The sequence below is a fragment of the Martes martes genome (assembly GCF_963455335.1).
Source record: "Martes martes genome assembly, contig: SUPER_18_unloc_1, whole genome shotgun sequence".
Taxonomy (NCBI): Eukaryota; Metazoa; Chordata; class Mammalia; order Carnivora; family Mustelidae; genus Martes; species Martes martes.
The window spans coordinates 1,597,924-1,742,102 of record NW_027666704.1 but is presented as its reverse complement, the minus strand read 5'-3'; the positions used below and the strand labels follow the sequence as shown (position 1 = coordinate 1,742,102).

The 144,179-nt window shown below is 44.0% G+C and overlaps 2 protein-coding genes and 1 long non-coding RNA gene across 4 annotated transcripts in view; 1 reads left to right on the top strand and 2 right to left on the bottom strand.

The window, feature by feature from the left end:
- Window positions 1–47,453: 47,453 nt before the first annotated feature.
- On the bottom strand, window positions 47,454–53,343 carry LOC308359818. The gene is made up of 2 exons (XR_013968461.1): window positions 52,784–53,343; window positions 47,454–51,107 (listed from the first exon to the last, which is right to left on the bottom strand). It is a non-coding gene; the product is annotated as an uncharacterized lncRNA (long non-coding RNA).
- Window positions 53,344–53,518: 175 nt separating this feature from the next.
- USP31 (ubiquitin specific peptidase 31) lies at window positions 53,519–113,285 on the bottom strand (the record flags this gene model as incomplete). 2 transcript variants are annotated; one of them, XM_080831677.1, is made up of 16 exons in its annotated part: window positions 53,519–55,703; window positions 57,833–57,985; window positions 59,438–59,596; window positions 63,184–63,409; window positions 65,751–65,870; window positions 70,286–70,415; window positions 71,169–71,246; window positions 72,678–72,772; window positions 73,390–73,501; window positions 75,854–76,031; window positions 82,009–82,153; window positions 84,391–84,526; window positions 85,154–85,246; window positions 85,338–85,426; window positions 86,704–86,841; window positions 112,653–113,285. In XM_080831677.1, 16 exons carry the CDS (start codon window positions 113,283–113,285, stop codon window positions 54,133–54,135), a joined length of 4,056 nt encoding a protein of 1,351 aa, XP_080687803.1. In that variant the 3' UTR covers window positions 53,519–54,132. The 2 variants fall into 2 exon arrangements, with proteins under 2 accessions (XP_080687803.1, XP_080687804.1); XM_080831678.1 differs by lacking the exon at window positions 65,751–65,870.
- Window positions 113,286–137,871: 24,586 nt separating this feature from the next.
- The window catches only part of SCNN1G (sodium channel epithelial 1 subunit gamma), a 26,764-nt gene continuing 20,456 nt past the window's right edge, over window positions 137,872–144,179 (top strand). Inside the window, exons 1-3 of the mRNA XM_080831668.1 lie at window positions 137,872–137,962; window positions 141,502–141,849; window positions 143,595–143,904. Of these exons, the coding sequence (XP_080687794.1) occupies window positions 141,533–141,849; window positions 143,595–143,904 (627 nt within the window). The 5' untranslated portion in view covers window positions 137,872–137,962; window positions 141,502–141,532. The remainder of the gene's footprint in view (window positions 137,963–141,501; window positions 141,850–143,594; window positions 143,905–144,179) is intronic.

Genomic DNA, 144,179 nt, shown 5'->3' with positions numbered 1-144,179 from the left:
AACTCAGAGAGAAACCGGGTCCTGCGGGTAGTATCATTTTGTAAATAATTTTTTAAAAAATAGAGTTTATTTTTAGAGCAGTTGCAAGGTTTGTGGCAAAGTTGTGTGGAAAGTACACAGTGTCTCCTTATACCCTTGCCCTGCCCTCACCCTTCTTCACTGTCACTGTCCCCCGCTAGAGGGGCCCATTGGTGACTGTTGATGAACCTACACTGACACATCACTATCATCCAGAGTCCAGAGTTTACATCAGGGGCCACTCTTGGACTGTACATTCTATGGGTTTGGACAAAAGCACAATGACATGTATCCACCATTACAGTATCATACAGAATAATTTTGATGCCCCAACAAAGCCCTGGGCTCTCTGCCTGTTCATTCCTCCATCCCCCAACCCCTGGCCACCACTCATCTTTCTACTGTCTCCACAGTTTTGCTTTTTTCAAAATGCCACACAGTTGGAATCACACACCGTGTAACCTTTTCAGGTTGGCTTCTTTCACTCAGTTATGTGTATTTAAGGTTCCTCCATGTTTTTTCGTGGCTTAGTGGTTCATTTCTTTTTAGGACTAATACTCCATTGTCTAGATATACCACAGTGTATTTCTCCATTCACCTACTGAAGGACATTTTGGTCACTTCCAGGTTTGGCAATGATGAGTAAAGCTGTTATAAACATCCATGGACTGGTTTTTGTGTGGACCTAAGTTTTCAACTCACTAGGGTAACTACTAAGGATTTAATAAGGTTTTCCTTTTGGAACAATTTTAGATTTATAGAAAAGTTGCAGAGATAGTCCAGAAAGTTCCCATAAACCCCATACAGAGTTTCCCCCATGTTTAACATCTTACAGTGCCATGGTATATTTATCACAGGTAAGAAACCAACACTGGTACAATATTATTAACTAAAGTCCAAACCCTATTTGCATCTCACTAGCTTTTCCACTAATGACCTTCTCGGTTCCAGGATCCAGTCCCGGTGTCTACATTCTATTTAGTTGTCATGTGTCCTTGGGCTCCAAAAGTCTGTGATAGCTTCTCAGTCTTTCCTTATTTTCCATGGCACTGAGAGTTGGGCAGAGTATTGGTCAGGTATTTTGCACAATGCCCCTAAATGGGTTTGTCTGATGTCTTCCTCATGATTGTACTAGAGTTATGGGCTTGGGGGAGAAATGCTTCAGAAGCGAAGTGCCCTCCTGGTCACCTCATTAACAGGAGCTACATATTATCAACATGCTGTCACTGTTAATCTTGGTCACCTGGCCAACATAATGCTTGCTAGGCTTCTCTACTTAAAGTTACCTTGTTTTCTCCTCCCTACCCATACTCTGTTCTTTGGAGACAAGTCATTAAGTACAGCCCATGCTCAAGAGAGAAGAGGTAATTAAGCTGCACATCCTGGCTAATGGTAGCTTTGAGCCCCTGGATCTACCTATACCTAAAGCCATACACCCCCAGCCTGCTCAATTACATGAGTCAATATATTCTTGTATTGCTGGAACCAATCAGGGTTGATTTTCTGTCACTTGCCAATAAATGACTACTAACAGATGCCCCATATCCCTTCTTGCCTCCTTCCAATCCACACAGAAGCCAACATGATTTTTCTTTAAATGAACATCCCAGAACTACTACTAGGTCACAGCCTATTTGTACAACCTGCATGATGAACATCCCTTGAGCTCCTGAACTGATGTAGCCCCGAGGCTTCCACCCCATCTGCCTCTCTGGGATAATATATTCTGTTGACCCAACCCTGTCGGGAAAGCAGTCTATTTAGACTTGCTGTTCTACCACATTTAGAGAACTCAAACACCCAGAAGTATTTATAGACATGATCTCTATCAAGGTGGGGGGAAGAGGGTACTTTGTCAATCTCAGTGACCCAGATAGGAGGTTAATGATCTCACTGGGGCTGTTAAGTCCAATCTTGGGAGTCTGTGTGTTTTACAGTAATGAGGGGAGCCCTGAAATACTGGAACATCCAGTTCTTTGACTCCTTCTTTTCATTTACTCAGTGACTATTCATTGAGTTTGTTATGTGTTGGGTACTGCGCCAGGCTCAGGGAATACAATGATGAACAAGAAAACATCCTTACCATCATGGAGCTTATTTCTAGTGGGTAAACAGATGATAAAGAGGTAATCGAGGAAATACACCAGGTAGTTTCAGATAATGAGTGCTGTGAGGGAAATAACAGACCTGGTAAGAAACTAACTGATGGGAGAGGGGAGTGGAGACTTTACATGGGGTTTTCAGGAAAGATGTCTCTAAAAAGCAAAAGGGAAAAAGAAACCAATCATGAGAAACACTAGGGAAAGATCTTTCCTGGCAGAGGGAACAGTAATGCAAAAAGCCAGAAAGCAAGAAAGAACTTGATGTGTTCCAGAAACCAGAGAGAAGCCAATATGCCTACAGTGTGGGGAGTGGGCCAGAGAGCAACGAAAGATTACAGTGAAGATGCAAGGGCCATCATGGAGGACCTCTGTAGCCATGGAAACGAGGACTTTAAGAAAGAGAGCAACATGCTCTGATTTATTTATGTTTTTTAAAGACTGCTTTAGCTGCTGAGTGGAAAATGGATTGCAAGTTGGCAGAATGGGAACAAGGAGGACCAGTTAGCTGTTACTGAAGTTTGTGTAAGGGGTGGTGACTAATATCCAAGATGGTGGCTCTAGACTCCAAGAGAAGGGGACAGATTTTGGGTTCTTTTTGGATGATAGGATGGGTTGGTGAATTGGAAGTGAGAGAAGATTAAAGCTGACTCCTAGGTTTTGGGCTTGACGATGGCCCCATCACCTGAACTGACCAGGCTGGGAAGTGTAGGCTTCCATCCAGACATGTTACATTCATGACATCTGGTAATGAATAATGATGCAGGGCATCTGCTGAGAGGAAGAGGTGGGGGGAAGGAAGGAGGCTTGAGAAAAGGTGAAGACATCTGAAATGGTAGTCGCAGAGAGTAATTCAAGGAGTATGTGATGAGGTTTCTGAGGAGTGCTATGTGCTGATCTGAAATTTGTGACCATGAAGGTAAAGGGAAGCAAGGCAGCCCAGATGTGTGATTTTCTCTTGTGGCATTCAATTGCCTAGGTACACACTGATGGTTTGGTTCAGCCAATAATTAGTTTTTTCCCAGATGAACAGATTAAGGGAAAGTGGAGGATATTTGAAATGTAATGATAGTAATGGAACATGGAACTTACATTGGATAAAACATTCAAGAGGCTGGATAAAAACTTAATTATGTCAGTAGACTAGACCTGCTGCTCTGTCCAACATGGTAGTCACTAGCCACATGTGGCTATTGAGCATGTGAAATGTGGCTGAACTGAGATGTGCTGTAAGTGTAAAGTACAAACAGTTTTCAAAGACTATATGAGCCAACAGAGGATGTAAAATATCTCATTAACAACTTTATATTGGCTACAGGGATAACATGATAATATTTTGGATCTCTTGGGTTAAATTAAAAATATTAAAATTAATCTTAACTGTTTCTTTTATATTTCTTAATGCAGCCTAGAAAAACCTAAATGGTGTATGTGGCTGGCATTATATCTCTGTTGAAAAGGGCTGAACTAAAGGTCTCACTGAGTTGGGAAAATGTGTGGAGTGGTGGTATTAGACCAAAAGAAGAAATACTGGTCAGAAACTGAGAAACTTGAAATTCAGATTTGAGGTTGTACAGTTACCATCAATGGCAAGGCTATAGGAAAGCATGAGGAGAGATGGAGAAACAGACCATGGGAGTGTAGGAAGACCAAGGAATGGAGAAGTCAAAGGGTTGGATGAGTTAGCTATGTAAATGCTGAAATCACCAAGAATGATGAGAATAGGATGGTAATGAAGAGGGTGACTAATTGGGCACTAGAGTCGTTAATGAGTGAGGGGGTGGTAAATGAGCACTTTGAGGAGGAGCAACTGGTACCATAATCTGAGGGTTCTACTTGAAAGATTCGAGAATTTTTTTTTTGAAAGGGAAAATATTTTGGAAGTGGCCAGAGGGAACACATGAGGTGACATGAGGTGACAGAGACAAGCAACCTTGTCTGCCCAGAAGGCTGGAGGACCTCAGGGTGTAAGCTATGACAAGAAATGAAAGACAATGTCAGAGAAGAGGTTGAGAACATAGGGATGTCTGTCTGCGACAAACTGAGAATTCCAGAGTGGAAAGAGCGAAGGTCTGGGAGGGAAGAGGGGGATAAGGGAAACTGTAGAAAACATAATGGACTGCAGGCTCTGGATGACGACAGGTGGCCTACAAGATCTGGAGTTCTGGGGCTGAGGGGTCTCCCAGAACCAAATGGATGATCAGCCGAAGCCAACGTCCTAAATACTTAGCTTAATAGTTTAGAAGCAGGGTGACAATCTTTAGGCATCTGACATCCTCACTGGTTCTAAGAAATGTTTTAAAGTAACAGTAATTAGCAATGATTAAAAAAGGAATAATTAGTATAATGAGAGGTACCAGGAATAATTAGAACTTACAAGGAAGTTGCTTTTGTGAAGATGAGTTAGAAAGGGCTTTTGATTAAACGAGATCAATGAGGAAAGATATTGGAAACAATGAATGAGAATGTCAGCCACTGTGTCAGTGGAGACACAGCTGAAAAATGCTGCTGATGGAGAATTTAAGAATTCTTCCCCGGGAACATCTGTTTCTTTTTTAGTGTTTTAATGATACGTGCAGATTAGTTTACATACTGAAAGGAATCAGGAAGAATCTATACTAAGTAGGTAATTGAGGCCACTCATAGGAATTGAGTTTAAAAGGGACAGTTACTATCTTTGCTACGTATTTGTGTGATGTTCACGTTTGTAATGAGCATATATTACTTTAATAAACAGAAATATACACAGATATTACATCTTGGAGCAGAAAGTATACCGATACATGTAAAATCTGAAATTCTATAGAAATCCTTCCAAAAGGATTTCAGGTCTCTGATATACAATGCAGGGATTGGCAAACTTTAGAGATGGGAAGTATTTTAGGCTTTGTGGGCCACGTGATCTCTGTCACAAATACTCAGCTCTGCCATTGTAACATTGAACCAGCCGCAGACAACATGTAAATTAATAGTCCAACAAAAGTTTAGTTACAAAAAGAGGCAGTAGTCCTGGATTTGGCCCATACACCATAGTTTGCCAATTCCTGAAATAATAAACACGTAGAATAGAACAGTAGCCACTTGAAGAGAATCAAAAAGACATAAGCACTCCTCCATGTTTGCAGGGTACAAATAATTTTTTAAAAGATTTATTTATTTATTTTGAGAGAGAGAGAGCGAGAGATCCAAGGAGAGGCAGAGGGAGAGGGAGAGAGAGAATCCCAAGAATACCCCACACTGTGTGCGGAGCCTGACCCAGGGCTCAATCTCAATATCCTGAGGTCTTGACCAGAACCAAAACCAAGATTCAGACACTTAACTGACTGAGCCACCCAGGCACCCCTGGGTAAGAATAATTTAATATAATTCTGGGTGCAGTTTGCACCATATGTTAAAACTTTTAAAGAGAAAAAAAAAAGATAATAAAAACCAAGGCAGAGGCAAGGAGACAATTACTTCACACTAACTGGACTGACAGATGCTACTGACTAATGTCAGAGAAGTTACCCCGGAGCTCCTCATAGGTCAAAGCGAAGAGGGAAAAAACACGCGAGCTTCGAAACCTCCCATCAGCAGACAAAAGGAAACATCTCAGATTAGCAGGAGAAATGGGCTTTTTCCATTTTTTTGAGCTTCAAGAGAATCTTGTTTTCCTTTGGGTCTTTAGCTGAGAGCAAGAGACCAACTCATCCCAGTTTTCCTGGATTAAAAGTACTGTGTCTCGGGAATTCTCTCAGTCTTGGGAAAATGAGGACAGTCAGTCACCGTAATTAATTAAGTGACATTGAGAGCTGAGTTTTCAATAATAGTAGTAGTGCAAATTTCAGAGTTCTTTTTACACATACCCATTTCTGATATCAACCAGAAATAATGGCCCACCTATCACTGGTCCAACACTCAAGTCATTGTTCCAACACTCAAGTATTTACTGAGTGCCTACCATACCAGGCACTGCTGATACAGGCCTAAAAAAAATACTTACCTCTCCTGCCCAGAAACAGATAGTGAATACCAAGAAATGGAACAGAAGCCTCTACAGATGCCTGAGTTGAGACTTTGAGGAGGAAGAGAAGACAAAATACTAGATTCTGGGGGAGGGATAAGTAGAATTGAATGGTGGGCATCTAATATGGATGGCAGGAACGACAACACGATTGTTCTCAGGGTCATGATGGAAGGGGAGAAAGAAAAAGGAATCTCTAGGAGGACGCATAAGGTTTCCTCAGCTGAAATCTCAAAGGCGTTTCTCATGCAGAACTTCAGGCTGGGAGCTCTGAGATGCAGAGGCCACCTACCTCCTCAGAACTGTTCTCAGTTAAAGCTCATGTCAGAGCATCTAAATTAAACTCAGTGAGGGCAACTCTGCTGAAAGTCACCAACAGAAGCCTGCAGGCTGGCCCCGGGCCACGAACACCCACGCATGTGTCACCTCTCTAAAGATCCTTACATTTTCCAAAAAATTAAATTTTAACTTACTTAAATTTTAAAATATTTTTGAGATATTTTATAAAAGCATTTGAATTTAAAAATAAGAAGACCAGATGATCTGTCCCTGATGGTACAAGCAGCTGGACCCCCCACCTTAGAGAGGTGTCCATGCCCCAGTGCGCAGAGACAACACTGCCCCTGTTACCCACCACCTTCCCCCCGCCCCAACACTGAGGCCACAGGCCAGTCCCCATTTGCCTTCACGGTTGCCCTGTTCTTTAGTTCATACTCAGGCTGCTTCACTGATTTATGTCAAGTTCCTGCCCTGGCAGTCATTTCTATTCAGATTGGTGACCCCCAGGCTAAGCTAATAAGCTAAGTCATAGAGTTTCTTGGTGATCCATGGGACTCAAGGAGATCTCGGGATTCTTAGAGAACTCAGTACTCTTTCGTGTTTGAGTTCTAACATCACCAAAAAGATGGTGGTCTTACTATTCCTCACAGAAATTGAAAAAGTTTACCTCAACCATGTATCAATCCCTGCTCTCTTCACCCTTAGCTGACATTCTAGCCTCAGTTTTCCTCCCACTGACACCTATAGTTCTCCTTGGGGAGCCCTCATCATCTTCAAGATCTGCTACAGCACTAGGCCATCAGCTTCACGAGGGCACGGACTGCCCATATCTTGCTGACTGCCAGATCCAGAGCACCTAGTGCTAGAGGGTCTTGATAAATATGGTTGGATGAGCAGATAAAATGTCTGCCTTTCATCCAAGATTAATCATGCTTCTGGCTCTTACTCTCACCCTCCAAGAACCCTTGGACACCTTGACATAGTAGGGTTCTTCTCCTAAATCCAGCATTGAGAAATCACCTTTCTTTCCCCCTGAGGAAGGCTGAAGGTCAAACATTCTCAAACCAAGGAACAGCAGATGTGGTGGGCAGAATTCTAAGACAGTCCCAAGGTTTCCTGCTGTAATGACCAGGACCGTGAATATAATGCGCAGTCATGGCTGCGATCACACTACCTTCCATGGCAAAGGGATTTTGCAGATGTAATTAAGGTTACTTATTAGCTGACTTTGAGTTCATCAAAAAGGAGGCTATCTGGTGAGACTAATAAAATCATGGGAGCCCTTTGAAGAGTGAGTTTTCCCAAGCTGATAGCAGAAGGGTAATTCAAAGAGATTTCTGAAGGATGAGAATGATTTAACATGCCATGGTTGGCTTTGGACATGAAGGGGCCCATGTGTAAGAACTAGAGAGTGGCCAATAGCCAGCCCGAAAGCTGGGACTTCAGTGCTACAACCACCAGGAGTTGAATTCTGTCAACTCTCTGAACGACCGTGAAAGTGGTTTTTTCTACCGGGCCCTCAAGATGACGGCCTAGCCCAGCTGACATCTGGTTTCAGCCTTGGGGAACCTGAAACTGAGAAGCCAGCTGAGCCCACCCTGAGTCCTGATCCACGGAACTGGGAGGTGATAAATGGTTGCTGTCTTAAGCCGCTAAGGTCATGGTATTTAGTTACACAGCAATAGAAAACTAATACCACAAGTCACCACCACCTGTTCCATAGATAAGGAGATACAGGATGACTGAAAGATAGAATACTGCCCCCACCTGGACACAAAGATGAGAAGACACAAGCCAAGGCATGTCTGTTCCAGAACACGTTGCCTATTTACTACGGGGCCCAGTTCCCCGAAGCTGACTGAGTATTCCCTTTAAAGCCTTCTCCACACAAGACAGCCCAACCCCAAAACACAGCCAAGCCTGGGAAGAGGGCGTTTGGGAGAAAGAACATGGAGGCGGACAACATTACAGGAAGGGGCACATAAGCTGAGAAAGAAACTCCAGGTCTGTGACAAGTCAGAGTGGAGCCTGGGTCTCACTTGACTCCAAGAGTTCATAGTGCTCAGCACACCACACGGGAGAGTTACACAACCAGAAGGCCCCAGGCCTCACCAGCCTTGGGGCACAAATGAGGTCATACCAGCATGTATACTTGTAATTTGCTTGCTCAGACCCCTTCTTTGGGGCACAGGAGAAGTTGCTGGAATAGGGAGACTTAAATACATAGTAGCTCAGGCAAAACAGAAGTTTATTTCTCCCCCATGTGATACCCCAGGGGTGCACAGTGGCCCTGGACAGGGAGGTGACTCTGCTCTACAATGTCACTCAGGGTCCCAGGTTCCTTCTATCTTGTTCTCATCAAAATCAAAGCTCATGTGCCACCACCAACATTCTAGCCCCCAGAGAGGGGAGAAGAGAGGAAGTAGAGGCCAACCAATTTCCTTTTAAGGAAATGATGGCAAGAACGTGGCCATGCCTAGCTGCAAGGGAGGAGGTGAAATGCAGTTTCCACTGAACTAACTACAGAGTCCTATCATTAAAAGAAGGGAAGAGTACATTTCAGGGAATGATAAGGAGTCAACACGACACCACCCCGAGTTTTGCTGGGAGCCTTGGAAGACGTCGCACATGTGCTTGAACCTGAGCACCTGAGACCCACAGTTCCTGTGCGTTGGCCACGTCTGCTCTGCCAGGGCTCCAGGAATCAGCAGTGAAAGCACCGTGCAGACCAGAGGGCAGTCCCCTGGACCTTCCAGAACCGTGTGACAGTCTTAGTTTGAGGGATCCCTCAAAGCAGAGCCAGAAGTAAGGATTTGGGTGCCAAGAGTTGATCTGGGAGGTGATCCCAAGAAGTAGGAGAGGAGAAGTAGACAGAGTAATAGGGGAAAGAAGAAAAATCAATAAATTGTGTGTGTTGTTCACCTGGTAACTGTTGTGGGTAAGTAGGACTCAGTTCTACCACGGACGCTCTGGGGAATTGTCTCTCTGAAGGACAAGAGGCGGAGACATTTATCCCTCATCCCATATCCCACTAGCTGAGGTCTGTCCCTGGGGGCATTATCTCCCCAGCCTGTCCAAGGGCTGAGCCAGCTCTCAGCGAGACAGAGAAGCAGAGAGAAGGTGGGACACTGTCTGCATGCATGAGAGGTGCCCACCACGGCTGCTGCTGAAATCTGACAAAGGCCAAGGGGAAGGGGTGTGGTCTGGGCTAAGCTAGGCTGAGGACATCCCATCCTGTCTTCTGAGCATGGAAATGAACTCTTACAATGTCCTCATCACAGTTCTCTTGCCCTGATGTAACTCACCCATGCAAATAATGCCTGGGATTCATAGGCTGATGGTCCAGTCCCAGCTGAAGCACAGCCCTGAACACCCCCAAAAGTTATCTATGAACCTACCTATCTTCTGGAGGTTAAGGAAATTCACCAAGTATTGCCTGGCTCTCAATGAATATTAGCTCCTGTTATTATTAGCTTGAGGGTTTATGAGCAATGCCTGGCCCACACAAGGCTATCGGTGATATAAACATGAACATTATTTTGGGCCAAGATCACAGTTACCAAATGGTGGAGCCAAGAGTCAATCCAGCCAGCCCTACTCCTAAGTCTTCGCTCCTAGCCACATTGTTCTGCCACCTCTCCAGGGGTAGTCCCTGGTGGCGTTTATTAGATGATAATACAACTGGGACTCTAATGTGTGGGGCTACCCGGGAAAGCACCGGGAAGGATGTTCAGGGACAAGAAGGGATGTTGCAGGAATTCACAACCACAGCAAGTCCTCCAGGGCACCCTCATTCTGTCCTCCCCACCCAGGCAGGGCCAGATGGGCAGCAGCAAAGAGACCATCTCAGTGGTTAACTCTGAGTCCTTCAACTGCTCCAGCAGATGGTAAGGATGGGCAGGCGATGATGAGGTTGGGGCCTTGAGAACACTGAATAAAGGTACAGGAGTTTCAGAACCTTGGTGTAACTGATTTCAGCTTGGTTAGCTTTTTAGGACACTGCAAAGAAATTGGATGTGGAGGGGGCAGGAGCAGGGAGCAGCCGCTGGGCTGGAAGGCTGCCATGCCACCTGCGATGGGAGAGAGCAGTGAAGGAAGCTCATTAACTGTCCCTGGATCATTAACTCTTGGTCCCCAGAGGCACAATCACTGAGGCTGGACTTTTAGATGTGTCCATCTCTCTGCAGGGGTCTCTGGGGGGCTCCAGCCTGGGCCAAGGCTCTCATCTCGGGAAGAAAGTGGTACAAGCCACCCTTCCAGACACAGGACTCCAGTAACCATTGTTTGGGCACAATAACAAAGGCCACTATTTACTCAAAGTAACCTCTGCTCAGGTGAGGAAACTGAGGCTCGGAGAGGTTAACCGGGCTGCCCAGGGCACACCATTTGAAAGGGGGCAGAGCCGGACGTCAAACAAGCCCAACCCTAATTCATGTTCTTAATTATCACATGGCCCTGAGTCTTGCAGGATGGATGACAGCAGTTCTCAAGGCCAGTGGGAGCATCCAAGAATGTGCCACAGCAGCCTGAACAGCAGGCAGAGGGGTGTGGGTAGGAGGAGAGCCGGTCAGACGTGTAGGTTGCTCAAGTACGCATCAGTTATTCATTGGTCGACATTCCCTGAGATCCTCTTATTTGTCCGGCCTCGGGAATGGAGGGGTGAATGGGAGAAACTGGGTCCCAGCTCTCGTGGAGAGAGTGAGGGAGAGGGGGCACCAGTACCCACAGTTTCAGATAGTAGGAAGGAAATAAAGGATGAGACACAAAGTGACAGCTTGCAGGGTCACCCCTGGAAGTCCTGGGGAAAGAGAATGCAAGGGAGAGAAACAGCAAAAGCCCCACAGTGAGTCCAGACGTGGTAACTCTGAGACCTAGATAGCAGCCTAGAGTATGAGTGAGCGGGACATGGGAAGAAAGAAAGACAAAGGGGCAGGCAGCCCCCAACCCACCCCCCAGCCCCTGCTCAGTGCCTCACACTGAGATTCTAACTTTCTGTGTCCGGCTTGCTGACCAGTCTCTGACCTTCAGGTACCTGGTACAGGTCCAGGCATGGAAGCGGTGCTTAACTGGGGTTCACTGAGCAGATCAGACCCATGAGCAGAGGGTGGTAATTATCAGCAGAGGTTGGATGACAGCCCCCGTGGCCACCAGTGGTGAGAAGCGGGTCAGACTCTGCTGCTACAGTGAGAGGACAGCAACAGTCTGGCCTGGCTTCCCTCTGGATTGGGGGGGTCACTCGGGGCTTTGCACCTGAGGGCCCTGCATCTTGGCTGCTCCAGGATTAGATGAAGTTTGGTGCCCTCTGCCTGGACTAGCCTCCTCCAGGGCTCACTTGCTCACCTTTGAGAAACTCTGCCTCTGGGAAGCTTCCATGATCACCTCTCCTCCATCCTCTGGAACTTCCATCTCTCTTTCCCACCTTATTTTCCTCCAGAGCACTGACAACTCTTAACACGCCATATATTTTATATATTGACTGTGTTTCTTGATTGTCTCCCCAGCATTAGAATGTAAGCTCTGTAGAGGCAAAGACGTTTGCCTTTTGGTTAACTGCTATGCCAGGCTCAATAAATACTCATTGCATGAATGTCTGAATGAGTGAATGAATGAATGAATGAATGTTACCAGAGCCAGATGATTCACAAGGCAGAACAAACTTTGTCATGGGACACCAGCTAAGCAGTGGCAGCCCCAAAATAAAACTTTCCATTTCAACAATTAAACCTTTGCTAATTAGCACATCTACAAGGAAGCTATTTCAACACATATACTTTGTGTTTTGTGACTTAGTATTGCTTTTATTCTGAATTAATAGTGGCAGATCCAGGGAACATCGTAATATTTCCAATGCTTAAAGCCTTTAAACCCAGCCTTAAATTCTGCCGCTCTCCACCCTGCCAAAACTCATCTGCAAAACAAAGCCACGTAGTGAAAAACTCAACTTCCATTGTCTATATATATTTTAATATTTCCTCTAGAATTTGGAATCCGTATCAGTTAAATATCAATCTTCCATTTGCGTAAGTTTTTCCTGGCTAGAGTGTAGCTTAGCAAAATGCAGATTCTTGGGCCCAGTCACCCAGGGCAGAATCTGGATACAGACTCTGCTAAAAGAAACGTGGGTCCCGCTGCTACGAGGGACTGATTTAATGTTGGCATCCCCTGGGACACGAGGTGGGGGGGGGACCAAAGCACCTCAGTGGTTAGTAAAAAGCCCATATCCTCCAAATATTCTAAGTAGGCATTAAAAATCTTAAAGTTATGAAGAGTTCAGGATGAGAAGTTGGGGATCTGCCCGAGGCAGGGCAGCCAACTTCCATTCTCATATCCTGGAGGCATCCTTCCCTGCTCTGCATCCTGCCCAGCTACACAATGTGGCTGCTTATAATGCTGTACAGGAGGGAACCAAAAATTGGAAAAGACTATTTATTCTTCCCTAGGAGAAGGTGTTTCCTACAGCCTACAAGTCTTGGGCAAAATCATCCCCTCAGAGATAAGCTTGGAGCAAGTAACTAGATACCTGAAAACAGTAAACTCTCTCAATTTACTGCCAGCCAGATGGGTCTCTGATATCTTTTCAACTTCCCAGAAACCAAGTGAGCCCAATATACTAAAAAATGAGGTCCCAGCCAAGTCACTGGTCATGCACTTAAGCACTTTGCTTCTAAGATAATCACGTCTCTTATTCATTTTCTCTTCCCTGTGGGCCCCTTAATCCCTGAGCTTTGGTGGTTCACCTCAGGGCAGCCAGCAGAGTGTGGAAGGAAGTTCCCCACAGCATCTGTGATCCAGCTCAGAGAAAGAGGACAGCCCCAACTCAGAGTGGGAGGGCAGACCCAGGCTCACAGAGCAGCAGTCCCAACCCAGTGCTCACAGAGACCAGGCAGGCAACCTTGGAGCCTGAAGTGCACTGAGCCGAACACCGCATGCCCTCTACTGGGCCAGCACGACTCGGCTTTTTGCCACATAAGATCCTCCAGGTTTGTCAAGACAATCTGAAAGTCTAGATTTTGAAATGAGATATCCTTATTTTTTAATGTTGTCAAAGGAGCTCCATTTCATAATAGTTGTGTGAGCCAGAGAACACATATCCGTAGACCACCAGTTTGTTACGCCCTTTATGGAGGAGCCGGGAGTGTGTAATACCTATAGCAGGGACGTGGGCAGGAAGCAGACTAAAAGCCTGGAGGGAGCGAGGAGAGCACTCAGGACTTAGGCCCGAGCCTTCCGATCAGCCGGGAGCACCTCCTCAGATCCTGAAGTCCAGCCTGCCGGGGAAGGACACTGCACTTCACTGATAGGATCAGGCTTGCTTCTTCTGCTCTCGCTTAGTTTGGACTCTAGGCCAGGCGAGTCCAGAAAAGAAGCTTGGCCCAGTTCCAGCAAGGCCGAGGACACCAGACTAGGGATGTGGGGTATGGGCCAGTAGAGTGTGAACACTGAGTGTGAGTAAGAGCACGGGCCTTGTGATCTTGGGCTCCAGGACCCTCTATTGATCACATCACTAAAGTCAGATGAAGAGATGGGGGAATCTCCCAGAAGTAAAGGATAAACGGTTTTCTATCAGATAGGGAGGCAGTCCAGAGCAGAAGAGAGGAGCCCAAGGCTCTGGAGTCCAGTTACCTTGTGTGTGAACTCGGGTAAGTGCCTTCACCTCTCTCCTCTGTGCTCTCTCCAATCGCTTCTCTCACTGACATTAAAAAAAAAAAAAAAAAAGGTTTTATTTTAAGCTACTGCAGATGTACATTCGTTTTTAAGAAAAAAGAGGTCACAGATCTTTTTTCCCAATTTTCTCCAATGGTAACCTTGCACAAATATGATACAATATCACAGCCAGGAAGTTGACATGATACAGTCCATTTGTGTGTGTGTGTGTGTGTGTGTGTGTGTAGCTCGATGCAGTTTTATCCCATGTGTAGATCTGTGTCAACAACACCACTGCCAAGACCCATGACCACAGGAATCCTTTGTGCTGCCCTTTAAGAGTGACTGCCAGCTGCCTCCCTCCCCTCCTCTCCAAAGCATGGCAGCCATTAATCTACATTTCTATAATTCTGTCATTTCAAGAATATTATATAAATGAAATCATATGGGATGTGATCCCTTGGGATTGGCTTTTTTTCCTCACTCAGCGTAATCCCCTGGAGACCCATCCAATCTGTTACACGTAACAGTAGCCTGTCCCTTTTATTGCTGACTAGTAATTCATAGTACGGATGTTCCGCAGTTTAACTATTCACCTGTTGAAGGACATTTGGATTGTTTCCAGTTATTGGCCGTTATGAATAAGGCGGCAATGAACACTCATGCACGGGGTTTTATGTGAACGTAGGTCTTCACTGCTCCGGGACAAACGCCCAAGACTGCGATTGCTGGGCTGTATGATAAGTACACATTTAACTTCCACAGAAACTATCATACTCTTTTTGAGAGTGGACGTAAATCACCTTACATCCTTACCAGCAATGAATGAGTGATCCAGGTCCTCCCTGTCCTCACCAGCATTTGGTGTTACCACTATTTTAAAAGACTGTAATCATCCCATAGGTGATGGGGATTAAGGAAGCTCTTGATATGCGCACTGGGTGTTGTACGTAAGTGATGAATCACTAAATTCTACACCTGAAATGAATTATTACGCTTACGCTAACAAACTGGAATTTAAATAAAAGCTTGAAAAAGGAAAAAAAAAAAAGAAGCATATGGGGGGAAAGAACTGTCACCATCCCCATAGACGTATAGGGGCATCTCACTGTGATTTTAACTTGCATTTCCCTAACAGCTGATGATGCGAACGTCTATTCCTGTGACACCCACTGACTTTTACCACATCAGTCTTGAGAATGGCAAGTTGCCTGGTGTGCAGAGATAATAATGGGAAGAGTACTTACCACACAGAGACGCTGTGGAAGTTCTCACAAAGCACCTCAAGAGTGACTGGCGTGTGAGTATTCGAGAGATGCTAGCTGTTAAAATTCCTGAAAGAGAGGGGTTAATAATATAAGCTTCAGACTCAAACAGAGTCTCATTGTGCTCTCGTTGAGAATCCCACCCCTAAAACTCACTTTGTTTCTCTATCAAATGGGAGGAATAACATCACTTCCTTGTGTGGTTGCCATGAAACTTGAACAGACAATGCACGCAAGGCGCTTAATGCGGTTCCTAGCAAGGACTCAGCTGTAACTTTCCCTTCCAGTATTCAGTTTGTCTGAGGCCCCAGTTAAGCCTTGTCTCCCTAATGGACTCTTCATGCCTCTTTCACCACTGTTTTCCTGGCCCTCCAGGGTCACTCTGCTAGGGCTAAGGTAGGACGATCATGGATACAGACCTTCCACTGAGGAGTACTACTACACCAGGGCTCTCCACCGCTCCAGGAGAAGAAACAACAGATTTGGCTGGCGAGCTGGGTGAGATCACATTTATCTAAGGAGCTTCCAAATGAAAACTAGCATTTGTACTTATTGCATTTCACCTCCAAATTTGATTACATTTCTCTCCCGCTGTAAATCTGCCTTCCCTTCTGCCAACTTATTATTAAACCCAGGACGGAACTGGTGGAGTGATACGTAAAATTTCCATCTTGGCTTTGACATTCCAGGAAGTTACAAACCAATTACAGCTGCTGAGCCTCGGGCCTCATGACTCACAGAGCACAGCGAGGGATGGAAGGGGCCGGAGTGGGGACAGGAGGGAGATAGTGAGTTGGAAATCAAAGGTCAATTAAAATAAAACAGTCAATTTTAATTTGAATGTCTTGCTTATATTCACATCCCTTTCCCATAAATGAGAAAGTAAATGAAGCTTGTTCATTTGTGTGGGTGTGGTGTGTGTTTTTTGAGGACAGTGAGGGCTTTTGAAATGGTCTCAGAGTCTCAAAGGTTTGAAATTTGAAATGTCCCAGGGAGAAAACGTATGATCTGGTGACCTGCCCAAATGTCAGCAGCTCTTAAGTAGCTGCCTAACAAAGAGCTGTCGGCACCAGGCTTAGGCCACATGGGTCTAATGTCAGCAGTTCCAGCTTGGGAATGGGCCCCTCTGTGTCTGAACCCTGACTCTACCAGTTGTTGTTGTTTTTTAAGATTTTATTTATTTATTTGACAGACAGAGATCACAGGTAGGCAGAGAGGGCAGGCAGATAGAGAGGAAGGGAAGCAGGCTCCCCGCTGAGCAGAAAGCCCGATTCGGGGCTCAATCCCAGGACCCTGGGATCACGACCTGAGCCGAAGGCAGAAGCTTTAACCCACTGAACCACCCAGGCACCCCCTGATTCTACCAGTTAATAGCTGAAGGAGTTTGGCCGAGGTGTGAGCACCTTTCCTGTACCTCGATTTCCTTATCAGTAAAATGAAAATTATCTTTCCTACCCCTGCCAGCTATTTTAAAGATTAAGATAAATGGTGTAGCCAAGGTGTCAGGCACAATGCCTGTTCAATGTTATTTCTGCTCTCCTTGGTCAGTGGTCCTGAAGCCCAACCAGACGACCTGAAATAACTACAGTTTAACTAGACGTTAATGGAGTGGGATGCATCTTCCTGGTGGGGCTTCGTTTCCAGGACAGTCGGTTTTAATGTCCTTCCCGTGGAGTGTTCGATCCCATTGGTCTCCCAGAGGCAAATGGTTGGTGGGGTCGGCACCATGGACAGCAGAGATGCTGCTAAGGCCGCTTATCACAGAGTCCCGTTCACTGACCGGTCCTTTCCTGTCCTTTCACGGCTCAAAGACTTCCCATGAGCTGTACACCTGACTCCACGTTAGGCTGGAGTCTTACGGCTCTGGCCTTCGACATCTGCCTTCAAGTTCATATTTCTCTTCTCTAGTTGAAGGCAGGGATTCCCCTAGAGGAAATTCCCAGTCTTTTTCTTTGGGGGCTACTCTGCGGGCAGGGCACTGGAACCGGAAGGGTGAGAGAAAAGCTTGCAGGGAGAACTAGAGTAGGAGTTACCCGCGGTAACGTAGGACGGTGAAGCGTGGGTGGAGAACTAAAAGAGTTTTTTGAGAAGAGCCAAGTTGGTATGAATCTGAAGGATGAGGGACAGAGACAAGTGGGAGAATGGGTAACAAAGTCAATGGCCAGAAAAGTCAAGTCCAGAATGAAGTGAGGTATGATGAATGGATCAAAGTGGTTCAAGAATAAGACCATGAATAGTGAGTGGGCACCAGAATGCCCTTGCTATGTGATGCACAGAATGTACAGGAGAAGGAAGAGCATTTTATTATTTTTAAATCTTTTTATTTTTTTTTAAGAGGGCGAGAGAGAGAATCCTAAGCAGACTCCATGCTCAGCACAGAGCCTGACACAGAGCTCGACTTTAGCACCCTGAGATCATGACCTGAGTTGAAATCAAGAGTTGGATGCTTCATCGACTGAGCTGCCCAAGGTGCCCCTGAAGGTATAGCATTTTAAAGGACCTGGACAAGTCTGGTGGAAACAAAAGATAGAACATGGAAAGAACAGAGATCAACAATGGACCAGAGCCCAGATGGACGGGTGAGGAGCAGTGCAGCAGCAATGATTTATTTTCCTCTTCCCTCCTTCCATTGACCTTTCCTGGGCCATTGAGAAAAACTGTAGCAAAGGTGGTCATGATGTGGATTGTGGGAGTTTCCAAAAGGGAGGCAAGAAAAGCGTGTTTCCATACTCCTTTCTCATACTCTTCATCATGCCACAACCATTGTCCTAGCTAGAGAAGACAGTAAAACTGTATACCTAAGGAAAAGTCCCAAATTAAGTCACAGTATGCACATGGAGAGAGTTCAAGAGCAGCCCTCTAGCTGAGGGGTGAGGTGGCTGGTTTCAGCCTGAAATTCAAGGGAGAAGAAGACAAAGCAATATCCACACATAACACACCTCTGCCTGGCAACTATCAGCACCTGTTAATTCATTTGCAAGCTTTGGTTCCAGAGAACACCTGCTTCTCTATTCCCCAAGCATCTGATGTTGTCCTTGAAACCAGAATGCCAGCTTCCCAGGGAGGAGCAGAGACACCAACAAACACAGCTGGCAGAAGTCACCCAGATGGCCCTCTCTCCTCCTCCCCACCCTGTACCTTTGCTAGCAAGGCCAACCCTCAAGCTGCTCCTTTCCCTCTGCCCATAGCTGAGACTTGCTTTGTAGGAATCCCAGGCATTCCTGCTTCCTGTTTGCCCAGGATTTTACCTGGCTTATGCTCTGAGTGATCAAATGAAGGCTTCGGGCCAGTGGAAGGGAAATCAGAGGGTCCTGGTTCCCTTCCCAGGCCTTCTGTCTCTGACTGTGCTCCTCCCAGATCTGGACAAGGTCACACTTGAAAAAGTTTTTCTCTTTTCTCTCTGTATCAGTGGTTCTCAGAGCCTGGTCCTGGGACCAGTAGCATCACTTAGGAGCTTTTTTTTTTTTTTTTTAAGATTTTATTTATTTATTTGACAGACAGAGATCACAAGTAGGCAGAGAGGCAGGCAGCGAGAGGGAGAAGCAGGCTCCCCGCTGAGCAGAGAGCCCGATGTGGGGCTCCATCCCAGGACCCTGGGATCATGACCTGAGCCGAAGGCAGAGGCTTTAACCCACTGAGCCACCCAGGTGCCCCTGGGAGCTTATTTTAAATGCAAATTCTTGGACTCCACCTCAGACTACTCAAACAACAACTCTGGGAATGAGTCTCAGCAATCTGTTTAAACATGCCCTCCAGAAAATTCTGGTGCACACTGACTTTTGAGAACCCCTGTCTATAGGAATCACAGGAAAAGGATGTCTAAAATTCTATCATGTTCAATTTTTCTATTGTTCACCCCAATTGGTGGAATCCTGCATTAGTTCCAATTTTCTCTTACAACAATAAAAAGTCTGTACTGAACAGTATTTTGTATACATCTGATAGACTCATGCAAGTACTTTTGTAGGCCCAAATCTTAAAAATGGATTTGCTAGGACAAAGGATGTACACCTTCAGATGCTAATAGATATGCCAAATGGACCTAAAAATTGCACCAATTTGCATTCCCACCATGGAAAATGGAAGGGCATGCATCCTCCACAGTCTCTCAGGCTTTAAGTATGTGTTTTCAATGTTTTCATTTTTTTTCCAATCTGAGAGGTGAAAGTGATATCTTTCTTGTTTTGATTTGCATTTCTTTAAGAGTGAAATTGAGCATCTTTTCTTATGTTTATTAACCATTTTAGCATAATACTTATTTTTGTTATCTCAATTTCCAGCCATCAACATGCATGACTTATATAACAAAAAAAAACAAAAGAAAATGTTCCTCTTCTGAAAAGCGCTTCACAATCTCCTGAAGGAGCCTGACAGGAATTTTAGGGTTGAGTATAGGGTGACCAAATGTGGTAGTTTGTGGAGAGGTGTGGGAGATTCCCAGAATGGGACTTTCCATGCTAAAACCAGGAAAGTCCCCAGCAAAACAGACTGAATGAGTTGGTCACCTTGCGGAGTGAGTTGTTCGTGGCATCACAGAGCAAATCATCAGCCAACCTTAGGCAAGGCTCCCAGACCCTTGATTTCCAATCCAGAACTCCTTCTCCTCTCCTAGGTACCTCTCATGGAGACACAGAAATGGACACAAGGTAGATAGGCGACAGGACTTAGCAATCACTCTGACAGGAAGCTCCTTTTGCTCATATACCTCTTAAACCCAACATTAGTCACAGAGCCTGGCAAAGAGTCAGTAGCTAGAGTAACATTAAGGCATTATCACAGGACTGAGGCGAAGAGACCCAACACTGCAGTATCCCAATCACAGAAGATCCAAATCCATCCAGTGATTTTTTACAAGGAAATGTAGTTGAAAAGCCATGGGCTTTAGAGTGGATGGGCCTGGGTTCTCATCATCCCAATCCAATTGCTTGCAAGCTTCATAGCCTTGGAAAATCTCTCTGATCCTCAGTTTTCTCATCTCTAAAATGGGACCAATAACACCAGCATCGTAACAGAATGGCTGAGATATGAAAAAGACATGAGAAAGAGAAGGCAAAAAGGATAGATTTTTCTTTCTTTTGTTAGAAAAGAAAAATTCAACTGAGTGTATTTTAAGGATCTTACTTGCTATATTCCACGACTCATGAAGTGCACAACATCCAGTCTAGCAGATAGAAAGGAGCTCTGGAGAGCTACATAAGGCAAGAGATTCTACAGGCAGAAGGGAACAGGAAAAAGGAAGCAAAAAAGCTGGGGGGGGGGGGTGGTTAATTTCCTTTAGGGGATGAAAGGGGTTTATCAGGCAGATTACCTGACTCATGGTTTAAGGTTCCATTTCTGGGAGAGCCAAAACTGTAACTAAGGTAAGCCTTCGTTTGGTGAGGTGGAACTTAGCATAAGCGACTCTAATTTGGGGCCTGTTGTCTTGTTTTTAATACAGTCGAGGTGGGAAGAACTGGTGCCAGGAGAGGCTCACCCAGTTGCCACAAGAGAATGAGTGGCAACCGCTTCAGGGCTCTGCACTAAAGCACCTGGCCGAGGGGTCAAGTGGGCCCTGAAATACAGTCCACACTCCCCTTACTAAAGTACATTCTCTGGCACAGGGCTGAATGTGCCAGGGGAAAGAGGCACATTTTCTTCCTAAGAAGGAGCCCTCCCCTTGACAGTGTGGCCATGGCGCTGTGTCAGCCCAGAGGGGGACATCTTGCAAATCCACACAAAGGCATTGTATAAGCTAGCAGCAAGCCTGCCCTGCATCACCCCCGCACTACCATGGCCCTTTGGAGCTCTTCTACCCCTCAGAACTCGGAGGACAGATTCCTATGGACCCCAGCCCCTTACCTGACAGGTCATCTGAAGAGCAATCTTTTGTTCATAATGAATCACAAATCATTTGCAAAAGAGGAAGCTGCCTAAATGCTGGCCTGATGTCCCTGTGAATTACTGTATGAGGCAGATGGTTGTCAATTAAGGGAGGACTCAGCCATCGTGGATTCAGGAGGGCTTCAAACAGGGGTCTTGAACAGGTTTTGCTCACATGTGGAGGTTCCAGCTCTAAATGCTGGAGCACCTCCGCCCTGGCCTGGCCTTGCTGTTTACAGAGCTGACAGAAGCCCAGCTGTGGATGTTCAGGGACATTTGGGGCAGCATACCAAACCTCCCAGCAGTCAGCCTCTGTTCAATTAAGAGAAGAAAAGATGATTTCCATCCCTATGAATATCCAACATAAGGGAGAGGATAATCTAATATATTCTGAGATGATTTAAACTCATTAAATTTTTTTTAAAAAAGGAAAAAAGAAAGAAAAAAAAAATCTGTGGCAATGAGCTGCAGAGAGAACAGGGGTTTGATGACTCCATTGAACAAGCCAAAGATGTAGCTCAGAAAAAAAAGACAGGAAACTCACTCAGGTTAAAGTACAACCATTCAACTAGCCAGCTAACCAACTAACCAGATAGGCAAACCAGAATGAAAAGATCAGTCCCAAACACCCCGCAAAACGAGGATGGATGGCTCTTACTTCTGTTCTCAATGTGAAATCCGAATGAATTATCCTGGAGGAGGGAGAACAGCTATCAATTAGACAGATAATATGCTGATAAAAGAGCTGTGTGATGATAACAATTAAGCGCATTCATTCAGATGCTGCACACATGCTTCACGCCCTCTGTTCACGGCACAGGCTCCTCATCTGTCACGGTCACACAGACACGACGTGTGCATTCCCTCAGATGCCAGCAGACACAAATCCCTTCTCCCTTGGCATGCACACCACTCACCCGGAGACCACCTGGGGAAAGTGCTCCACACACAGACCCCATGCACACATTCATCCATTCACCTGCTTTAGAGCCCTACATACCAGTGGCCCACCTCTCCACGCCTAGCAAGATGATGAGACATTCTGCAGCTCTGGAGGGGGAGGGAACCTCTCTCCACTCCTCAGGAAGGTGTCACTCCTATGGCCTTGTGTGACCTCTGGCTCAGGACATGGTGCCACAAGTGCTGCTTTGCTCTCCCCAAGGGCGTAAGGACCCCGTCGACCCAGGGTTCCGGGTTGCCCATCCAAGTCCGTACTTGTGATCTACCCTCAGCTGTGAGGACCTGGGGAAGACCCATGCCCACTTCTGGCCTCTGGAAGTCCCATGGCTCTGCTCTCTAAAACAGAGAGTTACAAATGCAGACGAAACCAAGAGCCAGACTGGGGATATAAACAAGGGCTGGTATCCAGGGGGATGTCAGTGAGTGGTGACCTGGGCCCCATTTAAAGAAGGCAGATGCTGCTCAAGCCCTAGATTTTCAAATGAACTCTCCCCATTTTAAAAATGCTATCAAATTCTTTAAATCTTCCCTCTTCCGAGACAAAACAAATCATTTGCAACTGGATCTGTGCTCTCAGCTCTCTGGTGAATTACAGCTTTTGTACTCGAGGACACTATTTTGGTTAATCTGCATCACCAACAGGCCCTCTGATTATTGTGATCATAGTCACAGTAATGTGTCTGATGGGGTTTTTCCACACAGGACAACCGTCTTGGAGCTAGGCACAGAAATAAGTTTCATGCTAACCTGGGCTCCTTTCAGATTTTTCTTTTCCTCTACCACCGGTGGACCCCTGCACCCTGGACTCACACAGTGGTTTCAACCTCCCTGTTGCTTGTAAAGACACAGATATCCTGAAGGGATTCTATGCTACTTCAAAGCGGAATTTAAGACTAGTTGTTTGGATAACACTGATCCATGTAGAAATACTGCTTCTCTGACCTTATAAGCATAAAATTCTGTACTCCCAAAAGAGATGATATCCAAGCAGAGAAAAGAGCCAAAGCTTAGCGACAGACCCACCTGGTTTCGAATCCTGGTCCAGCGGCTTACCACCCGTGCAACCTTGGGCAAATTACATAATGTTTCTGAATCTTGCTTTCTTCATTGACTAAAATCAGGCTAGTACTACCGATCTCATTGATTGAATTACTGTCGGATAATTTATCCATTCATTCCTCAAATATTTATTGAGGGCCTACTATGAGCCAGGCACTGTTCTAGGCCCTGGGGAGAGAGTGGCCAACCACTATAAAGTTCTCGCATTCCTGGGACTTATTGGCCCATGGATTGGGTAATATGTAAAGGGCTAACACATTGCCTGGAATACAGCAAACACCCCGCGGTATTCTCTGGTGTTTCCTGATCACTCTCTCTCTCTTCCCCAGTTAAGACCTTGGCACTGGGGCCAGAGCTATCCATCTCCTCAACCAGCCTTTGGCCACCATTCCTTAACCCTCAGCTCACAGCTCATTTGCCCACACTGTACCCTCTTAGACATTCATCAAGAGCCTGCATTTTTCTGCTGATCCTCTCTCACTGTGTACATGAGGAAGAAAAGGCCTGAATCCATTAGGATATCAGTGCAGCTGTTTATAAGAGAGGGACCCAAAATAATAGTGGCTTTAAAAGTTAGGAATTAGGGGCACCTGGGTGGCTCAGTGGGTTAAGGCCTCTGCCTTCAGCTCGGGTCATGATCCCAGGGTCCTGGGATCGAGCCCCGCATCAGGCTCTCTGCTGGGCGGGGAGCCTGCTTGCCTCCTCTCTCTCTGCCTGCCTCTCTGCCTACTTGTGATCTCTGTCTGTTAAATAAATAAATAAAATCTTTAAAAAAAAAAAGTTAGGAATTAATTTTTCTGTCATTAAAAAGCCTAAATAGGGGCACCTGGGTGGCTCAGTCATTAAGCATCTGCCTTCGGCTCAGGTCATGATCCCAGGGTCCTGGGATCGAGCCCCACATTGGGCTCCCTGCTCAGTGGGAGTCTGTTTCTCCCTCTCCCACTCCCCCTGCTTGTGTTCCCTCTCTCAGTGCGTCTTTCTGTCAAATAAACAAATAAAATCTTAAGAAAAAAAAGTCTAGCTAGGCAGTCAGTGTTTGCTATGGTGTCTGCATAATCATCCAGATACGAGGATCCTTCTAGCTCATTGCTCTGCCTCACGCATTGCATGGCTTCTATCTTGCAGACCAAGAGGACTCCTCTAATCATCACATCCATATCCCAGATAGCAGAAAAGGGAAGAGAAAGTGGGGAAGGTGTGCCCCTTTTTCTGTAAGAGCATAACTCAAGATGCACCTGTGGTTTATCTCCACAGCCCACTGGCTAGAACTTAGATCCACGGCCACGGTCAGCCAGCTGCAAGGAAGACAGGAAAGTGCAGCCTTTGCCCGAGAGCCATGTGTCTTTCAGACCCACAGCAGGAGGGTTTGAATTCTGCTTATGATTATTAATCCTGGCACTGATCTCATGGTTAAACAGGTGTTGGTGAATGGTGGGGCCTTCTACATCTTACAAGACTTGGTGGTTGTCGTCCACCCAAAAAACCTTCTCAAATATTTGTCACGTAGAAGGTCCAAAGAAGAACTTGACACATCAGGGGAGTTTCTAAGGAAGGTGGCCTCCTTAATTTCCAGAAACCCTTCACGGTGGCATTTGTTTTGGTGGGTCACAGCCCACTTCTCAGTTTATGAGGCTGAAATGTTGTGCAGACTTTGGCAGTGGACCCATTTCTGTGAGGCAGACTTATCGGAAACAGAGGCTGGTAGGTAAGGTGTAATTTCAAAGTCTTCATTTACAATGAGAAATACAAGTGTTCGCTTAAGCCCAAAGGCCGGCACAGTCTTTACTGTATAGAAAGCCACATGGGAAGCCAAACTATAACCAAAAGTTTGCCAGTGGAAAAAAATAAGTGTGAGTACTCTCAGATGTGGTGGCCATGATGAGTTTGGCCAGGAGCCAGCCCTCGGAATGCCATCGCGGGTTCTCAAGACAAAGAATGCTGCAGGTGAAATCACACTTTGTACTGAAGGGCTTCTGCCCCACATCTAAACCTTTTGGCCTGTCTTGGAGGCAGGCCAAAGTCCCACTTTTCCTCCCTAACCTCTTCCCCCACATTTACTGCTTGATCTGGAGGCTTGAGGAAGACCCAGAGATACACCACTCAAGTCTGCCTTCAAGAGAAGCCAGCTGCCCAGGGGCAAGCCGTATGAATAAAAAATGCCTCCATCTGGCAGCTCCTTCAGGGTCCTCCTTCAGCATTTGAACCAAAGTAATGCTCTTCGTGGTTGGCCCCTGGCCAATGACTGAGCAAGGTGGTGGTACTAGGGCCTGGTCATTTCTGCCAATGCAGGACTTCTCTAAAGGACAGCCTGGACTCCGAAGCTGTCCCTGGGCTGGCAGAGACCTCATGAGGTCTGCAATGTTGTCTCAGGGCTTCTCGGGCCCCATCTTGCCTTTTCCCATTTTCTTTACAGGTATTACTCCTCGAAAAACCTTTTGTACTCTCTCTCCACTGTGGTGTTCCAAGGAGCCCAACCTGCAATAGTGCTCTGAATCAGAGGCCAGAAAATTATGGTCCATGGCCCAATACTGGCCTGTGGCCTTCTTTTGTATATAAAGTTTTATTGACACAAAGACAAACCTATTGTTTACTTCTGTCTATGGGTGCTTTTGCACTCTAATGGCAGGGTTGAGTAGTTGCCATGAAGACCTGCAAAACCTCAAATATTTAATATCTGGGGACCTTTACAAAAAGTTTGCAAACTTTTGCTCTAGATATGACAGTTCTGATGGCAAGCAAAGACTAATGCAATGAAAAAAGAAGGTCTTTTTTCAAGGCCTGGATCCATGAGCCTGAGACACTCATTCTGTGCCTCATTTTATGTGTGTATTTCCCTGGCTCTTGACTGGTCTTGAACGAGACCCTAAAGTACATAAGGGAACTACAAGTCCACAGTTCAGAGCCTAAAAGATATTGGAAGATCAAGGGCAGGATCTCTGTCATCTCATGGTGTCCAGACTGTCTCCCCTCACTGGCCACTGCCTTTGTGATGAAGCTACAACAGCCATGTTACCATGCCCAGTGTGTCTTAAGCTTATAGAGACCTATAAGCTTCTGATCATGACTGTGAAAACCAGCAGGCAAGGATGTGGGATAATCTGTTACTGTTACCTAGCAAACACCTACTTTTGGAAACTGTACTCTGATTTTCCTCTGGGAAACCACCCTTCTCCCATTCATAATCAAGTGATCACCCCATCTCTGGATCCAAGGATGGGCATGTAACCTTAATCTGGCCAATCTGAGTGTTCCACTCCTCTGGGCACCAAAATCAGATTGCAAGCGGCCACATAACCCAAACTGTCTTTGACTAGAGGTAATAGGGAGAATAGGGGAAAGACTGATATGGAAACCTGGTGTTTCCAGAAGTCCTCTTGCCATTACACAAGGAAAGCTTATCTGTGAATGATGCCAACGCCCAGGAAAGCAGAGACAAGGCTGAGGGAGACACATTCCCATGGACTTCATTTCAGTATCTGGATCCAGTCATGTCCAAAGCTAGATCCAGTGCCAGACTCTTCAATTACACAAGCCAACAGTTTCTCCATTTTGCCTAAACAAATTTGAGTGGGATTTTCTATCACTTGCCATTGCAAAGACCCAACTTATCTTGGGACAACATCCGACCAAAGTCTATGACACACTGGATATTCCAGAGGAGAGACGGGAACTCCTAGAGAGGAAAAAGGTATTGAAAGGATGCAAAGAAGAGATGACTGGACTTGCCTCTCTACATCCCCAGGAGGCTGCACAGGTGTCCTGGCTGCAGAGACTCAGACCTCGGTGATGGATTATATCTTTATCCCAAAGCCCTCGTCTGTGATTGTGGTGCCCTGAGCAGGTAGTTTTCCAGTTGCAGTGAAGCAATTCCTTCAAGAAACAGTCTTAAAGTTATTTCCAAATCCTCAAAGCTGGGTAACCAGGGGGATTTTATTAGACATATTTATTCTATAATCCAGATTCTCACAAGACATCTAGAAGCTTCTTTTAAGCTGCCTCTCCTGCCTCCCAGGCACAATTCTCGTGTTGCTTCTCAGACATTAAAAATGAAATGAAAAAGCCCCTGTTGGGCAGGATGAAACAGGTTTAGCTGAAAGGCTCCTGCTCGCACGCCCATCAGCTGGTGGACATGCCTGCCCTCCACCCCATTCCTGTCTTCCTCCTAAGTCCCCTTGTGGCTGGGCGCCTTCATCGGCCATGGTCAAACCGACTTTAGATCGGCAAGGCTGAGGCAACGGTTGAAATGCAACACAAAACTACCCTATTTATATTTTCATTTCTATTAGACCTTTGTAATGATTCCTTATTGAACTGAAGCTTAAATGGCTAAAGACTGATTGTAATAGAACATTTAATTGTTTGCTTGTCTAACTCTCTCAGCCCTAATTAAATATTGTTTTTCACTGAGCAACTTACATGGTGATGTTTTTTTCCTGTCACTGAAGAGAGCAAGGGGGCCGAGGCAGAATTCAGATGAGCCCGAACTCACTTGGTGTTCTCATCGTATTCATTTTTCCTCCAACAGTGGGGAACAGAGCCCTCTGGAGGGAGAAGCACAGAGTTCTAGGGAACAGCTTTCGGAAATGACCTCATGCAGGTCCTCAGAGAGAAAGGGGTTAGAAGATGAGCCATGAGATCCCGCGCTACCTTGCAGGGATTCCTACAGGAGGCGCATGTCCTGGGCGTTCAATGCTGGCCTCGGAGCCGTCACTGTCACCTTTCTTCACAACCCTCTTCTCACCTCTGTGCCATCACCCAGGTCCACACCACCATCGCCTGCCACCAGATTGTTACAGAAGCCTCTTGACTGGCCTCCTGGGTTTATTCAGCTTCACGACAGTGTGTTTGCCGCAGAGCAGCTGGAGTCCTCCCGTGTCCCTCCCCATCTGAGGGTCCTCCAGTGGCTCCAGCCCACTCAGAAGAAAGCCACAGTTTTGACAATGGCCTTCAGCCCACTGTTCCCTCTGGCCTCACCTCCTACAGCCCATCCCTTTGCTCCTTCAGCTCCAGCACCACTGACCTCCCTGCTGTCTCCTCAGACACTCTTCACAGGCTTCCCTGCAGGGCTTTGCACTTGCCATTCCCTCTGACTGGAATATGTCTCTCCTGGAAATTTCCAGCCTTCAATCCTTCACACCTTTATCCAAATGTCATCTCTCGGTGTGGCCTCTGCCCCTATCCTCCACCTCTGTTTTATTTTTCTCCATAGATTTTACTACTGACATACACTATAATTCACCTACTTTTTTTTTATTATTATTATTGTTTATCCGCCCTACTAGAATGCTAGCTTTAGGAAGGTAAGGATTTTTCTGTTGGTTTCACTGCTGAATCCGGTATGCAAATAAATCTTTTGAGTGGCTAGAGTAGACGAATAAATGCAAACATGCATAAGTGAATGAATAGTCTATCATTCATTTCTGGCCACGAATCCCAATGGCTAGGGACTATTCTAGGCCAGATGCATGGAGGTATCTGCACTTTGCATTCTAGGACTCTGGGCATTAAAGAAATCTTCCCATGGGTGATGAAGATGCTAAGGACAGAGTGAGGTTCAGAGCTCGGAATGAGCTCCAGTCCTCCACCCATAAGTGCTGATTAAAGCCTAGGGCAACATGGTGAAAGAGGAGGCGATGTGAACCTGAGTTCAAAAAGGCCTTGGTTGGTAGCATGAGAAGGGGTAAGATGATTGAAGGATATTCCCTGGAGGCATCAGACAAGGACAGTTCGGTGAGTGGGGAAGGCATTACAGTGAACACCCATCAAGTCTGAGGAATTCTGGGAGACTGGGGATGATTTTGTCTGTCAATCCAGGAAAAATTTCCAAAAGGGAAGCAGGAAGGGAAGTAAGATAGCTGGGATCACCCCCTTTGTACAGGACTGATTCACAGAATCATGAATCCATGGTCGTATGCCGCATCTCCAGGACCAAAATGGTGGAGACACATCGGTCTCCAAAGGCTGATGGAGAAGATGGTTCTACTTTATCCACTCTTCACCAAGTCCGGGTTCCAAACTTCTTACAGAAGGGTAGTATTTTTCCATGAGACTTCAACATTTCAGAACCTCATTCAGTTCAACCTAACATTTATTTATTCATCAGGTTTTCAAGGTACGCACATTTTACATTTTGACAGTTGTGTCAATCCGCCCACCAGAAATCTTGTAGCAATTTATACTGTCCTTTTCTCATGTCTTACATTGAATATCTGTTTATGTTTCTACCTGCTTTGAGGGAAATCACACTTCTCAGAGATTTGTCTATTTGATTTATCCTTTCAAAGTTCTGGTCCTTGATTTGATTAATCAATTCCACTGACTTTTTGCTTTGTGATTAATGTAGGCTCTTACCTTTATTAATTTCCTCCTCTTGCTTTTATTTTGCTGTTCATTTTCTAGCTTTTTATTTTGAATTCTTAATCCAATTATTCTCAATCTTCAATGTTTAAGCATATTTATTTTAGTAATCACAGCTTTGGATTATGGATTTTACTAAGAATAACTTTAGTCACACCCCCTTATGTATTTTTATACAGTGTTCTCATCATCCTAAATGTGTAGCCTGTTTTTTCAGTATCGATTTCCACTTTGACAGAAGGGCTATTTTTTATGTTGTTTAATTTCCAGATGGCTACCATTTATCTTAATTAGGCATAGTCTTTCTATTAATGTGATCAGGAAATACAGTTTGTAAAATTTTAATTTGGGGATTTGTTGTGGATTTTTTTTTTGCCTGTGTATATACATTGTATCAGTCAGGATGGGTTAGGTTAAAGCCGTAGTAACAACTAAAAATTCCCAGTGGCTTAAATAACATGGGTAAGCTGGGCGTTCTGCTCGTCATGCTCATTCAGGGACCTGAGCTGATAGAAGCTATATTTTGACACATGCTTCCATGATCACAGGGGCAGAGAAAAGAGGGCCTGGCTCTTAAAGCCACTTCTGTGTCCATTTCATTGGCTGAAGAATGTTCAGATACCCAAAATCAACAGAGCATGGACATCTTATCCTCTCAACGGAAGAGGGCTGAGTATTTGTGAATAAATATTCTACTATATGCATTTGACAGATGTTTATCTATGGAGATAACTCCTACTATATATCAAAAATTGTTAAAGACATTGGGATCCCAGCAGATATTATTGGTTGGTGTCCTGCATCTTATTCTTATCCCTGACCCTCCTTTTCCCATCCACTTTCCAACCAGAGGTGGCCATGTGACCCAGAGGTAAGTGGAAGTTGGCGGCGTTCCCAGGAAAGATTTTTTTTTCTTTTTTTCAGCTTTTACTTTTCTGATGTTGCTGTTGTCCTGTCTTCCTCCTTCTTCCTGTCTTGACTGCTAATGTTGAGATATACCAAGAGAACCCCAGAAATATTTGCTTTGACATTGTTGAGCATCTGAACCAATATCAGCAGCTGCCTTCTTTCGGATTTCTCATATGAAGAAAAAGGGAGCTTCGTGTTTGTATAAGCCGCTGTGGTTGGGTTTCTTGTTACTTGCATCTGAAAGCATTTCTGAGTCATAAAGTATTCAGTATGTAAACAAAATAGATGATTCTCATCCTCAGTTCTGGTGTTTTTTCTGTTTTGAGTAAAAGAAAAGAAATATGTTGGTCTCTGCCCCCAGTTCCTGCACAGAACTCCCCAAACCTTTGTAATTTCCTAAGTGATCAGAGCACTAAGAACTTCTTTTGTTCTAATATTTGATATTTGATTCCAGTTCCTGGCAGAGTTCCTAAATGCCTTCAAATTTCCTAGGAGATAGTAGTGTCTTTCATTCTAATGAGAAAACTCTGGGTGGGCTCGTGGGTGGCCTCTGGATGGGAGCTGGTCACCAAAAAGACCAAGCTATGATTAGATTATTAGAAGCTTGTAATTTCAGCCCCACCACTCCTCTCCTCCTCATTCTCCACAGAGGGGAGCTGGGTGGAAATGGAGTCAGTAACTTACCCTGCTGACATGAAGCCTCCATAAAAATCCAATGGTATGGGTCTGCAGAACCTCCATGTTGGTGGTGAACACAACCACATGCCAGCAGGGTACCGTACCCCAACTCCACAGGGACAGAGCTCCTATGCTCTGGACCCACCTAGACCTTACTCTATGTATGTCTTCATCTCTTAACATGTTATCCTGGTAAATGTAAATAAGTATTTCTCTTAGTTCTATGAGCTGTTCTAGCAAATACTTGAATTCAAAGTGGGGGGTAAGGGTGGTTATGGGAACCTCTGATTTGTAGCCAGCAGAAGTTGTGGGTAACCTGGGACCTACCACTTGTGAATGGCATCCATAGTGGGGTGGGCAGTCTTGTAGGATTGGACCCTTAACATATGGGTTCTGAGCTACTTCAGTTAGTGTCAAAATTGAATTGAATTGAATTGTAGGATACCAAGCTGGTATCATAGAGATTGCCTTGTGTGGGAAAAAACACCACACAAATGGCATCAGAAGTGTTGTGAGTATGGTAGTTGTGTGAGAGTAAAGGAGAAAGACACAGGAAGAGTGAGTTTTTTCTACTCATTCTGTGGACATCTGAAAAAAATGTTAAATTTGTATTCTAAATATGTAAAAGAGTTTATATGGTCCCCGATAATCATTGATCTTTAAAAATATATTATGAGATGAAATAAGACTGTCAAAATGTTGATAATTGTTCCACAAAGAATATGTTTTCCCAATAAAACAATTTTCTCAATTATAATAGCCTTAGCAACCACACTAACAATTGCTTAGCCAACTCTAATTTTCATTGATATCAGTGATTCACCACTGCTATTCTTATAAAAAATATTAATTCAACCTATAATCACACACCATAGAATTCACCAATTTTAAATGGACGTGGTTTTTAGTATATTCAAAGCTGTGCAACCATCACCACAACAAGACACTCTTTACCCCTTAGAAGTACTCCCTATTTCATCCAAACTCCCCCCACCCCTCTTACCCCCCCTCCATCTCACTTCTACCCACAGCCTTGGGCAACTACTAATCTGTTTTCTACTTCTGTGAATTTGCCTATTTTGGACATATCATATAAATGGGACGATACATAAAGTGGTTTTTAAGTTCAGCTTCTTTCACTTAGCATGTTTTCACAGCTCATCCATGTTGTAGCACATATCAGTACTTCACTTCTTTTTGTTCCTAATTATTCCATTGTATGACTATACTACATTTTTTCATCCATTCACTTGAAGATGGACATTTCACTTATTTCCTTGTTTTATATTATGAATAATGCTGTTATGAATATTCATGTGCAAGTTTTTGTTTGGACACTTGTTTTTATTTTTGTTTAATTTTTTGTGAGTGGAATTACTGGATTAACTTTTTGAGGGACTTCCAAGCTGTTTCCCAAAGTGGTTGCACCAAATTAACTTTGATTCTTTGTGAGTCGAATTACTGGATTAATTTTTTGAGGAACGTCCAAGCTGTTTTCCAAAGTGGTTGCACCATTTTACATTCCTGCCAACAGCGTATGAGGGTTCCAACTCTCCTACCCTCTCCAACCCTTGTTATCATCCGTCCTTTTTATTTTAGCCATTCTTGTGTGTGGGAAGTGGCATCTCATTGTGGGTTTGATTTGCATTTCCCTGATAACTAATGATGTTGACATCTTTTCACATGTTTATTGGACATGTATATATCTTCTTTGGGGAACTATTAAGATTTTTTGGCCCATTCTTTGAGTTTTCTTTGTATCTTGGGATTGTAAGAGTTCTTTATCTATATTAGTACAAGTTCCTTATCAGAAATATGATTTGCAAAATTTATATCCATTCTATGGCTGTCTTTTCACTTTTCAGTGATGTCCTATAAACCATTAGAATTTTTAATTTTGATGTCAATTACCTATTTTTTTTTCCTTCTGTTTGTGTTTTTGGTGCCAAGGCCACAAAGATTTAGATCTAAGTTTTCTTCTAAGAATCTACTGGTTTGGGTACTTAACGTTTAGGGCTTTGATCCATTGTGAGTTAATTTTTGAGCATGGTGTGAGGCAGAAATTCAACTTCATTCTTTTGCATGCAAGATCCAGTTATCCCTGCATTTGTTTAAAAGGCTATACTTTCTCCCACTAGGTTGTCTTAATGCCTTTGTTGAAAATTAATTGACTGCAAATATGAGGGTCTATTTCTACATTCTCAATTCTATTCCATTGATCCCTACATCTGTCCTTATGCCAATACCACACTGTCTTGATTATTGTAGCTTTCTTTTTTTTTTTTTTTTTGAGATTTTGTTTGTTTATTTGACAGACAGAGATTACAAGTAGGCAGGGAGGCAGGTGGGGGTGGGGGAGGTGGGGAGCAAACTCCCAACTGAGCAGAGAGCCTGATGTGGGGCTCAATCCCAGGACCCCGGGATCATGACCTGAGCTGAAGACAGAGGCTTTAGCCCACTGAGCCACCCAGGTGCCCCTAATTGTAGCTTTCTAATAAGTTTTGAAATCAGTAAGTGTGAGTCCTCCAACTTTGTCCTTCTCTTTCAAAATTTCTTTTTGGTTATTCTGGGTTCCATAAATTTCCATATGATTTTGAATATCAACCTGTCAATTTCTACAAAGAAGTTAGCTGAGGTTTGGATAAAGATTTCATTGAATCTGTAGGTCAATTTTGGGAGTACTGCCAGTCTTAACAATACTGTCTTCCAATATATGAGCCTGTTTACTTAAATCTTGTTTACTTTCTTTCAATAATGTTTTGTAGTTGTAGTGTACAAGTTCTGAATCTCTCTTGTTAAGTGTATCACTGAATATTTTACTTTTTGATGCCCTTGGAAATACAATTGTTTTAATTTAACTTTCAATTTGTTCATTACTGCTGTAAAGAAATACAATTGATATTCGTATATTGATCTTGTATGCTGCAACTTCACTGAACTCATTTATTAGTCCTAATCATTTTTAGTGGCTTTTTCTGATTTCTACATACAAGACCGTGTCATCTGCACTTAAAGGTAATTTGACTTCTTCCTTCTAATTTGGATGTCTTTTATTCCATTTTCTAGCTAACTGCCCTGGCTACAACCTCCAGTACAGTGTTGAATAGGAGTGGTGAGAGCAGACATCCTTCTTGTTCCTGAACTTAGGGAGAAAACATTGAGGCTTTCACCACTAAATATGAGGACAGCTGTGGAATTTTCATAGATGTCCTTTATCACGGAGGAAGTTCCCTACTATTTCTAGTTTGTTGAGTATTTTTATAATGCAGGGATATTAGTGTCAAATACCTTTCTGCATCTATTGAAACGATCATGTGCTTTTTGCTTTTATTCTATTCACATGGGACATTAAATGAATTGACTTTGAAATATGAAACCAACCTTGCATTGCTGGGGTAAATCCTGCTTGGTCCTGGTGTGTAATCCCTTTTATATGTTGTTGGATTTGGTTCAGTAGTTTTCGTTGAGGATTTTTGTATCCATAGTTATGAGATACTAGACTCTGGTTTTCTTTACTTGTGATGTCTTTAACTTGTTTGACTATCAGGATAATACTAGCCTCATAGAATGAGTTGCAAAGTGTTCCCTCCTCCTCTGTTTTTGGAAGGGTCTGGTATTAATTCTTCTTTAAACGTTTGGTAGAAGAAAAAAAAAAAACTGTTTGGTAGAATTCACCAATGACATCTCGGCCTGGGCTTTTCTTTGTGGGTAGTTTTTTGGTTTCATTTTACTAACTCAATCTCTACTTGTTCAGTGTCTATTCAAACGTTTTACTGCTTCTTGGCTACTTTCTATCTTTCTGGGAACTTGTCCATTTTGTTTAAGCTAATTCCTGGGCTACGGTGTTCACAGTATTATTCCCTTATAATCCTTTTTATTTCTATAAGGTCGGTAGTAATATTGTCAGAAGGAAAAGGTCACTGTTTCTCTTCTCAAATCTCTACTACTAGTCTCAATACTTCACATCTAACACCCAAGTGTGGAAGGGTTTTCCCCACACCAAGCAATTCTCCAGTTCTTTGCAGATGCCAACCGAATGCCCTATGACTTCACAGCTCTGACACTGTCTGCCTGGGGTTAGTGTCGATCGCAGAGTTAAGGCTGCCCCCACCCCTCCACCTCAGACTGTAGCCGCAAGTCCATGTTGTTACCTGTTCTTCTGGCCAACTGGCTACAAACCAGAGGTTCCCACAACCTCTTCCTAAGGTCTGACAGTTTGCTAGAATGGTTCACAGAACTCTGTCAACAGTTTACTTACTAGATTACCCATCTGTTACAAAAGGATACAACTCAGCGACAGCCAATGGCAGAGATGGGTAGGGCAAGTTGTGTGGGAAAGGGTGAGGAGCTTCCCTCGCCTCCTAGCACCTCTGTCTTCACCAACCTACAAGCTCTCCAAACCCTGTACTTCGAGGATTTTTATGGAGGCTTCCTTTCGAAGGCATGAGTGATTAAAACACTGACCATTGGTGATTCACTCAACCTCTAGCCCCTCTCACCTCTCTGAAAGTTGGGAGGTGAGGCTGAAATTTCCAACCCTCTGAGCACAAAGGTGGTTCCCCTGGCAACCAGCACCCACTCCCTCCTTAGGGGCTTTCCCAAAGTGACCTCAATACACCTCAATAACAAACTCAGGTGGGGCTGAAGGGGCTTCTTATGAATAACAGAAGACACTGCTTTCACATTTATGGTTCCTTTCAGGAAATTGCAAAGGTTTTTGGAGGTCTGTGCCAAGAACCAGGATGAAGACCTAATACGTGTTTCTTACCAATCACAATATTACAAATGTTCTTTTTCATTCTTGATTTTAGTAAATTGAGCCTTTTTTTTTTTTTGATCAGTCTGGCTAAAGATTTGCCAATTTTGATGACTCATTCAAAATACCAACTTTTGGTTTTGTTGACTTTATGATTTTTCTAATCTCTATTTTAGTAATTTCTGCTGTAATCTTTATTATTTCCTTCAGCATGCCTTACGTTTAAATTGTTCTTGTCTTCCCCTAGCTAATTTTAGTATCTTCTTTTTATACTTAGAATTTATAAAAACCCACAAAACATCTCCAAGTGCAGAACTTTTTTTTTTTCAATTAATCCTAAAAGCATAAATCAGGAGGCCCATTTGACATAAAAATTTAAGTATTCAGGTCAAGCAAATTTTCTTTTCTTTGATTATTTCTTCCCCTCCATCTACTTCATTGTGTATTTTTGGAACACCTTTTACATAAGTGTTGAATAATTTGATCTAGTTTCATATCTTGTCTTTTATGATTTTTGTCTTTTTTAAACAAATTTTAAAGGCGTTTCTTGATAAAGGCTTTTAATTTATCCATTTGATTATGCTATCCTATTTTTGAAACCATTCTTTGTATCTCCAAAATTCCTTTTGCTTCTCTGAGGATACCTTTTCATAGGACCCTGCGTGTGCTTCTGTCATTGCCTTGCCCCTCTAAATCTCGTGGCTTCATGGTGTGCCCCTCGTTCTGAGTCTTTAGGGTACTTCTTCTCTTTTCACTTTGATGACGTCCTTCACGTGTCCAGAGAATTCCCTCAGAAATTGGTGAAGATAGTTCAATGTCAGTAGCTGAGAGTGAGCTTCATTAACGACTCCTCATGTTGATGGGTTGTTAGAACAAAAGGAGAAGGAAATCCTACTTTGTCTGATCATTAGATTGTTTGTCTAACTGACCTCAGTTGCAGAAAGTTGAGGTAAACATACCCCCTTGGTTTATGGCGTATTATTATATTCAGTCTGTGAAAAGCCTTCTTTCATAAAATAATTGAAAGTTCTTTCCCTTATTCATGCATGTACTGAGTTATTCTCCTTGCCCCCTTGATAACCGCCCCCCCCAAGGGGCTACCTGGCAGGTACTGATCACACACAATAGCGTCCCCCCTCTCCCCTTACAGGCCGTGAATGAAGGCTCCAAGGCATCGCTGTAGAACCCCCCGCTCCTTAGAGAGGACTTGTCCCTGGCATTCTTTCGTACTCACTGGTCCTCTCCCCTACCCTTTCACTACAGCATCTGTACATTCCACAGACGCTGTAGGGTTCAGGGAGGTTGGGGGTGGGGGAATCCTTCCATCACTTTTTTGGCAATATCTTCTCAAGGTCACAGGTTTTAGCAGGCCCACCTTCTCCCACACTGAGCTCTCCACAGATGCCTTCTGAGGGATGCTGCTTTTGTTTGTAGGCCTGGCCTTATAACTTTCTCTTTGGTTTAAGCAAGGACACTTTGGTAAGATACTGGGAGAGAGAGTCAGACGCATAGCTTCAAATTGTTATCTGGTCTATAAAAATCCTTTTCTTCAGCTTGTTTCTTTGCTATCTCATCAGAGGGAAAAATCTAAAATCATAAAAACCCAAATCACTTTACAGTTGTCCTCATTTCCAGGGGAATAAACCATTGATGGCTAATATTGCTCTTATTTTTCTGATAGGCATGAGCAAAGTAGAAAAACACAAACCTTGGTCTGTGAATAATGTGGGTCATGTGAAGTTATTCTGTTAGTATTTTCTTTCCATTCAACTATAAGCCACATGAAGGCAAAGAGCATGTTGGTTTTGCTCCATACTCTTCCCCCAGTGTCTGGCATACTACGGTTGACACACAGGAGACATTCGATAAATATGTGTTGAATGAACGAGCCAAACTTCAACGAAATGCTAGGTCGCCAAATGGAATCTACCAAAAAATGAAGGGCTCCACCTGGACCATGTTCTGATCTGAGAAAGAGGCACAGAGTTTGACTACCGATCATTGCTTCCTAATGGCAGGGGGACAAGGGGGTCAAGGAATAACATCCCCCTGTTCTGGCAGGATGCGGACAACAAACCAAGAACCTGAGCCAGCTGGCAGCAAACCTGAAGGCGAAACAGGAGCCAAAGGGGGTATAAAAATCACAGTTGTGATAAAAGCTGTAAACTGGGGAGACTTTTGGTGGCGGTGCGGGAGGAGGTGGACCTGATCACAGAGTCAGGAAGACTTCTCTGGTACCTGAGAAGAGAGTAGCACCCACCACCCGATCACCCAGGTGGCGGAGGGAGGGGGAAATCCTCCTTCTCCCCCTCCTCTTCCTACTCTTCCCTGTCCTCTTCCTAGAATTCGCGAGTGTGCCAACGTTGGTGCCAAAGGAATCACATATTGGTTAGAGTGCAGGCTGTCCTGTTGGAACAAAGACTTAATAATGTGGTACTTCGGTGAAATAACAGGCTCTTCTTTTTTCTCTCACCATAGTCCAGAGCTGCGGGGCTGCCCTGCCCTCCCTGGCAGGTGGCCTCTCTTCTGCTTGCAGGGGCCACCAGAGCCCAGCCAGCAGGTAGAGGAACGAGAGAAAGTGGAGGTCAACCTGCTTCCTTTACAAAGATGTGACCCACCAGTGGCATGCACCCATTCCCCTTACACCCTCCTGGCCAGAGGACCACCCCACCTGCAGGGGGGATGGGAAATGCAGCTGCTGGCAGGGGCGCGATGAACGGAAAATGGAGGACAATCGTCACTTTGTACTGCAGAGGACGAAATCACTGACCCCCGGACACAAACTCACCTCTCAACACCTCTAAACACTTGCCTAAGTGTTGGCCGAAGTTCCTGTTTCGAGGGCTAGAGCAGGAAACCCCGCCAGCCCCAAACCATAGTGGATGATCTACCCCAGAGTTTTTCCAAACTCCAGACATTTTAGACCCACCTTCGCAATTTTTGCTATTATCTATCACCCAGGTCCTATACGAAATCATGCCGCAGCCCTTATACCAGAGGCACACACGCCTCCTGACCTTGTTATCGTCCGTCCTGCACCCTTCCTGCAGGTTCTCTGGACTCACTCTTCACTACCTGTAGAATTAACATGGAGGGAGCCATAAAAACACGCTGCTACCTGGGCTTCACCTTAGGCCAATTAGAATCTCTAGGTGAGGGTTCTAGACGTCAGGAGTTTTTTTTTTTTAAACTCCCTAGGGGATTCTAATGTGCAATGAGGGAAGTGATCCAGTGCCTGAAGATTACTACTAAATTTCCACAGAGGGCCGGAAAACTGCGTCCCTTTCTCCTTCGTAAGAGAAGAGTGCCTTGCTCAGCCCTGGCTTGGGTCAGAGTGGTTCATCTGAGAAAGCTAACCTCACATTTTACACTCAGGCGTGGCAGGGAACAGAGGCAAGAGGAACTTCTTTTTTTCAGTGGGTCATCCAGACAGAAGAGCATGTCTACTTGCCCAAGGCCATTCAGCGAGTCAACAAGCTCCTCACTCTTGCGACACAGCTCCAGCCACACGGCCTTTTTAATGTGGCTCAATTCTCGCTCACTGAGTTCCATGGCCTTCCTCATCCACTCACCATGGATGAGGGTCAAGGAAATAATAATCACTCACCCAATTAACACCAAGCACCAGACATTTGTCTGAATACATCTGTGACACTGAGGCACAAAAATATTTTCAAAAATTTACCCAAGGTCACAAAGCTAGGAAGCTGTCAAGCTGGGAGTTGAACCTAGACAGTCATGACTCCAGGATCCATGATTTCAGAACTGCTCCATTAGACCATCCCTGCTGCTGGAAGGAGGTGGCTCTTCCCACCGCTAGGACCACAGGTCAGAAAGAAGCCAGTACAAGGTTCTGACTGAGCAAACATTTGTGGAGCATCAAAGTGTGCAAGAAAAAGCACTAGTCTCATGGAGGTTCTGAGGTGCCAGACACTCGAACGAACCTCCCCTCCCTGTCCTCTCATGCACCTGTTCCCCAGGTAATCCCATCCTGGAGCCTCTCTAACATGTCTCTGCCCTGGCCTGCTCTCTGAGAACCCTCTGGAGGGGCTGCCTTCCTTCTGCTCCTCTGAGCCCAGGATGGCTCCGCAAAGACTGGGGCATGGGTCACCCGGCTCTAACTGCGGCCACTTCTGTTCTGGACAGCACACGCCACACACAGGGCCCGAGCTACTACACAGAGACAGGCTTTCTGTGCTGAGCTCCCAGGCAGGCTATGGCTGCCGAAGCCCCATTCGGTCAACACACAGGCTTGGGAGAAGGCATTCAGGGAACACGAGAGTTGTTGTTAAGTAGAAAGTGCCATGCATGTCGCCCCTTTGTTATCCCCTTTCTGCACTGTCACTCTGACAAGCTCTGCCTGACACAGGGGCATTAATTTTTCATGCCACTCTGCCGTAGACAAACAGATTTGTTTGGAGCGATGATAAATGAAATGCAAATGTGGCTGGGAGCCCAGTGCTGAGATGCTGAGACCACAGGTCACATCGTGCTCCCGCCTCATCCACCCGTCCCCACGACACCTCCAGCCGCTGCTTTACATCTGCCACATCCCGTGGCTCCGCGGAGCAAAAGGTGACTGCTGTGCAGAGGGAATACGATATTCTCGGCGGGGAGCGGCCAAGCTCATTAAGAAAAATTCACTCCCTCAGTACCATTTCTGATCTCGTGTTTATCTTCATTTAAACCATCCTGGGTAGATGTGTTTTAATTGCAAGCCACATCCATTCCTTTTCCAGAAGCAGGCAGGGCATAAATTATAAAATAAATAAATGATTAAGAAACATCTAATTATTGTTATTAGTTTCTTACTTGAAGGTACTTCCAAGCTGCTTCTTATTAAAGTCATTCATCAAGGAGCCACCGTGCCCTTTCTGGAGGCGCTGCTCCCAGGACCGGTGCAGGACTCACTGTCTCTTGCAGCACACGGTGCTTAATAAACACGGAGAATATTGATGGCCGTGAATTCCTCCCTCAGCCTAAACTCCGGCATGATGGATTGATGCTTCCTAAATATGGCGGATAGTCCTCCGGCCATTCATCAGCCCTACCACAAATACAGGTGTCTGCCCCAGCAGACGTCAGCCTCTAACTGCCTCCTTCAGAGCACACATACAGAGAAAAGCCTGCATTTCCCACACAGGGACCTAATCAATTTTGCATGTGCTGCAGTCCCTTGACTTATTAAATATTTATAACAATGTCATTATTTACCAAACAAGCTACCAGGCTGTGCCCAAGGCCCCCAGAGCCAGAAGCCTGAGTGAGTATATGGAACAGGGACCGCCTTTCAGTGCCCCTTTGCCACTAGAGAGCTTTTTAAGGAGAGGCAATTGAGTCTAACAGACAGGTTTCTCTGTCTTCCTTCAAAAATGCACCTGTAAGGTCTCTCCAGGTTTTGGAGAAGGAACAACCGGGCCAGAGGTGCATCATCCTTGGGGAGACCAAAGTACAATGAAGCTTAAGGGTGTCACAGAGCTGGGACCTCTCCCACCAGGGACCCGTGTTTGCCATTCTTCCATCCTTGCCAAGATGTCCTCACTGTTCCCCGATCCACTAAGTCACTCTCTTCTCTGATTCCACAACCAAGAGCTCTAACGTTTCCACATTAATGGCCAATTATGTCTCTAGGCAAGAGACAAAGAACCTCATTCGCTCTGCAAAGATTTATTAAGATTTATAAAGATTTCATTGCAAGGCACTGCCTCAGGTGCTGGGCTGTCTCCCCAAACTCACTCCCCCAGTCCTCTTCTCTGTAAGAGCCCACCAACCTTCTACCATTCAAAACACCATTGGGAAACGTCATACTTCCTTCGATTTTCTTGCAACTCGGTCTTAAGCAGGTAACCAAGACCCTGGTCAACAAGAGGGAAGGATTTATTAGAGGAGGCTGGGAATGGTCTCTGGGAAATATTCTCTTACTGCTCGAGAGACCTAGGCAGAGACAGATCCCACATTCTTCAACTGGACATTGTCAAGTTTATGCAACTGTGGCAGTTGCTACTGAAGGCTGACTCTAGGAACAAAGGCTACCATGCTGAGGATGGCAGGGAGAGCCATGGTCCTCGTGACCCTGATGAGGCGCTGATCCAACCCCTGCATCTGCTCTGCTTCTGGACTTATGAAATCAGCTTATTAAAATATCTTTCTTTTTGCCGTTAGACCACAGTAATAAAAATTGTCACAGATCCTAAAACTTGAGGAGTTGGCCAAAGTCTGAGGAGACATTTGCATGGTCTAATAGTACCTCTCCCAAGACATTTATTAAGTACGAAGCGAAAAATAGTAATTTTACAGTGGAGAAACTGAAAAACATCACCTTAACCAAGTGACCAAGATTCTGATGTCACCAGGAATAGGACATATTACTCTGTACATATTACATGTACTCTCTATGCACTGAGAAGGGCGTATTGCTTTTGTGATATTCTTGCCAAAAAATGCAAAACCTCAATCTAATTGGGACAATGCATAAGACAAACCCAAACAAGGGACATTCTACACAACTGGGCAGTACTCTTCAAAACTGTCAAGATCAAAAAAGACTAAGTGCTGTCACTGCTTGGAGGAACTAAGGAGAAATGACAATTAAATGCAATGTGGAACCTGAGACTGGCCAGATGTGGAAAAACTTGTGCAATCTGGATAAAAGTCTGTAGTTTAATGGTATTGTACTAATGTTAGTTTCTGGTTTTGAACATTGTACTATGGTTACACAACATGCTGACATTTGGGGAAGATGGGTGAAGAGTATATGGGAATTCTCTGAACTATTCTTGTAACTTTTCTGAGTCTAAAATTATTACTTTTTAGTTTCAAAAAAAAATTTGAGCAAAGGAGGTTCTCCTAAATTCTGTAACCAAAAAGCAGAAATTTTCTCACCTCCTGAACTTGCTGTAACAAAAATTACTCAGAGATTACAAAGAAAAGGACTTTATATAATCTAGATTCTCCTTCTAGTAACTGCATGGTTAAACACAGTTCTATATGTTGATGATTTAATTCCCTTATTTATATCACATAAGGAACTGGGAGTAATAATGTGAAAAAACACAAGACTTGTAGTATTAGGCCTAATTCACATCCAAGATCTATCATTCATTACCTGTGTGATCTTGGGTAAGTTTTTTACTCTCTCTGAGTCTCAGTTTATATATGCATAAAATGGAAATAAGATCCTCTGGTCAAGGCACTAAGAGGTGGCTTCTGGGCCTGAAAGTGAAGGAGGATGATATAAAATAGGGCTGGAGAAGAGGGCAGATTTAGGACTTAGTTGTGGAAGTGGATCTAGACAGGGCCTGTGAATGGATCTGATATAAGGATGGGGGCTGAGGGAAAGACCAGAGTCAAGGATGGGCCCCTGGTCTGAACGGAGTAGCTGGGCTGGACAGTGATGCTATTTACTGAGTCCTGGAATGGTCTGGGAGGATGGCGCAGAAGCAACATTTAAAGAGATAATGGCTAAAAACGTTTCCAGGTCTGATTCATAAAGTACAGGATAAAAACACATTTAAAAGTGAAACTAATGAAAAACAAAGAGAAGCATCTTCAAAGCATTTAGAAAAAAAAAAAAAAGAAACCCAGCAACACACCTTCAAAGGAACAACCATGAGATTAATAACTGACTTACCAACAGAAATAATAATGGCAGAAGACCACAGAATGAAAAGGAAAGAAAATAACTTGCAACGTAGAATTCTATTCCCAGTGAAAATAACCTCCAAAAGTAAAGGCAAAATAGAGACCTTTCCCATCAAACAGAAGCTAAGAGAGTACATCATTAGCACAGGCAGGAAAAAAAAAAGAAAGATTAAAAGGAATTCTTTCAGGCAGAAGGAAAAGGATTATAGGGGACACACTGGAATGCGGGAGGGGAGAACAAGCGACAGAAGGTGAGCGTACTGGTACATCCAAGTGAAAACTGGCTTTCGACACTCGTAGTCATGTTAGTTATGTGTGTTATGTGTCTACACATGTTAAATAAACATGGAATTGGAATGCACAGAAACCAGTAACAAATGACGGAAAGGGTAAAATGGAATCAAAGTGTTCTAAGACCCTGAAAGGGCAAAAATTACTAAGTTTTCTTAGACTCTTCTAAATCAGGAATGCATGCTGATACCATAAGGACAGCCACTAAAAAAAGAGTAAGAGGATGAAAAAAAATAAATAAAATAAAATAAAAGAGTAAGAGGGTGAATAATAAGCTAACAGAGGTGAAAAACTGCAATTTTAAAAATGCTGGACTGATCTAAACGAAAGGCAAGAAGGAAGAGAAAAAGAAACAGAAAACAGGTGGGACAAATGGAAAAGGAATAGTAAGATAGGAGATAAAATCAAATACACTCACAGTTAATGTAATATATTAAATGTAGACAAACCAACCACCCCAATTAAGCCTCCCTATGATCCTGTAGACACACTATCAGCCACATTTTACAGGTGAAGAATTTGAGGTACAGAGAAGTGAAGTCATCTGCCAAAGGCTGTCCAGCTAGGAAGTCGCCGTACCAGAATTCAAACCAGCAGCCCGCCTCCGGGACCAGAGCATGTCACCCCTCCAGGAGCTCCCCTTGTCTCTGTCTACCCGACCCTACTTTAGGTCTGCGTTCCAGACTGCACGCAGACTCCCTGCAACAAGCTCCTTAACCCGGGCTCGCTGGTGCCACCTTGTTGCCATGGTGACCATGCTAAAACACAAAGTAGATCTCCTCTCTCCCCTAAATTAAAATTTCTTCCTGGACTCTCATTTACTTCAGGACAGACCTAAGTCATGGGAGGTCCTTCTAGATGAGGCCCCTGCCGGCCTTTCTTGCCCCTCCATCTACTGCTTCCTGCCCTACATTCCAGGAAAGCTGGATTCCTGGGGTTTCCAGAAAGTGCAAGCAGCACTTTCAGCCAGAAAGGTGTGAGCTCTGCTCCAATGGCCCTTCCTCTGTAAAGCTCCCATGAGGGTCAGCCCCAGCCCCCTCCATCCCTACCTTTATGATTAGGAATGGCACCATTCCCTGAGCACTTTTTCTGTGCCAGAGACTGCGCTGCACGCTTTATGGGCATCCTTCCTATTTAACCTTCACAACTCCACGATGCAAGTCCTGCTCTTCTTCATCTTCTAGACAGGAAGGGGACTCAGAATGGTTAAGTGGATTACTCAAGCAAATCCACTAATTCAGGTAGTCGATTTTTTACCAGGTACTAAGAGGCCCGGCACTCTCTGAGGTACTGGGTTAAGAGCAGTGAACAGAACAGGTAGGCAAGCTACAGAAGTGAGCATATGTGCTACACGTGCATACAGGCTCCATGCTGCATACGTATCGCTTATAGATGGATGTACCATATATATTACTGCATATAGACCAAATGTTGCAAATATATTGCATACATTCTATGTTGCATATAGACTGTGGTAGTTGACAAGTTACATGAAGAATATAATCAAGTAGGGAGTGGGGGGGCATGAAGCAGGCTGCAGTGTTTTAAAAGGGTGGTCAGGGAAGGCTTTGCTGAGAGGGCAACATCTTAGGAAAGACATGAAGGAGAGGACAGGATGGTCATGTGGGAACCCCAGAGACAAGCCGCCTGAGCAAAATTCCAGGAAGTTGGCTGGAAGAGGGATGGGAACATGGTGATGCCTTGAGGGAAGAGCAATGAGTAAATAGCATGGTGGGAAGCACTGAAATGTTAATTACCTATGAACCAACTTGACTAGACCGTGAACTCCTCAGGACGCAGTCATATCCCCAGCATTCGGGCATACAGGAAGCACTGTAAAACAAAGGACTCTGGACTTCGATCTTGAGTGCAACAGTCAAGGGGCACTTTCTCCACCACCACATTTCGTGGATTGGGAACCCCAAAGCCAGTGCCACCCGTGCTCAGCCACACCGCATCATCCCCACACGTGCCTTCCGACGAGTCTGACACCATCCGAGTCGCAGGAACTGGACCGCTATATGGTGAACCTCTATGAATTCTTCTGAAGCAAGGGAAAGGTGCAGGAGAGACTGCCAGTGGCGGGGCGGCCTGATTCTGACTAAAACCCTGGTTTCATTCACACCACCTTCCCACTTGAAGAAAAACCGAGCTGTTGTAAATACAAAGCAAAGTCAGATTAACGTCACAGCCCTGGATTCTTGAAGAAACGAGGTGCAAGACCATCAGGCTATATGGCGTGATGCAGAAACCTATCACTCGAAGAGAGAGCCCTTGTCCTTTCTCTGTGTAGCCAACGTTGACAGGGAGTGAGAAACATGGCTAAGACCAGACCAAATCAAGACTGAATTCCAGAGGGTTCTACATGAGGTAGGCCCAACCCACCCGGAGAGGTGAGACCTACCAGATGACCTGCGTGGAGATATCGGAGACTCAGGTCCGCAAAAAGGAAAACCAAAACCACCACCTGGAAAAACTTAGGAGCAGGCTTCGGAAAGAGAAAGGGGACCCTGAGAGTGGGGAACAGGCCAAAGCCCCATCCGATGGAGTCGCAGTGGTCTAGAATCACTCCCTGGGCCCAGAGGAACATGTGTCCTGGACCAGGGGCTTTATCATGCCTTTGCTTTCTCCAGGAAGACTGACGGAGGACAGAACGGCGTACAGGGAGATACTGATCATTCAGATATTTGAAAATAATCTTCCAAATTCTATGGAGATAGACAAAATGATCTGTAAACATCTGCAAAACTATTAAGTCTATGTACTTTATGATACACAAATACTTTCAGGCATAATGAAGCCTCTTGAATGATCAGTGTACTACATGGTTAGTCTTTATGGAACCTAAAATAAAACCTCACTATTTAAAATTAGAGAGGTTTGTTAAGTGCCGTACCTTGGTTCCAGGGCATGTGGCTCACACCCGTCCTTGGTTAGGAACCGTTTTCCCTGTCCCAATCCTATAAACCACCAGGCTGTGCTTTAGAAAAAACAAGATCTGCTCTACGGCCTGCAGTTAATAGTTTCCAAGTAAAACGATGGCTGGTGGTACTCATCTAAACCGAAACCCCTGCTTCGCTGAAAATGCACTCCACTCATAATGAATAAGCATGTCAACAGAGATGAACACACTAGACTTTTAAATTACATTTGCTGATGGCGATCTTTGGTGCCCCCAAGTGGTCATAAGTAATGTGCCATCTCAACAGGGACACCTGTCCTGAGGGAAGGTGAAGACTGAGAAAAATGTTTTTCAGAACATATGGTTAAAAATGAGGATATCTGGGGCAAGAGAGGGTCCAGAAAAGAATGGCTCCCTTGCTGGACCTAAGTCAGACTGTAAGTTACTGCCAAGCCCCAAGGTCCAGGACACACAACCTCTTAGAGAAAGTGGGAATAATAATCCCTGATCGTGAAAACTAAAATAAGCATAGATATGATTTTTTTGTTTTAAAATGTCACATATAGAGTACCTGTCTGTATTCTTCTGTAATTTGCTTTTTTTTCACTTAACACTATGGTTTCAAAGTGTTTTGTAGAGATCGGTGTGGTACGAAGATAATTCCTGCTTCATTTCCAAGGCTAGTCAACACCAAAAAGATAGAGGTTGGCAAGGGGAGAAAGAGGAATATGGCTTAAGGAGGGCATCATGTAATAAATTTATTTTATTTTGTTACATTTTCCACTTTTCTCTTAATTCCAACTGTATACTATATAATCAACTGCTGTTCCAGAAATAAAACGTTTTTAAACATAAAAATATAAATTTTGCTTCTTAAAAGTGCATACACCTTGAATAATAAAACATACAAATAAATAACAGAAGTCAGTGACACATCTCATGCAGTTGTTTCTAAAATAATTAAAAAATGTATGGTACACTTTTCTTCCAGCCTCAAGAAAAGCCATCCTGCCTGCCGTATTACTGTACAACTAAAGAAGAAAATGATACAGAAATCACTATGAACAGTGCACGAACAATATCAAGGCATTCTGAGTACAGTGACAGGGACATGCAGCTTTTAAGACAACTACAGAAATTCCAGTGTAGCACTGAAGCGTTCAGGGAAGAAACTGTTTTTGTAATGGGGCTTGAATTCGATTTTAACCAGTGATGAGAGGCACAGTTGGTGAGCAAACCGAGAGGGAACACAGACGCATTTTTGGAAAGGCCGGTAGAGGACAGGAGCTTCCGAAAACCCAGGAACTGTCTTCCCATCTGGTACGAGGACGCCAGGTCACTGAGAATAGCACCTACAGGCAACTTCGCACTGCAGATTCACCCCCACAAGGCCCCTCTGCTTCGAGGGGCTTTTCCACAGGGGGATTTCCAACTTGGATTTTCACTTAGATCTTCATTCCCTCGAAATGGTGGAAATACCAGATAAGTTGTGTTTTTCTTTTCTTTTCTTTTTTGTAGGCAGCATCTTGCTCGACAGGGTAAAACCACCTGAGAAGCACAGCAGACTACTCTGAAGATGTTGTACGTGCCTTCAGCTCACCACAGATTAAAACTCGATTTCATTTGCCTCTATGGGTAACATACTGCCAAATTTTTGGATGAGTATTATTTGACTTTTTGTAATTACATGGAAAAACACAGACGGTTACCAAAAAAGGACTCCAAATAAAATGCTTCACACTCATTTTTAAACTGAAAAGAACTCCTGAAATGGCACTGCGGGTAAGTAGAGAATGAGCTGACTAGGAAATCAGGTGACATCGTGGAGTTTGCTACTGTAATTACTACAGAGACAGTCCTTCTATCAAAATCAGGAACAGGCTTTCCAAGGCCATGAATGCTTTACTTCAGCATTTTCTAACTCAGAGTGCCTTCCCAGCTCCCCTGTGGGTCTGGCCCTGTGGTGGCATCCAGGGAAAAGGCTCTGGGAAGGACGCACACCCCCCAGAGGACCATCTGCTCTGGCAAACTGAAGACCACTGAATCCCACTAGACTCAAGTATTGGGCCACCCACCAAATGCTCCAAGTACCCAAATAGGGTCTCAAATCAGAGAGGCTCCCTTATTTCAAACAGGATGTTAAATCAGTGGTTCTCCTTTTTTTCCTGTCCTCTCCAATGAAACAGAGCTTGAGTCACTCCTGAGTGCTTCACATGGCAGTGATTCTCACCACAGGGATGGTGTTTAGCACAGTGGTTCTCAATTCTGACTGCAAATTAGAAACTCCCAGGAGCTTTAAAATATATGGCAATTCCTGGGACCTTGCCCCTTCACTAGTTAGATCAAAATCTTGGGAGTGGGACCCAGGCATTTTTAGAAGTTCTCTAGATGATTCTAGTGAGTGCTGAGCATCAGAATCTCAGACAAGTCATTCAGAAGAGTCTTAACAGAACCTTCAGGAGAGTACTCGTATGAGATTTGAAAAAGCCTCCCAAGCCTGCAGTGGACCTCCCTTCCCTCCAAAATTGGGAAACACTTGTTCTGAATGTTTGTGAGATGGATCTAGAAACTAATCCACTGTAGAATGCTACCATAAATTCCATGAGCTGTCTTATTGTGACTAGTGGCTGGGAAGCTCCGAAGCTTTCCAAAACAGCTCTACGTCTCTACAAAAGCATTTTAAAATTGTTAGCACTATTAGAAGCCACATTCTCTCCTTGTGACCACAATAGAACCTTAGAAGATATAAAAAATTAAAATCTATAGAAAATGGCAGGTTATTTTTTAGAACAAAATACTTTAGGAAAGTGTTCATGCTAAATACAGTATATAAACCCGTGTGTGTTCAACATATCCAATTCCACTCCTGCTTGCAAAATACCCTTTTACATACAATCTTGCCGATACAAAAAAAAAAAAAAAGCAAGCAGCAAAGAGAAACATGTGCAAGCAAAACAAGAAAACACATTCATGCTCTTCTGTACTGATGATTAAGCCACATGTAAAAAATTACAAATTCAAAAATAGAGCTCCATAATCCAAGAATTGCCTTTTTAAAAAATTTACATTTAGGGTAGTCTACATTTTATTAGTTATTTGCATAGGTGGTAAGAACATGCTTTCTGGGTTAGATGGAGGCCATGCAAAATTGTTTTTATTACTTGGGGGAAAAAAATGACTTGTCATGCTCAAATTGCAGCAGCAAAACAAACACTTTGAGAGTTGATCAAAAGGCAGTGTGAAACACTAAGTGTTCATTTGAAGAAAGCATAGGATTTCCCCCCCAAAAATGTAGTCAGGTTTAACAGTAACATTTCCTGTATGAAAGTAAAGACCGACAGTCTGCACAGTAGCAGCTACTCTGTTTATGTTATAGGCACTGGTTTGTCAGCGAAGTTTGCTCTTCTCAATTCCAAATAACACAAGTTCAACACGCCTCACAGAATATGTGTTTTATTGAAACTGTGCTTGTGATTTGCATACTATCTCAAAAATCCAACCCAGAAACACTAATTATCTTGCCATCCATTAATTCCGATAACCTACGTAGGAAACAACAGCTTCGGCTGTTTGGTTATTTGTCAGAATGAAATGTAACGTCAGATGTCAAGCTATTTTTTAAAAACACGTTTATTTGAAGTAAGTGAGCTCTGTTCCACAGCTCTTCTTTGCTCCATTCTTCCTAAAGGCTGACACTACTGTCTCCTTGACATACTGTCCCTAGTTTTTCCCACGACAGTTACTTTGGAGCGATGGCAATTTGTCCCCGGCCCCCAACCCCCACATCCACTTTCACACACACAGTGGAAGACCAAATTCTAATGGAAAGTGACTTTGTAATGGATTTTCAACCCCTAAGTAGTAGAGACAGCTCAGTCTGAAAAAGTGGATGTTAAGAGTAAAATGTCTCTGAAGATGAAGAAGGGCACTTTTGGTTTCTGGAACAGGAGAGACTTGCTCAAGAGGACCACAGGCCTTGACCAGTTCACCAGAATCCACTTGCTCTCTTTGTTCGGGGGGGACCGTCACTCCATTTAGGGTATCACTGGCATCCCCTGGCTCATCGGCTGGGCTCCCAGGGCTCCTCAGCTACAGCGAATTCCTGATGCTTTCCACTTGCTTTTAGGAGCAAAGCAGGCCCTCAACAAATGCTTGCAGAATGAATGAATGAATGAATGAATGAGGAAAGAATGATTACAAGGGTTTAGGGCAGCTTCACAGAGAACTACAATATTTTACCAGACCACAAATACTCCCACATCCATTGCTATTGGTCCAGCGAGGTATTACTTCCTTTCAGTTAGGCTGCTTTTAGGATGGGAAAACACCAGGGCTGGGAGGTGATCTTGAAATGATGTGAGCTCAAATGTTTCGTTGTGCTTCCACACTATACAAGGGATTGCAAAGGAATGATATAGCCTCAGTGCACTGGATGTTCACAGGAAAAGAAATCAAAAATAGAAAGTTTTTTTAAAAGCAAAAAACATTAAAAAGCCACACTCCTATCAGGGATTACTTTGTGCCTACCAGGAAATGACTGCTCTGGCCCACCTGGTTATCAACCAGAAACTCAGGCCCACCATCCTTGACAGATCATTTCTAACCCCAAAGCACAGATATGCTCAATGCGCCAAACATCACCAGGAAAATAAAAAACAAAGCAAACGCCATGTCCCTAAGCTATCGAACTGAACTGAACCAAGTAATAATTTTCCCATAAGATCTTTCACACCTCAAAGACCACGTCCAAACTTTCGGGCAAATATCCTCTTCTGTGGCTTAAAGATGGTTCCTAGTCGTTATGGATGAGATTTTCATTGTTTATCAAGCACAAAAACAGAACAGCTTAAAGACGCCCAGACAATGCCACAAGGCTTCCTGACTTTTTTTTTCATTTAAATATGAAAAAAAGAAGACTAAACCCCATAGACTTACAGTTTACAGATACCGAATTTTTTTTCTAGTTCCCATGGAAAATTAAAAAGAAATCTGCAGAGTTGTTCCTTAGTTTGGTGTTTTGGGGTTTTTTTGGAAAACAGTAGATATAATGGAAAACCCATTCCTGAAGGTCTCGAGAATAAAAATATTTGCCACCATGAAAATTAAATTAGATTCTACTAACGCTTAACTGATAATAGAAAAAGGTGTTATTAAAACCCTTTGGGCAGTCAGACTATAATTCTAAGGCTGTTTCAGAGCTTCGGATAGGAGATTTCAAATGACATCTACCTCTTTGAAAGAAAGATGAGAGGCTCAAGTCAGACAAACATTCAACTCCTGATTGATGATCCCATACCTGGTGCATCCTTTCCAGGAAATAAAAGTGACACAGAAAAACCAGCAGTGGCTAAACACTGAGAGGGCTGTCAGTGTGCCCAAGGAAGCAGTGACAACACTGAGGGCAGCCAGTCGTCGACGGTCACAATACCACAGAGAGGAGAGAAGCGCTGCTTTGGGAGACCAGAAGCTGGTGCAGTGCAACGGGGACACCTAGTGAAGGGGTGAGTACAGGACTGAGTGCACTGGCAACAGGCTCATGTTCAATGAACTTCACGGAGCACTATGGTAACTTCCACAAGGTGGAGTAGCTAAGTCTTAAAAATTGCAAGGGTCTAAAATTCCAGCTACCCTCAATATCAATGGCCTCCAGACTTGCAAGTTACCTGCTAATGCCCAAAGTAGCAGCAAAATAAAGTTAGAAACCTACTGGAAATATTTCCCAAGAGGTATTCATGGGGGAGGGCGGGATGGGGAGAAAAAAAAAAAAAGGCAGTGCAGAATTCATAGCTATGCATGTGTATGTATTCTAATCACTTCACACACAGCAATACTGAAAAGGGAGGTTATAAATGGATTTGTGCACCAAGAGTTCAGGAAGAACCGGAAGGGTTTACAATTTTTTTTACAAGTCAGTATTTTAAACCATAAAAACTTAGCATGCTATACTTCATAGCAAAGCGACAAATGCTATGCAAAGAGAATCAGGGTCATGACTCTCTTGACATTTAAAAAAAGAAATAGCAAAATGGAAAAAAAAAGAAAAGCTAAAAATTGCCAGAATACCTCCAGAAATCTTGAAGAACTATGTTATCTTGCTTATCGGTGAGATTTTGGTGAGGTTCCCTTGTTTTCTGAACAAGAAATGCAATTCGCACTGACAACACCAGATGGAACATGCTCCAATCCTGCTTCTGAGTTCTGGGTAAGAGATGAAGTCTTAAGCACAGAGAAGAAATAAACGACTTACTGAAAAGCAGTCCACAACTGACACTGGCAGGGAGTATCAGAAGCGCACACATAATACTTCGTCACACACTGCTTCAACACACCATCGACTGACTTTTGGCATTAGGCATCTTCTTTCTTCTCCAAATTACAAGAAACACGGGCACGCACACACAGGGTAGCATCGAGCTTTCAGCTTCCAACACAGAAAAAAGCAACAGCAGAGAAGGAAAATGGTACAGATTCATGCATCCAGGTCAGAATCCATTTTTTTCCAGGACTCTTTCAAAAGTGTTAACTGCTCTACTACATTTCAAAATGCCAATGGCCATAGCTAGCAAATTTAGAAGGAAAACAAAATTAATCAGTGACTGGCTCTCTGGCTGTCCTATGTGCCACCTCTTAGGACATATCTTAAGAATCAAGACAGCTTAGAGTACACACATCTTTGCAGACATGAAGGTCTGAAAGACTTCAGTTCTGCCTCTAGAAATTTCTATCTGCAGCAGCTGGAGAAGCGACAGTCACTCACAGGCCACCTTCTTCGTCAACCCTTTTACTGATGTGCATCCACCCTAAACTGGCTGAGTATATACCTGAGAAACATTAGTGTGAAAATATTGCCCTTTACAGAGACTGGTAGATGGGGCCAAAGTGCAGAAAGCAAGTCTTCTCTCGGTTTGTTCATTGTTAGCGTCACAGTTTTTAGAGCTCCTGGTGCCATACAACAATCAGCTGTGAGGACAAATCCTGCTCAGATGAAACCCAAGTCAAACAACCGATCCTTCTACAGCACACGCTAATGACAGCTTAACTGGTTCAGAGGTTTCCAAACCCTAGTGTCCAACGGAAGTCATGAGAGTTCTCTAGAAAGAAATATGTACAATTGCTAAAGGGACCGCCCAGGGTCTCATCTACAATTCTTCCAGTTAGCTTGGTATCAATGCTTTGCCTACGGCTGTTATTTGGTTCAATGGCAGAATAAGGCGACGCTTTTAACAATTTGCAGTTGAATTCTACGCACACATATACACACACTCACACGAGCGCGCGCGCACACATACACACACACACGCACACCAGGCACGTGACCCAAAACATACAAAAGCATAGAGGGCTTTGGTGGGAGGGAAGGGTTCTAAATAAATAAACATCTTTACAGATAAAACACTTAGATTGCAGAAATATCACTGAGGTTTTGGAGAAGGCCGTGCAGAGGTTTGCATGCTAGAAGATAACTTTTTTGAGGATTTCTCAGCAGACTGCCTGCCACCAGGAGATGCCGGCACTCCAGAATCTAGCTGGGAAGACTTGGATTTGCGAGCGGACAGCAGGGAATGTTTAGCAGAAGCAGGGTCCTTGGAGACAAGCTGCTCTTTTCCAGCTGCACTTGCATTTGGCTGCTGGGAACCTGGAGGCTGGTAGCCTTTCTCTGCCTTGTCATCCACGGCATTCTTACCAGCCAACTTGACAGAGCTCCCACCAGCCTTCTTGGAGAGCAAGGTTGTTTTGCCAAGGTCAGTCGACCGCCGGGTTTCCTTCTGTCTCAAGGCTGACTTGAAGAAGGACAGCCCCTTGTCCTCCGACTTGCTGTCCCTCTTCAGACCAGACTTCATGTTTGCATTGGGGGAACGAAGACTGGCCATGGAGGAGCTCCTGACATGCTTTCCGTCCCCTCGGCCCTCCCCCGCCCTGGCCTGGCTCACCCGAGGGGAGTTGGGTTTAGAGCTGGAGGAGACGCTGGCTCTGTCCGAAGCCAGGCTTTGCCTGGAGCCCTCTCTACTCAAGCTCCGGTCTGAAGTCCTGCTCTTCCCAGGAGGGAAGGGGCCCCTTGCAGCAGGGCCTGAGGATTTTTTGGCAGATGTGGAGGAAGCAGTGTAAGTGAGGGAGGAAGATGATTTCTGCCTCTGGGGTGAAGGAGATGATGTGGAGTCCTGGGGTTTGGAGGAGGACTCCTTTCTGGACTGGCCAGGGGCAGGGGAGGAATGCCGTCCACTGGCCCTGGAAGAAGAATCTGCTTTGCTTCGGGAGCGGGAGGGCTTTATAGAAACTTTTACAGGAACAGGAGAAGAAGGGGATGTACTTGAAAGAGAGGATTCCTGGCTTGCCAAGACTGGTCTTCCCTTCCGCAAGCTTCTATCTGGCTCAGAAGTGCCTTTGGAGCTGGGGGATCTCTTGGCTGTGCTGTCTGGTTTCTTTGTGAGGGAGCCCGGGTGGCTTGTGGGTTTCACTTCTTTGACTGGAGAGCTGTCTACAGAATCGCTCTGATCCACATAAGCGATCTGGTTATTGTTATCAAATGGATCAGAGATGGGAGGCACATGATCCCCTTGTGCTGAGTTTTTGCTCTCTGTGTCTACAACACTGGAGTTCAATTTGCGGGTGTCTGATTCGTCTCTGAACACACCTTCCATGACAGCCAGAGGGGCCCGACCCACAGCCTTGTGCTCACGTCGGCTGTGAGTATCATTTGATTCCTGGTAACTGCTAGCAAGGTTCCTCAAGCTGCCAAAGCAAGAGATAGAGACCTTGTCATCCGCTGCCTCCCCGATCTTCTCCAAGGTGGAGGCAGAGGTGTGGATCGGAGAGTCCCCTGAGAACCGAGAGGGAGAACTGGAGCGCATCTGCAGCTTGGCGGACAGGGACCAAGAAGGTCTAATGCAATTGTCGTTAACGGCCAAGGGGCTGGTGACAGAAGATCTGGATGACAAGCTCTGACGCTGGACACTTCTCACGAATGGTCGAGTTGAGAAACCTCCTGAATGCAGCAGAGAGAATAGCATTAACCTAAACCGAAAACACGTCCCAGCAACACCTTAAGATACTGAAGATGGAAGGCAAGCAAGCCTGGTAGAATGACAGGAGTGTGACCATCACAGCCAGCATGTCTGGGGTCACAAAGGCAGCCACGTGACTTCCAACTTTTGTAAGCTCAATTCCCCTATGTACAAAATAGGGACATTCTAACTCAAAAATCAGCGAAGGGTCTCTTTACTTCTTGTTGTACGTCGGGGGTCAAGAGACTTAAAGGCTCAGACAGTTCATGCTCTAGGGTTTGTGGGCCAACCACTCAGCTCTGTCACTGCAGGACGAAAGCCACCACAGAAGACACATAAACCAATGGGTGTGGCTTTATTTACAAATAAAGACAGGGGCCATATTTCGCCCATAGGCAGTCTGCTCTAACTAACAGGATTACTATAAGAACTAAATAAAGTCCTGAAAGTCTTATGCCCACCTGGCACTTTGCAGACGCTCAGTAAAGCTCAGTAAACGTGAGCTACTGATGGAGCTTCTTCATCTAAGGACAACCAGGACCCACAGAAGTCAAGTCGCTGCTCAAGGTTACAGAGTCAGAGGCAGAGCGAACACCAGAACCACAAACCCTTGCCCCCGACTCAACGCCACATGCACTCTGGCTTGTGATTATTGACTATAACAGCAGATCCGTGGGAAAAAACAGAGACAATACACTCCTAGCCTGAGTGACTTCAAACTTCTGAAGGCAATATCCATAATCAGAACAATATACTACTCAGTGATTTCAAACTTCCAAAGAAAAAGTTCATAATTAACATAAATAACACACTTCTATTTTGAGTGCCTTAAAACTTCCTTCCAAAGAAAATATTCTAAATCAGACTCCATGCATATTGGGTACTGTAGCTGTGGTGTTTATAAAACCTTCCAGATAAGATCCCCAGAGACAGGCTCTGCTCTGTGGGCACCACCCAGCACCCCCGGTGATGATGATGCTTAGGAGGATACTGATTTCACCAACTACACTGTTTAAAAACTGACCGAGGGCAAACCAGCTTACTGTTAAAACAACAGTGAATTCTAAATTTAAAGGCTGCACTGACAAAAACCTATCTAAACAAGCAAAGGTCCACTGGCTGGTTTTCCATAAAATGTCAGGAGCTTAGTGATTCCAGTTAAGTACTATTACTTTACAAATAAAGAGGTAACAAGCCAGAAGAGGGAGCGGGGCTGGAGTCACAATGACGCAGACCTCCCCTGCCAGCCTCCTGCCGCTTCCCTCCACTTCACGTTCTCAGTTCTCACAATTACCCATCAAAAGACAAGACGCAGATTACAGCCACCAGCTGGCCGCCACAGGTTGGCCGCAGAAGGAGACTTGCTGGGAGATGAGTCACCGTCCTCATTAGAGAAGCTGAGCTCACTCTCACCTCCTCCCAGCCTCAGTGCCTGGGCTGCCTGATCCTTCCCGCACCACCTGGGGTTTCTGTCAGAACTGAGGGTTCTGCTGCCATTACTCAAGCAGTCAGTGAAGGTTAAAAAAAAGGGGGGGGGAGGTCCATTTGTATTGTTATTTCCCAAGTTTCTGTATTGTGACCATCTTCAGAATTCTTAAAAACTACCTTTATGCAAAGGCAAGAGTTTTTGCTCTTGATGCTTCTATACTTAAAAGAACATGCCACAAATTCCTCTGAAGGAAACGGAGGTAGAAAGGGGAGAAGTCAAGGGTCAGGAAGCCCCCACTGGAGCCAGCACCGTGACTCCTCCTTGCCAGGAGGCCCGGGAAAAATCACCACTTTGCAGAGTCCCCTTACAGCTTATTTTAAGGACTCTGAAAAGCACTTTGAAAGAAATGTATATATTATTGTACAGAGTTACAGCTCCAGCCTCCACGCTAGACCTTAGAAGTGGAAAATAATGAAGTGGGAAAAGAAAGTCATCCTAAAGGTTACAGAGGAAAAGTGAATGATCAGGTTTATAGAAAACGGCACTTATGACTATAACCTACAGCTACACAGCCCTTTTACCTTCTCCCAGTCTTCTTGGGCCTTAGTTCCTAAGCATGAGGTACTCTGTGCATGTCTGTGAGACACCATCATGGAAATGTGTCACAAAACCCATACCCACCATCATCTTCACTCCTCTCCCCAGCCATCTCCACCGACTCGGACAACGAGGCCAGGGAGGTACGTCTGGAGGAAGCTGCAGAGGTCACGCTGGCTTGCTTGCTCCCTGGGAGTCGGCTCACCCAGTGTTCACACAAGGAAGAACTTGTGGAGCCTGCAGTAAACGAAGCGGGCACTGAGGTCAGGTCAGAATCCCGGGCTGGTGGCTCGGTGCACACCTGCACAGAAGCGCGGCTGCCGGAGCTGGAAGGTGGCCGAGCCTATGCTGCTTGCCTATTCCATTAAGATGAGAAGGAGGGCAGACTCGCACATGTTTATAGTAGTGAAATGCAAGTGTAGGCATGGACACTTCATAATGCAAAGTGCAGGTCTTAAGTGCTGGCAATGGAATCATTCATACTCATTCTACAAATATTTAATAAGCACCTACTCCCGGGCACTGTTCTAAGCACACAGAAAAAATTCCCACACAGAGCAGATAGAAGTGGCATGCTCCGTTATCTACTTAGCCTCACTGCTTTGTGGAATAGTTAAGTCATTTTCACGATGTTAATACACAAACACACACACGCACATACCCAGGCTGCATGTCAGTCTCTTACTGTCCATTCCAGGGATGCCCTAAAATATACTCCAGAGCAACAGATACTACTCTCGAAATTGAGAACATGTCTTTAATAGACTTCAAGAGGATGTAATTTCCAAGCATATCTCAGGTTGTGGAAAGCACTGGGGGAAAGCACTAGAGCACTGGAGTTCCCACTCTTAATGGAGTGAGTGCCTACAGAGAGGTGGGTGTACTGAGTGGGGCTTGACTCCAGCAGGGGTCCACGCTGCTTCAGCCATGCCTCCTTCCAGAGGCTTCGAACTTACCTCTCACAAGTTTCAGTCCAGGGCTAATACTCCCTAACGTGATCCCAGGTTACCATGTCCCCGTCCTCAGCCACAGTCTCTTAAACTCTGCATTAAGAAGCATGCATCATCTTGTTTGGACTGTGTGGCTGTATCCAGACTAGACCCCATCCAGCTAAACTCAGCCCATCTAATATGACTATAGCATTCAACCCTTCTAATAGAAAAGGCCAACCTCATAGGGAAAAATAACTATTTCTAATGGCGCTTTACCTTTTCTAAAAGGCTCTAACACTCATTTACCTAATCTGATGCACACAATAACCCCGTAAGACAGGTATTATTAGTATTCCCACGTTACAGGTGATTAAATACGTGGCTTAGATGGGATGTGCTCCAAGACAATGATCCAACCAAAATATGGCAAAGCCAAGACTCATTCTCTCTTTTAGAGTAGCAGGCCATACTGCTTTTCCATTCATCCATTCATTCATTTATTCATTCGCTCATACCACAAGCAAACATGGTGAGCTCACTTTGAGATAGGCTCTATCCACTTCCATGTGAACTCTGCTGGTTCACATGTTGCATCCCTGTTTTCTTGACCTCAATCATTTTGGCTTCCGGATTAAGTGTAAATGTGAGGATTTATCTGATTAACCCCACGGAGTCATGAGACCTTGTGGAGTTCTCTGGACCATTCATTACAATCTTCTGTTCTAGAAAAACCTGCCGAAGAATAAGTTGGCCTTACCTGCCACTGAGCTGTTGGCCGACCATGACGGAATAGCCGTCCGCCTCTGGTAGAAAAGGATGTACGCAGTCTGTGTGCAGACCTCATCTTCTGACAGCTGCTGCACATCGCTGTCATCAAAGCAGTACCACAGGCCATCCACAGAGTTCTTACAGTACGCTGCCAAAAAAGAGCCTGTCATCAGTACCAGGAAAGGAGGGTGCTAGCCACCTCACTCTGCCCAAAGACACTTGTGTTTTGGCTCACATCATTAATTGAAGAGCTTTCTAAGGCTGCATGTAATATGGTTAAAAAAAAATTTCAAATTGTCTATCACACTCAGGCAAAATGTTTCAGGGAATTCTAAATTCCAGATGGACAAAACTCTCTTTAATCTTAGAAAACACAATATACTCATTTATTTAAACCAGTGAGCTTCAACCTGGGACAATTCTGCTCCCCTAGGGACATCTGGCAATGAATGGAGACATTTTTGACTGTCACACTAGAGGGTAGGGTGCTACTGGCATTGAGTGGGTGACTGGGGATCCTGCTCAACATTCTACAATGCCCAGGATAGTCACCGCCGCAAGAATTATCCAGCCAAACTATCAAGAGTGCTAAGGCTGGGAAACCCTGATATAAGCATGTTATCACATTTTAATATTTATTAGCGATAGAAAACAGAACTAGAAATAAGGATACTAATACTACCAGCAGCTAATATTTGTTTAGCACTTATTATGTGCCAAACTTCTCAGCTAATCTTATGAGATTTGTTCTATTATTATGCCCATTTTACAGAAGCTCAAAAAGATTAATCGGTTTGCCCAAGGTCAAGCAGCTGGTGCAGGGCGCAGCTCATAACAGATGAATCTAGTCCCTGAGCTTACACTTAAGCCACCCCACCCTGCCTCCCTCAAGGGTAGCACAAACAAAGACCCAGAAGTCCCCTGGCAAACTAAGAACTTTTGAGCTCATAAATGCATGCATGTTTCTCTCCAGTTCAAATTCTAAGCCTGAGATAGAAATAATGACCATTCAAGTACCAACAAAAGCAGACAAGAACTTAGTGTTCATGAAGCTATGTGATCTTAAAAGGATATATCAAGGGGTGTGATAAGCTTGATCCAGAGGGATACGTTCTTATCACTCTTTCTACAAATACCCATTTATTGGAGTGAGAATGAATGAGTGCTAGAATATTTCACTGAACACTCCAGGAGCAGGGCACGTAGTGTCCTAGAGCCCTGGAGTTCCCACTCCAGTGGCGCCAAAGGGTGACTCCCTTGTAGGCAACAGCCACGTTTGTCAGTATGGAACCTTAAGAAATTTAAGGGACCCAGGTGAGGAGGGGCTACACTGGACATGTCCCTGAAAAGAAGAGCAGAATAAGAATCTTTGATCATGGGGAGGGAAGTCATGGATAGCTATGAACTCCTAGAACCAGAAGGGGAGAGAAGTGGAGAGAGAGGCAGCACAGGAGCTAGGAAAACAGCAACTGGCCAGTGGTGTCAGGTCAGACTTGATATAGAAATGACCCGGCTGGCGAGGCGGCTGCTTGTCTAGAGTGGGACACACACCCGAGACACAGTTACAGAGCAGCCCAGCACTTACACCGCAGTGTTTCTCTTCAGGGTGGTCTGTTCTCAGTCACAGCAAGGCAACTAAGGCAGCAAGGCAAATCACTAATGGTTTCAGTGTTATTTACAAAATAATTCTGCTTGCTTTTCTTCCTGGCACTAGCTTCTCAATTGTTCTCTAGACAAATGCTACTCAAATTGTGGTTCATAGACTGGTCTCAGTCCACAACAAGATAAGCACCCAAACTGAGATTAGCATTAAATAGCAATCTGACGCTGTTTTGATATTCTTACTGTATTTTTACAAAGGCTGTTTCATGAAAAACTGGAAATTTTAAAAAAGAAAAAAGGCACGTTCTTCATCAAGGAAGTCTGATTTAGAATTCATACACGAGTTAGCCATACAAGTACTATGTGATTATAGCTAGAACTAGTGCAAAATAGAATTCCAAATAAAAACTTAAAAACATGTTATCTTGAATTCAACAACACTAAGGCATTTAAAATGTTCTCTAAACTAAAACCGTAAACTTTTATATATCAATCAAAAAAGTAGTGGTATGACCTAGGATCACAAAGGGGAAATAAGGCAGAAAGTGCCTAAGCTCTTCCTAGGTAACAACAGGTCCCGAGAGGCAGTCCTGCACCCTTATAGCTCACTGGCGTAGTCACCAAGTTCATGTGAGGTCACCTGCTGTAGGTCACAGAAAGTGGAAGAGGTGTCTAGCTTCTAGCCCATGTTCCTGTCTCTAAACTATAGGACCTCCAAAGTACCTGCGGGTTTTCAGGTATTTTCCAAAGCCCACTCTATATAAAGAGGAACAAAACAGGATAAAATCCAGTTCTGTCTTACTTTTTCTCAACAATTTCTTGCTAGAAAGTACATTTTCCTGAGAAATAATATTATCAATGGAAGACACTTTCTCTACCGACAGCAGGTTACTATCCCCACAGCTTCTCCTGTGCCTCCAGCACTCTGACCACATTCTCGTGGCCCCCTGCCGCGCCCGCTATGCACATTTCCACCACAGAACCTACGACACATTACTGATCTTACGTATCATCCGGCCCTCTATCGCCCTAGCTGATTATGCTCCTGGAAGACAGAATTAAGGCCTGCTTGTTTCTGATGCCATCTCTGTTGTGAGCCCATGGCAAGCTATGTAGGATGTGGTCCATGAATGTTTACCTAAATAGAACCTACCAGTATAATCACGACAGTGTAAAATAATGGCCAAAACTTACAGAAAAACACTGGAAGAAATATTACCTACATACAAGGGATACTATCATTCAGCCTTAAAAGGAAGGAGATTCCGACACATTTAGAACACGGGTGAATCTTACAGACACTATGCTGCATGAACTAAGCTGGACACAGCTTAATTGTTCCACTTACAGAAGGTTCCAGGAGTAATCAGATTCAGAGAGACAGGAAGACTGGTGGTAGCCAGGAGATGGGGGGAAGAAGGCAGAGGAGAGTTGCTGTTTAATGTTTCCCTTTGGAAAGAAGAAAACGTCTGGAGAGGGGTGGTGGTGAGGGCCACGCAACAACATAAATGTACTTAATGCCAATGAGCTGCAAACTTCAAACGTGGTTCGAATGGTCAATTTTGATATGTACATTTATCGCTACTTTTAAAAATGTTACCAACGGTTATTTTTGAGTGATGAGCCCATGGATGATGATAATGTTCTTTCTCTCCCTCTCTCTAGTCTATAAATTTCAGATAATGAACAAAGTCACTTTTAAAAAATGAAGAATAAATTTAGCCTTGAAACAAAAAAAACTCTTCCAAGTCACTTTAAAGACTCTATGAAGCTGGTTCATATAATCACTCCAAATAAGCAAGAAGCTAGAATTTCAAGGAGGTGGAGTGAAACCTTAAATGTGGAGCACAGGGGAGGTAACCACAGTGAGTTCTTGGTGGCCCAGACAGTGCTGTCTGCACGCACCGCTCGCCAGTCAGGTCAGACAATTATTGGACGATCCAACTCAGGAAAAGGAAGAATTTTCATTTATTTGCTCTTGGATAGCAATCCAGAGGATGAAACTGCCCTCAAAGTTGGCACACTGCCTACTGGAAGAGAAAGGGAATTTTTAAAGCAAAAGTAACCCTGTCAAAAGCAAAAGCTGTCTGAAGGAAGGGTCAGCATAGACACCCGGCCTCTCGCACTGCAGACCTGTGTAGTGCCCCCCTTGCATGGTGCCATGATGATTGCACACAGCATACAGGTCATAGACGTAGTCCTCAGGGTCCCTCCCGAGTCCATAGGGCCGTCTCCATGGAGACCAATGGGATGGCAAACTCCAGCTGCTCTGACTTCTCTTAACCACATGAGGTGTCATATCCAGGCCAGTCAAGGGGAACTTGACCATGTTCTGAAGTTTCACACGCCTGTCTCCTTCCTGTTGCAAGAAGAAAAACAAGTTCTGATGATATTTTCATGCAAGTAGATGGGAGATCAGTTTTGTGTGGAATGTGGACCCTATCAGCTAGAGTGGTTTGAATTACCTATCTGATGTTTCCCAAGGCACATACAAATAAGGAAACTCACTAACAGTTTGAACTACCTGGAGGAACAGGTTGTAATACCACAAAAGTAGAATAAGCAATGACCTACGTATAAGGGGTCATGAACCTCTGAGTCTCCATTTCCTCATCTGATACAGGGTTTTTAGGTTTTTGACTTACAGAATGACATTATCAGGCAGTTCATCCTGATACCTCTGTCACAGAGGCATGAACAAGCGACGGAGTAATCATGTACGTGAGAGACGACGCACAATGCCGGCACAGAAGAGCGCTGGATAAGCAGTGTGCCCTTTTCCTCCCCACGTCCTCCAACAAGCATGTTACTGCCTAACACTGACTTAATATATTCATTTAGGTGATAATCTTGGGTAATCTGTACTTTCTATTGAGGCCACTGGGAAATCCTCTGAAATCCAACCATTAGCTCAATGGCTGTTTTCTAAATGTTTCCTATCTATGGGAGCTTTAAGAAATTAACCAGGCACAGCTAACATCCACCCCAAGGAACCAAGGATCTATTAAGAGAAGGAAAATGTTCATAAGAGAAAGGCGGGATGCGCCCTAGATGGTCAGGAAGGTCAGACTAAAGAATCTGGACCTTGTTCTGCAGTCAAGCACTGAGGCTTGAGGGAGGAGGGGACATCATCAGAGCTGTGTGAGCAGTGCACAGGATGTGACATGAAGGAGCAGCTTAGGTTAGGAAATCAAGTAGAAGACAATGTGACTGCAACCAGCTGGGCAGTCTCACAGGTCTGCAGGGCAGGCTGACAGCATGAATGGGGAGAAGGGGACACACTCAGGAGACCATGCAGAGGCTCAGCCAAGCTCAAGAGGTGACTGGCTATAGGGGAGGGCCAAGAAAGAAGTCAAAAGCAGCGCTGCAGTTTTGAGTCTGAGGTGTGGGCAGTGTGAGGGCATGCCTCCTAAAGAAAGAGAAAGTGAAGGAAGTTAGTGTGTGTGTGTGTGTGTATGTGTGGAAGGGGCCAGAGAAGTCTGGGCTCTGAACATCACTAGCTTTCTACCTGGATCCCAATGGAAACATGCAGTTGGGACATTCCTTACTATTGTAGGAGCCAAACCCCAAACCTCTGAGTGAAAGCCCAGCCCTAGGGATACGGTGCATGTCACCCCAGACACCTCGAAAGCCCAGCCCTAGGGATACTGTGCATGTCACCCCAGACACCTCCACTTCATCAGCAAGTCCTCAACATCTTCTGATTCTATTCCGGTCTTATCTCCATTGCCACTGCTCCATACAAGCCAGCAGCATCCCTCCCCTGGGCAGCTGCCATGGCTCCTTTCAGATCTCCCTAGCTTCACAGGTACAGCCTCACATTCTCCACATGGCAGCCAGAATGGTCTCTTCAAATCACAAATTTGGTCATGTTGCTTATCTGGTTATAACCCTTTATCAGAATCCCACTCTGCCTGCAAGGGTCTGCTTGGCCAGTGTCTGCACACGCCTTTAACCTCAACTCACAGCTTCCCCCGCCCTCTGGAGCTCCAGCCAAACTGACCTGCTTTCAGTCTCTGACACGTGCTATCCATGCCTAGGGCTCAGTGCACACTGCTCCCTCTGCCCTGGTGTGCCCGCAGCCCTGTTGCCACCTCACCTGGGAGATGCCTCCTCCTAATCTTTAAGATACAAACCTTAAAGCTAGGCCTCAGGCACTCCATAAACATTTACTTCCTCTTAACCTCTCCTACAACGGGGCCTCGGGGAATAGACAGCCTTTTTTTGAAAAACTGACTCAGAGTAATTCAGCTCAAAGCAGCTTTTCTTCGTATATATTTATGACTCATCTTCCCAACTATATGACAGCTCCCTGGGAGCAGGATAACACCCATTATTACTTTAGGTACAAAGGGAATTCTACCCACCCCAGAAAGGAGCTCTACTTTTTTTTTTCCAATCCCAAAGTACACTTACCAAAATTTAAAACACAACATTCACAAATCTAAAGCAAGTCCTCAAAAACAAAGTAAAATATCTGTAGTATGAACTAAAATGTTTAGAAATTAAAGGGTTACAGGATGCTCCAATTTTGCTTTGGGTAAGAAGCAACTTTGGTAAAAAGAATCAGGGGGCAGATATGTCTGTTACACCATGGACAGACACACTACATCAAACAGGGACACCTGAAGAATCCCCACGCAGCCCACCGTAAGAAACGCCGTCACAGCTTTTCTCACTAGGACAGAGGATTTACCTACCTGTCGAAATCTCTTGAGATGTATAATAAGCACATCAGGCAGAGTCCAGAGGCTTAATGTAATGCTCCCCTGCTGCAGCTGCTTACAGTGCGGGCAACGCCAGGCGTCATCTGGGGCGAGCTGAAAACAAGCAGCACAAAACGACTTCTGGTAAGCACCACTTGACTCGAGACTTTCTAGAGGAGACCGCGGCACTCCCTTCCTGGTCAGGGCATGGTGTGATTCAGAATCTCACTGGAAACCACATATGATGGGGAGTCAATGAAAAAGCACAATTGCAAGAGGCACCTGGCCAGAGCTGGCCCCCGAAGATTTGCTGAATATGTTATTCCTCAAAAAGAGATGACTGAACAGGTAAATATTCCACCGAGGACATTCAATGTCACAGAAGAACCTCAAATTCCACAAACTCCCAAACTCAACCTCTGTTGCCTTTCCATCAACACACTTCCTCTTCCTCTATGTCCTTACCTCAGCAACCACCACCACCACCCACCAAAGTTAGCACCCGCGGCAGGGGTAGGGATGGGCATCGCAAGCCTTCAAACCCTTTGCTCTTCCTCTGGTTCCACATCTATCCGAAGTAATTGTCCCCACCACAGCTCACACCTGCCTCCTCTACTCCATTCCCACGGAGATGGCCTTAATTCCAAATCCTCACCCCTGCTCTTACCTGGACCTCTGCAAGTCTCCTAACCGTTCTCTCCCCCCAAACACTGAACAGCTTTAAAGAATGCCCCCACCTCCTGCTAGCAACAAGGTCTTTCTGAGGCTTCAAGTCCACGTGTGTCATCTCTCCAGGCAAGGCTTGCGGGATGTGGACACATTCAGTTAGAGTTGCCCATGCCCCACGTCTGGTGAGAGATTTCAATCCCCTCCTGAGTTCAGAAGATGCATCGGACTGAGGGCCATGAGAGTGATGAGGTAAGGAAACCACGGTATGGATGAGAGTGCCCGCTGAGATGGAACAGACACAAGTCAAGAACAGAATCTTGGGGAAATGCCTCTTTTTAAACAAAATACTAAAGCTGAAAAACCACCAGAGCCTGAGGATGTATAGTCAGAAAAATAGGCAAACCAGATGCGCTCTTTTTTATGCACACCAAGGAGAGAGAACGGCAAGATCCTGGAGAGATCGGATGGAGATGGAGCAAAGGCCACAGAACTGGGCAAACCAGGGGCCACCGAGAGTTTGAGAGGACAGTGTCAGAAGCGCAAGTCAGATGCAGGGAAGGAGAGAGCTGAAAGCACTAAAGGGTAATGAAGCAGAAAGGAGGAGGAGAAAGGCAGGCCCAGTCACTGGAAAGGAAAACAGAATTGAGGGGATTTTTTTTTCATGACAGGGAGACCCAATCATGTTTGTAGGAAACATGGGGAGAAATAGAAGTCTGGGTGGATGGAAGTGGCTCAGACACTTAGACTTACTGGATGACAGTGTAGGTCCCTGCAAGTCTGCACCTCTCTGTGACAGTAATAGTCTCCAAATGTGGGCATCCAGCCCAGGCCTTGTGGTAAAGGCACAAGTTGTTATTTGTTTTGTTAACTTCTAATATAGATACTTACATAAGATACAGTAAGAATGTCCTGACAATGTCTAACAGCGGTGACATTTTCTAAAATGTCTCTGATTTCTGCACTTTTCTTCTTGCAAACTGCTACAAAGAGCTCCTGGCCCTACAGATCATATTCGGAGCACCACTGGTCCAGCTCACTCTGCCCAGCAAACGAAGGCCAGCCATCTCAGCAGGCAGCTGTTTCATTTTCAGATGGTCAGAGAGTTCTTTCTCATATTAAGACAAATACATTCTCCCTTGTGTTTCCAATCTTTAAGTTCTGCTTTTTAGATAGAATTCAGTCCAATCCCTCATCCACAGACAGTCCTTGAAGTGCCTAAAAATAACTATCAGGTCCCCACTTAAGTCCGCCTCTGTCAAAAGATATTCAGTGCATCATAGTTTCCAGATGCACCATCTCCTAGCTGCTCTCTCATGCCCTGGTTTGTCACTCTTTTAACCACGAACATTTAAGGTAATGAAAAGAGCAGCGCTATCACCATCTGAGTTCTGGGCTGGGTTTAAAAGTATCCATGGGGCACCTGGGTGGCTCAGTCGTCAGGCGTCTGCCTTTGGCTCAGGTCATGATCCCAGGGTCCTGGGATCGGGCCCCACATCCGGCTCCCTGCTCGGCGGGAGGCCTGCTTCTCCCACTCCCACTCTCCCTGCTTGTGTTCCCTCTCTCACTGTGTCTCTGTCAAATAAACATATAAAATCTTCAAAAAAATAAAAAAATAAAGTATCCTTAAGGCAGCTGACTATGGCTGACACGTGACACTGAGAATCAATACTGAGCTTCCAGACAACTACACCCAAAGTTACACCTCATGGCCTGCTGCTAAGTCTCCTTGTCTCCTCCTCTGTACGTGTAGTTATTTTTGGACCTGATAACTGAACTGCTCCAGTTATACTCATTTATTCGTTCATTCTTATGTACTTACCAAATGCTTTCTCTGTGCCAGGCACTGCTTATAGATGCTACGGATATACAGATGCTAGGTTATGCTAGGACAGATTCCCACAACTCTCTTCCTCAGGCCTGTGTCCCAGTCACACTGGTCTCATTCCTGTTTCTCAACGACATCCAGTTGCTTCCTTGATTTACTTATTTATCCCCACTAGACTATAAAGAGCCCAAAGGCAGAAACACCACCTGGCCTGGTACATAGTATGTACTCAGTAAACATTTACTGAATGAATGAATCTCTACTAAAATGTATCTTGCCAGCTTGAACTCATCCTTCTAGATCAGTGAGATGTTTTGTGGAATACCAATGTTGTCATCTAGACGATCTGATCAGTTTTAAGCTCTGTGCCATTCTCAAACATCTCCAAAATTAAAAAGAAAAAGAGTGGGAAAAAAACCCCAAATAGGACAAAGTTCCAAACAGAGTCTACCATCTACCCATTTTAAAGCCAACTAACTGGGGCGCCTGGGTGGCTCAGTCAGTTAAGCATCTGCCTTCAACTCAGGTCATGATCCCCGGGTGCTAGAATCAAACCCCACATCAGGCTCCCTGCTCAGCAGGGGGTCTGCTTCTCCCTCTCCTCTCCTCCCTGCTGTGTTCTCTCTCTCTCATATAAATATGTAAAATCTAAAAAAATTTTTTTATATTAAAAAAATAACGCCAACTAACTATTTTATAATTAGGCCCCACACTGAAAAAGAAAAAATAGGTCTTATAAAAAAAAAACTATTATTAAAGGAAATAGCTATGAACAGCTTGGGGGCAAAAGACTCTGCGAGAATATTAGAAGTATTCTCAAATACTTAAAGGATAGACAAGTGGAAGAAAAGTAAGACTTGTCCTCAAATATCCTTAACAAACTCAGGAGAGAGAACGCCTGTTGGCTGCAGTAACCTGGGGCCCATTTCAGGGCAGCCTCCATGACCATCAGAGACATCTAGAGAGGAAATGGCATGTCTCTTGAGTAGAGACTAATGCCTCATAACTAAGGTATCCAAACTGGCTGGAAAATCACCTATTTGCAATTAGGTAGAAGAACTCAACCTTTAGAATAAAGGAGTTTTAAAGTCCCCTCCGACCCTGAAATTTCAGGGTTCACTACATACAAGAGTGAGCAGTAACAATTAGTCAAAATTATGATCCTAAACATCAACTCAAGATTAGATGAATGCCAAGTACTCTAGTCAATGTGCATAAACCTAAAGAGTTTTAAACCACACAGGCCTTGGCCCCATCCACAGAGACTTATTTATCCATGTATCTGTCCATTCTTTCATTCAAATATTTACTGAGTCCCCTCTATCTGCCAAGCACTGTGTTGAGCGGTCCAAAGCATGCTGTTTGATAGAACTTTCCATGTATATCCGCTGCAGCTAAGGAACTGAATTTTTAATTTTACTTCATTTTCATTAATTTAGTTTAAATTTAAATAGGTTCTAGCACCTATGTTCTTAGCGCCAAAAAATTAAGAAACACTATTCTGGTTACTAGGGCAAATGATTTAAAATCTCTAAAATCGAGGGGCACCTGGGTGGCTCAGTTGGTTAAATGTCTGCCTTCGCCTCACGTCATGATCCCATGGTCCTGGGATTGAGCCCTCCGTCGGGCTCCCTGCTCAGGGGAGAGTCTGCTTCTCCCTCTCCCTCTGCCCCCCACCCACTTGTGCTCACTCTCTCATGTGCATGCTCTCTCTCGCTCTCAATAAAGTCTTAAGAATAAATAGACAAAATCTCTAAATCGAAACAAAAAAATGTATTATCGTTAAAAAGGGAAAATATTAACTATGAAGGTTCACTTCTAGAGCATTTTAATCAGTCAAAATTTTCTAGTAATCTAAACTACTTTTTGTTAAAGTCCTAAAAGAGACAGCACTTAGATGCCCATCAAGTGTGCAAAACTTACATGAGTGCAGAATGTCTGGGGACTTTTCTGGGGCATCATCTGCTTCTCTCGTGTCATCCTGCCCCATCACCCCCGCCCCCTCCCCACCCAAGAAGCGCTGCCAGGCGCTTACCCGCTCCTCTTTGGTGTAGAGCTGGAAACACTGGGATAAAGTGCAAGTCTGAGGCTGATGATGACGCTCCCTCTGCAGACGGACGCTTTCTGCATCAGGAATATATTCATCTTCAGTATTTACAAACAGGCTGCAATGAGGGAGGGGGTGGGTATTTATTAGAGGATGTCTTGCAAAACTGACCTCAAAACTGCAGCTTCACAATGTGACTGTAAATTTATAATCAAAAAGAACCAATGTGTAATGAAAGCAAACAGGTTACCCAACTGGTCATCCAACTTCTCTCTGTTTCAAAATATGCTTGAAAAGTTCTGTATCTATAAAGATATTTTCAAGAAATAACTTGGGAGTTGGTTTTCATGGGAGTGGCCATGAACTATTAATTCATATATTCTTGTCCTGTGTATCTAAGGGCATTTGACATAATTTACAAGAGTTAATGGGCCTATAGTAAAAATAAAAGGGGCAGCTGGGTGGCGCAGTCAGTTAAGCATCCCACTCTTGATTTCAGCTCAGGTCCTGATCTCTGGGTTGTGGGATTAAGCCCTGAGTTAGGCTCCTTGCCCAGCGTGGATTAAGATTCTCTTTCTCTCTGCCTCTCCTCCCCTCCCCCACCTCTCCTTGAGCGTGCTCTCTCTAAAAGTTTTTAAAAAAGTAATTGGCCCTGTCAAGTAATGAATGAATAGTTCTGTCTGATCAGCATCCAACAAATACTCTGAGGTTTTTGAGATCCAGATAACTGGTTAACTAAAGGATTAGCAGTCCACTTGGATACTTAAAGAGAGATTTGTTTTAGCTAATCTGAAAGATCAAAGGGATGCTATTAAAATGATCATTAAAACAATGATTCTATAAGTACTAGGTAAAAAAAAAAAATACTTACAAATCTTTTGTTTCCTTGTCCCATTCTACCACTAACTTCACATGAGCGGTGCCACCTGGTCCACAAGATTTTAATGCCCTAGAGCACAGAGATGGAAGTCACATATTGTGTTCTAAAGAAATGATTTTACCTATGTGATTATGTCCTATTTGAAATTCGATATCATAAATTGCGATTACTGAAAATCTTCATCATCGTTCCTTATCAGAAAAAGTTTCCAGTGAGACCATTATGACCTCGTATCTAGAATAACTAGGTTACAATTGGACTGAAAAATCCTTAAATTAAAATGTCCAGTATAGGGGTGCCTGGTTGGCTCGGTAGGTTAAGCCTCTGCCTTCTGCTCAGGTCATGATCCCAGGGTCCTGGGATCGAGCCCCACATCGGACTCTCTGCTCAGCAGGGAGCCTGCTTACCCCTTCTCTTTCTGCCTGCTCTCTTCCTACTTGTGATCTGTCAAATTTATAAATTTTTAAAAATCTTAAAAAAAAAATGTCCAGTATAGAAATAAAGAGATTGAAAGAAATTAGTCTCATGTTATAAGGCTGTTCACAATCACTTTTAGATATTCTTTATGACCTTTGTAATTTTTTGTCTCATTTCTCACAAACCCAGATAGAGACCAGACAATAGTTCCTCTGGAAACAAAGTCTGCTCCTGCATCTCTCCTTCTCCCCCATAAACCAAGCACAGAGGTAGCAGAATGAAGTGACAAAGTCTACTGAGGGAGAGGAGGGACAGAAAGAAGGCTCAAAGGAATGGAATGATCAACAGAGGGCACCACACATGCAAAGGCACACACGAAGCTGTGCCACACGTTCCAGCAATCCTCGCACTCTGATACTACTGAAAGTCTAAGATGGGAGGAGGAGAAGAGCGGGGCCTGACAAGTGGTAAGTAGCAGGGTTCAAACCGTGTAGAGCTTCATACACCGTGGGAGTCAGACTTTATCTTTTAAACTATAGGTTTCCATTTAAGATTTCCAGGAGGAGGGGCGCCTGGGTGGCTCAGTGGGTTAAGCCTCTGCCTTCAGCTTAGGTCATGATCTCGGGGTCCTGGGATCGAGCCCCGCATCGGGCTCTCTGCTCAGTGGGGAGCCTGCTTTCCCCTTCCCCTCTGCCTGTCTCTCTGCCTACTTGTGATCTCGCTCTGTCAAATAAATTTAAAAAGTCTTTAAAAAAAAAAAAAAAGATTTCCAGGAGGAGAGTGGCAGGATGAGAATTCTACTTTGGATAAGTTCCATCCTGACTGAATATTAAAATGTAATTTAGCTGTAGTCCTGGGACATACAATAATTTGATTTCCTGACAGGACTACTCCAGACTTCTCTGATTTCAAAAAAGATCATATATATCATACTCAAGTATGAATAAAAAGTAAAATAAGTAGACTTAATTTCTAAACAAGCCTAAAGAGCCTGCCACACTGAGGTAGAAATTATACAAGACATCACTAGAAATTACACAGGAGCATTAATAAAATTCTACAAGGTGACTGATTGATTTTTACCTTTCTACTGTTGGGTGGCACAGCGGCTGCTCCTCCTGGGGCAACAAGTATGTTATCCCCACAACACTGACAACACGCAAACTGAATGGACACACCTGCGTCAAACAATAAAGGAAAATGTGGCTGAACTGTTCTTCAAGGGCATGTGCGTCACAGTGGCATTTCCAAAACAGATTAGACGGACAACAAACGGTTTTGCAAAATGCTTCTCTCTGATATTCTGTTAGGCTGTCGAGCCACTCTTACACACTTTAAAGATGATGTACCTAAATGCAATTTACATAGCCAAATATGTTACGCAAGACAAGTAATATGTTGCTTTAGGCTGAACCTTAATTGAATGTAAGTCCTCCAGGGATACCGTCATATAGTAATCCTAATTTTGAAAATACACAGATAGCTGTTCTACAAAATCTCTCAAAGCTGGCCATGTACTAATCTTTATTAGATAAATATATATTATAAAGAAATACCTAGCAATTCAAAGAAATTCTGGCAGTGGCCAGGAACTGAGGGGTAAATTCTTAAGTCTTGAAAATGTGAACACAGCTGACTTTACCAAACAGCTATCCACCAGGGCTCCTCAACATCCCAGCTCAGCACCTGGTCTACCCTAAGTGCAGAGGTCCGAAATTCAAATTTCACCGCAGTGACTGTTTCTTCACTTGGGTACACACGCATGCTATGCTGGAGTGTCAAAATGCTTACTCACCTGGATGCAAACCGTGGGCCTCAGGAAATACTTCATCTTCTCCAAGATTTCCTTCTGCAAAAGGTCCCACGCTATTGTCTTCTCTAAGTGCAGCACAAAAGGCAGTCCAAATCTAACATACATAAATACTGCAATCACCTTAAAAGTATGGCAATCCCTTTAATGCGTAACTCTTCATTCATGGTCTCTTAAAATGGAATGACTATATTATTGGGTTTAGGACAGTTCTCAAAATAAAACAGGAAATTTAATAGTTACTCCCATCAGTGGATGAAAAAGTCAGCAGAGAAGCTTAGGTTTCTAAATGACATTTATCAGTTCATGTGCCAAAATGGCTTCTCAGGGGTACCAGATAGCAAGAGGACTGGATCAACGGATATGGTAAGGAAAGGGGATGGTTGAGGACATGGTCTGGCAAACAGCATGGGTCCACATATAAGGGGCTGTGTGCTGCAGGAATAGACAGGACTGGAAGGTCTAGCAGGCAGGTGGCCATAGCCTGGCTGTCTGACAAGGAAGTCACTGGCAAGCAAGTGATCCTGAAAGTCAGCTTCCAGCCTACGGTAGAAGCCATGTGCCCCTGCCCATGCTGCAGCCCCCGGGGATTTTTTTTTTTAATTAAGCCCCCAAGATTCTGCTGTAATCACTCTGGTACAGGGGCTGGGCACAGAGATTTACTGAGGAACCCCCAGGTGGTTCGATATGCAGCCAGGGCCGAGGACTCCTGGCCCAGGGGCTCTCTCACCCAAGCCTGGCCACTCAGACCTATTTGTGCCCTACGCATGTCTTACTCATTCTCTATGCAGTCAACCCCCTCCCCTGGAAAACCCCTCCACCCTTCCTCTAGGCCACTTCCTACTCACTCACATCAAGACCCAGTAGAGGGATTCTTCTCTAGGAAGCACCCTGTTGATTTGTTCCCTGTGCTGTCTGGGCCACAGCACTAACTCCACCATGCTACAAATACTGTCTATCTGTCTGCCTCCACCAGTAGACAGTTACCTGAGAGCAGGAACTGTGATTTATTTACCACAGTGATCCAAACAGCCAACGCCCAGAAATCAATACGTGCTTAATGAACGAACGAAGGAGCCAAGAGATAAACCCTGACTCAGGCTGACAGAGATGCACTCAGATCAAGAAAGCCATTCCTAACAGCCTCGGTCTACACAGGGCAGTACTCCACAAACAGCGCTGTGATGTGAAAGAAATTACAGGCACATGGAAACCGGCTCCTCCTATTTTTCACATGGCCGCATCTTCACTTGTAAGAGAAGAGCATCACAAAAGGGACTCCACAGGTTCTTTATTTTATATCAACACACTGAGCTGCCTTTCTTTCTGCCCCTTAAACATGCCAAGTTCCCCTTAGTCTCAGGGGTTTTGTACTCATGTTCTCTCCCCCAAGGAGCCTTCTCTCTGGAGGCTCACATCACTTACACTGTCTCCTCAGCTCCATGCTCCTTCCTCAGGTGGACCTCCCTGTCCCCCTCTCTAGAGGGGTCTGGCCGCCCCCCGACCAGCACACTCTGCCACCCCAGCCCGCTTTCTTATCTTCTAAGCAGTGAAGACTGTCTGAAGTGACCTGTGTTTACTTGTTTACAGTGGGTCTGTCGTCACTGGGATGTAAGCTCCACAAGAACACAGTCTGTCTCATTCACTGCCCCATGCCAGTGCTGGAACAGTGCCCAACACGTTGTAAACACTGAAGTATTTGTTAACGAATATCATAAATACACAAATCAACACGTTTCGTACCTACATTAACCATTATTAAATAAGGAAGTTATTTCGAAGAAACGTTTTAAAAGACTAATAAAATGCTATTCTGACAAACAGCAGAAAGAGAGTCCTTTGTCCATGAAACATATCCATATTTTGTTATTACTCAGGTTACAATACTACTGTGACAGAGCTGCCTTAAAAGATAGTCTAAAACTCCTATAAATTTTTAGCAGGAAACAGATTTGAGAGAGATTTGCAACTCCCGATTTTCTGACTTAAGCAGCTAAATGAATAGTGCTGCCATTTGCTGAGACAGGAAATACTGGAGGGCCAGATTTATAAAGAGAATCAGTTCAGTTTGGAACATAAGACTGAGATGCATGTACCATTCAAGTAGATATGTTAAGAATTTTTTTAAAAGGGGAAAAAAAGCTGTTAAGAAAGTAGCTGGATATAGGCCTCCAGGCCCCACGAGGAACCTGAACTAAATATAAACACATGAACCAAGACTTTAACAACTAGATGAGCTTGCAGAGCCTTTCTAATTCTGATTCTATCATCCTAATTTTATATTCTCCCCCTCCCAAGCCCTCAAATCAGGTCAACTAATACACACATTCTTTCTAAATATCCGAATCGAAAATCAATAAAAGTAAGGGTTTTTCATCCTTACTTTTTAAAATGTTTGAAAATACTGAACTTTTAAAGTTTCAGCACTTATTAGTGAGCCAGTTTTTACCTTTTCCCTTGCTGCCCAGTGCACGCTCGGTTACACACTAATAGAACAATCTTGTCGTTTCCTGCTCTTGTCGGGGGCAAGTCTGTTTTCCCTTGCTTTGCTGCTGCCTGTGTAGGAGAAGACAGTCGATGATCCAAGCCAAATTTCAAGTGGTTTAGATTGTTGTTTAAGTGGATTCCTGGAAAAAAAAAAAAAAGAAGAGAAAAAGAAATTTGTCAATTCAGAATTCTTTTTATTCATTACAAAGAAATTCACCCAAAAGAGAAATTAAGAAACTGCATTATGTAATTTAAACTATAATTTAAAAAAATGATCTACTTTGAGATAACTTCTCTAGCCATTAAAATAATTTTTTCTTTTTCTCTTTCTTTTTTTTAAGTAGGCTCCATATCCAGCGTGGAGCCCAAGTGGGGCTTGAACTCACAACCCTGAAATCAAGAATCTGAGCTGAAATCAAGAGTCAGAGGCTTAACCGACTGAGCCACCCAGGCACCCCACCATTAAAATAATGTAAGTATCCATCATTTCCTTTAAACTAGCTTTATGTATCTTGAAAACTGAAATTTAAAACTCTTTACTTGAGGTCACCTGGGTGGTTCAGTCAGCTGAGCATCTGACTCTTGATTTCAGCTCAGGTAATGATCTCCGGGTCCTGGGATCGAGCCCCATACCAGGCTCCATACTTGGTGGGGAATCTGCTTGAAGAGTCTCTCTCTCTCTTCCTCTGCTCCTCCCCCTGCTCATACACTCTCTCTTTCAAATAAATAAATCTCAAAACAACAACAACAAAAAGCCTCTTCACTTGAGCAAATACTGGATACAGTTTTAGAAGAGCAAGTTTGCAGAGATGATCCGCCAAGACAAATTTAAGGCAAGACTATGCAACCAGCAACCAAATAAACTGGAAAAAAACAACCTAGTAAGACTAGTAAATGTGGAATGAACTTCAATATTCTAACTGCAGTTTCTTCTCCCTAATTAAAGAGCCAGAGTTATGAGAAACAGAAGATAAACCACGCTTACCAGATCCACAGCCATTATAGGACATGGCAACTTTAGTACAATCAACCACACTAGACGGACCTACATTTAAGTGAACAAAAATATATGATTGATGGGCATGATACAGGTTGCTGAAAATCAGGTGAAAACAGAGCTATCAGAGCCACTCGGCAACTCAGCACCTAGTACAATGCCCTGTACTTAGCAGAAACTCAAGTGCTTGATTAAACAATGGTTCATGTCCATGGAATACTATTCAGCCATAAAAAAGAAGGATCTCTTGCCCTTTGCAACAACATGGATGGATGTTAAGGGCATTATGCTAAATGAAAGAAGTCAGAGAAAGAGAAATACCATATGATCTCATTACATGTGGAATATAAGACAGTATCAACAAAACCAAGCTCACATATACAGAGAACGGATTAGTGGTTGCAGAGGGTGAGGTGATGTCAGGCAAAAATCAGTGAAAGGGGATCAAAAGGTACAAACTTCCAGCTATAAAATAAATAAGTAATGGGATGTAATGTACAGCATGGTGACTACAGTTAATACTGTACTATATATTTAAAAGTTGCTAAGAGAGTAGATCTTAAAAGTTCTCATCATAATAAAAAATTATTGTTAACTATATGGAGATGGGTGTTAACTAGACTTCCTGTAATGACAATTTTGCAGTATATACAGACACTGAATCATTATATTGTACCCTCTGAAACTAACATGTTATATGTCAATTATACCTCAATAAAAAAATAAAATTAGTTGTTCCTTTCTTTAATCCTCTGGAAGTACAGCCTAAGGAAACCTGCAAAGAAAAGAAAGCCCTCCGGGTTGCCTCGGTGGCTCAGTTGGTTAAATATCTGCCTTAAGTTCAGGTCATGATCTCAGGGTCCTGGGATCAAGCCCCACGTCAGGCTCCCTCATCAGGAGGGAGTCTGCTTCTCCCACTCCCTTTGCCTCTCCCCATTCCCCGTGGTCTCTCTCACTCTCTCTTAAATAAGAATCTTTTTTAAAAAAGGGGAGGGGAAGGAAAGCCCTCTACCACCACCACCACAACCGCCACATGCACAAACACACAAACAAGCCCGCCACCAAAAGGAGACTAAAACAAAAAGTGGCTATACAAAAGTATTCATAGCAGCATTTTAGCAACAACCTAAATATCCAGCAATATGAGACTTGCCAAATCTATTAAGGGACATCAGCATTACCGCAATTTAAAAGGACCAGTGTGTGGTTAATCAAAATAAATTCCAGGTGAATTAGAGTTTAAAAAAAAAGTATATAGAAATTAGAAGTAAGAAAAAATAGAATCTTCATCAAGCTATTAGAGAGAGGAAGTCTTTTTAAGCTTAAACACCAAAAAGAAATCACAAAAGGAAGAACAGATTTCACTTCATAGTTATTTTAAACTTTGGTATGAGAAAATAAAAATAAAAGAAGTCTGAATTTGAGACAATGAATGATCTCATTTCCCAGTTCTTTGCAGAAGGCTGGGAAGACCTGTGCTAAAGTGATGAGGGTCCCTAATAAGATGAGGGGGCACCACTCAACTGCACAGAAATCAAGCTCTGTGTTCAAGAAGCACCCCCACTTGCTAGCAGATGCATGACTGGGATGGTTACTCAACCTCCCCAAGACTTCGCTCTCTTATTTGCAAAGCAGGAAGGTAGCAGATTCATACATCTCAAATAAGTTATTTACAAGGCCTTAACAGAGGCTAACACATACTCAATAAGTGGTCTGGTCTTCCAACAGAGGCACTTTCTGGTTAGTAGATGATAACCTTGAACCTCACCAAATTCACTTAAAAACAGAAACTTAGTGTTAACCCTTAGCAATGAGGGTGTGAAAGGGAATTTTAGCAAATTTTCAGTTAACAAACCTTAATTGGGCTCTTGTTGTGCATGAGGAACTATACTGAACTGCTGGATACAGAAAGAGAAAACAAAACACAGCCCCAACAGCAGAGAATTTCATAGTGCCGTGGAAGGACAGAGGAGAAAAAAGATCATCTGCATACAACGTGCTGGTGTCAGAGATTAGCAGAAGATGTGACTGGAGCAAGGAGGAGGAGGAAGTCAGCCAGCTTGTGGGGGGAAGGGTTCGGGGGGGGTGGTGAGTGGTGAGGAAAAGCTTTCTGGAAAAGGTGATAACTGAGTATTCTTTTACTGCAATGTAATTAAAAGTAGAAAACAACTTGAGCAAAGCACACACATGAAAATGCCACTTGGAAACAAAAAGAAGCTGTCAGGTCAAAGAAAAATTAAAACTGAAACAAAAGACTACCTAGAAAATAATAATGTAAATATGGGTATACCAGAGATAATGGAATCCTATCCTGGCAGCAGAGAAAGCTCACCAACCCAACGTACAGAATTACCAAAAGGTTCAGAAACTCGAGGCACCTCTGGAAATAGGTGGCGAGGGAAAGGAGGAACTAAAATAAGGACATTTAACAAGGGCACCAAGATCATTCAATGTGTAAAGAATAGTATCTCTGACAAATGGTGCTAGGATTACTGTTTACATACAACAGAAGAATGCAGCTGAATACCCACCACAAACCATATACAAAAAATAACTCAAAAGGGTACAAAGATCTAAATTAAGAGCTAAAATATAAGAGCTAAAACTCAAAAGGGTGCAAAGATCTAAATGTAAGAGCTAAAACTCCTAGAAGTAAACACAGGGGTAAACTTCATGGTCCTGGATTTAAGAATGGAATCTTAGATAAGCAACAAAAAGCCTAAGCCACAAAAAAAGAAAAAATTAGACTTCATCAAAACTAAGAACTTTTGTGCATCAAAAGACACTATCAGGAAAGTGAAAAGGCAATCTATAGAATGGGAGAAAATAGTTAGAAGTCATATATCTGATAAGGGTCTAGCATCTAGCATATATATATTTATATATAGCATCCAGCATATATAAAGAACTCCTACAACTCAATAACAAAAATAAACAAACAACCCAATTTAAAAATCTGAATAGACATTTTTCTATAGAAGGTAAACTAATGTCCAAAGCACATGAAAACATAATCAACATCATTTATCATGCAAATACAAACACATTAACACACCACTTCACACCCACTAGGATGGCTATAATAAAAAAGATGGAAAATAATAAATGTTGGCAAGAATGTGGATAAATTATGACCCTCATATATTGGAGGGATGAAAAATGATTCACCTGTTGAAAAAAACAGTCTGACAATTCCTCAGAAAGTTAAATACAGAATTACCATGACCCAGTGTTTCCACTCCTAGGGGTGTGTGTATGGGGGTGTGAATCCCCTCAAAAAACTGAAAATAGGTATTCAAACAAATACTTGTACATGAATGGTCATAACAGCACTATTTCATAATGTGGAAACAACCCAAATGTCCATCAACAGATAAGTGGATAAACAAAATGTGGCATATACATACAATGGAATACTCTTCAGCGATAAAAAGGACTGAAGGACTGATACATGTTACAACATGGATGAACCCTGAAACACTATGCTAAGTAAAAGAAGCAAGTCACAAAAGGCCACACGTTATATGTTTCTGTTCACATGAACGTCTAAACTAGGGAAATCTACAGAGATGAGAGTAGAATAGTGGTTGCTTAGGACTGGGTGAGATGAGTGGACTGCAGTGCAGCACATGTAGGGGAGATAAAGCAGGAGCTGATAAAGGAGCTAGAGAAATGAATTCTCAACAGACAGAAAGTATAAAAGTACATGACATATTCCAGAAATACAGAGTAACCTAGATAGGGTACATGAAGGAGATGGAATATAGTAAAGAGGCTAGAAAGAAAAGCAAGGACCAACCATGAATTCTTCCAAGGTGTTCAGATTTAATCTCAAAGGGGAAACACTGGCAAGTCAATACGCATATAATATGATCAGAAATGTATATCCAAAAAGTCTGGTGGCACCGTGAAAAAATAATTAACAGAAGAAAGTCGAGGGGTAAAGACAGTTAGTAGAGAAGTTACTAGAAAAGCCCAGCTGAGATTGGTCTGAGCCGTACCAGTGGCAAGAGGATGAGGAAGAAAACGGCATAGCGTTTAATCATTTCTATGTGAATTTTGAGGGAGAAGTGCTTGGATCCACCTTGGGTGAAAAGAAGGATGGTGGTACCATGATTCCAGAGAAGAAATGCAGGAGGATCCAGTCTAAGAAATGCTGAGTGTTAAGACGATGCAGGACTTCTAAGCAGAGATTCCGAGGGAAAGTCAGAAGTCAGGGTATGGAAGCAGAAGAAAAGAGGATGAGCAGGGAGGTTCAGTTCTAAAAAACATGGCAGGAGAAAGACACTGCTCAGACTAGGTTCTCAGTTCAGCCATTCTCCCACTTGGGTGTGCACTGGAATCACCTGTGAAAAACCGCAGGCTGGGCCCCAGCCCCAGAGCTTCTTGTTCAGTAGGTCTGCAGTAGGTTCTGGGAATCTGCATTTCTAACCAGTTCCCAGGTGCCTTTCATGCTTTAATAATCACTGGAGTAAAGTAAAGAAAAAGAACAGAAGCCCCAGAAGAACATGAAGAACACTAAGGCCAGGAACAAAGTTCGAGTTGCCTAGCAACTTTCAAAATCAGAAATAGCCCCCCAAATCCTCCAACCACAGTAGAGAGACAGGCTAAGTTCCAAACCACAGGAAAAGGAACAACACCATCCAGAGCTAGACTTTCTTTTGCTGCTTATTGATGCAAATTTCTTAAAAGCAAGGTATCAAGCAAACATTTTAGAACAGAGTCAGAATTCAGAAATTAAGCATCGGAGCAGGTAACAAAGGGCAAAAAAAAAAAAAAAAGGCAGCTATGGCATCATACATCTTCTCAAATGCTGTCATAAGATGCTTAAGACGCCACTTAACCAAAAAGGAGGGAGGATTCAGTCAGTTCTGAGCCTCAGATAGGGGATGCTCCAACTGCAGGCAGGAAAGATTAGAAACTAAAGAAATATCTTTGCCTAAAGCAGTGAGAACTGCCTTGTTCCAGGGAAATGTTACCATAAAATTTATACCATCATAAAAATAAGTTATGGGTATTTTACCATAGTTAAAAAAAAGTATGCCATTATAGAATAGACATCTCAAAGGGTAGACAGTTGTGAAACCTGAAAACCCTTATGGAAACAGATGCTCATTTACCTCTTTGACTGAGAATTCCTTCAGGCCTAAATATTTCTGGAGTCTCAAAGGCAAAAATGCAGTCGCTTTCATGGACTGTTTCCAGGTCGTCTGTGTCACAAAAGGAACGATGGAACCCATCATAGTACATTTCCGTTAACACAATCTAAAAATGGGAAAAATGTAAACAGTTGGGTAACTGGAAAGTCAATACAAATTGATCTCCTGATTCTACCATGAGCTTCTCCAGTCTGTCAGGGCTTGTGGGGACATGAGAGGGACTGAAACCTGTCACAGGGCCCACAATGTTTGCCTTCAGTGAGAGAATCATAGAAGCACGATATCCTCTGTAAATGTGTAACATACCCTCATTTCAGAATGCAATGTCACGGAATCCAGAGTTCCTCTAAGTTTTTGTAAAGAAGAGTCCCTAGGAAATGATAAAGTATAAGCCCCTTGTCTCACAAGGGGGAGAAACTGAAGAGAGGTGGGAGACTTGTCAACAAGACAAGCAGAGTCCACATCTAATTCCGAAACTTTCTCCTACCTCAATAACTTTTCTTTGTTTCAGGTTAAAAATGTCACACAACCACAGATTTTGTAAAAGGAAAAAAAAACGAAATCAACCCAAATGTCCAACAACAGGAACTAGTTAAGTATATTACATAGTCCTACTGTAATTACAAAGAATGAGCCGCACATACATGCACATGGGAAGATCTCCTAATTAAATAAGAAGTGACATAAAAAATAATTTGTGTAAATGATTCCATTCTTTATAAAATAACGAATGTAGTATATGCACAGGAAAAAACAGGGGTGAATATACAACACAGTATTAGAGTCAGTAACTCTGAGTTCTAAGATACTTAGGACAAGATACTTCCACTTTCTAAGTCCCGTTTCTGAAATGGTTGAGTATTTCACAATAAAAAAAAGGGGGGGGGAATACAATGGAAACATTTAGATGCTCACTACACGCTTAGCAGCACTGTCTAGAGAAAAAGCACTGGACTGGTCACGAAGAGGCTCCAGTCCCAGCCTGCCACCAACCAGCCCTATGCTCTTGAACAAGTCACATGGTTTCTCTGGGCCTCCTTCAAATGAGGGGCTTGGAAGGGACCCCTAAAATCCCCTCAGCTAACACAAACATACTATGAGTCTGTGAGGTTAAAGAGGCTGGTGGCACATTCCACAAATAGTCCAAGAAAAATATCCCTAGCGTATTTTTCTTCTGATGAGTTTAATAACCACATTGTTTTTCTGCAGGTGAACATGCAAGATAATTTACTTTCTCCAGCAAGCTAAGGTCAAAAACAAACTTGTAATTCTATCAGCCATTTAAACCACATGCAAAAAGAGCCAGAGAGCACTGAAGCTTTAAAGATACAACCAGATCTGCCCAGAAACACACACCTCAGCTTGCCTCCCTCTTTCAATCTTTCCCCTTACCCTGAAGGGAAAAAAGAGTCAAAAAGGACTTGAAAGTAAGGAAGAATATGAACATTTTATCAACACGCCAGTACTTGGCCTATGAAAATACGAGATATTCGCTATATTAAGGCAACACCATTGGTTGTATGTTTTACTGTAACTTCCCAAATGAAGCCACATGAGGCCAAAGTACAAAACACCTTTATTAATCACGTGATTACACAGCAGCTTCCAGAAGCTATCTAGGGAAAAGTTATTCTACCACAGGATCATCCTTCTTAGTAAATCTAAAATCAGAAATGTTTTTCTAAATAAAATCCTAATAGTGAATTGAGTAAAAACTGTATGCAAAAATGTCAAGTCACAAACAAGCCAAAAGTATTTTGGGTCAATTTAAATATAACTACTTATCAAAAATTTACACCCCCCCCCAAAAAGAAGGCAGAAGGGGCACAACGTTCCTTTCTCGCATCTAAATGAAGTGAGTCTCTGACCCAGCTTTAAGCAGGAAGCAAACCATGTGGAGCATCCATATGTACTACACCAGCAAGAAGATATCCATCCTTATCACCATAATGGAAAGGGATTTTCAGGAGCCACTAGTGGAGTTTTCCAAGCCTCCCTGACCTTCAAATAGCATAGGGATGCTCTTTCAATTGTCCACATAAGCATCCGTAAGGATAGTTTAAGAAAGGCTGAGTAATTGTGCTTTATAAGCAAAGCTAAAGGAAGGTCTTGGTGTCAAGTCACAGCTTTCCTTTTAAAAATATATGTATAATTAAATGAAGCATGAACAGTTTTGATGTACATTTTCCTTCTTTGGGTCTTGATTTCTTTCCTTAACACAGACACAACTGGTTTTGCATTTCTATCTAACCATACTTGGCAGAGGACTGTTAGAAAATTCCAGGAGAACAGAAAGCAACACTTTTATGGCTCATGTGTAATCGGCCTGAGCAGGCTTATTACCTGATCAGTGGGGATCTTTGTTTCCATAGACACTGCTTCCCGAAGCCTGGCGACAGTCCCAGACAGAGGCACGGCCACACCAATCCTCATGCAGTGAGAACATTTCCCCTGATACACTACGGTAACATAGAGAGGCCTGTGCAGATCAAAGTCAGATCTTCTCATTAGGCATTTATTTCAACTAAAATACAGAAACAAAACAAACCTGATCTGAAATTAACACAAAACTGAAGCTAACCCACACCTTTATTTGGAAGCCAAAGTCGGGGGGGGTGGGATCTCATCTAGACCTAAGCGGAACCAGAAAACAATAATCAAGACACCTTTGGAAAAGGCAGTCAAACAAAATATAACATATCAACACTTGATTCTGTGCTTTGTATATTCTTTACAACAGCCTAACTCTCAGAAATTTTGAAAAAACAGTTCAAATAAAGTAACTAATTAAAAATGCAACATATAGTCTCTAGAAAATCTAGAAGACACTCCACAACCCTCCCCCTGCCCCACACTATCAGTGGACAAGCAACTGAACAGACGACAACCACCGGGACTGTAAAAAGACTTGCTTGCCCCACGTGCCTGCTCACCTTGCAAATTCAGACTGGGATTTACAGACTTCTGTGAGGTTTTTACAATGCCTGTATTCAATTTATCACTAATCTCGTTACCTAAGTAAGTAAGGAGACCGAACAGGATCCTACAGAGGAAAGGAATACACAGGAATGTACAGTCTTAATTTTATTAAACCTGCTCTTCTTACCTTGTGTGCGGTAGAGGAATTGGCAAAGAAATGCAGAGGAAAGGGTCAAAGGTGTTGCTCTGCTTCTGACAGTGAGGACATGTCAAAGAAGATCTTCAAAGACAAAAATGAGAGACACACACAGTAAGATCATCTAGAACAATGTCAAGCAGACCACATAAGAGACAATTTGATATGCTCATACCTGTACTGGGCTTGAAAAAGTTCTTGTACAAAAGTGCTACAGACAGGAAAAGATGGTCCCTCGGGCATCATATCAGTCTCTGATGGTGGCTAAAAAAAGGGCAAGTACAATTTCACACATTAGAAGTACCAATTTTTGATGGAAGATAAACCTGAAACAGTCACAAATGTCCTGACTTCCTCTACAAGCTGTGCATCAGGTCCAGGTGTTCCAGTGAAAAGAATGTGCTGAAGGCATCAGAAAGCAGTGGCCAGGACGGGGGTCACGAGGATGCATGTCACAGGCTCTTCCACAGACCGTGCCTGTGCTGGTCTCTCCACCCACCCAGGCAGCCTGGCAGTCCTTCCATAGGGTGCTCCCATCTCCCTCCAGCTCTGAAGGTCTCCCTCTGGGCTCTTCCAGGAAATAACCCCCACCACGGTGCCCACCCGCTCGAGCCCCTGCCAGCTGTGCTGCTCGATTTGGTGCCCAGCCACTCTGCTGCATATTTAATTGGTCTTTTCATGTCCATCCACCTGACAGTTAGTCACTGAACACCTGCTAGCATGTACAGAGAGCCCCGCAAAGGGCACAAGGACACAAAGATAAATAAGACACAGTGCCTGACCTTGAGTACATCTCAGTCTGGTGGGAGAGCTAGCCACAATCACGTGGTCCTATGACAGTACAGAGTGTATGGGCAAAGAGGGACCTTGAATCGGAATTACTTAACACCTTACCAAAATCACAGACTGAAATTTTGAGATACAGTGCAGAATTATCAAAACCTTTAAAAATGGCAAGAGAATAGCAACTCATTGGTCTTAATTATTTCCATTATATAAATCATTTCACCAATCATATTAAGGCTGCATGCATAAAAACTAAGGAAGAATCACTATTTCTTAGTAGAATATTCTAGGGGTTCAGTTCCTACACTCAAATCCAATTGTAATAGCAAAGACATCCATTCATTTCCTTTTTGAGTGTGTATTCATTTCAGTAATCTGTAAGTTTATGTGTCTCACTGGAAAAGAAAGCAATTTCTGCCTTAAAAACAGCTTAGTGACCTGGAATCACTTGACTATAGTCTAAAGCTAGTCACACATGCAAATATGTCCTCCATCCCCAGACTCTTAGTTCCTTAGACACAGCATCTTTCTTATGCTGCCAGCAAGCAGTAAACACGAGGAAAATCCTCTAAGTACCCCTGAACTTTATACTTACCCAGAGCTTAGTTTATTTCACTATATTAATTAAATGCAAACCACAAGAACTCCTCAGTGGAGTTTTGAGAGAAGAATCTACATTCACTCCATTCACTAAACCACCCTGGAGCCCCCTGCTTCCGGCTCCCTGGCTACCCCAGCAGGATGCACACCCTCACCTTCAGAGGAGGCTGGCCACTCTGCTTCACAGCATGATTGAGGTCTTCATGAACTCGGTCCAGAAGCCACAGCAGAAACTCCTGGGCGTCATGCTGGGAATTTCCCCGATATTGCAGTGCATTCTTTGACACAATACTCTACACAGGTAAATAAATCAGCATGAACAGTTGAGTTCCTGGTTTTAAAGATGAACTATTCATAATCCCAAAGAGGGATGCAAAATCTCAAGGGTGTTAAGAGCACTTCCTAGAAAGACAGCAACGTAAAAACAGATGCTTAAGGTAAAAACCCACCCCGAGAAGCATGTACAGAAGACTTAAATGTACCTACCGAGCAATCCTACTTTGAGGAATATCTCTAAAGAAACCAACAAAACAGTAAGCCAAGACTTCTAAGAAAATATTTGTTTGTCAGGCTTTATAATAGCAAAAAGTTGGTAATAACTTGAACATCTTAAAAATGAGAGCTGGTTAAATAAGTAATATAGTACTGAATTATAAACCCAAGTATAAACTAAATACGTCTACAACATATAAATGATTAAGTAAATGAATAAGGGGAAGAAATAAATCTTCCTCATAGAATCCCAAATAATTAATGTCAATAGTTCCCTCTCAGGAGTTGGACCTTAACTACCTTGACCAATGACATGCTTCCAAAGATTACAATATGGAAAGACGGGTGGCCAGTGAAAGGTGCTCAATGAACTGGTTAATTAAATTCATGGCTCTGGAGCATACAGCCTGGGTTCAAATCTCTCTCCTACCACTTGTATTTTTAAGACCTGGACCTACTCTCTTCCAAAGTAAAAGAATGGTGATTTAATGTGGTGGTTAAGTAAGAATGCATGCACAACATTTCACATGTAAGTAAGATAGAATAAGCACTCAAATTTCAGCTGAGTATGGGATTTGGAAGTAGGAGGGAGAAGGAGACACAACTGCAGTTGTGGGCAGTGAGGAGACAAAGGCGTTGATGAGGCAAGAAAATACTGAGGATCCAAGCTAAGGCAGTGAGGACAGAAATATGAAAGCAGACCTGAGAGATTGAGGAATTTAGGCAGTAGACTCAATAGGATCTGTGACCAAATGAATGGGGACAGTGAGAAGGGAGGCATTAATGTCCCCAAGGTGTCATATCTGGGTGATGGGCAACTGATGGTACCCTTCATCAAGGCAAAATGAAAAAGAAAGAAGTCTGGGGAAGATGACAATGAGTTCCCTTTCATATCCACTGCATTTAAAGTTCTGTGGAACCTCCAAGTGGATGTATCTGGTAAACAAATGAGGAATACAGATCTGGGGTTCAGTGGAAGAGGGTGCCCTGAGGAAAAAGACTTGGGAGTCAATAGATGAGTGGTAGCTGAAATCATGAGTATAGATGAGATTGCCCAGACATGGTCAGGAGAGATCAAGCCAGAGGACAAATATATTTGGGGGCCCTCAAAGGAGACCAAGAAAAGACCACCAAAGACATGGTAAGAAAAGCAGGAGAACGGGGTGCCTGGGTGGCTCAGTGGGTTAAGAGTCTGCCTTCAGCTCAGGTCACGATCTCAGGATCCTGGGATCAAGTCCCGCATGGGGCTCTCTGCTCGGAGGGGAGCCTGCTTCCCCACCCCCACTTCCCCGCCCACCTGCCTCTCTGCCTACTTGTGACCTCTGTCAAATAAATAAACAAAAATTTTTTAAAAAGGAAGAAAAGAGGGGCACCTGGATGGCTCAGTGGGTTAAAGCCTCTGCCTTCGGTTCAGGTCATGATCCCAGGGTCCTGGGATCGAGCCCCGCATCGGGCTCTCTGCTCAGCGGGGAGCCTGCTGCCTCCTCTCTCTCTCTGCCTGCCTCTCTGCCTACTTGTGATCTCTGTCTGTCAAATAAATAAATAAAATCTTTAAAAAAAAAAAAAAAAAAAAAAGGAAGAAAAGAAAAGAAAAGCAGGAGAACAGAGTCTCAAGAGTCAAGAGAAGAGGGTTATGAAGGAGACAGTGATCAATGGTGTTAAGAATGATAAAATAGGACAAAAAACTAAAAATTGTCCACTGGATTTTCCATTTAAGATGATAATAGGGAAGTGCCTGGCTGGCTCAGTCGGTGAAGTGTGTAACTCTTGATCTCAGGGTTGTAGGTCTGAGTCTCACATCAGATCTAAATATCACATAAAAATAAAATATTAAGGGGCACCTGGGTGGCTCAGTTGGTTAAGTTCCAAGTCTTGGTTTTGGCTCAGCCCGTGATCTCATACATAGTGGGATCAAGCCCCGCATCAGACTCCATGCTCAGCAGAGAGTCTGCTTGAAGATTTTCTTCCTCTGCCCCTCTACCCACTCACTCCCTCGTACTCTCTAAAATAAATTAATAGATCTTTAAAAAAGATCTTTAAAAAAAGAAAAGAAGGGACAGATTTACAACTTGATTATGAACCATCATAACCTGATGATCAATTAAATGTGAATGATAACAAAAAGATGACTGATGAAGATTCAAATTCAAAGAGGAAAAAAATCAAAGGGACACAAATAAGAGAACACTGAGGTCTCGACTGGCAAAATCTACTAACTGGATCAGGTGAGCAGAAGAGCAGAAGGACCCTGACAACAAAGTTTCAGTGACCAGAAGGACGCCACTTGAATGCTATCTCAGACAAAGGTACACCAAAGGAGAAATGGTGTGGGGACTCTTCACTATGCTACAAAACTTACCCCAGGGCCAGACACCACCCAAATCATCAAATCCAGGATTTTCTTCCTTGGGTTTCACCTTCCTTAATCTCCCTACAGCAGTTTATACCTGACACCGTACTTCATCTAGAAATAGTCTGGCTTGTGGCCTTATGTACTCATTTAGGAGAATCAAAGCCAAAGACATTTGGTATAGACAGTGGGAAAATGTGAGCTACAGAAGAAAGAGAAGTTTTCCCCATAAAGAAAAAAAGACCAATAAAAGCCATCAGCACTAGCAGCACCACTGATAGTGTGGACGACTCAGGATGGAAAAGAAGTGACAAGTGATGGTGATACTATATTAAGGGATACAAAGAAGAAATGAGGAATGACACCAAGGTTTTTGTATCTGATTTAGATGGATAATGAAATTGGGAACAGAGGAAGTGACTGAGGGACAGTAGAGATTGAATCTGAGGGACCTGAATCTGAGGGACCTGTAGGATCCCCAGTGAGGTGAAGTCTGGGGTTCAGGAAAGAAATCTGAGCTGGAAAGTTAAATCAGAGCAGCACTCTCTTACCGTATGAACACTGAGGAAAAAACCCTGGAAACACATAATAAGAAAAGGAGGCAGCTAGATTCTTGAGTAAGGATGGCACAGAAGGGATAAGTCACAATGAAGAAGCCAAAGAAGATAAGAGAAGCCTGAAGAGCCAGAGAGTTCAGGAAGCAGAGAGGTGAATGACAGCAGAACAGTCAGGTAAGACGGGCACGAAGGCGGTCCTCTGGAACAGCAAGTTAAGAACTGACAGCGCCGTCTCAGTGAAGCAGATACTGACCAGAGAGGGCGAGAGAGAGAGGAAAGGTAAGGAAGTCGAACGACTGCAAGAACGCCACCCTCCGTACGCAAGAGGCTCGGTCACAGAAGGAAGGAAGGAGGAGAGATGCTCTGCCTGGTGGGGAGCCTGCGGTGAAGAGGGACTTGCACACTGAGGGGAAGGAGCTCACGGAAGGGAGACACCTGCAGAAGGAGCATTCTTCAGTGAGAGGCAAGGGGCGGGATTCAGAAAAGAGGTAGAGAAGTGCCTTAAACAGGAGGTGGGAGAGACAGGAGAGAAGGGCGTAAAGATAGTCACAGATTCAGAAGTTATAGACAGGAAGGCAGGGAACCTTCATATTTCTTAGTTGTTTTGGGTTGTTCCTTTTGGGGAAGAACCACACGACAGCTGCCAAGAGGCAGTCTCAGGGGTGGCAAGGCTAATGACAAATCTCCTGGCCTACAGACAGGGCACACCAACTGCCTGAAGCACGGCAAGTGTCTGGTCTAGGAACCCTCTCCTGTACTGACTCCCAGCGGGGGTGGGGAGCCCTCCACACACACATGTTCCTGAGAAACGAGTCAGCCGAAATCAAGCTCCTCGTTACGTGCCACAGCAGACAGTTCAAGCACAGTATCCGTCAAATGTCACAGTGGAGACAATACACAATTCTTTATCAGGACTGCATCAAATCTGATTTATGATTCCTGCCACTATCACTTCAACTCAGCTAAGCACTTATTCCCCAGTCCCTGTGTACAAAGTGCTGTGCAGAGGCTGCTCGACGAGATTTTTGTTGGGCACGACTCAACAGGCAATAGGACTTCCACAACCCCCGTAACTAGGGCAGAAACTGCTCCAGGTCAACCCCACCCTAAATCACTACATCACAAACTGAAGGACGTTTTACAGGAAACCTCCCTGAACACATGCAAACACAAAGGCTCCTTTTTTCCTCCTTCACAATGGTGACTTTTTCCCACTGCAGAGACCCAAGGGACTATCTGTTTTACTTCTTACCAAAACAAGACAAAACATAGAATAATCTAGTAATTACCTTGTAGCACATGTTATAGAAGAAAGAATAGTGGGAGTCAAGAAGGAAAAAACAGTGGGAATCAAGAAACCGGGGCCCAACCTCTGGCTCTGCCAGAAACCATAAACTGGTTATCTCAGGTAACTCACGGAACATGTAGCTTTCTGGTTTATAAAGCAAAGCAGTTGAGTTGGCCATCGATGACACTCCTAGCATCCCAAATCTTCCCCTAACCTCTTCCCCTAGAGTCCCAACAAGTGATTTGACTTTTGCTTTGGGCCTCATTTTCTTTTTTTAAAGATTTTATTTATTTACTTGATAGAGATCACAAGTCGGCAGAGAGGCAGGCAGTGGGGGAAGAGGTTCCCTGATGAGCAGAAAGCCCTATGCTGGGCTCGATCCCAGAACCCTGAGATCATGACCTGAGCCGAAGGCAGAGGCTTAACCCATTGAGCCACCCAGGCGCCCCGCTTTGGGCCTCATCTGACATTGCTTTGGTTTGCCTTTTATAACTTTCTGCACAGTTAAACCTTAGTTTATTTTTATTTATGTCTTAAAATCAATCCCTCTGTATTTTTGCAGTTTTAAAAAAAGTTAATTATCACTGGAATATGTCATCTATAATAGGAGCATTGCTACAATCTGAGAAATTATTTACATCTGTCACTTCTGGGCACCTGGGTGGCTCAGTTGGTTAAGCAACTGCCTTCGGACCAGGTCATGATCCTGGAGTCCCGGAATCGAGTCCCACGTCGAGCTCCCTGCTCCGCAGGGAGTCTGCTTCTCCAGCTGACCTCTCTCCTCTCATGCTCTCTTTCTCTCTCTCTCAGATAAATAAATAAAATCTTTTTAAAAAAGGATATTATAAAAAAATAAATAAATCTGTCACTCCTATGAAAAATAGAATATGAGCCTTCTAAAAATATCCATTTTCTAGAATGCAGGTGTGGTATTTGTTTGGAAGATTAACCTATTGGTTTAAATCCTACACATCCTACTATAGATGAATTTGACTATCACTCCAATTTTCCAATGATCCTTAACATCCAGTTACTTAACAATAAGGTGAAAGTCAAACAAATCTATAAAGCTTTTGAATTTTATAATAAAACTTCTCTTTACCCTTCAAATAAAATCTTAAGGCCTAACTCTACAGAGAACTTTTTTCCCCTTATGAAGAAAAAAGAAAAAAGGGGGGGGGGGGAGGCGGGGTTGGAAGCATGGCCCGGAAAAGAAAAAGAATGAAGTCTATCCAACTGGCACGGTAATATTAGACATGAGGTTTTCTTTCCATAGCACCCTAGTACAGCAGCAGCAGAATCCTGGGCTCGAGGGAAAAGACAGAAACTGGCTCTAGACACTCTTGACCCAATCCCAGGAAGAAGACAGCAAAGCAATGGCTATTGATGATCTCCTCCTACAGGGAATGGACATGGTGGTATTGATTTGATCAGGAGCTGGGTTATTCTTTCGGGGAAAAAGTGGCTCGCCAAAACTCACCAAATTATTACCCACTTTCCTTGATTCTATGCCAGAAGAAATGCAGAATTTATTTCCAGTGATTCTGGGTAAGAAGGAGAACTTGGGAGGACAAGAGCATTTAAATTTTAAGAGAAAGATGTATTGTGAACAGCTGAGTTCACAGATGGCATCTAAAAGTGAAATCTGGTTTCTGGACTGTATTGGAAAGAACAAAATAGTAACACTTGTCTTGAGAAAAGTTTCATCTTTTGAATCTGATTTTATGGACAACTACTAAGTTGATGAAGAACACTTAACTGTAACATAAGAGATAAAACAGTGATAGACCCAAAAGAGTCCATTCAACAGTGTTCCATACCAGGGTACAGAAAGCAGCCATGCTCAAACAGGGTTCTCTGAGTCCTTTATCCACTCTTGCCTCCTCACCTTCACCACTGGTGAGGAAGTCTTCACATAACACAAGTTAGGCTGAGGCACTCTTGTTATTTGCCAGCCGTGGCAACAACGGGCCCTTGAAAGAGACTGTAAGGCTTCCAGACTTTCACATATACTTGCCCCAGCACTGGAATGCCCTCCATTCCCATCCCTCAAATGCACTCCCTTAGTCTCCTTCCTTGGTAGAATGGAGCTGGGAGCTGAGTGGAAGAGGAGAGAGAAAAGAAAGGAGGCAATAGGAAAGGAGCATCCATCCAAGATGGAAAGACAACTCAATGAGAATAAGTAAAGACTGCCAAACAGAGCCTATTCATGTGTTCCCATTTGGCCACAGGGGAAAGGGATTTATAACAGAAGGACCTTAAGTAGAGGTGTCCCTTGAATCCAAGTTCTCATGATCCAAACTCAGGAACTAAACAGATTTGGATAGCAAGGGATACTTGCATTCAAAGAGTAGATTTGGATATTAAACAAACTTGCATATACCAAAAAGACTTGGTGGCAGGGACTCATTGCTGAAAGAGAGACTAGGAAAGGGTATATATCTTATCTAAAAGAGAAAGTTTTAGTAAGAGTGTTGAGAAATAGTGACCGCATTCCAAAAAATTACAACTAAGGTGGAAGTAGGGTCAAGAGCATTAGAGCCAGGATGAAAGAGAGAAATATAAAAAGGAACATACCCCACGTGGTTCAGCCAGATGAACAATGAGCAACGAGTTTACAACAGATCATAAAGCTATATAGGTAGAAAATACAGCAGCAAGAGAAGACTACCAAGTACGTAAACAGTGGCTGGAAGTTTCTCCTAGAAAGGCAACAGAAACAGAAAGAATGGATTCTGAACACCTGGATTCAAATCCTCTTTCTAGCGCCTTTTTCTTTATGTGTGTTTACTCTGAGCATCAGCTATCTTTTCTATAAAATGGGGATGAGAATACTTTTCTAAAAGAACTACTGTGAAGCTTTAATGAGATTTAGTTTACAAACTCTATAAAAGCATTTTCATAAAAAATTTTTTTATAAAAGCATTTTAAAAATTCTAAAATTCTACACAGCTTGAATTATTTAAGTTTCCAATGTCAAGAAAAAAAGAAAGGAATTATCCTATAGAATTCTGGAAAATGTCATAGAGAAAGCAAAAATATCTAAAGCATTGTCTCTTGGTTGCACATTAGAATCATCTAGGGAAATTAAAAAAACAGAAACAGAAACAAAAACCACAAACTGGGAGCAGGCCAGAGATGCTGATTTAATTATCTATAGCAGGACCTGATCATTTTAACCTTTCTCAAGTGTAATTAAAAAAAAAAATTCTCTTTCTATGTGAACCCAAGACAGAAAGAACATGGCCACAGTGGAAAAGCTCTGAAGTTTCATTTTCAAAAGCACTAAAACTCAAGGGTGGGTCTTTTATCATAACTGTACTATATTGTTTATTACACTCTATCTTATTCATATCACCAGAACACATAACCTCATATCTGCCTCCACCATTACACAGTGATTTGGAATGTCTCATTCAATATTATTTCCCCAAGACTTAGCAAAAACAATATTTGAGACAAACAGTAACAATAATGACAGCTAATAATTGAATGTTCATAATATACCAGGCATTATACTAATTGTTTATAGGTGTTATTTCCTATAAAATTAACCCTCAGAAGTCCCCTATGTTGTTAAGTATTATCATTATTATTTACAGACAAAAAGACTTGGGCGCAGAAAAGTCAAATAACTTGTCCAAAGTTACCATTATTCTTCAACCTCGCCTGACTAAAACAGCCTTAAAAACTTTTTGTCCAAAATCCTTCAATAAATGATTTTTTTTCCCCTTACATGACTCAGGATCATATAGGGCTTGATCATTTGGAATGTCACTTCTCAATGTGGACATAAAACACGTGTTGGAGACGCCTGAGACTTCTGGGAGCTTATTTCCTTTTAAAGAAATCCTTGTTAATGAGCACTTTGTTGTAATTTGCATTTTTTCCTATGACTGAAATATGGCCCAGAAACAAAAAAAAAAATGGAGTCTATCTAATTGAGATGTTATTATTTGAGGAGTAAGGAGGAATTTGGACAATACCAGAAGATCGAGTTGCAGTATGTGAAGGAGAACTATGTCCCGCCTGAGAGTCCCAGGATGCTGCAGAAAGCAAACAAGAGAGACAACAATCTGGCTCTGGAGAACTACATCTGTCTCTCATCAGCAAATGTAGAGGGGGTGCTCTTCACCTTACAGTGCTCAGGCTGCTCCACTGGTGGCACTGAATTCCCAGCCCGTCCATCCCTCCCAGCACACCCTACGTGGCCAAGCCTCGCTGACTCCGAGGTTAAAGTCAGCTCACGTCACCAAAATGTGTTTATGTATCTAATCAAGTGACTTAAGTAACTCAAGAGTATCTTCTTTTTTCAGTCTCTGTCATTATCCAACACTGTCTAAGATTCTTCCCAACTATAACAAAATTAGCTTTAAAAAAAAAAATTTTTTTTTAAGGAGGAAAATCTGACTAACACGGTCCATAAAAGCAAACGTCCACTTCTGATTTAGCTGAAAAGCCTCATTGGGAGCGTAATAATCTTCAGCAGTCAAAACAGAGATCTTGGAGTCCCCTCGATTTGCTAGATGGGATGCTGCTTGATTCATGAATTATTATTTAATAAAGAGCTTTCATTTTTTTTTAAAGTCAAAACAGAAAAACTAGAAAAAAACATCTAAATATCTACAAAATTAGGGATGCCTGGGTGGCTCAGCTGGTTAAGTGTCTGCATTTGGCTCAGGTCATGATCCGGGGGTCCCAGGATCAAAATCCACATCAGGCTCCTTGCTCAGCAGGAAGCCTGCTTCTCCCTCTGCCTGCCTCTCCTCCTGCTTGTGCTCACCCTCTCTCTGACAAATAAATAAAATCTTTTAAAAATAAATAAATTGATTGATATAGATATATCTACAAAATTATTATATATTCCTACCATGGAACAAATGTTTAAGTTTTAGAAAACATGGAAAAATTAATACACAATACAATTAAGTGAAAAGAAGATGCAAAACTACATATGGACATAATTTCATACTTTTTTTTAGAGACCTTTTTGTCTTTTATCCTAAATATACACTGAAACACTAACAGCCATTGCCTCAGAGTGGCAAGTTTTAGGTGAGTTATCCCTTTCTTCTTTATATGTTTCCATATTTTCCCACATTTTCTAAAATGAATTTGTTGTAACAATGACCAGGTGGTACTTAAGGAGATCTTATGAGAGCACACCACCTACTATCCTGGCCAGGGAACGCAAACCTTCTGCACAGAAGATGGGGATGGCAAAACAAAGAAATGTACCTTATTTCTGGTCCCAAATCCTAGAGAGTAGGACTGCACAATGCTGAGAATTTCTTTTTCCTCTGCTAGACAGACCTAAGGAACTCAGATCAAAGTTTTCTGCCTATAGTAATCCTAAACTCAAACTTACACCAATCTTCGAATCTTATCACTGGAGGAAAAAAGGGACTGAAGCTAGCATCAAAGAAAAATGGAGGAAAGAGAGACAGAAAAAAAGAATTTATGTTTACAGACACCTACCAGGGGCCTTTTTAAGCCACCCTGTCTTGCCACGTAGGAGGTAAAAGCTTAGGCATAGGGAGAGGAAAAAACCCAGGGTCAGCTTCCTGATCAAGGGAACCATACCACAGGAGAAACACAGCCTTGGAAGTCAGCACATGGCATTACTCATTGGCACAGCAGCCAAAGTACTTGGGTTGAGTGGTACTGCTCTTTGGGGTCGAAGTGAAGTGACCTATACACCCTTGGAGGTAGAATAGGTTGAGAAAGACAAGCAGTGGGGGATGCATAAGGTCAGACCTTGAACTACCCCAAAGCCAAACATGTATATATTTCTTCTATAATCTGTGTGTGTGTGTGTGTGTGTGTGTGTGTGTGTGAGAGATTATATACAAAGAGACAAAGTACGTGTCCTCTTGATTCTGAATATGTTGGTATTTGACGATAAACAGATCTAAAATGTTTTTGACCAAACAGACAATTTTATAAAGGGATCCAAAATATTCTGGAAACAATCTTGCTTTGAAGCATTATTGCTACTGCATTTTGATAACTGAAACATCAACTAGTAGTAACCAAGAGGTAACATTCATAAGCAGATCCAGCAAGTTTCACTACAAATGATGTGCTCATATTGCCAAAAACCTGGAGTGCCACAAACCCAATAAATCTTAGCTGGCTGAAGATGCTTTCAAGTCATGGGCCTGCCATATCGCTTCTCCACACCCAGCACCGTGTGCCTGATAGTCAAGACGGCTGACTCTGGAGCCGCACACAGGTATGGTCTCCAAATCCATCGGGCCTCAACCAGATCTTTCAGCCCTCACCTTGAAAATGAGATCAGATAAAAACCAGCACAAGGCCCTAATCTGCTCCAGGCTTTTCCTAGCAAACTACAATTTAAAACCTTCCCAGCCTCAGCCTGGTCTGACCCGACCAATTCTAGTTGGTTCAGGCCTTGGTCATCTGCCTGTAGAAGGTGAAGGCTAAACGGAAGAGTGTGTGCATACACAGAAAACAAAGGCAAGTCTGTGAAATCAAAACAGGGTAATTCCCTAAGCTATCAAAATGTTACCATCATATGGGTATATTCCCACTGTAAAGAACAGATGAAGCTGTCCTACCTCACTAGTTATCAAAGACATGCAAATTAGAACAGTAAAATGCTACTTCCCACTTAGGGGCGTAAAGATTTCTATTTTGCAACAGTAGGGTACAAGAGACATTCTTGCACATTGCTAATGGCACAATCCTGTAAAATAAGGGTAACAAGGTGACTTAAGGATCTTCAAAATAGAGAGCCACTGAACCAGGAATTTCACTTCTATGTATCCTAAAGAAATAATCAAAAGTAACTAGTTTTCTTACAAATTTTAAGAATTCATATATGTAATGAATAACCATTTTCTGCTCCTAAAAAAAGGTGAAAGATATATATAAAAAATATTCATCACAACCAGAAACCACCCCCAAATAGATCATTATATACCTTCATACGATGATCAAAAGAGGTTTTGTGGCAAAAATTAATCATAATACAATATGAAATGAAAATCACATCATGTAAAACTGTATATACAGTTTGATACCAGGAAAGTAATATACCAAACAACTTCTACATTTTCGATTTTCCTCTTTCAACTTTTACATACTTTCTAAGTTTTCCACAATAACTTAGATAATATTCTTATCAAAATAGATTTTACCTCATCATGAACTTTAGCAAAAGAATCCAGACACAAAAGAATATATACTTAATGCAAATCAAAACCACAATGAGGGGTGCCTGGCTGGCTCTGTAAGCAGAGCATATGACTCATCTCAAGGGCTGTCATTTCAAGCCCCGTGTCAGGGGTAGAGTTTACTTAAAAGATGCCACTTAAAAAAACAAACCACAATGAGTTACCACTTCACACCCGCTAGGATGGCTTTAATAAAAGAGACAATAACAAGTGTTGGCAAGAATGCAGAGAAACTGGAAACTTCATGCATTGCTGATGGGAATACATAATGGTGCAGCCACTGGGCAAAACAGCTGGGCAACTGCTTAAAAGTTAAACGTGGATGGGACGCCTGGGTGGCTCAGTTGGTTAAGCAGCTGCCTTCAGCTCAGGTCATGATCCCAGCGTCCTGGGATCGAGTCCCACATCGGGCTCCTTGCTCCGTGGGGAGCCTGCTTCTCCCTCTGCCTCTGCCTACCACTCTGTCTGCCTGTGCTCGCTCGCTCTCTAACAAATAAATAAATTTAAAAAAAAAATTTTAAAAGTTAAACGTGGAGTCACAATGTGACCCAGCAAGTCCACTCCCAGGCATGTACCCAAAAGAAATGAAAACATAAGTCCACACACAAAAATGTGTTCATGAAAGTTCACAGAAGCATTATTTGTAACAGTCAAAAAGTAGAAACAACCCAAATATTCATTAATGGGGGAATGGATAAGCAAAACATGGTATATTCATGCAATGGAGTACTTTTCAACCATAAAAAGGAATGAAGTATAATGATGAACCTTGAAAACAGATGCTAAGTGAAAGAAGCCAGATGCAAAAAACCACGTGTTGCAGGATTCCATTTATACAAAAGGCAAATCTAGAAAAACAGAAAGACACCCACTGCTGGGAGGCTGGGGGGAAATGAGGAGTGACTGCCATTAGGGAATGGGGTTTCTTTGGGGGGATAATAAAAATATTCTAAAATTGATTGTGTAGTTGCACAATTCTGTGACTACATTAAAAACCACTGAATCGTACACTTTGTGTGAATTATATGATACGGAAGTTATATCTCAGTAAAGCTTTCTTTTTTTTTTAAAGTAGGCTCCATGCCTAACATGGGGTTCAAACTCATGATGCTGAGATCAAGAGTTGAATGCTCTATTGACTGAGTCAGTCAGGCGCCCCAATAAAGGTGTTTTTACTATTTTATCCACAATAAAACTCATGAATAGGCAAAGTCTGTTAGAGGTGTTAGAGGTCAAAGGAATGGTTCCCTTGGGGAGGAGGGGGAGGGTAGAACTTGGGAGAGGGTGGCCATCAAAGGAGCTTCTGGAGTGCCAGTGACGTTCTACTTTGTGATCTGGTTGACACATTATCACTTTAGGATAATTCGCCAAGCTGTACACTAACGATGTATGCATTTTTCTGTATGTATGCTGTATTTCACTAAAAAGTTAAAAAAAATTAGTGGGGCCTGGGTAGCTCAGTCAGTTGAGCGTCTGACTTCAGCTCAGGTCACAATCTCAGGGTCCTGGGATCAAGTCCCACATCGGGCACCCTGCTCAGTGGAGAGTCTGCTTGTCCCTCTGCCCCCACTCATTCTCTCTCCGTCTCTTAATGAAAATATTTTATTTTTTAAAGATTTATTTATTTATTTGACAGAGAGAGAGAGAGAGATATCACAAGTAGGCAGAGAGGCAGGCAGAGAGAGAGGAGAAGGCAGATCCCAGAACCCTGGGATCATGACCTGAGCCGAAGGCAGAGGCTTTAACCCACTGAGCCACCCTGGCGCCCCTTTATTTATTTTTTAAGAGATTTTATTTATTTGAGAGAGAGAGAGAAGCATGAGCAGGGGGTAGGGGCACAAAGGGAGAAGGAGGCTCCCCACTGAGCAGGGAGCCCAATACAGGACTCGATCCCAGGACCCTGAGATCCTGACCTGAGCCAAAGGCAGATGCTTAACAGACTGAGCCACCCAAGAGCCCCATAAATAAAATCATTTTTAAAAAGTTTTAAAAATTAGTTGACTTCAAAAAGGAAGAACACTGATGTTTCTTAATTTAGCCAGACTCTGAGGCCATAACTCAGTTTATTTAGTCTTATTTAGAGGGGACTGTATTTACCTGGTTACTTAACTAGAAGCAGATTAAAAACGGCAAAAGACAGGAATGAGGAATCAGGAGGTATAGGCTCTCCAGAAAAAAAGCAAAACTGGATAAAGCAAGAGAAAAATAAGGAAGGACCTTGAAGAACAAATAATTATCTAGGAAATAACTTACATGAAAGACTTATTCCCTCAAAAGGGCAGATGAATGGCTAATATTGTGTTATTCAAAAAGATCATAAACTGACAACACGAGAGCACAGAATGAATCATCCTAAAAAGTACTCTCTGGGGGACAGAGGCCTCAGCTGAGCCACCTAGCTCTGTAACACTGGAAACTTAAATACCACCCCTTCAAAAAGGGGTCAAAACCTGGAGCACACATGCATCAAAGGTGAGCTACAGAACAATTAGAGTTGCAAGGCCAGACCCGGAGAAAATTCTGCAGCAGAACACGTTTCTCTTCAGCACCTGACTACCATGGCCTTCTGTAGGACCCTCCATGTCTTCTTCCTACCAAGGTCCCTTTCCTGTGTCCCAGGCTTACTCTTACAGGCTGGGGGGCGGGGGTGGATACGTGAGACAGCTGTTGGTTTTCCAGCTAAAATGTTCCCATCACTAAGGGAACCAATGGCTGTCAAACACTCATCTGTGAAGCTGGTCTCAAGTGGCAAAGAAAAGCAAAATAAAGAAACTGAGGCTCAGTGACCAGCTCACTAAATTCAAAACTCATGGGTTCAGATTTTCAAAAGGGAAGAAGCAGACCTGCACCCCAGGTACCCTCCCCCTGGCACGATCCTCTGATGCTGACAGCCTGAGACAGAAGTGGGTATCACCAGGAAGCGGGTGTGGGCAGTTACAACAGCCTACTCAGCTGCCTGGTATCACCACAGAGCCTCAAAGGGTAATGACCAACAGGTCTCCAACCTAACCTACCCTTCCTCCTGCTGGACAGATGATAACAACCTACCAATGCTCTTCTCTCCACCTACCTGCAGGGAAATGAGGCTACTTTCCTTCCTTTCTGTCACTAGTACCTACTTCCCATGAGCTACTGCTTTTAAAGGCATTTGACTTCTCTTTAGCATTTCTAGTTTATTCTCTCACGAAATAAAAGCTCTAAAATGAGGGAGATTTACCAAGTTGTCACTAAACTATTAAAAAGGAACTCTTATTTTAGGGTAAGATTAAAGGATGTTCTAAGTTAATGTATCTTTATAATTACTGGGAGCACCTCTGGTCAGGAAAAGTTCTTTATTCTTCTCCATCTATAGAGAGCTCTGGACCTCAAATAAAAGGTTGAATCTCCTTCCTTAGAGTTTAAATACAAGCCTTTCTCTGCCTCCCTCATTGCTCAAAGTAAAGCAGATAGAGAAGTTAGGTCCCTGCCCATTCATCCACTCATAAACATGCATACAAAGAACAGGACCAGTTATTATGGGAAATTTAGAGATTCACAGAATTAAAAGTCTACAGAAGTGTCTTGGTTTCTTCATCTGTAAGACAGAAATAATAATTCATGTATTTACTTCATACTGTTATAAGAAATAAATAAAATAATCCACTATGTAGGGCATGTGGTAAGCACTCATACGTCAGCTACAGGAAAAAGCAAGATGGAGAAAATTCCATACAATGCACTACCATTTATCTAAATAAGAGAAAATATGAATGAATACATACACAATACACACACACATATATATACACACACATAAAGCAAGAGAAAACCAATTTGCTTGTATTAAAACAACGAAAGAATAAATCATACAATCTAGGGAGAAAGTAGGTGTCAGGATCAAAGACAAACTAGACTTCCTTGAATAGATCTTACATTGTACATTTGACTTCCACCATGTATTTTATTTTTTACATAATTATGAAGCAAAATTAAATTTTAAAAAGCAATCGCTCCGGGCACCTCAACGGCTCAGTCATTAAGCACCTGCCTTCAGCTCAGGTAATGATCTCAGGGTCCTGGGATCAAGCCCCACATCGGGCTCTCTGCTCAACGGGAAGCCTGCTTCTTCCTCTCCCACTCCCCCTGCTTGTGTTCCCTCTCTCGCTGTCTCTCTCTCTGTCAAGTAAATAAATAAAATCTTTTTGAAAAATTATTCTGGAAACCAAAAATTAAGGGGAAAAAACCCTCAAGCATTTATGTTACCTTTCTTCTCCAAATTTACTTTAGGGTAACCAAATAACTCATGAGGGCAAGAACTTCTACAGAAGTGTTCTAACTAATAAGATGTTAAAGTTACATCACCATTTTTGATCCTTAATGAACTAATGGATCAAGGAATAATCATCAGTGTCTACTAACATAGTAAGACACACAACTAGACATTAATAGGCTTCCTGATTAAAGTTTACAACACTACCAAAAATAGAATGGGGAACAAAAAACAAAAACAAAAACATCTCAACCCTGAATCTCATTAAGCCTCCAAATCTATCATTTTACAGGAAATATGGGAATAGAACATTTTTTTTTTAACTTTATGTATTTATTTGACAGGGATCAAGAGAGAGCCCAAGTAGGCAGAGCGGAAGGCAAAGGGAGAGGGAGAAGCCGGCTTCCTGCTGAGCAGGGAGTCTGACATGCTGGGATCATGACCTGAGCCAAAGGCAGCAGCTTAACTGACTGAGCCACCCAGGTGCCCTGGGAACCTAACTTTTTAATTGAAACTACAGGAATACAACAGGCAAAATCAGACTCTGGAAAGCACTATAGCAATGCTCTTCAAAATGTGATCCACGGACCGGTGCCCGGCTGTGAAGTTTTTGTCTCCAGTCCATGACCAGGTAAACACAGAAATTGAGAGCAGGCATTTAGAAACATTTAGAGCAAATTAACAGTAGTTTTATGTCTACGGAGTCTAAATTTTAACGGGGCTGGTTTTACGTATGCTTTTTACTTCATTTTTCTGGAAAAGCTTAATAAATGCCAAACTAAGAAATTCATACTGTGTATTGTATATAAAAGAAAAAGTAAAAGCAATTTTTAAGAAGAGAAATAATGTAATCACTGGTAAACTTTAAGATTAACGTGGCAGCAATAAAAACTGCTCACTGGAAGAGACAGAGTTTAGAAATGGGGAAGGGTACTTGAAGGCCACAGACTTAAAATGACTGCCTTCATTTTCACCACCTGCTATTTACTGAATAGTTACTAAGTATAAGTTTCTATATTAAACCTTTATTTATATCTTTTTACTTAATCCTCCTAAAAATCATGTAAGGCTCTCCTACTTACTAGCACTGAACTCAATATCCTAATTTCAAAAATGGAATAATAATGCCTCTTTCAGAGGCACTGTAGTGAAAATTTAATGAAAAAATTAAATGAATGAACAGCTGACCCTTGAACAATGTGGAAGTTAGGGGCACTGACCTCCATGAAGTCAAAAATCTGTGTGTAACTTTGGACTCCCCAAAAACTTAACAACTAATAGTGACAGCCACCAGTGATCACTTATTGCAAAATACAATTTATTGGACAAACTGCTCACCCAGACATGATTTGCGTCACTTGGCATTATAAGTGGATGTTGACATCACTTGAGCTTGCCACACGAGCAACAGAAAGTGGCCATGAAAATCCCACAGTAGCATAGTATGAACTACAGTGAATTTTATACAGTTATGATTTAATACTACATCTCCATACTTATTTACATTTGACTATAAATCATGCCATGTACAGTCTGTGTGAGCTTAAGTTTTGATAAATTTTAATTTTTTATAATAGGTTTGTATATATTTTATGGTAGTAAATATTAACACAAACTAGTACCTATATATATTTCATGCATTCATGACATACCTAACTTCCACTTAAGTTTCTTTATATTTCTAGGCACACTCTTCATTCGTAAGTTTCTCTTAACTGCCACAAACCTCCAAAAAAATTTCATATATATATATATTTTTAAATTTCACATATAAGTGGACATGCACAGTTCAAACCAGTGTTCAAGAATCAAAGGGACTTTGTAAATGAACTGGTTCCGCACAAATAAATGGTATTTTATTACGATTAATGTTTCTTAAATCTCCTGAGAATCAGACAGCTCTGCCTTGCTTTTAAAGATTAGAATACTGGCATGCCTGGGTGGCTCAGCTGGTTAAGCATCTACCTCTGATTCAGGTCACAATCCCAGAGTCCTGGGATCACGCCCTGCATCGGGCTCCTTGCTCAGCGAGAACTTGCTTCTCCCTCTGCCTGCCACTCCCCTTGCTTGTGCTCTCTGACAAATAAAATCTTTTTCAAAAAATAAATAAATAAAGATTAGAATACCAAGGGCACCTGGCTGGCTCAGTTAGAAAAGCACGTGACTCTTGATCTCAGGGTTGTTGAGTTTGAGCCCCATGTTGGGTATAAAGTTACTAATAAACAAACAAACAGACTTAGGAAGGAAGGAAAGAAGGAAGAAAGAGAGGAAGGAAGGAGGGAAGGAAGGTAAGAATACAAAGAATTAAAAGAATTTACTGAGCTGGTGATGCGATTACAAAGGTTCCTTACAGTAGAAGCAACAAAGGCATTTCCTGACCAGTCCCATGAAATCTTCTAACGCGTGAACTGTTTGTTTGTGGACACACTGTTTGCTACCATCCAAGCTCAACAACCGGAGGGAAGAAGCAACAGATGTTCAGTGACTGGCCAATTCCTCTAGGAACTGCCGCAGTCCATGGCATCAAACAATGATTTCCAAATGGAGAAAGATCACAGTCAGATGAAAGACAAGATATCTCGATGTGCTCAACTGCAAAAATGTTGTTTGTTAAACATAAAATGTCATTTGAGGAACAGCCAACAAACGATTAATTAGCAGAGCAAACAAGAGTATTTTTGAGGGAAAAAGCTGCACAGGACAGAACTTTAAATCACTCAGCTTTCAATGATTTCTTTTCCACTATTATATATAAAAGGTTTTTTTGTGGAAACCATGAGATCATTGTTTTGCAGAGTCTTTACTATAGGAAACAGCTGTGGAGAACTACACAAACAGTGAACACTGCCCTATTTAGTAGCCCCTCACTGTGACAAGTGTATAGAAGGGGAGAGGAAAAATCCATCAAACCACACTGTAATAACAAAAGAGGCAGAGTCAAACTAAAAACTTTAGGCCACACAAAGGGAGATAAAAAAAGAACTAATTCAGGATAAGCATCTGTAAGTCAGGCCAAGCACCTGTATTATTACATCTGTACCTGGACTTAAGAGAGAATGATGAGAGCAGCTGCTTTCTACATGGGTCACCAAAAATCCAAATGATTCACTTTGCACAGTACCTGATATACAACAACATTCAACAAATATAACTTAAAAAAAAAAAGGGAAGGGAGAGAGGTACTATCAACATCTAGTGGGTAGAGGGCAGGGACGACCCTAAACGTGCTGATATGTCAGGACAATCCCCAACAAAACAAACAAAACTGACTCTATGAAAGGAAACAATTTTAAGTTTAAAAAATGATGAACAAAGGCAGTCTTGTAGGAGGAAGCACATGTCCGGGGCAGGCACTAGCATGCACCATGGATGGGCCGGAGAATCTTGTCCTCTACAGCTCTTGGCTGGGCAATCCGGCAACGTGTAGCCACATTTTAAAAGCACCTTCCCTTTGACTCAGAAGTGCCACTTCTAAGACTCGGTCTTTAGAAAAGGAGACTTGATACATGTTGAAGGATTGGCTATCATCATTAAAAACTTTATACAATCTAAACACCCTTCGTTGGACTTCTATACAACTGTTAAAAAGAATGAGATGGGCTCAGATGTATAAACAAAAAACCAAAGTAAGTCATACTACCCATGGGGAACGGGGAGAGGGGAAAACAAGTTATAGACCTACAGGCGGAGCATGTGCCCTTTAATGTAAAAGATGTATACACATGTTTATAAGTGCATTTAAGTGGTCTGAAAGGATTATTTTTAAGACAGGCTTCCAAAAGTGCCGAAGTCTGAGAAGCAATGGCATATACATAAAGCTAGCTACAGCCAACCTTCTTTTCAGAGATTCAGCACCACGATCTTAGAGGAAAAAAAACACGACACATTTCAACACACCCCCCCACTTCTTTATGTTTTATGTTGAGAACTGTCATTTCAGAGGTTGCAAAGATAAGGCAACTATGCCCCAGCAACGCAGGGGTGACAAAGAGTGAAGTCAGAACTCTGGTTCTGGGCGCCTGGGTGGCTCAGCTGGTTAGGTATCTGCCTTCGACTGGGGTCATGGTCCCAGCGTCCTGGGATCAATCAAGTACCACGTCAGGCTCCCTGCCTCTCCCTCTGCTCCCACCCTGGCTCGTGCTCATGCGTGCTCACTCGCTCTCAAAAATAAGAAATAACAGTAATTAAAAAAAGAACTCTGGTTCTGCTCCCTCAGTCTCTAGCCAGCTGGTGAACCCTAGTTTCTTCACCCAGAAAAAGGTGAGGCCACTCACATCTCCCCCACATCTCCTTCTAAGTCTAAAATTTGACGACTCTGTTACCTCCTTTCTCTTTCAAAGAGGTAGAGCTTCACTGAAACAAAAGTGACACCATTTGATGGACAAGGGAACTGACCAACCAGGAAGAGACATAATTTCTATTCTATACCCAGGCACAAAGCTAAATGTGACCTACACAATTTTGTTTCTACTTTTCAAATGAATTCAGGGGGTCCCCTGAAGTCTGAGTACTCCCTGGGAACCACTGGGACATACCAATATCCTAAACATCTTCTCACCAACCAAGAAAATCTAGACCACAGGTCTGCAGCATAAAATCAGAGCCCTCAACATGAGCTTATGAAAAATGTAGGCGTGAAAATGGAGCCAGTATTACCCTGTTAGCTTGTCTGCCACTACTCTCATTTATACCTTCCTTCCCCTTGAAACCTGAGAACTCTCACTAATAAAGAAGCACCACTGAGCACCACAGTTCAAGGGGGAAAATATGGAAGAGAAATTTCTATTCATCAATTATTTTTTTGTTTTACTGCAAATTTGGAAGGACTCCCCACATTCTTTTATCTGTAGATCACCCTGTTCTAGTTGTTCTTTGGGAGCACAGTTTGAAAACTGCTGCTCTAAAATGCATCTTTGTTACTTGAGATGACCATTCATCTTTTTACTGACTGCAAAAGGGCACCGAGCACTAGAAATCAGCATCTACACGAACCTGGAAGCATGCATGCTAGTACCCTACTAGTGAAGACAATAAGCTCATTTCCTCTAAAAACAGCATATTGCCTATTTGGATTTCAGAATGATTTGTTTTCTCTCATTGTTTTTACTAAGACAGTGATCCAAGGACCTGCCAGTGAAGTCCAAATTTTATCATAGTGCTGCTGCAAACAGGAAACACAAAGAGGAGAAAAAGTAACAAGGTAACCTTCTAAAGTCTGGGTTAGTAAGAAAAACACCCTAAGGAGGCTCAAAACATTCCTCCAACAGAGTGTTTCTCAATCTTAGCCTTACTGACATTTTGGGCTAGATAACCCCTCACTGAGGGGAGCAGAGCCCATAGTATCCCCAACCCAGTTGTGTCAACCAAGTGTGTCTCCAGACAAGCCAAATGTATCCAGGAATAAAGGGGTTGGGGAACCAGGCAAAACAGCCCTGGTTGAAAACCCTGCTCAAAGAGGAGAAAAATACCTGCTTAAAAAGAGAAGTGACAGCTAGAGAAATTTCTTAAAGAAAATTCTTAAAGCAAAGTTGGGCCAATCAATTCATTTCATTCTGGGAAATTAAAGTCCTACCTTAACAACCATCTTGCTCATCCAAAACCAAAAATCCGTTTAGCTGGCAAGCTCCTAAATCTCACAAAAATCAATGTGGTTAGAAATCAAGGAAGAATTTCAATAGAAAAACTTACAAAGAAAATCATTAGTAACTTTAAGACAGTAAAAGCACACTCAAAGACATACTAAGTGCTTTTCGAAACCTCAAGGCAAACTTTCAAGAGGGCAAATTGGTTTTATTTTCTCTGCCAACTCCAATGAACTGGTAGCGGCTCACTGAAGCCCAGAACTGAGCAGGATTCTAAGGCTGAACGTGAGCTCAGGAAAAGAGTATCCGCATCAAACACCAACATCTGCCACAAACAGGCAAGGGGCCGTGGTAACAGGTATGCCTCACATCCACCTTATAGGTGTTGAACTCAACTTTCTTTATGCTCAAGATAATGCCCATCAAATTTGGCTGTAATAAAATATTTTGGGGGGAAAAAAGTAAGTAGACTTACCTAATTCGGGGGCAAAAAGGATAAAAAGGAAGAAGTCTGATCTATCACTCTCCTGCTTAAGAATCAGCCTTGGATTCTCAGCTTCTACAGGATAATGTCCAAACCAACACAGCCCACAAAGCCATTCACACTCCACTTCCGACACTCTTCTTCCAAACTTTCTGCTCCCCCATTGTTCTCCATGGCATAACCAGCCACCAAACGTCTCACTGTTCCCCCAAAATCACAGGCCCTTTCATGCCACCTCCACCCCTTCTCTGCCCGGCTAATTTCTATTCATCCTGCAGATCACTGCGCTGTGACCCTTTACTTGTCCCCTGGACCAACAGTGTTCCCTAGACGGGCAGCATCAGCACCACCTGGGAGCTGATAGAAATGCAGAATCTCAAACCCGACCCCAGATCCACCAACCCCAAAACAGCATGGTAACAAGATGCCCACGTGAATATGTGCACATGAAACTGTAAGAAGCGATGTCCTGGGGAACATGCCAGGTCTCACTGGACTCAGATCTTCACAGGCAGTTACAGTGTCCCCCCAAAATCGAAGTGCCTCACACTTTGGCAGGCCGCCTCTGAGGCAAATCCCTCCTTTAGGAAGAGAAACACAAACATCCATCCACCTTCCAGCCTCCATGGCAGCCAGAGGTGGCCAATGGACAGGGTGGTAAGTCACTGAGATGTCAGCAGAAGCCTGCTGAGGGGGCGCTTCCGGAAGAGCTTTTATTTTCCCAGGGACTTCCTGCCTTGACAAACATTAAGGCTAAAAAGCCAAAGATGTAATAGGGACAAAATAGCAAAGGACAACAGAGCGGAAACACAGAAATGGTCTGAGTCCCTGTTAGGCCCTTTAAGCCATTGTACCACATTAGAACATGAACCTCCAGACATACTGTGTAAGCCAATTCAACATCTTTATTGCTTAAGACATCATCATTAGGGCTTCCTCTTTCTTGCGCTGAATGCATTCCTAACTGATGGAGTAAACCGTCAATAAACGGGAAGTGAGTGAATGAATGCAACGTGAAAGCTACTACAGGTTCAGAAGATTATATGTTTTAAAAATAGGAACTCGAAGAATCTGCTGAACTTTGCCAAAGCATGCTTATAAATCAGGCTCTGAACTTCTAGAATTATTGACCCATTTCTGTTCACAGCTTTTTAATGGATTAAAAAAAAAAACAACCTCTTAAAATGCAATGGAAATGTTCACATACAAAAACGCTGTAGAAATTGATTTTTACATTTTGGAAAGAGTAGAAAAACAAACTTAAAACACTGGTCTCTGACCTTGAAAAGTTTGCAACTGCTGTGGCTACTGATGGGCAGGCAACTATAAGCAGAAAAAAAAAAAGAGGGAGGGAAAAAGACTTACAGTAGCTAGTTGGTTGCCATTCTCTCCTACTTTCTTTTTTTTTTTTTTTAAAGATTCTTTATTTATTTATTTATTTGACAGACAGAGAGAGAGATCACAAGTAGACAGAGAGGCAGGCAGAGAGAGAGGGGGAAGCAGGCGCCAATGTGGGAGCCCAATGTGGGACTCGATCCCAGGACCCTGAGATCATGACCCGAGCTGAAGGCAGAGGCTTAACCCTCTCCTACTTTCTTATTTTGAGATCTCTGACACGGAACTCATTTTTTTTTTCCAGTCCCTACCCCAGTCCAGTACTTTCACTCAAACTTCCAAGACCAAACAGCAATCACTTTTTTCTTTTTGAGAAAAAGAGAACATTAATAAATATAAGTAAAATGTCTTAAAAGGGGACAGGTAGGGGCGCCTGTGTGGCTCAGATCGCTGATGGCTCAGATCAGAAGGCGCCTCTGCCTTCAGCTCAGATCATGATCTCAGGGTCCTGGGATCGAGCCCCGCATCGGGCTCTCTGCTCACTGGGAAGCCTGCCTCCCCCTCTCTCTCTGCCTGCCTCTCTGCCTGCTTGTGATCTCTGTCTGTCAAATAAATAAATGAACTCTTATTTAAAAAAAGGGGGGGTACTATTCCTCAACAAGGTGGGTCCTCAACCAAGTGCTGAACCTTCAGATTATCATTTTGTATTTTACTAAAATCATTTAACTTAAATAAATTTTAAAAGATACTTCACAGTATCTATGGAAAACCAGTACCATTTACCACAAATAGAAGACAAGTGTAAAAACAAACACGATGAAAACACAACCTTATTAAATCCTAGCTACTGGTACCTGCCAAGGCCTCTAAACTTAGTTTGTTCTATTAAAAAAAAGAAAACAGAAAGGTAGGGGAGTGAGCATGAGGTGTTAGGCTACCACCAAGCTAAGACCTTTTTGTGGGCATAATCAGGACGAGCAGAATGGAAAAGGAATTAACTTGCTCACCATGTGATTTCATTCTGTTTAACACCATATTCATGTCCCATCTCAAAGTATCCCTCAAACAATTTCAAATCATCTTCAGCTCTTTTTTTGCCCAGAATAAGAGCCCATTTCCCTAGCGCAGCCTAAATGGCCCTACACAAACTGGCTCAGCCCACCAAAAAGCTCTCTTCTAAGCTCTAAGGGCACCAGCAGACAGCAAACACCGACCCAAGGGCCGTTACCTAGCCCACTGCCTGTTTCTGTATGGCCTGTGAGCTAAGAACAGTTTGTAGAGCTAAGTTTTTGTTTTTCTTTTTCAAGATTTTATTTATTTGCTAGAGATAGAGACAGGGAGAGAGGGAAAACAAGCAGGGGAAGCGTGAGAGGGGGAAGCAGGCTTCCTGCCAAGCAGGGAGCCCGATGCAGGGCTCCATCCCAGGACCCTGGGATCACGACCTGAGCCGAAGGCAGATGTTAATGACTGAGCCACCCAGGCGCTCCAAATATTTGTAATCAATTTGATGACAGGGAACGCTAATTTTGAACTCTAATTAAGCTAAATGTTATTCCTTCCAAAAAAAGAATCCCATTTCTCTCATTAGACCTGTATTACAAAGTACTGTAGTCATATTTTTATTTTAGCCAATGAGAAATTTGTGGAAATTTGCTTTCTCTTGTTATATAAGTACCTACATAACAGCCTTGATTTTGCATCTTGACCATTTACTATACGCCCTTTACAGAAAGTTTGCAGATCCCAGAGCTACACTGTTAAAGCGCACCAGGCTCTCGTGCTTTCACACTTTCCTTACACCTGGGAAGCAATTCCCCCTGATTCCTCAAGGCTGGTTCTCCCTGGTTACTCAAGCCTCAGTTCAAATATCACTGCTTCCTAGAGGTCACCCTAACCCTGCCCCCTCCCCATTTAAAGCAGCCTGCCCACACATCAATCACATCACTAGATTTTACTTTCTTGGAACCACTACCTGATATCACCTTCTTACCTTTCTGAAATCTTTAATAATAAGAACAATAAACGCGGCAAATACACAGGGTACTATGTACAACGGAAGTGACTGACATACCAGGTTGAACCCTTTAAAAGTGCCAACCTGGAAGTCAAAAACGGTCAAAAATGGGTAACCTCATTGGATTCAACCTAACCTATCAACCTGTCTGCTGCTCACAACCACCTACGACGTGGATACCAGATGAGGAAACTGGCACAGAGAAGTTGAGTAACCTGCCTGAGGTCACACTGCTAGTAAGTGACACAACGAGAATTTGAAGCCAGGCTCAACACTCGCATCCCCAAGAATGTAAGCTCCATGAAGACAGCCGGTCTTGTTCATGGCCAGGCACATAGTAACCCCTTAATAAATACACGATGAATGAACAGGTGCATCTGCCTTACAATCAGCGGCATCGGTCCCAGACTCAGGGTCCACACCCTTTTAGACCCAGGCGCTGGTCAGCCCGCCGCACCGCCAGGAAAAGAGGCATGCAAGACTTAAGAAGCCAGTGCCCTAGGGACGCGGGGTGCAGGGCCCCCTCCTGGGGATTGGGACGCGGCGGGGCTCACCTTGAAGTCGCGGCTGTGCTGCGGGGTGTACTCCAGGGTCCAGAGGGCCCGCACCAGGTGCGCCAGCTGCTCGGTGACCTCGCCCTGGCCCTGCGTGCCGCGGCCCACAGGCTGCTCCGGGTCAGGCGAGGGCTCGGGCCGCCCCGCCCGGTACTGGCCGAGCGCCAGGTACTCGGCGAAGAGCTCGGTGTTGCTGAGACACTGCAGCGTGGCGTTCATGAAGCACGTGTTGCCGTGGTTCCGGAGCCCCGCCACCCCGGGCACCGGCTCGGCGGCGGAGGCGGGCGGCGCGGGCGAGGCGGGCGGCGGCGGGCACGGCGGCGGCGTGGGCGCGGCGGCCGGCCCGGGCGGGAAGCAGCTGCGGAGGCCGCCGCGGTCCGGGGCGGCGCCCTCGGAGCTAAGGTGCGAGAGCGTGGACAGCGTCTTGAGGACGCGGCTCATGAAGCTGCCCACCGAGCGCGCCGACGAGGGCGAGGCGGGCGCAGCCGGCCCGGGCCCCGCAGGGCCCCCCGCGCCGCCGCCGCCGCCCGCGCGGCCGCTCCGGAACAGCCGCTTGCTGAAGGAGCGCTTCTCCTTCCCGCCCGCCGCCGCCGGTGGCGGCGGCCCGGGCCCGGGCGCCGTTACCTTGGACATGGCGGCGGCCGCCGACGCTCATCACCGAGCCCGCCCGCCCGGCCCGCGGCCCCGCCACGGCCGCCGCCGCATCCCGCCGCGCCGCGCAGCGCCTCAGGGGGCCGGAGGGCTTGACGCCCCACACGCCACAGAGCACTGCCGAGAGAGCCAGCAAGCAGGCGGCTGCCGGCGGGGCGGGCGCGCGCGCGCGCGATCCGCCCAGCTGGGCCGCTCACGTGACCCGCCTCCCGGCGCCGCCTGGCCCGCGCTGAAGCCGTGGTGGCTGCCATGTTGACTATGGGAATGGAAGTTCCCCTCCAGCCAGACCAGATGACTGGCGGCTCCGGGGCTGTCCGGCTTTGTGAAGTCCGAGAGAGTCCATGTCTAGTGTGGGCACGGTCCCGGCGCGGCGGGCAGCGCTGGGCTCGTGCCCGGGGATGGACCCCGTGGGTGGGTCTCCGTCTTCTGATCTGAAGGCGAAGGCCTTGGGAAGGTGCGGAGATCAGGTTGCCGCCCCTTACCAGACCCTGGAAGAAGTGATGGACATGGCCCTGACCTGTCCTGAGCAACCCAACCCTGTCAGGCTCCCGAGGGACCCGGACTGCTTGCGTGCATACCGGAACGCCATCACAGAGTCTGGCACATCCCGGCAGGCTTGTCTTCCAGGTGGCACCTTGGACTTGCAGTGAAACGGTATACTCAGAATTACCTTCCTTTGCAGACCTTCCTTTAAATCCCCGCTGAACTCTACCATCATTCATTCATTCAACAAATAGTTACTCCTGTGTGCTAGGCACTGCTAGGCGCTGGGAAAGAATGAAATTAACACGGTTTTTGCCTGCCCTCTTGCATTTTCCACTCGCAGATGCTGATAATAGCTGCTATGTTTCAAGTATTGCTCTAAGCATGCAATATTTCCTTTATTTTTCAATTCAGTGCCTTTAAGATGTATCCATTTCAAATCCAAGTTTGTTTCAAAGCCCTAAGACTTGACCTCTAAACAAAAGGTCACAGACCCACAAATATCACAGGGACCAAGACAGGTCATATCAGTAAGTAAAGAATCATGGTGTTTCAGTCATGGTGTTGACCAAGTAATACTTCAAATGACTTGACTCCGTTGGGGAGATTATAAGAAATGGTGGGGACCATGGCAAACTGCAAATCAACATCTTTCTAAAGGAGGTGGCTGCTACTCAGCTGATCTAGTTGTTTCCATGCAAAAATGAGGGTCCAGATCTTTTTTTTTTTTTTTTTTTTTTGACAGAGAGAGACACAGTGAGAGAGGGAACACAAGCAGGGAGAGTGAGAGAGGGAGAAGCAGGCTTCCCATGGAGCAGGGAGCCTGATGTGGCGCTGGATCCCAGGACCCCGGGATCATAACCTGAGCCGAAGGCAGACGCTTAATGACTGAGCCACCCAGGCGCCCCTCATCTAACTTTTTAAAGAGAACTTGGGAATCCTGTTTTTAAATGTTGGTTCAATTAAAAAAGAAATAGTGCAGGGGGAAAAAAAAAGGTACATCTTTGGGCTGCCTTCATCTCAAAATCAACTGGTTTGTGACCTCCTCTCTCTAGACTGTCCTTTGCTGACCTTTAGCCTGAGCCCTGGTTACTGCATAAGGGAGAAATCAGGGAGGGGAAAGCCCTTCACCTTTTTAAAACATAAACCCCACCTTACATCACATTTCAGAGTAAATGTTTCTGCCAGAGCCTCCAACCTCAAGTAAACAGGGTCTTTATGGCGACTACCCCCAATGCCCACCCAGGGTGCTCTGCACTGGCCTCCAAATCACCTACATTCCCACCTCCTGGTCAAAATACCCATTCTTCACTTCGTCTTGAACTCATCTAGACTCTAGGAAGAAAGCAATCTGATCATTCATACTTTAGTGTGAATGCAATGTCCCTCAACCTTTGCAGACATATCTGAGTTTTTTTCAAATATGAAAATCATGGGTGAGGGAGGGACAAAAGAAAGGAATAACTTTTAGTGGAACTTCAAGCACTTTGACAACACTTTTCTCTTAATATCCAGCCATTATGTAACAAGTTTGCTTGCTTGCTTGTTTTTAGGTGGTGGGAAGGGTCTTGGGGCTGTGGTCTCCCTAAATATCAAATGGACTTAGAAGGTAGCCCTCCATTAGGGTGCCTGGGTGGCTCAGTGGGTTAAGCCTCTGTCTTCAGCTTAGGTCATGATCTCAGGGTCCTGGAATCGAGTCCCGCATTGGCCTCTCTGCTCAGCGGGGTGCCTGTTTCCCCCCTCTCTCTCTGCCTGTCTCTCTGCCTACTTGTGATCTCTCTCTGTGTGTCAAATAAATAAATAAAATCTTTAAAAAAAAAAAAAAGAAGAAGAAGAAGAAGAAGAAGAAGTTAGCCCGCCATGAGTTTTCCCATGCTGCTTCTTATTTATTTATTTATTTATTTACTTATTTATTTGTTTTTAGCACTCCTCCATTTTGGACGTAGATGTTCATAGCACCATCCTACTTGCTCCAAATCCGTAAAAGACCATCAGCTCTTAAGGCAGAGACTAGGTCTGTTTTGCTGACCCTAGATGCCCAGCATTGACCATGTTTCTAATAAATGCTTGGTCGAATGAATAAACGGCTTTAGAAGGAAATTGAGCATAGGAAAAGCTTTTCACTCCGCACGTTTTATGCCTGGAGCCCATCTCCAAATTCCTGCCACCACTATAAACTGTGTAAGCCGCTTTGTTGTGACCATCCCCCAACTTCAAATGCCTGCTCTTTACCCCTTCTGCTTTTCTGCCTGAGGGTTTTCTCTCGCCAGAGGGAAAGTTGAATTAACAACTCCTTCTCCCCCAACAGAGGCAACCTTCAACCAGTGGGAGATACCAGCCACTGGATAACTCCCAGGCCTCTCATCCTTTGGACAGACAACTCTAAGGTGTACCTAATGGGGCTCTTCAGAGAGTCCCCAGAGGAATGCAGCCCCAACTGCCCTCCATAGCCAGTTCAATAATGTACCTTTTTCTGGATTTCTCTACTGCCCTGTCTCCCTCTTCCTACTCTACTCCCTCACTCCTGCTTTCCGGATCACCTCCCAAATGTACTACCTGCACCCAGGTCTTTGTTGTAGGCTCTGTCTAAGGACGACCCAAACTAAGACACCGAGCCACTTAAATTAGGACCAGGTATTTAACCAAAGACAGATCCGGATTTGATTTGATGACATCAGGTTTTCTCCTAGCTGCTGTAAATAATCTTTGATCTTATCTACTAACAGCACTTGTCCATGTGACTGTCCTGCTGACTGCTTTCCGCAATATCATTCTTTACTTTTACTGTCCTACGTGGCTGGTGCGCAACAGATGCTAACAAACCTTACTTTTTTTTTTAATTTATTAAACTGAAAGTCAGAGACCAGTGGAAGTTTACCACGCTGCTTCTTTATACTAGAGACTTAGCCTGAATATGACCCCAATACCTAAGCCCTCCTCTCCAGTTTAAGCAAGCCACATGGAATCCTAGTTCATCAGGTGCTTCAGAGAAATTAGGGCTGAGCCCATCAGCAGATCTGACTTCCTTGGCTTAGCACCACTAGACAGGGGCTCAGGCTTCTCTCCATTGAACATTGCCCCTTCCCCTCGTCCGGTTGCCACTTCTTTTCCCACTAGCATGGAGCTGAAATTCAAAATGTAATCGGTATAGTTTAGCTGTAACCCCAAAGGTGGTTTCCACCGAGTCCACTAAACTACGATTCTCTCTAATCTGCTCGCAGTAGAGTTGCCCTCCAGCCCCCAGCGCTACGGAAACTCTTGGTCTTCCCTCCACACCCTTGGGCAATCTAGACACGTGGGTCTTTGCTTAACCTTTTCCCTCTGTCCCAAACACATTTCCTCAAGCCTCTTCACTTAGCTAACCCTTCCTTATACCTTCTGCAGGCTCTCTTGGCACCTCTCAGTCATGATGCTAATGTTACCATAGTGGAAGTCAACTTACAACCTGTCCCCAGCACTGAAGGGTAGGCTTCAATCCAACAGCTGCCCATTTTTTTGTTGTTGTTATTGGATACCTAGTAAGGTAGCCACTATTATAGCATATTGATTATTTGGCAACAATATAGCTAAACAACATGGGACCCCCTTAGTGGGACATATGACCTCCCTCCCAATCTGGCCCCTCCCACCATTCCATGTTTATTGGTCCCCATGGGGCCCCAAAGTCAACCTACCCCAGTTTGGCCAGAGCAGGATTGGAAAAGAATTCCTTATTGGAGTACCCAGATGGTCTTTTTCTTTTCTTTTTTTTTTTTTAAGATTTTGTTTATTTATTTGACAGACAGAGATCACAAGTAGGCAGAGAGGCAGGCAGAGAGAGAAGCAAGCAGGCTCCCTACTGAGCAGAGAGCCCGATGCAGGGCTCGATCCCAGGACCCTGGGATCACGACCTGAGCCAAAGGCAGAGGCTTTAACCCACTGAGCCACCCAGGCGCCCCCAGATGGTCTTTTTTAAAGACCTACCCCAAACAACATTCTACAGTAAATCTTCCACCGTCCCTCTCTGTACCCACCCCTGACCCCCACTGCGCCAGAGAAACACAAATTAGAAAGAGCAATGCAGTGAATAATCATCATGATCCAAACTTGGTCCATCCCTGCAAGTAACTCTCTCCTTAAACGGACACCTCGGATGAAACTGTACGCACATGTCATATTTTGACACCTATAGTCAAGCTGACCTCCAGAAAGGCTTTATCCAGTACAGCGTTGGTGGTACAGTGGTGAGCATAGCTGCCTTCCAGAAAGGCTTTATCCTGCCAACAGTGAATGGGGGGACACACATTTTCCAATCCCAAGACAGTATTGAGCTTTTCACTCTTTTTATTCTGGCAAATTCAATGAACAGAAGATGTCATGTTATGTGCTCGTATTTGTAGAAATGAAATTGAACATCGTGTGCTATGTCTTCAGCTATCCAGCATCTAAACAGACTTTCTATTTGGAAAGGATCCCAAATTAGACAGGACAGTTCAAGCTTCCACTGTGAAAAATGGGCAGGAGCTGGGGAGCAGGTCTTCCCTTTACAACCCCAGGACAGCAGAGCCCAGGAAGGTGACCTAAGTAAGGGCAATCAGACCCTCCCACCTGGGCCTTGGCTCTGGAAGTTTTGATGCAAGGTCAGTTGGAGACAACACAGCAAATTAGTGACTCTAGCGGCTCTGTATTCAGCAGAGATGAAGTGGGGGCAGAGCCAGTGATGGTGGCAGAGAGGGTCCAGCTGGCTGCTCGAGTGGCAAGTTCTTACTGGTGTCTGCCTTTCTGGGTTTCTGCCCAAGCCTGTTTCTCTGGCTCTGTTTATTGTGTGAGCTAGCCTGAGAGGCTTCCTATAAATTCTTTTACTGCTGAAATTAACCTGTGTCAGTTTCTGTTGTTTGCAAGCAAGAAAATGACTAGGAATGCCTTTTTTTTTTTTTTTTTTGCAATTTGTATTTTTACTGGTGTGATCTACCTGCCCACATCATTTGCCCATTTTTTCTTTGATGTGTTCCTTTTATAAATGCCTGCTAATAAAAGCACTTTGTATGTGAATTACATTATTCCTTGGTCTATACCATTTGATTATTTAATTTTCACCATATTTGATATTAAATATGATATTAAATAGAAAATTAAATAGATATTTTGACATTAAATAGGATATTGATATTAAATAGAAAATTATACTTATTTTATATGGTCAGGTTGATCAGTCTTTTTTCATAAAGGTTTCTGATTTTTTTTTTATAAACATGATTAAGAAAACAGGCTTTCCCCTTTCCAAAATCATAAGAATACTCACTTTGTTTTCATTTAGTGCTATTATGGTTCCTAATTTCTTTCTTTTGTCTTACTTTTTTAAAAAAATATTTTTTTTATTTATTTAACAGAGAGATACACAGTGAGAGAAGGAACACAAACAGGGGGAATGGAAGAGGGAGATGCAGGCCTCCCACCAAGCAGGGAGCTTGACACCGGCCTCGATCCCAGGACCCTGGAATCATGACCCGAGCTGAAGGCAGATGCTTAACAAGTAAGCCACCCAGTTGCCCCCTTTTGTCCTACTTTTAATGATTGCTCCATCTGGAATTTATTTTCGGTGAGAGATGAGGTAGGGATGTTGCCTTTTATCCACCTTACATGGCTAGCCAGCTGTCTCAGTGCCATTTACAAAAAAAACTATCTAACTTTTCCCCACTGCTTTATAATGTCACTTTTTATCACAGATTAAATGCCACATACATTTAAAGTCCTTAAACACTGTGTTCTATCTCAATGATGTGTCCCTATATTCCCTGATGATATAGGTTTAGAACATATTGCAGTGTTTGGTAGGACAAAACCTCTTAGTATTTGATCAGCTGTTTCCTTTTTCTCTCAGATGAGTTTAATCCTTAAAGGGGATTAACTTATATAGGTTAATTTAGGGAAAATTGACATCATGACAGTATTTACCTTCTTATCTGAGAATAAACTATTTCTTTTAAAAATTAAGGAAGGTTTTTTAAAAGATTTTACTTATTTATTTGAGAGAGAGAGAGAACAGGTAGGGGGAGGGGCAGAGGGAGGGAGAGAGAAGCAGACTCCCCACACGAGCAGGGAGCCCAGACCTGGGACTCAACCCCAGGACCCTGGAATCATGACCTGAGCGGAAGGCAGATACTTCACCGACTGAGACACCCAGGCGCCCTTATACAAGGATTTTTAATGCTTCTCAAAATTACTACAGTTCCCTTCCTTAGGTCTGTGTAACATTAATGAGTTTGTTTCTCTCTGTTGCTATTATAAATGGGATTTTTTTTTAAGATTTTATTTATTCACTTGACAGAGATCACAAGTAGGCAGAAAGGCAGGCAGAGAGAGAGAGGAAGGGAATCAGGCTCCCTGCTGCGCAGAGAGCCCGCAGTGGGCCTTGATCCCAGGACCCCGGGATCATGACCCGAGCTGAAGGCAGAGGCTTTAACCCACTGAGCCACCCAGGCGCCCCCTAAATTGGATATTTTTATGCCATTGTATTTTCTGTTGTTTGTCTCTAGGACAAAATTATTTTTGTAACCAGCCACCTTTTTTTTTTTAAGATTTTATTTATTTATTTGACAGAGATCATAAGTAGGCATAGAGGCAGGCAGAGAGAGAGGAGGAAGCAGGCTCCCTGCTGAGCAGAGAGCCCGATGCGGACTCGATCCCAGGACCCTGAGATCATGACCTGAGCTGAAGGCAGCGGCCTAACCACTGAGCCACCCAGGCGCCCCGTGTAACCAGCCACCTTGATATACTTTAGTTCTTTCTCATAATTTTCTGTTGATGCTGTTGGGTTTTTCAGGAACTCATATCGATGCATGAGATAATAACTTGACCTCTTCCTTTATAATATTGGTACTTCACCATTATTTTTTTCTTGTCTAATTGTCCATCCAGAATTCCATTAAGTAATATTAGTGAGAGTAGGAAAGCCTGCATCATTCTTGACATTCACAGCAATGCTTCCAGTGCCTCACTATTAAGCATGATGCTTGCTTTCGGTTTGAGATATATATTATTTATTGCATTAAAGTGGTATCCATTTATTCCTCCTTCAGAAAGGGTTATTATCAGAAATGGATCTTGAATTTTATCAAATGCCTTCTGGGCATCAACAGTGATGAGCATATGCTTTTTAAAATTATTATTATTATTATTATTTTTTTTTTTTTTTACTTTTGACCTCTATTCACAACATGAGTTTTGGGTAATAAACAACATAAACTACTTCTAGCTAACTTAAGCAGAAAAGGAGCTTATTGGAAGGGTGGATATAGAGCAGCTCGCAGAACTGTCAGAAAAGTTTCAGAATCAGACTTGGGAAATCAAAGAAGAAAGTACACGGCCAGGGACCTGCTCCAGAAAATGCTTCTTAAGATGGCACCATCAGTGAAGCCAGACACACCACTGCCACCAAGACCGACACCACCATTTGACAGTGTCAGCCGCACTGTTGGAGTCTTGGTTCTGCCATAGTCACTCTGAAGAATCTTGAATAATTTCTTGATTATCCCTGAGCTTCTGCTGTCCATCTTCAAAATCCTAAGCCCAAAGTAGAAACATCCATTGGTTGGGCTAGATCCTAGTTCTGGTCCCAAGCTGCTGGGATGTAGGGACAGGACCTTACCTCCCTATAGCTTCCCTCACGGGGGACGGAGCTGCCTCCCATCTCTCATGAGATTCCCTCTGAAAGGACCACGGAATGCAAGGCAGCCCAAAATGACAAATGACCACTGGAAGCTATCCACGTGAAACACCATATTGATAGCGTCAAGTGTATAGCTTGGTCCACTTGCTAATGTTTCATAGAGAATTTCACATCTATTTTTATAAGAAAGCCAGCTTGCAGGCTGTATGTGCGCTCAGTATTCTTGTCAGGTTTCAGTTTTATCAGCTTTTTAAAAACAACTGTGAAGTGTCCCTATTTTCTTTAGCTCTGGAACAATTTAAATGACGTGTTTTCAAAGGTTATGAAATTCACCCAATTCACTCTCTAGATCTGATAAAGCAGGCAGTTCTTTGAAATACTTCTCATCCATTAATTTTACCCATTAATACTGGTCTGTCTAAATTTTCTCTCTTCTCTTGAATTAATTTCAGCCATTTTTATCTCATCAGAAAGTCACCCATGTTTTCCAGTTTGCTAGCGAAATCTCACAAAGAATTATCTTAAGGCTTTATTTTCATTTTTAGCTCAGAGCCGTGCATGCAAGTTAAATCTATCCCTCAATTTGTGACTCTGATGTCATCGGTGTGGTGATGGCCTCCCCTGTTTCCTAGTCACTTCTTCTTTCCAAGGACATTCACTAAGATCCAAGATTGTAGCTGACACTGTTGGGGACCTACCCAGATCCTGTGGGATCCTTTTGCCTTTTCTGTGTGCCTGTCCCCAGCTGTGTGCTTTGCTACAAATGGTGGCACTTGTGACAGCTTCAGGTGCCTGCTTTTGGGCTATTTCCACTGTATTGTCTGCTCACACAGAAAGCTGGAAATACTTAGGGTTTATGTCTTCTGGCGTGACCCTTAGCCAATGATAGTCAGGTGCCAGAGTATGGAAACCAGCTTCCCTGCCTCCCGTCATGACAGATTGTGAGGTGTATCATACCAGAGCTCCCTGCAGGATTAGGCTAAAGATACTCTGCCCTTCATCCCATCCTTTCTTGACTTCTTCCTTTTCTATGACCTACTCCCCTCACTCCTTAGGAGTTTCTTCTAAGAACTCTTCCTGAATAAATCACTTCACATGAATTCTCATCTCAGGGTCTAGTGTTGGGGAACTGGACAAGGGCAAGGATGATGTAACTCATTCCCAGCCCCGAAAGACTGGTACACCATGTACAGAATTGCATCAGAACACCCAGACATTGTCCTAAGGATACAGATGAGATCCTGAGAGATTACGGAAGATGAGGTTAATAGTTCAGTTGGGAGGAGGTAGCAAGCACTTCATTTAGAAAGTATTAGTCAATCTGGGTTTTTAAGGATGAATAGGAGTTGTCCAAGTAGGAAGTAGAGTCTGGGGGTGCAGTGTGGCAAGAAGAGGTAAAATGGGCAAAAATTTCTAACTACGAATAACATGTAGTTCCTGTGCCTTGGGAATTCAAAATGTAGTGAGTGAATGTGGGAAGCCAAACGGATCTCGGAGAAATTATAACGCAAGGGATAAATAAGGGCTAGAATAAGTAGGATGTTGTTGTTCTTGCCTCAGAGAAGGAGCTGGGTTTGGAAGAGGGAAAATAGTTTCCTAGGCAGAGAAGGGAGTGAGGGAAACTGAAGAAGAGAGGCTCACATGTGTAAAGATGCAGGGGCATGAAAAGATTTGGAAGTCAAGGAGGCTCAAGTTCAAAGCACCACCTCTACAGACTCAGAAGTACATGGTAAGAAAAATATGTCCTTTCCATTCGTTTTCCTTTGAAAGCAATAGTCTCAGTGTGGGGCTGGCCAATTCGGGAGATTGCTCTGAAACTTTCTAATATCTTTCTTTCTCTCTCCCTTCTTAAATACCAGGGGAGCAGCCTCCAGGTCAGAGCCTTCAGCAGGCAACACTATTGTGATAGTTCATAGCTTACACCCCATGTGCTCTTTGAGAACCTTGCCACTCCCCAGTGAGAGGTAGAGTCTATGCTCCCTCCCTTTGGAAGCTTGGTGGGCTTTCATGGCTATCTTGACGAGCAGAAGAATTCAGCAGAAGTGACACTATGTGACTTCCAAGGCCAGATCATAAAACACGATGTACCTTTCATTTGTTTCTCTTGCTCTCTCTTAGAACATTCAGCCCTGGAACCCATGCTCTGAGAGGGACCAGGCCACATTGAGAGGCCCACATGGAACCAAGCAACCCAAAGCCCTTAGTCCCGGACCCTGGCTGAGCTCTAGCTGACAACCAGCCCCAACTTGCCAGCTGTGTGAGGAGGCAATCCTGGAAGTGGGTCAATTCACTCAGTGGTGTTGCTACAGCAGGGACAAGCCTTCCCTGCCAAGCCCTACCCAGGTTGCAGACTCATGGGCAAAATAAATTACTGTATTGTTTTAACCTGTTACTGTGGGGGTAATTTGTTACTTATAATGGGATAACCAAATAAGTATCCAGATAGATTTTAATTACATTGTTTTGTTTTCCTCTATTCATTTTTACATTTGCCCTCTATTTATAGCAACACTGATTATTCCCTTGACACAGTGACATGAAGTTTCAAAATACATTTGTTCATTGAATATGGACTTAGTGACTCACTTCCAAAGAACAAAGTGTGGAAAGGGAGAAGGAGTAACTTTGCAGTGGAGAGACCTAGCAGCTACTAACTTAACCAAGTGATCAAGTTAACATCACCCAGGGATAAGTCAGGTTGATATTAAGTAACCCTTTTTCATAACCAGAGTTCTTGAGAGAAACAGAACTAATAAAAAGTGTGTGTGTGTGTGTGTGTGTGTGTGTGTGTGTGTGTATACATATATACACGGAGAGAGAGAACAAGAGATGGGGTGGGACAGAGATTGTGGGGGGGGGCAGTGAGGAGACAGAAAGAGAGATATAAGAATTGGCTCACATCATTATGGAGGTTGACAAGTCCCCAGATTTGAAGTCATCAAGCTGGAAACCTAAGAGAACCAATGGTCTACTTCTCATCCAAAGGCCAGCAGGAAAAGCCAATGCTTCAGTTCAAGTTCAAATGCAGGAAAACAAAACACACACACAAAAAAATCCATGTCTCAGCTCGTTCAGTCAAGCAGGAGGAATTCTCTCTTGATTGAGGGAGGATCAACCTTTTTGGTCTATGCAGGCCTTCAACTGATTGGGTGAGGCCCACCCAAAATGGGGAGAGCAATCTGCTTTACTCAGGCTAACAATTTAAATGTTACTTTCATTAAAAACACCCAGAATAATGTTTGATAAAATATTTGGGTGCCCCACGACCCTGTCAAGTTGGCATATAAAATTAAACATCAAACCCCAGGATACAATGTGAGGAAGAAGGCACTTCACCCCTATGGTATTCTTTACCAAACCCATGACTCTGGTCGAATCATAAGGAAACACTTTATATAAACCCAATTTTAGGGGCAATCTACAAAATCACTGACTAGTACTCTTTGAAAATGCCATGGTCAGGAAAATCAAAGACTGAGAAACTGTCAAAGACCAAAGAAGACTGTGCTCACTTCGGCAGCACATATACTAAAGTTGGAACCAAAGAAGACGAACTACATATGATGCCTAAACGTAGCAAGGTATCTGGGATTGGATCCTGGCATATAACAAGGGTTTTCACAGAAAGGCTGACGAAATCCAGGTAAAACCTAGACATTGATCTGTACCAATGCTAATTTCTTAGTTTTAACAATTGTACCATGGTTGCATGAGCTGTCAAACTTGGGCGGGGGGCCCACTGGGTAATTTTATATAGGAACTCTGTACTCCCTTTGCAACTCTCTGTACATCTAAATTATTCCAACATAAAAAAAGGTATTACAATGCATTTAAGTTAAAAAATGAGGGTAGATTTTAAAAATAATATTTTTTGTAAGGAAGACTTGAGAATGGTAGAGGAGATCAGAATCTTTTTGTGGGAGAGTTTGCATCTGGGCATCTTAAGAGGCAACTGATACACTTGCTTGGTAAGAGGGGTGCCCACAGGGGCTGTCAGCTTCCAGGTGTCCGAGATCAGGCATGTCCAAACAGAGGGCGAGTCTGACCCTTACTCATGTGGCAGAGGCCAGAGGCCAGAGATCCTTCCAGGAATTGTAAGACCGTCTCAGACAGGAGTCAGGGACAGGGAATGGAGACCCTGAAGGAGTTACAGATGCCTGAGTGACACCAGAACCTCATGGAAAAGAAAAAAAAAAAAAATAAAACCTTTAACTTATTTGCCAAAATCGGAGGATCATGAGATCCGTTCCAGTGTAAACACTCAACAAATACTAGAGTGGGGTGTCTGGGTGGCTCAGTCAGTTAAGCATCCGACTCTTGGTATCAGCTAGAGTCATGATTTCAGGGTTGTGGGATTGAGCTCCAAGTGGGCTCTGCATTCAGCACAAGGTCTGGTTGGGATTGGGATTCTTGCTCTCCCTCTGCCCCTCCCTCCACTCGTGCACATGCTCTCTCTCTCTCAAATAAATAAATAAAATCTCTTTTTTAAAAGATTTTTTATTTATTTGACAGAGAGATACACGAGGGAACACAAGCAGAGGGAGTGGGAGAGGGAGAAGCAGGCTCCCCACTGAGCACGGAGCCCAACACGGGGCTCCATCCCAGGACCCTGGGACCATAACCTGAGCCGAAGGCAGATGCCTAATGACTGAGCCACCCAGGCGTCCCAATAAGTAAAATCTTTGAAAAATATGTTGGAGTGCTCACTATGCGGTAGGCACCTGTTCAAGATTCTGAGGGTGCAGCAGTGAAAATACAAAACGTTTTCCATTCCAGAGGGAAAAATGAGCAAATAAACAAATATCTTATATAATCTCAGCTACCGGTCATTGCTTTGAAGGAAACTAAAACCTAGGAAGGGTGTGGGGAGTAAGGGGAGATACTCTGTCACATAGAGCATTGAAAGCCACTCTGAGGAAGGACAATTGAACAGAGAAGCGAATGAAGCAAGGGGACAAACCTGGGGAAGACTCCTCCCGAGGGAAGGAGGTCGTGCAAAAACTCTTGAATTGAGGGTGAGGCTGGCATGTTCGAAGAAGAGCAGGAGGTCAGGGTGGCTGCAACAAATTGAGCAAAGCAGAAACTGGCCAAAGATAGGGTTGATGAGGCAGGGATGAGGTCAGATAACGTAGGATGTATTGGACACGAGGAGTACTGAAGATTTAAATTTTGCACAAAAATGGAGAAGATGTGATCAGTTAGTTATAATTTGACATGATGCAACGGGTGATGAGTAATTGTTCAAGTGATTCAGAACTCTGGGAATTTGAGGATAGAGGGATTTTTAGAAAAATGTGCACATTTAACATATAAATTTTCCTCTGCTCCATACCAAAACATTACTCAGATGAGAGTAAAAGAATAAAACAGATGTAAATCCACAAATGTGATCAGAAAAAAAGTGAATACAGTTGATGAAAGGTTGTATGAATCAAGGTTCCATCAGAAGAACAGAAGCCACTCTGTGCATTTTGGGTAGGAAGGGGGACGTTGAGGCTTACTCCATCATTGGAAGGCTAGGAAATGCAGGGCAAGCAAGCCGCTGTCACCCATCTCAGCCTGCATCACCAAAGTGAGTGAATTCCAGAAGCAACCCAGGAAGTCTTGAGCCTCCCCAAGGGCAAGACCAGGGATAGGCAAGGTGAGTGAGGAAGTCGCCTTGGACATAAACTTTAAGAGAGCACCAAGGCACTATGTATTAGGGTTCTCCAGAGAAACAAACCAATGAAATAGAGATACATAGATATGAAAGGAGATTGACTCTAGGAATTGGCTCACATGGTTATGGAGGCTGAGAAGGCCCACAATCTGCTGTTTGCAAGCTAGACAATCAGGAAAGCTGGTGGTATAAATCAGTCCAAAGGCCTCAGAATCACAGGGCCAATGGTGTCACTCCCAGTCTGAGTCTGAAAGACTAAGAACCAAGGGCAATGATGACCAGGGCCAGGAAAAGATGAATGTCCCAGCTCAAGTTAAAAAAAAAAAATCCAATTCACCCTTCCTCTGCGTGGTCATTCTACTCAGGCCCTCAGTGGATTGGAGGATGCCTGCCTGCATTGGTGAGGGTGATCTTTACTTAGTCCGCCAGTTCAAATCTCTTCCCGAAACACCCTCATAGACACATCCAGAAATGGTGTTTGCCCAGCTATCTGGGCATCCCAGAGCCCAGGCGAGTTGACACATGAATGAACCATCCCAATTCACTTATCCGAATCAAAAATACTTTAATGCACCATCTAGAAAAAGACCACTTATGGAAAAAAAAAAAAAAAAACCTATGCTGAACAAAATGTCAAAGTTTTAAATAAAAACAGACACTGGCCTTGCCCTTAGACCCTGACTCACTTACCTCACCCTAAATCCCAGCCCTGCTCCAGAGCTCTGGGAGGACCCACTGTCTTCTCATCCACCCACAGCATTAAAAGAAGTGACTTGTAGTAGCATGCTTGGGAGCTAATGAGAACTTCAGGTCCCGCTGTTTGCTCCTCTGTCTGCCCACAACTGAAAGCAGAAAAAAAACGTCTCTTTTATCTCCCAGATTCTTTATGTGTTCCTGGCATTAGCAAACGTAAAAAAAGAGATTCTTAGAAGTGTAATGCAAGGCTTCCTCCCTGTGATGCCCGGGGAACTACAGAAGAGGGAGGTGATGCTGTCAAGTTAGTAGCAGCTAATCCAGCAGAGAGACGTCAAGAAATTTCAAAAGCTGGACATCAGGTAAAGATAGTAACAGAACTCAGAAATACAATATCGAATATTTGCAGAGAGGAAGAAAACAACAAGCAAACCAGTTTGTAGCATCTCAAATATGTCAGTGTTATGGGCTGGGTTTTGTCCCTCCCACCAAATTCATATGGTAAAATCCTAACCCTCTGGGACTTGAGAATGTGACTGTGTTTGGAGGTAGTGTTTAAAGAGGTGATGTAGGGGGTGCCTGGGTGGCTCCAGTGGTTATGCCTCCGACTCTTGATTTCCCCTCAGGTCAATATCTCATAGTCCTAGGATCCAGCCCAGTGCGTTGTGCTCCCTGCTCAGCAGGAAGTCTGCTTCAGGATTCTCTCTCTCTCCCTCTACCCCTCACCCACTCACTCTCTCAAATAAATAAATCTTTAAAAAATAAAGAGGTGATTCAGTTTATTTTTTAAAGTTTTTTTTTTAAGATTTTATTTATTTATTTGACAGATCACAAGTAGGCAGAGAGGCAGGCAGAGAGGAGGAAGCAGGCTCCCTGCTGAGCAGAGAGCCCGATGCGGGGCTCGATCCCAGGACCCTGGGATCATGACCTGAGCCAAAAGCAGAGGCTTTAATTCACTGAGCCACCCAGGTGCCCCTTTTAAAGATTTTTTATTAAAGAAATAAAAAATTTGACAGAGAGAGAAATCACAAGTAGGCAGAAGTAGGCAGAGAGGCAGGCAGAGAGAGAGGGGGAAGCTGGTTCCCTGCTGAGCAGAGAGTCTGATGTGGGGCTTGATCCTAGGACCCCGGGATCATGACCCAAGCCAAAAGTAGAGGCTTAACCCAATGAGCCACCCAGGCACCCCTACTTTTAAAAGTATTTTATTTGAGAGAGAGAGAGAGAGAGAGAGGGAGAAGCAGGATCCCTGCTGAGCAGGGAGCCTGATGTGGGGCTCAATCCCAGGACTCTGGGATCACAACCTGAGCCAAAGGCAGACACTTAACCCACTAAGCCATCCAGGCACCCCAGAGGTGACTCGGTTTAAATGAAGTCATTTACAGTGGGCCCTTAATCCAAAAGGCCGAACCCATGACCCTGAGATCAAGACCTGAGCTGAGACCAAGAGCCAAACGCCCAACCCACTGAGCAACCCAGGTGCCCCAAGATCTCCATTTCATTGGTAGATGAAAAAACATGTCCATATTATATCAAGGAGCACATCACTAACTACCCTACTTCTTATTTTCTAAACCTTTTATTATGAAAATTTTCAAACATAGAGAAAAGCTGAAAAAGTAATAACATTAAATACTCATTCTTCCATTTCGGCCAATGTAAACAGACCTAACTGTCTCTTATTGGCCCATTCAACCACCCAGCCTGCAGTTAGCTGGGCATTTCCCCTGCCTGGAATAACCCGTTTTCCCCAGGCATAACCTTCTAGAGGCAGGGGAGCCAACCATAACCCACATTAGAACAGATTGTATTATTTTATTTACTCATTTATTCCTAAAATACAAATTGAGCTGTTGCTACGTGCCAGTCACTGTTCTGTATGCTAGAGATGAACCAGTAAATAAATCAAGCAAAATTACCTGCTTTTAGGGGCTTACATCCTAATGGAGAAAGATATAAACAAGTAACATACACAGTGCAACCAATGAAAACTGGTGCTATGGAGAAAAATAAAGCAGGAAAGGGGAACAGAACATTGGAATCTACAAATTAAATAGTGATCACCGAAGCCTTGCTGGAAAGGCAACTTTTGAGTAAAGATCTGAAGGAGGTGAAATAGTGAGCTAGGCAAAAATTGGGAAAAAGTGTTCCAGGCAGAGGGAATCACAATGCAAAGACCTCGAGATGGGAATATGCCTGGGAGTGTTTGAAAAATATCAAGGAGGCCGGCATGGGGCAAGTAAGTGAAGGGCCAGTATAGGACATGAGGGTTAGAATGGCAGTAGGCTCTGGGGCACTCAGTCCTGTAGGGCTCTAGGACAGACCACATGGCAGGGCATAAAGCAACTCCCAATATGTTTAAAGGGTTGAAATGACACACTATACATTCTCCGACCACAGCTGAGGGAAATCAGAAATCAGTAACAGAAAATGTGGCAAATTGACCAATACGTGAACATTCAAGAAGATACTCAAACTAACCAATGGTTCAAGAAGAAAACTTCAAGGGAGATAAGAAAATATTTTGAGATGAAAAAAAAAAAGCAAAGAAAATACTTTGAGATGAGTGAAAGTGAAGATACAACATATCAAAATTTGTGGGATGTAGCTCCAGCAGTTTCTAGAGGGAAATTTATAGCTGAAAATATCCATATTAAGAAAAAAGAGGGGCACCTGGGTGGCTTAGTCAGTTAAGCATCTGACTCTTGATTTCAGCTCAGGTCTCAATGTCAGGGTCATGAGTTAAAGCCCTATGTCGGGCTCCAGCTTGGGTGTAGAGTGTACTTAAAAAGAAAAAAAAAATTCTTAATTAAAAGAAAAAAGAATAAAGAAAGAAGAAAAGACCCAAGTCAATAACCTAATCATCCACCCTGAGACACAAGAAAAGGAAGAGCAAACTGAATTATGTAGGGCCATATGGGATTTGGCTTCTACAACCTCTGAGTATCTTTTGTATCCCGAGACTTGGAATGATGATTAATTTTATGGGTCAACTTAACTGGCGTAATGGATGCCCATACAGCTGGAAAACATTATTTCTGAGTACTTCTGTGAAGGTATTTCTGGAAGAGATTAGCATTTGAACTGGTGGAGTGAGTAAAGATCATCCTCACCAGTCTGGGTAGGCATCATCTAATCTATCGAGACCCTGAATAGAAGAAAAAGGCAGAGAAAGGGCACATTTCCTTTCTTCTTCCTGAGCTGGGATGTCCATTTTCTCTGCCTGCTTGTTTGAGCTCCCAACCCTGCAAACAAGTGTTCTTTTTGCAGCCTATTTAATGTCCTGTTTTTCACATTTTCTTGCTTTTCGTTGGTGATGTTGCTATTTAAAACAGCAGCTGATGATATGATACTTTATTTGGAAAACCCGAAAGACTCTACCCCAAAACTGCTAGAACTCATACAGGAATTCAGTAAAGTGGCAGGATACAAAAACCAATGCACAGAAATCAGTTGCATTTCTAAACACCAACAACAAGACAGAAGGAAGAGAAATTAAAGAGTCAATCCCATTTACAATTGCATCAAAAACCATAAGATACCTAGGAATAAGTCTAACCAAAGAGGTAAAGAATCTGTACTCAGAAAACTATAAAGTACTCATGAAAGAAATTGAGGAAGACACAAAGAAATGGAAAAACATTCCATGCTCATGGGTTGGAAGAACAAATATTAACAGGTCTATGCCACCTAGAGCAATCTACATATTCAAAGCAATCACTATCAAAATACCATCAACTTTTTTCAAATAAATGGAACAAATAATCCTAAAATTTATATGGAACCAGAAAAGACCCTGAAGAGCCAGAGGAATGTTAAAAAAGAAAACCACAGCTGGTGGCATCACAATCCCAGACTTCAAGCTCTATTACAAAGCTGTCATCATCAAGATAGTATGGTACTGGTACAAAAACAGACACATAGATCAATAGCACAGAATGGAGATCTCAGAAATAGACTCTCAAACTCGATGGTCAACTAATCTTTCACAAACCAGGAAAGAATGTCCAATGGAAAAAAGATAGTCTCTTCAACAAATGGTGTTGAGAATATTGGACAGCCACATGCAGAAGAGTGAAACTGGACCATTTCCTTACACCACACACAAAAATAAACTCAAAATGGATGAAAGACCTAAATGTGAGACAGGAATCCATCGAAATCCTTGAGGAGAACACAGGCAGCAACCTCTTCGACCTTGGCCACAGCAACTTCTCCCTGGACTCATCACCAAAGGCAAGGGAAACAAGGGCAAAAATGAACTATTGGGACTTCATCAAGATCAAAATCTTTTGTACAGCAAAGGAAACAGTCAACAAAACCAAAAGACAACTGACAGAATGGGAGAAGATATTCGCAAATGACATACCAGATAAAGGGCTAGTATCCAAAAATCTATAAAGAACTTATCAAACTCAGCACTCAAGGAATAAATAATCCAATCAAGACGTGGTCAGGAGACATGAACAGACACTTCTGCAAAGACATCGAAATGGCCAACAGACACATGAAAAAGTGATCAACATCACTCAGCATCAGGGAAATACAAATCAAAACCACGATGAGATACCACCTCACACCAGTCAGAATGGCTAAAATTAACAAGTCAGGACATGACAGATGTTGGCAAGGATGTGGAGAAAGGAGAACCCTCCTACACTGTTGGTGGGAATGAAAGCTGGTGCAGCCACTCTAGAGAACAGCATGGAGTTCCTCAAGAAGTTGAAAACAGAGCTACCCTATGACCCAGCAATTGCACTATGGGGTATTTACCCCAAACATACAAATGTAGTGATCCAAAGGGGAACCTGCACCCCAATGTTTATAGCAGCAATGTCCATAATAGCCAAACTATGGAAAGAGCCAACATGTCCATCGACAGATAAATGAATAAAGAAGATGTGGTGTATATATCCAATGGAATATTATATAGCCATCAAAAATAAAACCTTACCATTTGCAACAACATGAATGAAACTGGAGGGTATTATGCTAAGCGAAATAAGTCAATCAGAAACACTTATCATGTGATCTCACTGATATGTGGAATTTGAGAAACCTGGCAGAGGATCATAGGGCAAGAGAGGAAAAAATGAAACTAGAAGAAAGCAGAGAGGGAGACAAGCCATAGAGATCCATAATCTCAGGAAACAAACTGAGGGTTGATGGAGTGAAGGGGGTGGGAGGGATGGGGTGGCTGGGTGATGGACATTGGGGAGGATAGGATATGTGTTATGGTGAACGTTGTGAATTGTGTAAGACTAATGAATCACAGACCTGCACCCCTGAAACAAATAATATATTATATGTTAATCTAAAAAGCACAAAAACAGCATCTGAGCATAGTGTTGACAAGCTGTCCAGTTTTCATAAGCACAAAAAAGCTGTGATATGCCTTTCAGAGAAAATATATGTGTTAGATAAGTTTCATTTATGCATGAGTTATAGTGCCATTGGCTAGGAGTTTAATGTTGATTATTCAATCATGTATATTAAATAAAGTATCTTTTTTATTTTTAATTTTTTTCTTAGAGAGAGAGCATGCAAGCACATGTGAGTGGGGGGAGGGGCAGAAGGAAAGAGAGAGAGAGAGAATCTTAGGCAGGCAAATGCTCAGCGAGGAGCCCATCACAGGGCTCTATCCCATGACCCTGAGATCATGACCTGAGCTGAACTCAAGAGTCAGATGTTCAACCACCTGAGCCACCCAGAAGGCCCGAAATAAGGTATCTTTAAACAGAAACACACATTTTTAAAAAGTTATGTATTGATCAGTTGATGACTATGTTATGATCAGAAACTTGCAGAAACTTGCTGGCTAACTCTATATTTGGCTAATTCAGTGTTTGTGGCAATTATACAGAACATAACTATTGCAAGGACAAGCATCAAGAATCGACTAGTTTTAAAGGCATTCTGACTGTGACATCTCTCACCCATACCAACTGAATAAGCTGATTAAAGGAGGTCACTTTCACTATTTCATTCTTCTTATTATAGCCCTCTCAAAGCTGCAAGCAGTACTTGAGAGGGCAACATCCCAGCGGAGACCTCCTGCATAAAGGGAGAACCCACAAGTGCTGCTGTCCGCGGTGCTGATTATACAAAGGCAGCTTCCCGCAAGACTTTTCATCTGTTAGCCAAAATGCTGGCTAAACTCTCTCCAGGGGAAGGTTTTCATTGGTGGCTTGGGAAGTATGCCCTTCCCTGAACCAAATATGGCCCGAGAGAGAAATGTTATAATTGGTATTGAGGTTAGAGTTCCTATCGGTATCGCAGAGGCTAAGGTAGGAATTGATGTTTCCCCAAAGGAAAATGTAGGCTCTGTTGCCAGTAGGAAATGGACTAGATTCCACATAGGCAAGAGAAACAGATTTCATCAACTACTCTCCTGTGATAGTCATCTGTGTATTTTCAACACCCTTTCCCCATCATTACAGGTTATCTGTTCATGTCTCTTGTACTTTAAAGAATCTGATTCTCATGAAAGATTTTTTTTTTAAACACTAGGAAAATGATGCTAACTTTTGTCAAAACCGGGAAAGAAAGCGTGGAGTTTCTTTGGAGAAAGAAATTGTCCTAGAAAATGGGGGTAACCAAATTTGCATTTCTCTAATATTGCAATAATTGATGTTATTGCCCCTGGCTAAGACCACACATGGAAATATTACCTTTGTCATTGGAAACTAAGGTCTGATTAATAAGTAAGAATGATCTTGCACTATGCTACCACCCCTCATTAGCCCAGCAAGTCAGGGAAGTCCTGGAATCCTACCATCCTATTACATAGTATACATATGAGCCTGGGAGTTTGAGTACCACTGGGAGTTTGAGTACCACTACGTCTAATTCACATCATGCTGTAGGTTCTGTGGAGGTAATTTGATGAACTTTGGGCCTCACTGAGGTAGCTAAAAGGTCTGGGATCAAGGACAGTCTATTTTCTTGTCAGAATTCAAATTCCCTTTTCCCCTTTTAGTAGCACAGGGTTCTCACTGGTGTTGTCTAGCATAGAAAAATGTTCCCCAGAAGACTTCTAGATCCTTCATCTGGGACTGGATATGGGATACACTCACTTTAAGAAACAAAAATGGCTGGGGCGCCTGGGTGGCTCAGTCATTGGGTGTCCACCTTTGGCTCAGGTCATGATCCCAGGGTCCTGGGATCGAGCCCCGCACTGGGCTCCCTCTTTAGTGGGAGGCCTGCTTTTCCCTTTCCCATTCCCCTAGCTTGTGCTCTCTCTCTCTCACTGTGTCTTTCTGTCAAATAAATAAAATCTTAAAAAAAAAAAAAAAGAAAAAGAAACAAACAAAAATGGCAGGGCACCTGGGTAGCTCAGTTGGTTGAGCATCTGGCTCTTGATTTCGGCTCATGTCTGATCTTAGGGTCATGGGATCAAACCCTGTGTCAGGCTCTGCACTCAGAGGGGCGTCTGCTTTTCTCCCTCTTCCTCTGTCCCACTCACATTTTGACTCTCTATCTAAAATAAATAAATAAATTTTTAAAAAGAAAAGAAACAAAAATGGCATCACTCCATTCGAGTGGGAAGATAGGACTTTTATCCCCTATATTATTTGGGAGTCTTTTGGCTTCTAGTGAAAGAAATTGAACTCAAAATGTCGTAAGCATAATAACAAATTTATTAGCCCAAATAACTAAAACTGTGGGGATGTACACCCAGCTTAAGGTAGTGCTGGGTCCAGAGACATTTCATCATTAGGGCTGAAATCCTTTCCATCTCTCAGCTCTGTTTTCCTCTGTGTTGGCTTCACTCCCAAGCCCAATGTGATATTCCCCACAGCTCTTGGATCACACAGTCCTTCCTACTAGCAGCCCCCCTGCCAAAAGAGAAGTTCTCCTCACAGTCTTCCAGAACACATCCTGGGTGGGCCTGACTTTCATGCTTCTTCCTGAACAAAACACTAAGACCTGAGTGATGAGATAAGCTGATCGGCTGGACCTAGAGCCAGAAGTGGGAGTACCCCAACTCAAACCACATGGACTGAGAAAGGTGGACGAATTGTTCTCCAAAGGAAACTCAGAGTTGTCTCCAGGAAAAGAGGGAATAGATGTTGATAGAAGAAAAGAAAACATGACCGCTACAACATTGCTTTTGGCAAAAAGTCTATGTACTTAGGGGACAGCACAAGACTCATTTCATATTGATTTTTCCTAAGTTGCCTAGAAGTGATAGTATTGACAACAAAAGGATGTGTTGGTTCCTTTTAAGGTTCCTTTCTCCCTCACTCTCACCACATTCTTAGAGAAATGCCCATCCACCTATAGGGGTGGGCCTCTACGGCCATATTTGTTTATGTGTTTCCATCCTGAATGGACGAGGCATGAGGACACCTGACCCATAGAAGCTAATTATTACCAATCTGGTGGCCAGTGAAATTCTTCCTGGGGATCCACTGAGGCTGAGAGAGGTTTTGATTTTGCTTACATTAATTTGAGTTGGTTTCTGTTCCTTGAAACCAAATGACTTCACCAAGACTAATTCTGGTCACAGGATTCTGGTAGCACTGAGGTTAGGCAATTCTGCTTATCTTGACTGGTCTTGCTATACAGAAAAATAACATAGAAGGGATCGTGGGGATAAGAAATTTTGGAAAGGTGGGAAACATTGAACTTTTAGATAGGGTAGCCAGGGGAGTTCTAACTGATAGAGTAACAATAAAGCAAAGACTGGAAAGAGGAAAGGGGATGATTCACGTGATTATCTGGGTGCACGTGTGTGTGTGTGTGTGTGTGTGTGTGAAGAGTGGTGCTGGCAGACTGAACAGTGGTAAGAAACCCTGAGGCAGGAGTGCGTCATCATATCCAAGGAACAACACAGAGGCCAAAGAGAAAGAAGCAGAATGCGTCAGAGTGGTGGGAGATGAGAAAGGGTGATAACAGGGGTCAGACACGGAGAACCTTGTAGGTGACCACAGAACTTGGGCTTTTGCTAAGGATGAAGCAAAAAAGCCACTGAATAGGTTTAAACAGAGTGACAAGATCTGACTCTAATTTAATGGCAACCCTTTGGCTGGTATATTGACCATAGGCTGTAGAGGGGCTAGTCAGGGGAATACGGCAATGATCCAGGTGGGACATGCTCACAGACCAGCAACAGAGGTGTCACCTGGAAAGTTAGAAATGCAGATTCTCAAGCCCCACTCCACGCCTATAGAGGTAGGATCTGCATTTTAACACGATCCACAGGGCTTGTGTATGCACGTTAAAGTCTGAGAAGTTCTGAGTGAGAACAGAACCCTTCTTTCTCCAGGACTGTTTCTTCCCTACTCTAAGGGACTGTGACCGAGGTGTCCCTATGGTCCCTTGTACTTGCAATTTTCTTTTCTTTCTTTCTTTCTTTTCTTTTTTTTTTTTAAGATCTTATTTACATATTTGAGTGGGGGGAAGAGAGAAAGAGAGAGAGAGAGAGAAGCAGACTCCCCAGGGAGCAGGGAACCTGATGCGGAGCTTAATTCCAGGACCCTGAGATCATGACCCGGGCCAAAGGCAGACGCCCAACTGACTGAGCCACCCAGGCACCCCCCAGTTGCAATTTTCTAAGCTCCTTTCTTACAACTATGTGTGTCATTATGAAAAGGCAGCGGAAGAGAACAAATGACAAGCTACCTTTCTGCAAAGCCCCTGCTGCCCACAGCCAGAGGCAGCGGGCCCTGAAGCAGCTTGTGATCCAGGTCACTAGGGGCCCTGCGGGAAGAGGCCGCCTGGGATTTCTCCTGGTGCTGGGGTGGAAGGGGGCCCAACTGGACGGGAGTGGAAGGTGTCGGGCAGTAACAGGGCAGCAGGAGGCGCTGTGAAGTGCTGGTGGGTGGGGTCCAGACCCAGAGGAAATGCAGGGTGCTGGGTGGCCTCAGGGAGGCAGCAGGCTCTGCGCCGCGCCACCGCAAGACACAGTGCTGGCCGCACCCGGGCGCAGAGCGACCTCAGGGTGGCAGGTGGCGCTGCAGAGTCGCGGCTGGCAAATCCTGGGCCGCCTGGGGAATACACCTGGGCAGGTGGGGGCGGCCCCGAGGGGGCGGGGCTGGAGGGGCGGGGCCCAGGTCCGGCCCACAAGAGCCCGAGGCTGCGACGGCGGCGGGATGCTCTCGCTGTACGCGGAGCAGGGCAGAGCGCACACGGATCGCGCGCACGCGAGCCCCAGACTCTTCGGAACTGAGCGAGGTGAGCCTAGAGCCAGGTCGGGTCGCACGAGTTTGGGGCTCCCAGGCACCGGAGCGGCCGCGGGGCCAGGTGGCTTCTCGGACACGGTCCCCGCGGTCGGCGCCGGAGCTGGCATCAGCCCGGGGCTGCCTCCCGGTGGCCGGGATGCTGGGACACCTTCCCAGGTCAATCCAGGTCCAGCCAGCTCTCTGGCGTCGTCTACGCCGTGGCCTGGGACACGGAGCTGGGGTGATAAGCATTTCTGAGCTACTCAGGAACAAGATCCGGGACTCCCGGAGTGCCGGGCTGCGCCTTGCCTTGTCTCTCCGCGCAGCCCCTGTTCAACCCCCTTTCCTGGCCTTGGTGATACTAGACCGCGATTGTTCCCTTTACCTTCTGGAACGTTTTCAACACTTGAATCGGGTTGGGTTCTCTCCAGCGGCTTCAGCAGACTGACTTCTGCCACAGCACCGTGCGCGGTCGCTCTGCGAGGGTAGGCAGGGGCTGTGCAGTCGCCGGGGAGGAGGTCGGGTCCCGCGCCTAAAACCTGAGGCTTGGGGTCCCTTCCTGGGGCATGGGAGATAGGCGAGGTCGGGGATGAGCCAGTGGGGCAGGTAGAGAATGGCCGTAAAGAGCGGCCCTGGAATTTGGAAAAAAAAAAAAAAATCCTTTGAGTCTTGCTATCTGTGTGGCTTTGGGCAAGCTATCGAAGCACTTTACACCTCAGCTTCCCCTCTCTGTGAAATGGGCACAGTACTTTACTTCATATAATTATGAGCATTAAATAGGTAATGTGTTAAAAGAGCTGCGTGGGATGGCTGGGAGAAGGAAAGGCTCAGTGTATGGCAGCCGCTATTCTTGCTGTTGTTGCTATTGTTATCATTATTATTACTATTTGAGGAGCAGCACAGCTAGTAGTTGAGTGTGGACTCCTGAGTTCAAATCCCAGCTCAGCCACTTTCTAGTGTGACCTTGGACAAACTAAAGTTCTCAGGGTCTCCATTTCGTTTGTATAATGGGGAGAATGAGGATGCCTACCTCAGAAATCTGTTGTGGAAATGAACTGAGTTCATACCTGTGAAGTACTTTAGAGAGTGAATGCTCAGTGTCAGCTACGGGTTCTTCCCAAAGGCATCATGTTTAATCAAGCTGCACAACCTAATAGTAACCACAAGCTTGCTTTGCTTTGAAGCCGGAACACTGTTTGTGTGAACATTTATCTGTTTTGGTGATGAGCCAGATGGGTTCCCTTCTTTCGCCTGTGGTTTGACTGACATGGGTGGCTGATCCACTGGGGTCAAGGTCAGTCCTGGAGAAGGAGCTGATGGGGCAGAGGGACCCCAGGGCTTGTCTTCAGTGAGGAGAGTTAGAGACAGGAGCACCCAGAATCTGTGATTCTAAACATTCCCACAGAAGAAAACCTTCCCTGGGTTGCAGTCTTATTCGACAGGAAATGAAACCTGGATCCAGGTTTTAATTTTTAAAAAGATTGTATTTATTTCTTTGTGTGTGAGAGGGTACAAATGAGGGGAGGGATGGAGGGACAAGCAGACTCCCCGCTGAGTGTGGAGCCCAAGGCAGGGCTCAATGCCGGGTCCCCGAGGTAATGACCTTAGCCAAAGTCAGATGCTTAACCAATTGAGCCACCCAGGCACCCCCGGACCCAGGTTTTTAAAACAAACAAACTTGTTAACTTAATTGCTTTTGGATTGTAGGGAGAAAAGAGGTGGGGATGAGACATATTTTCAATGATAAAATAAGTTACATTCCTGTTGCCAAGAGGCTAACAGCATAATTTTGAGGGTTGAGAGGGTTTTCTCCATCCCAGTAAGGTCCTATGCATCTGGGAGGGGGCACTGCTGGAGGGAGGTAGCTGCCTCTGGACATCTCTCCCTGGCCTCCCCCTCCCCCAGCACTCTTATTTCCTTTACACCATAAACCTGAAACCCACTAACCTCATAAACTTGGAAGCCTCCCAGCTTTGCCTCCAGTTCCCAAATCTGGCCACTATCTCATGGGGTCAGCGTGGAGAAAAAATAACTCGTGCAGTCCAGAACCCTGCCCGAAGAACTTGATGGAGCAAAAGTCCTTGTCCCAGACACAGGCCCTCTGGGGGCATGGGGCCCACCCTCCACATCCTACTCCAAATTAAGCTCTACCCTACTTTGCCTCTGTCACCAATGGCAGGCCCAGGAGGCAGAGTTTCTGTATAACCCCCTCTCCCCCTTTACCAGTGCTCACAGCTGTCTGGAGGCAGTTACACTGACTGTCCAGAGTTTGAAAATTAAATAGCTCAGGATCCTCTCTTTTTCCCTCCTCCTTGGGGAGGGGGCAGCACCCGGCACAACACCAGGCCCCTCAGAAGCATATATGGTGGTGGAGAAGGCTACAAGGTTCTATCTAATCCAGTTCCTTCCCTTACCAGCAGTGTGGCCTTGCATGAACTACTCCCCCTCTCTGAGCTTGTTGAAACACAAAATGAAATCTGCGTAGATTATATGTCTATTTATAGAGAGAGAGACTGTATATATCTATGAGACTAGTGAGAGTTTATATATGATAACCATGAGAGGACTCTCCCTATATATAGACTATATATATATAGCCTACAATACACGTGTATTAGTTTGTTTCTAGAAAGAATGTGGTTGCATGTTGTGAATTTTCTGTAACTGCAGTGCGTCGTGAACGTTGATGAATGTGGTAATTTGCTTTCTATCACTTTCCCCCAAACAAAGCTGTTATTGAATCAAAGCATATTCCCCTAATTAGTGATATCTTAGAATCAAGGAAATATGGCACGATGCCTGGCAAATATTAAGTGGCCAAGAGCTGTGGGCTATTGTTTAGAAGGTGTTCTAGAAACACCAAAAGCTTGACTGTAAAGAGAAGAAGTTAAACAGAAATGAAACAGAAACTCCACTCGCAGGGAAAGCAGCAGGGGAAAGCCTGGAAAACACAGCTGGGAGCCTACCGAACAGGATCTAACTTGGCTGCGGAGCCATTCTCTTGGCAGGTTGTATCTGTCAAAGGTGCAGGGCGATTGCTCGGCTAGACGCTGAGGGAGGCACCAGAGGCAGGAATGCTGCCCTCAAGGGGGCAGGTTGAGGGAAGTGATGGGGGGGGGGGTGTGCTCTAAACACGGCCTCACTGGTAAGAGTGGTACAGAGGCCCATGTGCAGTGCAGAGGGCTCCTGCTCCAGGAACGCAGGGGAAAGGTTCTTCAAACCTGCCCGGTGATCCTCGGGTTAAACCCCACCTAGACCCCACAGGGGGTTGCAAGAGGAGGAGGCAGCCCTTTGGCAGCGGCCAAAAAAGCAAATACCCAGGAAAAGGGGCCTGGGACCTCAGAATGCAGATTTGTCCAGCCCCCGAAGGGAAAAAGGAGGGCGGCCTCCAGGCACCGCCCCGCCCGCAGGGGGGAGGCGGGAGGGGGGAGACGGGGGGAGGGAGAGGGGAAGGCGGGGGGGGGGGGAGGGGGGAGGGGAGAGAGGCGGGGCGGGGGGCGGGATCGCGCCGGGAGCTGGGAGCTCACCTGCTTTGCTTCTCTGCCCCTCCAGCGTGCCTGCCCCTCCACATCCCATTCTCGCCATGGCTCCTGGAGAGAAGATCAAAGCCAAAATCAAGAAGAATCTTCCGGTGAGGGGACCCCAGGCGCCTACGATCAAAGAGCTGATGCGGTGGTACTGTCTGAACACCAACACCCACGGCTGTCGCCGCATCGTGGTGTCCCGCGGCCGCCTGCGGCGCCTGCTCTGGATTCTGTTCACGCTCACCGCCGTGGCCCTTATCTTCTGGCAGTGTGCTCTCCTCGTGGCCTCCTTCTACACCGTCTCTGTCTCCATCAAAGTCCACTTCCAGAAGCTGGATTTTCCTGCTGTCACCATCTGCAACATCAACCCTTACAAGTAAGAGGCAGGAGCAGGGCCCTGGGGGTGGGGGCGGCAGCCCCTCTCCAAGGTACCAGGCGCCAGCCAGGCCGCAGACACGCTTTTTAGAAATCTGAATTCGTTGCCAAACTTGGTGAACTCCCTCTCCCGGGTTCTAAATGTGTACCAAGTTTTCTGTCTATCAGCTGCTCCTGAGGAGGGACTAGCTCGGGATGTACAGCAGGGGGCGGAGGCAGGGGTCAGTTTCACTTGGAGGTTGGGCCTGGAATGGGCTAGGCCTGTCCCCCAGGCCTGGCACCTGAGTGCGTGGGCACACAGGAGCACACACAGCCCCGTTTAGCCATTTCCCGGGAGCCCTGTAAGTTTACACCTCACTCTCCCCAAAATGTGAGCGGGAGGCTGACTCAGAAGTGACACCCAGATGACTTCCGGAAGCATCTCAGCTGCCCCAAACCCTCATCTGAGGGAACCCAGCCCCACTAATTGAGATCGCCAGGCTCTGCACAGGATCAACCCTTGGTCCTGCCCTATTGTCTGCCACGGGGCCTGCTCTTAAATGGGTCACTGGAATCCTGCTCAGGATTATTGAAAACTGATCTGTGAGGCAGGTCTGAATCTGGCAGAATTTGTCCGAGCAGGTGTGGGTGTGGAGAGAAGGGAGGAAGAGTATCAAAGGAAACCAACTGGGCAAAATCAAAATCAGGTCTAAGCCTCATTTTCCCCCTCAGAGTCTTTTGATCCCTCCCCCTCTTCCATCTATCACTTATTCCATAGTCAGACAAGGGGCCATGCAGTGTGCTAGAGTCAGGGCCATGGACCTGAACAACCCAACAGTCTTTGTCCTAATGGAGCTGAGCTGTAGTGGAGAAGCGAAATATTAACAAATACAATTCCACTAATAAACTTAATAGTGAATGTGTGCGCGCGCGCACACACACACACACACACACACACACACACACACGGGATAAACTCAGAATCTCGGCAACCCTCCCATTTCACAGATGAGAAAAGTGAGGCACAAAGAGGCTAAAATAACTGGTCCAAGGTCACAAATCCAGGGCCAGGATGGGGAACTGGACCCCATGTAGTCTGGCTCTGGAGTTCATACACTCGGTCACCATGCTGTGTCGCCAAGTCAGAGAGCAAGGGGTAGAGAGAGGAGAGATGAGGGCAGTTAGGAGGGAGACCAGGACTATCTGTGTTATGAAAATTTAAAGATGGTGTTGTGCTTCACGCGGTCACGTCCTTTGTCATTCTTCTGTGTTTTGGGGGGTTGTCAAGGTGACGGTTCTACCTCTCCCCGCTCCCAGCACTGATTCAAGGGGAATCCGTGGGCAGGGCCAAGTGAGCTCAGTGGAGACAGAGCCTGTCCCCTGGACAGACTTCTGGTTAGCAGGTATTGTCTGCACTGTAATTGTCCTCCCCGTGGCTGGTTTATGGGAGGCACCTGATAGTCACCACTCCAGAAATGCTGGTTGGGGCAAACTCACCAACACACCCTGAGAGCAAGCAGATGGTAGTGGCAGAAATGCAGCCATAAGAAGTCACGCAAGGGTCACCCGGGAGCCTGTCACCGTTTACTTAAGCCAACAGTCACTTTGGATGGGGCAAATCGTGAAAGCCTTGGTTTCCTTGGCCAAGGAGGCAGGAGGGAGTGGGCCCAGGGCTGCCACACATTGACGGGAAGCGGAGGGGAGAAGGGCCAGCACTCTGTTGGGGGAGCTTGCCCTTTCCCTGACGCCTGCTCCCCACCTTGGCAGGTACAGTGTGGTGCGGGACCTTCTAGCTGACCTGGAACAGGAGACCAGAGTGGCCTTGAAGACCCTGTATGGCTTTCCAGAGAATACGTCTCGAAGACGCCGAGAGGCAGAGTCCTGGAATTCGGATTGGGAGGGCACCCGGCCCAAATTCCTCAGACTGGTCCCACTGATGGCTTTCAGTCAGGATGAGACCGGCGAGGCCAGGGACTTCCTCACCGGGCGGAAGCGGAAGTTCAGCGGGCGCATCATTCACAAGGCGTCAGATGCCGTGCACGTCCACGGGTCTAAGGAGGTGGTGGGATTCCAACTGGTGAGATGCGCGTCCTCACCGCTGGGGGGCATGGGAGCGGACGGAGATGGTGGGTCCGGGAAGGTTTCTCCTTTGCCACTGTCTCTGTGGTCCTGTCCAAAGAAATACAACCAGCTCAGGGTGAATTTTCTGCAAGCAACTAAAACTGACTCAGGCAATACTAAGCAGGGAAAAAAAAATGTCTTAGAAAGGGACCAGTAGCTCATGGAAGCTTCTCCAAGGACAGGAAGCAGCGAAGATCCAGGGATCTAGGTGGCAAGAAATGCTGGAGTCAT